At 45.5% G+C, this 131716-nt stretch overlaps 34 protein-coding genes across 34 annotated transcripts in view; 13 read left to right on the top strand and 21 right to left on the bottom strand.

Annotated features, from left to right (window-relative positions):
* Positions 1-824: 824 nt before the first annotated feature.
* Positions 825-4331, bottom strand: BDR25DRAFT_296773 (Rad4-domain-containing protein). Its single transcript, XM_033688954.1, has one exon. The coding sequence runs from the start codon at positions 4240-4242 to the stop codon at positions 1024-1026; it is 3219 nt and encodes a 1072-aa protein (XP_033541370.1). The 5' UTR covers positions 4243-4331; the 3' UTR covers positions 825-1023.
* A 952-nt stretch (positions 4332-5283) lies between these two features.
* On the bottom strand, positions 5284-9823 carry BDR25DRAFT_329196 (uncharacterized protein; the record flags this gene model as incomplete). The annotated part of the gene is made up of 3 exons (XM_033692441.1): positions 5284-5369; positions 6805-7105; positions 7136-9823. 3 exons carry the CDS (start codon positions 9821-9823, stop codon positions 5284-5286), a joined length of 3075 nt encoding a protein of 1024 aa, XP_033541369.1.
* Positions 9824-10116: 293 nt separating this feature from the next.
* On the top strand, positions 10117-12966 carry BDR25DRAFT_361604 (uncharacterized protein; the record flags this gene model as incomplete). Its single annotated transcript, XM_033696453.1, has 18 exons — positions 10117-10184; positions 10219-10424; positions 10462-10595; positions 10649-10717; positions 10781-10971; positions 11040-11203; positions 11244-11435; positions 11514-11571; positions 11607-11685; positions 11707-11861; positions 11931-12070; positions 12101-12252; positions 12287-12359; positions 12390-12462; positions 12503-12634; positions 12660-12690; positions 12771-12876; positions 12929-12966. The coding sequence occupies 18 exons, from the start codon at positions 10117-10119 to the stop codon at positions 12964-12966; spliced, it is 2061 nt and encodes a 686-aa protein (XP_033541368.1).
* On the bottom strand, positions 12801-16579 carry BDR25DRAFT_271830 (ATP-dependent protease La). Its single transcript, XM_033687276.1, has 2 exons — positions 13290-16579; positions 12801-13196 (listed from the first exon to the last, which is right to left on the bottom strand). The coding sequence occupies exons 1-2, from the start codon at positions 16398-16400 to the stop codon at positions 12996-12998; spliced, it is 3312 nt and encodes a 1103-aa protein (XP_033541367.1). The 5' UTR covers positions 16401-16579; the 3' UTR covers positions 12801-12995.
* Positions 16580-19662: 3083 nt separating this feature from the next.
* On the top strand, positions 19663-21590 carry BDR25DRAFT_381124 (MFS multidrug transporter-like protein; the record flags this gene model as incomplete). The annotated part of the gene is made up of 6 exons (XM_033697692.1): positions 19663-19693; positions 19848-19914; positions 19969-20215; positions 20267-20393; positions 20424-20550; positions 20597-21590. The coding sequence occupies 6 exons, from the start codon at positions 19663-19665 to the stop codon at positions 21477-21479; spliced, it is 1482 nt and encodes a 493-aa protein (XP_033541366.1). The 3' UTR covers positions 21480-21590.
* A 4327-nt stretch (positions 21591-25917) lies between these two features.
* BDR25DRAFT_361600 (uncharacterized protein) lies at positions 25918-26809 on the bottom strand (the record flags this gene model as incomplete). Its single annotated transcript, XM_033696452.1, has 6 exons — positions 25918-25976; positions 26031-26160; positions 26262-26354; positions 26423-26545; positions 26599-26630; positions 26713-26809. The coding sequence occupies 6 exons, from the start codon at positions 26807-26809 to the stop codon at positions 25918-25920; spliced, it is 534 nt and encodes a 177-aa protein (XP_033541365.1).
* Positions 26810-29259: 2450 nt separating this feature from the next.
* Positions 29260-30482, bottom strand: BDR25DRAFT_307210 (uncharacterized protein). The gene has a single exon (XM_033690800.1). It carries the CDS (start codon positions 30314-30316, stop codon positions 29375-29377), a length of 942 nt encoding a protein of 313 aa, XP_033541364.1. The 5' UTR covers positions 30317-30482; the 3' UTR covers positions 29260-29374.
* On the top strand, positions 30406-31296 carry BDR25DRAFT_361597 (uncharacterized protein; the record flags this gene model as incomplete). The annotated part of the gene is made up of 5 exons (XM_033696451.1): positions 30406-30513; positions 30572-30750; positions 30779-30813; positions 30869-30967; positions 31058-31296. The coding sequence occupies 5 exons, from the start codon at positions 30406-30408 to the stop codon at positions 31294-31296; spliced, it is 660 nt and encodes a 219-aa protein (XP_033541363.1).
* Positions 31297-31344: 48 nt separating this feature from the next.
* BDR25DRAFT_361596 (uncharacterized protein) lies at positions 31345-32301 on the bottom strand (the record flags this gene model as incomplete). Its single annotated transcript, XM_033696450.1, has 8 exons — positions 31345-31441; positions 31480-31570; positions 31601-31635; positions 31691-31713; positions 31797-31914; positions 31980-32089; positions 32117-32149; positions 32179-32301. 8 exons carry the CDS (start codon positions 32299-32301, stop codon positions 31345-31347), a joined length of 630 nt encoding a protein of 209 aa, XP_033541362.1.
* Positions 32302-32581: 280 nt separating this feature from the next.
* On the top strand, positions 32582-33490 carry BDR25DRAFT_361594 (uncharacterized protein; the record flags this gene model as incomplete). Its single annotated transcript, XM_033696449.1, has 7 exons — positions 32582-32685; positions 32761-32854; positions 32892-32949; positions 33000-33070; positions 33128-33219; positions 33307-33425; positions 33465-33490. The coding sequence occupies 7 exons, from the start codon at positions 32582-32584 to the stop codon at positions 33488-33490; spliced, it is 564 nt and encodes a 187-aa protein (XP_033541361.1).
* Positions 33491-33534: 44 nt separating this feature from the next.
* On the bottom strand, positions 33535-34423 carry BDR25DRAFT_361593 (uncharacterized protein; the record flags this gene model as incomplete). Its single annotated transcript, XM_033696448.1, has 5 exons — positions 33535-33605; positions 33640-33788; positions 33843-33885; positions 33957-34350; positions 34388-34423. 5 exons carry the CDS (start codon positions 34421-34423, stop codon positions 33535-33537), a joined length of 693 nt encoding a protein of 230 aa, XP_033541360.1.
* On the top strand, positions 34410-36475 carry BDR25DRAFT_346707 (putative vacuolar cation/proton exchanger 2). Its single transcript, XM_033694176.1, has 4 exons — positions 34410-34959; positions 35014-35377; positions 35433-35834; positions 35891-36475. Exons 1-4 carry the CDS (start codon positions 34684-34686, stop codon positions 36235-36237), a joined length of 1389 nt encoding a protein of 462 aa, XP_033541359.1. The 5' UTR covers positions 34410-34683; the 3' UTR covers positions 36238-36475.
* Positions 36476-36660: 185 nt separating this feature from the next.
* Positions 36661-37980, top strand: BDR25DRAFT_296758 (ribosomal protein S17e). The gene is made up of 3 exons (XM_033688953.1): positions 36661-36923; positions 37224-37401; positions 37544-37980. Exons 1-3 carry the CDS (start codon positions 36754-36756, stop codon positions 37634-37636), a joined length of 441 nt encoding a protein of 146 aa, XP_033541358.1. The 5' UTR covers positions 36661-36753; the 3' UTR covers positions 37637-37980.
* A 196-nt stretch (positions 37981-38176) lies between these two features.
* Positions 38177-38596, bottom strand: BDR25DRAFT_319231 (uncharacterized protein; the record flags this gene model as incomplete). The annotated part of the gene is made up of 1 exon (XM_033691805.1): positions 38177-38596. The coding sequence occupies one exon, from the start codon at positions 38594-38596 to the stop codon at positions 38177-38179; it is 420 nt and encodes a 139-aa protein (XP_033541357.1).
* Positions 38597-39748: 1152 nt separating this feature from the next.
* On the bottom strand, positions 39749-40307 carry BDR25DRAFT_319230 (uncharacterized protein; the record flags this gene model as incomplete). Its single annotated transcript, XM_033691804.1, has 2 exons — positions 39749-40018; positions 40188-40307. 2 exons carry the CDS (start codon positions 40305-40307, stop codon positions 39749-39751), a joined length of 390 nt encoding a protein of 129 aa, XP_033541356.1.
* Positions 40308-44503: 4196 nt separating this feature from the next.
* BDR25DRAFT_361590 (uncharacterized protein) lies at positions 44504-49991 on the top strand (the record flags this gene model as incomplete). Its single annotated transcript, XM_033696447.1, has 29 exons — positions 44504-44560; positions 44598-44719; positions 44762-44778; positions 44819-45161; positions 45182-45284; positions 45319-45702; positions 45736-45819; positions 45874-45926; positions 45962-46170; positions 46217-46400; positions 46475-46553; positions 46581-46990; positions 47046-47111; positions 47138-47554; positions 47598-47613; positions 47654-47751; positions 47815-47971; positions 48054-48161; positions 48218-48381; positions 48423-48465; positions 48502-48631; positions 48663-48740; positions 48775-48821; positions 48853-49102; positions 49173-49247; positions 49300-49363; positions 49396-49572; positions 49615-49703; positions 49801-49991. The coding sequence occupies 29 exons, from the start codon at positions 44504-44506 to the stop codon at positions 49989-49991; spliced, it is 4215 nt and encodes a 1404-aa protein (XP_033541355.1).
* Positions 49992-50033: 42 nt separating this feature from the next.
* On the bottom strand, positions 50034-53518 carry BDR25DRAFT_361589 (uncharacterized protein; the record flags this gene model as incomplete). Its single annotated transcript, XM_033696446.1, has 19 exons — positions 50034-50103; positions 50179-50324; positions 50381-50647; positions 50705-50763; positions 50815-51082; positions 51111-51325; positions 51365-51467; positions 51520-51673; positions 51767-51853; positions 51893-51982; positions 52047-52151; positions 52188-52400; positions 52430-52566; positions 52620-52767; positions 52803-52927; positions 52973-53131; positions 53160-53193; positions 53248-53404; positions 53467-53518. 19 exons carry the CDS (start codon positions 53516-53518, stop codon positions 50034-50036), a joined length of 2589 nt encoding a protein of 862 aa, XP_033541354.1.
* Positions 53519-54118: 600 nt separating this feature from the next.
* BDR25DRAFT_361587 (uncharacterized protein) lies at positions 54119-58473 on the bottom strand (the record flags this gene model as incomplete). Its single annotated transcript, XM_033696445.1, has 24 exons — positions 54119-54277; positions 54327-54423; positions 54475-54687; positions 54733-54772; positions 54816-54911; positions 54938-55132; positions 55171-55502; positions 55601-55976; positions 56017-56168; positions 56233-56276; positions 56308-56433; positions 56500-56739; positions 56772-56823; positions 56879-56957; positions 56990-57054; positions 57131-57172; positions 57210-57338; positions 57388-57510; positions 57583-57644; positions 57694-57780; positions 57820-58033; positions 58091-58135; positions 58211-58261; positions 58355-58473. The coding sequence occupies 24 exons, from the start codon at positions 58471-58473 to the stop codon at positions 54119-54121; spliced, it is 3138 nt and encodes a 1045-aa protein (XP_033541353.1).
* Positions 58474-58523: 50 nt separating this feature from the next.
* Positions 58524-63980, top strand: BDR25DRAFT_361586 (uncharacterized protein; the record flags this gene model as incomplete). Its single annotated transcript, XM_033696444.1, has 37 exons — positions 58524-58616; positions 58648-58705; positions 58802-58885; positions 58964-59114; positions 59207-59297; positions 59332-59409; positions 59450-59462; positions 59507-59813; positions 59850-59973; positions 60005-60025; positions 60060-60088; positions 60131-60188; positions 60220-60257; positions 60295-60553; positions 60588-60644; positions 60674-60707; positions 60782-60923; positions 60985-61121; positions 61163-61250; positions 61293-61398; positions 61432-61534; positions 61596-61740; positions 61790-61820; positions 61874-62057; positions 62088-62165; positions 62224-62321; positions 62373-62668; positions 62710-62738; positions 62870-62898; positions 62935-62972; positions 63005-63154; positions 63196-63238; positions 63297-63512; positions 63550-63600; positions 63646-63695; positions 63815-63904; positions 63932-63980. 37 exons carry the CDS (start codon positions 58524-58526, stop codon positions 63978-63980), a joined length of 3648 nt encoding a protein of 1215 aa, XP_033541352.1.
* A 110-nt stretch (positions 63981-64090) lies between these two features.
* BDR25DRAFT_361585 (uncharacterized protein) lies at positions 64091-65671 on the top strand (the record flags this gene model as incomplete). Its single annotated transcript, XM_033696443.1, has 13 exons — positions 64091-64099; positions 64165-64331; positions 64381-64423; positions 64489-64568; positions 64618-64647; positions 64731-64794; positions 64837-64949; positions 64976-65088; positions 65128-65145; positions 65206-65356; positions 65415-65453; positions 65520-65545; positions 65625-65671. 13 exons carry the CDS (start codon positions 64091-64093, stop codon positions 65669-65671), a joined length of 900 nt encoding a protein of 299 aa, XP_033541351.1.
* Positions 65672-65753: 82 nt separating this feature from the next.
* Positions 65754-67058, top strand: BDR25DRAFT_396728 (uncharacterized protein; the record flags this gene model as incomplete). The annotated part of the gene is made up of 8 exons (XM_033698458.1): positions 65754-65872; positions 65904-65976; positions 66007-66026; positions 66063-66232; positions 66289-66296; positions 66333-66472; positions 66508-66581; positions 66666-67058. 8 exons carry the CDS (start codon positions 65754-65756, stop codon positions 66983-66985), a joined length of 924 nt encoding a protein of 307 aa, XP_033541350.1. The 3' UTR covers positions 66986-67058.
* Positions 67040-68455, bottom strand: BDR25DRAFT_296755 (uncharacterized protein; the record flags this gene model as incomplete). The annotated part of the gene is made up of 2 exons (XM_033688952.1): positions 68266-68455; positions 67040-68211 (listed from the first exon to the last, which is right to left on the bottom strand). The coding sequence occupies exons 1-2, from the start codon at positions 68327-68329 to the stop codon at positions 67040-67042; spliced, it is 1236 nt and encodes a 411-aa protein (XP_033541349.1). The 5' UTR covers positions 68330-68455.
* Positions 68366-69620, top strand: BDR25DRAFT_361582 (uncharacterized protein; the record flags this gene model as incomplete). The annotated part of the gene is made up of 8 exons (XM_033696442.1): positions 68366-68491; positions 68542-68549; positions 68582-68799; positions 68848-69190; positions 69226-69261; positions 69299-69360; positions 69398-69456; positions 69528-69620. 8 exons carry the CDS (start codon positions 68366-68368, stop codon positions 69618-69620), a joined length of 945 nt encoding a protein of 314 aa, XP_033541348.1.
* Positions 69621-69742: 122 nt separating this feature from the next.
* BDR25DRAFT_361581 (uncharacterized protein) lies at positions 69743-74257 on the bottom strand (the record flags this gene model as incomplete). The annotated part of the gene is made up of 28 exons (XM_033696441.1): positions 69743-69764; positions 69794-69804; positions 69848-69901; positions 69938-70046; positions 70100-70132; positions 70180-70306; positions 70359-70444; positions 70503-70514; positions 70635-70714; positions 70800-70857; positions 70927-70993; positions 71098-71158; positions 71211-71321; positions 71386-71436; positions 71486-71519; positions 71567-71634; positions 71703-71791; positions 71827-71849; positions 71893-71975; positions 72016-72071; positions 72145-72245; positions 72275-72438; positions 72475-72585; positions 72642-72720; positions 72805-73209; positions 73256-73342; positions 73763-73857; positions 74237-74257. 28 exons carry the CDS (start codon positions 74255-74257, stop codon positions 69743-69745), a joined length of 2298 nt encoding a protein of 765 aa, XP_033541347.1.
* A 1165-nt stretch (positions 74258-75422) lies between these two features.
* Positions 75423-77408, bottom strand: BDR25DRAFT_271817 (citrinin biosynthesis transporter CtnC). Its single transcript, XM_033687275.1, has 3 exons — positions 76892-77408; positions 76152-76832; positions 75423-76111 (listed from the first exon to the last, which is right to left on the bottom strand). The coding sequence occupies exons 1-3, from the start codon at positions 77315-77317 to the stop codon at positions 75548-75550; spliced, it is 1671 nt and encodes a 556-aa protein (XP_033541346.1). The 5' UTR covers positions 77318-77408; the 3' UTR covers positions 75423-75547.
* A 2006-nt stretch (positions 77409-79414) lies between these two features.
* Positions 79415-82784, bottom strand: BDR25DRAFT_361579 (uncharacterized protein; the record flags this gene model as incomplete). Its single annotated transcript, XM_033696440.1, has 10 exons — positions 79415-79475; positions 79507-79612; positions 79692-79741; positions 79786-79866; positions 79913-80184; positions 80215-80264; positions 80310-80322; positions 80361-82548; positions 82616-82683; positions 82707-82784. The coding sequence occupies 10 exons, from the start codon at positions 82782-82784 to the stop codon at positions 79415-79417; spliced, it is 2967 nt and encodes a 988-aa protein (XP_033541345.1).
* Positions 82785-84963: 2179 nt separating this feature from the next.
* Positions 84964-85796, top strand: BDR25DRAFT_307204 (uncharacterized protein). Its single transcript, XM_033690799.1, has one exon. It carries the CDS (start codon positions 85049-85051, stop codon positions 85373-85375), a length of 327 nt encoding a protein of 108 aa, XP_033541344.1. The 5' UTR covers positions 84964-85048; the 3' UTR covers positions 85376-85796.
* Positions 85797-86065: 269 nt separating this feature from the next.
* Positions 86066-87012, bottom strand: BDR25DRAFT_346700 (uncharacterized protein; the record flags this gene model as incomplete). The annotated part of the gene is made up of 2 exons (XM_033694175.1): positions 86066-86531; positions 86889-87012. The coding sequence occupies 2 exons, from the start codon at positions 87010-87012 to the stop codon at positions 86191-86193; spliced, it is 465 nt and encodes a 154-aa protein (XP_033541343.1). The 3' UTR covers positions 86066-86190.
* Positions 87013-88606: 1594 nt separating this feature from the next.
* BDR25DRAFT_307203 (uncharacterized protein) lies at positions 88607-90313 on the bottom strand. Its single transcript, XM_033690798.1, has one exon. The coding sequence runs from the start codon at positions 90271-90273 to the stop codon at positions 88657-88659; it is 1617 nt and encodes a 538-aa protein (XP_033541342.1). The 5' UTR covers positions 90274-90313; the 3' UTR covers positions 88607-88656.
* Positions 90314-90485: 172 nt separating this feature from the next.
* BDR25DRAFT_271811 (uncharacterized protein) lies at positions 90486-91769 on the bottom strand. The gene has a single exon (XM_033687274.1). The coding sequence runs from the start codon at positions 91707-91709 to the stop codon at positions 90819-90821; it is 891 nt and encodes a 296-aa protein (XP_033541341.1). The 5' UTR covers positions 91710-91769; the 3' UTR covers positions 90486-90818.
* A 117-nt stretch (positions 91770-91886) lies between these two features.
* BDR25DRAFT_346697 (uncharacterized protein) lies at positions 91887-96445 on the top strand. Its single transcript, XM_033694174.1, has 4 exons — positions 91887-91960; positions 92022-93917; positions 94134-94199; positions 94248-96445. The coding sequence occupies exons 2-4, from the start codon at positions 92192-92194 to the stop codon at positions 96053-96055; spliced, it is 3600 nt and encodes a 1199-aa protein (XP_033541340.1). The 5' UTR covers positions 91887-91960; positions 92022-92191; the 3' UTR covers positions 96056-96445.
* Positions 96446-113142: 16697 nt separating this feature from the next.
* BDR25DRAFT_361574 (uncharacterized protein) lies at positions 113143-116076 on the bottom strand (the record flags this gene model as incomplete). The annotated part of the gene is made up of 6 exons (XM_033696439.1): positions 113143-113178; positions 113230-113351; positions 115208-115286; positions 115316-115493; positions 115542-115591; positions 116011-116076. 6 exons carry the CDS (start codon positions 116074-116076, stop codon positions 113143-113145), a joined length of 531 nt encoding a protein of 176 aa, XP_033541339.1.
* A 10245-nt stretch (positions 116077-126321) lies between these two features.
* BDR25DRAFT_361572 (uncharacterized protein) lies at positions 126322-128031 on the bottom strand (the record flags this gene model as incomplete). The annotated part of the gene is made up of 10 exons (XM_033696438.1): positions 126322-126396; positions 126432-126460; positions 126599-126645; positions 126676-126795; positions 126836-127157; positions 127199-127285; positions 127328-127569; positions 127600-127781; positions 127889-127973; positions 128003-128031. 10 exons carry the CDS (start codon positions 128029-128031, stop codon positions 126322-126324), a joined length of 1218 nt encoding a protein of 405 aa, XP_033541338.1.
* A 2055-nt stretch (positions 128032-130086) lies between these two features.
* The window catches only part of BDR25DRAFT_329184 (putative kinesin), a gene marked incomplete at both ends in the record, with an annotated part of 4628 nt that continues 2998 nt past the window's right edge, over positions 130087-131716 (bottom strand). Inside the window, 2 exons of the mRNA XM_033692440.1 lie at positions 130087-130139; positions 131378-131686. Of these exons, the coding sequence (XP_033541337.1) occupies positions 130087-130139; positions 131378-131686 (362 nt within the window). The remainder of the gene's footprint in view (positions 130140-131377; positions 131687-131716) is intronic.

The following is a 131716-nucleotide window of genomic DNA, read 5'->3' as shown; positions in this document are numbered from 1 at the left end:
CTGTTCCTCACACAACGTCTTATACCTACCATGATACCTCACGTAGTAATTAAACTAGACCTCCGTGAAGCTCTATAACCTTACTCGTGCACAATCGTGACAGTAACGGTCACGTGTTCAGCACGAACGTACCGAGTCTGTGAGCCGCACTGTACGTTTAATAATGCCCTAAGTACAGTACGTAGTACAGATTGTATTACCCTTTTAGAAAGTTTGTATAGGGATTCTAGAGGAGTAGGAGGGCTCTAGTAAGCAGGAGGCTTGCAGGGAGCGTTTAGGTAGGCTTCTAAGGCTCTAATTAGGTAAAAGTTTTGCAAGGATGCTTACATCTCTCTGCTGTTAGCCTTATAAGCTGTAGAAGTTAAATGCCCTCTCCACTGCGTCCTCTGCCCTGTCTCGCAATATTACACTGTTTGTGGCTAAAGATTAATCGCAGCAGTTCCTAGAGAACTACAATTATAACACTAGCGTTAAGTTTATAATTAACTAGAATAATACATAGCTATTAGACTTAAAACAGGCGTTGCCCTTAGCGTAATTAAGTTACTAAGAAAAGAATAAGACTACATTGCAAGGCAGTTGTACACTATTAAAGGTGTAGGCTTATACCGCGGATATAATGTCCCTAGAGGAGTAGGGCAAGGGAATCTGCCTCTAGCTCTGCTGTTAGAGTTATAAGTAGATCTCTCTGCTCTTGTTACTAAGAAGAATTAGTTATTTTATAGTTAAATCTTGCGTCTCTAGAGGCTTATAATCTTAGTTGTTTTAACTAGAGTACAGCGTACTTTAATTAAATTATACTACTTATACAGATCACGTGAGTTGTAACACCTACCTCTCCTCCCTATCGTACGAACGTAGATAGAATCTCACCCGTACAGGCCTCAAAATCGCCCAATTGTACAGTACTACGCTTCGTTCGAAGCTGTGTACCCTTCACCGGTCACCAACGAGTCTCAACCTCATTCAAAAGTTTTCATCATTCATCACTTCCTTATACATACATTTCTAGTGCCTAGTTCATCAGCCTCTCATGTTCCCCTTGCCTCGCCCTCGTCCTCGTCCCCGTCCCCTTCCCCGTCCCTGTCTCCTCCCAGTTCCTCTTACGGCAGGCTTCTTTAGGCTCAAATCTGTCTCCTCATCACTTCCTTGTACAAAATAATGACTCTTCACCTTCACGTCGCCTTCACCGCCCTCATGGTCGGCGTCAGCGGGCTTCTGGAGCACCGAGTGGAGAGAGATTGGCGTTTGGTATGCATTATTGGTGGCCATTTTAGTCCGTTCAATATGTTCATGGTCGCCGTGGTCGATAGTAAGCTCTCCATTGAGAACGACATGGTCTTCCTGGCTCGAGGGGATGAAGCTGACTGCTATGTTATCGCGCTCTTGCTCCTGGCTTGCCCGGTCAGGATTCTCGGTGTGTTCTCGCTCGAATCCACCCATTTGACTCTCACGAGCAGGTTCGTCGCGCAGGAACCCGCCTTCAAACCCCTCAAGATTCTGGAACTTGTCCTGGTGCGACTTCTTCGATGCGGCAGTAGTACCCACAGGATCCTTATCTGGCAACTCAACATCATCCCCATACTCCGATTTCATCCTCTCCACAATCCTCAAACCAGTGAAGAATTTCTTCCACAACCCTAACACCAGCTTCTCTCTCTTCTCCAATTCCTTCTTCGCCTTCTCTATCTCGTCGGCCTCCCACGCATCAACCACTAAATCCATGTTCTCCTCTGCAACTACCACACCGCGGATAACGGGGACAGCGCGCTGTTTCCCAAACTCGAAACCCGTACAAGCCTCGGCAAAGTCGACTCCAAGTTTCTTGCATATTCGCGCCGTACCTTTGAGCGGAATGTGGACTGCGCCTTGAGGTATCATGGTCGGGACGTAAACATCAATGTTTCCGAATGAGTTTCTAGGGATCTTTCCATCAACGATGGGGTCGGGGATGATCCAATCAGTTTGCGCTTCGGAATACAAGCCTTGTTTAACCTTTCCGCCTTCTTCCCGCTCGCGCTCCTCAATCTCGCGTTTCCTTGTAATAGTGACAGCACGCATCGGCACATACTTGAGTGGTTGTTCGCCTTCCTTAACCGCTCGTCCTTCTTTATGCCAAGACTCCACGGTCTTACACAGCACGACGTCCTTACGTAAGTACACAGGCTCTTTCTTTTCTTTCTCCCCCTTCCCTATCGCGAAATGGCGGATAACCTTCGCGCCAGGCTTTAGTGCTTCCTCTCGCTTCATATGTCTCTCTAGCACATACTCCGCAGAGTTCTTGTACCCCTGAAGCGTCTCCCTTCCGCCTTCCTCATCCATATCTTTTGGCTTGGCTGGTGCAGCGGGGACAAGATCGCCCTCGTCTTCAACCTCATCCCAGGGTTGCCGATGCGCGATATCGCGAGCGTAGGGCCGGAGCACAGATTTGAACCAGTCCCATTCTTCCCACTTCCGAACCTTTCCCCGTTTGTCGCGGATGGGGATTTGTTCGACGGGCATACGGAAGCCTTTAGTTTTGCCAGGCCATTGGCGTTTGGGGAGGTAGCGCGTTGTCACCTCTTTTGCGGTGCCATCGGAGGAGAAGGCGATTAGATACGCGAAGACTTGTTTAATTTTGTCAGCTTTTACTCGGTCGGACGCGGTTCCGCGAGAGTAGAAGTTTAAGAGTGCATCAGGCTGTGATGGTGTTGCGATGGCGGGCAGTCTCGTCAGAGCGCGTGGGAGGGGAGATACGGCGATTGGGGTGTGGGTGAGGTGGGAGATGGCTTCTGTCCAGTATGTTGGATAGCGCAGATCATGGCGCAGGCTATCGCTATATTTGCGGGATGTGGAAGGTTTCTTGAGAGCCTTGGGTTCGAGATCGGAGTCGGAAGAAATAGATATTACGCTACTGAGATCGCTGCTTTCGAGGTCGATGGGTGAGTAGTGCGAGCCGATCATCTCGTTCTTCCCTCGTGATTTAGAAGAGGCTGGTTGGGAATCTTTCGCTTTTGTTTTAACTTTTAGTTTCTCCAAGTCTTTGGGCATGCCCTCCTCGCTTTGACTGAATCCGAAGCCGACAGGCTGAAGGCTCGTTACCATCCGAGCCTCGATGCCAAGACCACGCAGAAGAGCTGTAAATAGTTGCTCTCCGACATCTCTGCTGCCTTCACACTTCCGAGCCTTGTCACGGAATGCTTCCAGGTTCTCGATGCGCTCGCCAAAGGTGTCGGCGTCGGAAGCATCTTCGCCCCAGGCCGCGATCTCTGCTTTAAGGGTGGAGGGAGAGAGGTATCCACGCTTTCGTAACGAGGGTGCAGTGATCTTGAATTTGGATTTCCAATACGCCGAAAGATATTTGAGAAGTCGAAGGAGTGGGTCGCCTGCCGATAGATTTGGCGCGTTCGGCTCAATTCGATCGGATGTGGCGCCCCAGTCACGAATTCTTGTTTCCTTGCCCTTTCCCTTTGAAGAGTTGTTCTTTGCCTCTGTATTTGTATACACCTGGACACCATCCTTCCCACCGTCCACCCACTTTCTATTGTTTGTATCAACACCAGCCTTCTTCTTGGTCCAAGAAACCTGCACAATTCGCTTTGGGCCATCTGTTATCCCTACATCCCTCCAATATAGATTGATCTCTCTCCAGCATCCCGAAGTCATATTTTCCACAAGTATCTTCTGCGTCCATGGATCTTGGACCCACGAGTTGCGTATTAGGTTGTGAAACATAAGAAACTGAACGTGGATGCAATGTGTGACTGCTCGTACTTGGCGCTCAATTTTTGAGGGACCCTTCTTGCCGTTTGCTGTCGAAGAGAAGGCTACAGGCGCCGAGGCGGGATTCAGAGTGAGCTCAAGATCGCCGGAGACTTCCGGGACGGGCTCATTTTCGAGGCGGGTATGGTGATGAACTCTCAAGGCATCCTCCCACTCATCCTCGGTCTCATTGTCGGAATTAGCATCTTTTGCTTGCTGTTTTCCTTTTCTATGAAATTCTGATGCCTTTGTACTATCTATCACGACATCCTCAAACTCCTCTTCGCTGCTTTCCGGGTCGCTAAGCTCGCTACTATCGTCATTGCCTCTTAGAAGTGCCTGCGTCTGTGACAAAGTTCTTGATAGCTTCGGTGCTGCGTCCAGGGACTGGAAAACAGATTCTTTCGGGCGCCGCGGGGGATTGCGAGCGGCGCGTTTTGGGTAAGGTACAGCGGTCGGGGAGGTAGAACGCAGACGTTTTCGACGTAGGAAAGGCGGCATTATGAGTAACCTTCGAGTGGAGAATAGTTTGCCATGGAGGAGGAGACGTGGATGATGAGGATGACAGTGGGAGGCTGCTTTGAGGTTGGTTGGTGACGCACACTGTTCCGATGATGCGGAATAGAGACTAATGTTGGGATCGGCGCATGGGCCATATCAAGCCACACTTCTGGTGGCACAGCAGCCTTCACTTCTACAGCATGTTACTACATAATAATTAGGGTATAAGTTATGTATTAAAGGTTTAGCTAGAAGAAGGTAGAAGATTAATAAGATGATGTCTCTCTCCTAAACCGCCCCTGTTTGTTTGAGACGGTTTCTTTTTTATGCAGCATTCCCGAAGATCTTGCACATCATTCAGCCTCTTGATATATTTTCTCGACCTCAATGCTACTATTTTCTCTCCAAAGAAAAGTTCCAGTTTAAAATTTTCGGGTCCAATTAACGTTCTCTTAGCCCTATATTGGAGCTAGTCCTTCGTCAGACACCTTTCCTTCTTGCGTACACTCCCGAGCAGCCTTACTTGAGCCAGGACAACCTAGCTTGTGTTTACGGGGCCTCACCCTTTGAGAAGAGCTGTGCTGTGACGCTAATTTTGGGCGCGAGTGTGTGGATGTTTTTCAACATAGTCATTTGAGCAGAGTCTTCTACGATCTATTTTCCCTAGTTGCGGTATGCATTAAAAGTGAGAGAAAATGAATTCATCTAAAGATTTATGCTGAGGCCCTAAACGCCTTGGAGATGCTGTACCTGATTTAATCTTGCCCCTAGCTGTTCGAGTACCTTCAGGACGGTTGTTCGCAGACTCCCCGCAGCCTCAGGATCGTAAACAACGCCCAGAGGACTAAAAATAACAATTCCTGCTCGAACACTTGCCCTTTTTGTAGGAAAATGGTTACTTCTTCAAGGAGGTATTTCATATTAGTGCAGGGGTCATGCTAATCTTCTCTTCTCTATCCAACTGAATTGACCAGATGCCGAGAGCGGAAGCAGTCGAACGTTAAGTACTTTAGAAAGGCATGAAAATAATAATGTTTTGGTTCATTTTGGAGCGGTCTGGGAGTGATAGGGTGGACGGTGAAGGGGACTGGCGGTGGTGGAGGGCAGAGACAAACGAGAGGGCTTCACTAATGCAACACTTCAGGTTTTTGCCACGAGTATTGGTGTGGGCGCACAGGCTCACTTACAGAGGTATTACAACTATCCCTCATATTCGACCCACACCAAGCCTTCTCTACAGGCTCCCCAGCCAGGTATTCGTCTCCCCCTACCCGAGCAATCCGACAATCCGCATCCCTTGCTAAATCCCACTCCGCCAGACATCAACCGCAAATCCGCAAACCTGCACCAACAAACCCACCCTGCACCCCCTGCACACACACGTACACAAAAATGGTCTCCCCACCCTTCTTCGTCATCATCATAATCGCCGGCCCCACAATCCTCGGCAGTATGGGAACCTACATCGCATACACTACTTACCGGCGTCGGCTTCGCCGTGCGCGGGCAACGCGACTAGGAGATCATGGCGGCGGTAATGGTGAAGGTGATATTGCCTTAGGCATGTTAGATTCAAATGGTCGTAATATGCCGCTGTCAACACCACTGGCAGTGAAGGCAGGAAATGCCCTCGTATCTCTGGCAACGAAAGAAGCTAGCCATGAAGACAGGGATGATGGTGATGAAAATGGGATATACACCCTTCCAAGTGGGAATAAGGACATGGGTAGGGAGAGCGGGAAATACATGATGAGTGGAGGAACGCAGGGCGGGAACCGGGATATATTGGGGTTTAGGAGGTGAATTTGTATACGACCCGGTCTTTGTGAGGAGAAGAATAGAGGGAGGAATAGAGAGAGAGGGAGAGGTAGAGGGACAAGAGAGAGAATGCGGTTGGGATCGGATACTGGGTATAGGGATTTTAACATGCTTTAGTATTGTGCTACAAAGGGATGCTGGATTGGGGTAGGGAGATGTGGAAGAAAGGAGGAAGCAAAGCAGAACCAGCGGCTTCTAGCTTTGGCATGAGAACAGGGAATGATGAGCAACGAAAGACCATAAACTTCAGAAGAAGAGATGAATGACTAATGTAAGTTAATGGTATCCTGGTATCCAAACCTCCCAAACCAAACCAAACCGAACACACGCGCACAGTGAATGCGAGGCTCGCACCTCGATTGTAACATCCCGTCTCCAAGAAAATCTTACAATGCTTCTGACTGAGAAAGACCCAACCCAATCCAACCCAACACATACACAGAACAGAATGAAAAACTGACCGTCAACTGATTCTGAATAACTAAAAGAGTTAAAACTGTAATAAAAACTGTAATAGTGGGTGATGTAATGATAATAGGCCGTCGGACTGACAGACCAGACTGGAAAGTTGAAGAATAGCACCACACAACCTTCTTCACCTTTAGCTCTTATTCATCCCATGCCTTCACTTGCTTGTCGTTGTATTTAAGACACTTCGAGGGGTTGCGTGACACTGTGCTTGCTCCCTGAGACCCTGATTTCTCTCATCCTGGCCCGTCGAACGCTCTTCACTGATCCTCGGACTTGTATCTACCGCCTTCGGAACCGCATGATGGAATTCCGGGATCATGATACTCGGGGGACGAATCGTGGTATTGCTCGTTTTCTCTTCCAACCTCCTCTCTTCTTCTTGAAGGTCGACGACATCATTCCTCTGTGTCTCCACTCCACCCGAAATGTCAGGTGTGATAACTAGCTCGCTGGCGCGAACCCCCTCACCGATCAACGTACCGTCTTTCTCATCCCATAACCTTCCTTCAACCCTTCCACCACCTTCGTCCGCCCCGTTCGTGGGATTCAGCTCAGTCATCTTATTTTCCAAACTCTGTCGTATGCGCTCTGCTTCGTAGCTCACGCGTTGCGGTTCGTCGAACCCAGAGTCTTGATGCAGCGGCGAGCCATACCCAAGTGGCAGCCCCTCAATCGAGAATCCCGTTCCAACGCGACTGGGTGCAAGACTACTCGCCACACTTGCATCCATAGCGATTTCGTTTTCCAGATCTGCGAGCGTGTTCGTCATTTTAGTGTCGTCGGATTGAACTAGGTTATGGACGCGGTCGGAGAACGATGCTTTGCTCGACGGATGTCTATGATGGCCCAATTTCTCCCCTTCACTCGTTGCTCCTCCCTCGTTCGTATTATTCATTGGTAGCGGCTGTGACTGAGGCGGCTGCAATTCCGCAACTGTAGACAGACTTAGGGGGGTATCGTCGCTCTTCTTACTTCCCACCAACGAGTTCTCGAGTTCTCCTGGCGGCGTTGTGATACAGACATCCTTCGGTTCCTGGGTCGCGAAATCATGCGCTTCGATGCCAAGACTACCTCTCTGCACAAGCCTGGTGTCACCGTCGACATAAACTTGTTCCCATCTGGTTTCGCGACTAGCAGGTAGACTCGCAAGTTCGTTTTCGAGTTCGCTGTCATCGAGAGACATTATTGACCGAGGAGCGGGGTAGGGCGAGCAGGAAGACCGTCGGTTACGGCTCGGACTGCGGAGGCCAGGAGAGCGGCCACGGGTGGCATTGGGGAGAATGTAAGACCCGCTTGAGCCAATGTATTCAGTAGATGGCATGTTGACATTAGAAAAGGATGAGCGAGACCGCTGGCGGTGCTTTGTGATATCATCTAAATCGACTGCGGTTGCGGGGTCGATATATTCCTTGTCGGATCGGTGGGTTGAGACGCTTTGTCGTGATTCTGTCATGAGTCGGGTGCGCTCAGTCGATGGATCAGGGAATTGCCTTAGCATGTCCTTCGCCGCTGGCCTTTCTCGTGGAGAGTCGCTGAGACATGCTGTCACAATATCGCGGAAATATGCAGGAACAGTATCTGACCTTGAGAATGATCGGGCGATTGGGCGTTCTTCGCGCTCCGGTTCATCTTGTTGGTTTGCGAGGGCCCAAAGCACCATACCGAGCTGGAAGATATCAGACTTGACCCCAATGTAGATAGATATCCGTTGGCCGCTCTCAATGAGCCTCGCAAGCTCAGGCGGTTCCCAACCAACAGGACAGCCACGGCGATTGATGTCAATGATCTTGGCATCGTCATTGTGATCAATAACGATGTTTGACAGCGTGAAGTCGCCTTGCACAAACCCAGCCTCGTGAATTTCTGACAGACCTTCCACAATCTGTCGTGCCCACTTCTCACGTCGTTCCCATAGCAGTCGGTCTGTGCCCTTGTCGTCGTAGATGAGGTCCACAAGAGCACCTTGTTCCGCGTAGCTGATCAGCAGACCTTTGATGAGTCCACTCTTGTCATCAACAATGATGCCTTCAAACTTGATGACCGACTTTGAGTCTCTCAAGTTATACAGGGCATTGATCTCGTAGAGAAACTCCTCGACAGCATCTGGACCTGGAATCTCCTTCTTGATATATACCTTGTTCTGCACAGAAACCTTATATACAAACCCTGAGATATGGGAATCGAAGCTGACAGCGTTCTCCTTAAATTTCTTGCAATCAAGATGGTCAAGGGCGGACAATGGCGGATATGGAATGATTTCATTGACATCCTCGGTAACATGTACATGGAGACGTCCATCTGCGGTTTGGAGCTTGAGATTGGTGACGGTGTCGTAAAACTGGATATCAGGGAGTGAGTCGCGGATGGCCTCATATATCCTCGAACATTTGTCTCGTTGGTAGTGAAGGCTCTTTAGATCGGCTTCGAGAGAATCGGGGGTGATCTCGCGGTAGTCACAGGACACTGTGACTCTCCTCCACTTGTTCGGCTCTTCCGCATACGTGATGAAGAACTTTTCTCGGTCGGACATGTCGCGGAAATGCATGCTGAGGTTCAGTATCCATTTCGCCTCTAGTTCCTCCTGCAGCAACAGCTCGTCAATGTCAGACGAGGAGCGTTGGGAGCCATTTTCGTAGAAGGAGTCCCCTGCGAGGGAGAGTGGGGGTGGCTCTCCAGCAGTCAAGTAGTCTATACTCTCTTCCATGCGGTAATCCACCTGCCTCGCACCCGCTGGTATATTGGAGCCCTCCCCTCCCCCAATTGTTGGCTTCTGCTCCTTCTCACTTGTGTGTAGACTTAGAACATCAGGCGCGGAACTCGAAGGTACGTTTATGGTTGGTGGCGACAGCGTCCGCTTCAGCGCGAGGGCATTCGATCCTCTTCGGTCCACTGACGCGGCTCGCCTCTGCTCGGGGTCTATCGGCACGGGAAGCAGCTTCTCCCTCTTCTCGGAGTTCATCCTCTTGAACGTCAGCGGTCTGGGCAGTCCAGGAACGACTCTCCTGCTACTCCTCCTCCCCAGCAACCCCGATGGCCGCCCAAGTCCATGCCCATGCTCTCCACTCGAATGTGGCCGTCCATTCTCCTTATTCTCATCGTCTGTCTGCCGGCCATGCTTCTCGCCCAATGCACCTGGAGGCGGCTCCTCCTCATCCCTCTTCAACCAACTACCAATTTTTTGCAGACTTAGCCGATCCCACATGCTACGATGTTCGTTCGCCTCGGTCCGCGCTCGCTGTCTACTTCTACTCCTCGACGACTCGCCGAGGTCTGGGGCGAGTAGCTGTGGCATGATCCGTCACACAGCGAAGTGCGCACTGTCCACAGGGACGCGGAACAGGGTACTAGACACTCAGGACCCCTTTTGTCTTTTTCTCCCCGGAGGCTCCTCAGCCTCAGCCTTCCTACGCTATCGACCGATTAAATGTGGAGAGAGGAAAAGCGAGCGATCTATCGAGGTCGCCCGCCTTGCCTCTGCCTCTGCGACTTGGTGAATTCTGGACTCGTGGGCCGTGGAGGTGCCGACTTCATGCCGTGTAGACGTCGTGTGTAACTTGGGCTTGCTGCATCCATCCAGTCTAGTTCATGTCTTGTATTCCAGATCCGTCGCTGGCATGGAGGCACTCTGCTTCTAAAAATCCCTTTCCTTCAAAGTCCGGGCCGGGCCCTGTCCTAATGAGATTGCAGCCCAAGCGGGAGGGTTGGCGCCTGGCGAAAAAATAGGAAACCCCAGTGCCTCAGAATAGCAATGGGAAAGGATATTCCGGATGAGGCTCTGGCAGGGCGTGGTCAGGCTGGAAGCAGAGATTCCGGGCGGCGCTGGGGAGGGCGACAGCGAGCTGGGTGTGGAGTCAAGGTAGGAGTGGTCGGGTCAAACAATGATGCATATGATGGTGAGATGAGGCTGGGTTGGCAAACGCAGCCAATCAGGGATTGTAGCTGCTGTTGAACACGGCCAGACAACAATCCGGCTTAGCAACTTCCCAGCGCTTTGCAACCTCAGGACTCGAGGACGTGAACACTGGCCAGAGTTACGCAGAGACGGACAGCGAAGGAAGAGATCGGTACACAGAGGGAGAAGGAGAGGAGTCACAGTGCTAACTTCAGTTTTCTGCAGCCGGCTACTGCTGCGCTCCCAGTGAAGCGGTCAAGGCCCACGCGCACAGATTGGACAGGACTGCCGGTCGTGCAGCCCTCACGGCCCAAGCGTTGAGAAAGAAAAGTAGAGTAAAAGACGACTCAATCACAGCACAATTCAACCCATGTTCTGATTGGATACGCTTCGGACCCGACCTGGCAGCCACTCTCCGGTGAAAGGTCGCACAAATATGCTTCCATGTCCGCGATGCAAAATTCAGCCTCCGAGAAGAACTTTCCCAGCCTCCAATCCCCAATTTGCCCTCACCATTCCCCCACAACTTCCCACGACTCTTCTCTCACGTCCGCACTCCGGAACTAGAGCTGCTCTCCTGATATGAAACTAACCCTCCCCTCCCACCTCACATTAGCCTGGCTACCAACCCCTCTCCAACGCTGCACCTCTTACCCACAGCAAGTGCAAATGCAGTACTTCCGGCTATGTACGAGGTACTCCGTTTTGCATTTCAAGTCCCCAGCGCCAACTCCAACCCTTCGTCACTTGCTCCGCCCATCAAACCCTTCGCGGACACAGGTGCAGCAGCGGAACCGGATCCCGCGCCCTGAGCTCTCAGCGCATTTGCACTCGGCGTTAGCGCCCATGCACGACGCCCAGACGCGCGATATTAAGAGGTCAGAGGGGTTCCGACAGAAGGGGCTCGTGTGGTGCTCCTGCTGCTACGACATTCTGCATGCCGAGGGTAAGATCGGGATGTGTTGCAGTTACGAAGTTACTGTGCAGTTGTGCGAGGTAGCTGTTTCGACTGGTGCATGTCTTGGAAGAAAGACTTGTCTTTTCTTGATAAGTCTTGATATCTCGGACAACTGTCTCAAACGCAATTGAGTACGGTCTGCCCTCCGCCCTCTCATCCCCTCCGCTCCCAACCTCTTTGTGCCCAAAAAGTGAAGCAATCCAATCCACCAACGCTCTGCTCCAGCCTCCGTACTCCCGCTATGCTCAGCCTTCTTCCGCCCTCCCATCCTCTCCCCTCCCATTCGCTCTCCCCTCTCTGCGCTGTCCTCTCCCATGCATAGTAGAACTTTAACATTGCGATGCCCATTGACACGTCAATACCGTTCGTTCATGCGCATGCGCTCTGCTTGCCCCACCAATACCAACCTCATGATTCCCGCTGCACACACCGGTTTCGGCGACAGAAAATAAGAATCGCACCGCGCTGCACGACACCATCGTCGTCACGTCTCTGATTCTTGATGGAATTGGAACAATGATTGATTATCTGCCCACAATTGCAATCTAGCAATTGGGCTCTCCTATCCAGTCCACACAAATCCGGGACACACCCTTCCACTAACGTTACCCCAGCTCAACACCCTACGCTGACATCCCACATCTCACACCCCATCTCCGCTCTACCAGACCATGTCAGCCCGTCACTCCGTCCGGTTAGCTTCGCACCCTGGATGTAAGCATCAGCACGCGGACTCACGCGGACTCACGCGGGCGGCAAAAGCAAATATTCTCGTTCCCGCCCCAGCCTTTGCACCGTTATTAATCTATCTGTGCTGAGTTTATCGTGTGGCTGCATGTCTGCCGATTCGCATCCCTGTCACCTAGGAGAGGTGGAGAGGGGTAGGTACATTTGAAAATGTCTAGTCACGTTTCGAAGCTGCATGTACATACCCTTCATTTGCTAGCGGGTTAGGGGGTTTGTGGGAAGCCTTTGAAGGTACAAGAGATGACGGTAATGATAACTGAGGTGGTGGACTATTCAAAAAGCCCAGCGAGTGGATGTTGAGTATCTCTCTCTGTATGTTAGTGGTTAGCCAAGGGTGCACGGTAGAACTCTCTTTCCCCTCCGCACATTTTAAGCGTACGAGCCCCTCTTCCTTACTCTATCCTATTATCAAACCCTCCACCCTTCAGAGAAACTTCAGCAAGGGAAACTAAGATGCAAGACTACTTTGAAATGCAAGCGAAGAGGTTTTCAAGCTTCTTGAGCAAGTGTTCAGGATCCGACCGTCCTTAGCGAGCCAGCTGGACAGGATAATGCCTACCTAGTGCTTTGCTGATCAGCGCAAACCATGAAAGGGTAGCACAATGATAGCTAATGCTGTTGTTATAAAATACAACTCTTGAGCAAACCATCTACATGATACACATGAGCACAGTCTATTCGTATTCTATCAGAGAAGAGATCCCAACTACGACCATGAAGCCCCTTAGGACTATATGCATTCAGACCCGTAGGCCCGCCTGTACTCCAGGAAATGCACTATACAATGCAATAATGTACAGATCTATTCACACTCCCTACTTTCTTCTCCCAACTCTAACCATTCCCTCATTCCCTTTCCCTCCCTTCTCAATCCTCATCCCCGCTCTCCTCTTCCTCCTCCTTTTCCTCCTTGACCTTCTCCTTTTTTGTCTTCTTCTCCGCCTTCTTCGATTTAAGCTCCTTCTCCCAAACCTTATTCGCGGTATCGCGATCTAGGTCCGGAAAGACGAGGTCGAAGACCTCGGCGTACCAGGACACGGGTTTCCCTTGGATGCCTTCCTTGATGTTCTAGAACACTATAGTTAGCACAATTCTCCATAAACCCCCAATCCACCATCAAAGTGAATGCGAAAGACAAAGAGAACAGAAACAGGGACATACCTCCGGCAACTCCAGCCAATCACTCATATTATCCTGGGGAAAAATAACCATCTTCGCGCCCGCCCGTCTCGCCGCTACGGTCTTCTCTCTCAATCCCCCAATCCTCAGCACCTTGCCTGTGACCGTCAACTCGCCCGTCATGGCAATCGTAGGCTCGAGTTTGCGGCCCAGCGCCAACGACAACATGCTCGTCGCCATTGTGATGCCGGCGCTTGGTCCATCCTTCGGTACTGCGCCCTCCGGACAGTGCAAATGTATCCGCGCATGCTCAAAGAAGCGGTTCTTGGGGAAGTCGCGCGCGACGAGACCTTTAGCGAAGGAGTACGCGACGGTTGCGGATTCTTTCATGACGGATTTGAGGGAGCCGGTGCGTTCGAGGCCTGGGGATGATGTGGCCGAGAGCACGTTTTCGAGGATAGATTCGACATACAGTGCTGCACCGCCCATGGAGGTCCAGGCCAATCCCATGGCGACGCCGGGGGGGGTCGTGTCGTAGAGGCGGTCGGAAGTGAAGATTGGTGGGCCAACGTAGTCTTTTAGATTGTCCTTGTTGATGGAGACGTGAACCGAGTCTGGGACTTTGAGGGCGACGCGCGGGATTTTCGTGGTCTCCTTTTCGATGTTCTCGGGGGTTTCTCTGACATCGGTGTCATCTTTTTCGGATTCTTGTTGCGCGGCTTTGCCTTCGTCAGTCAGGGCTTGCGATTCAGATAGGGCCTCTTCGCCGAGCTCAGTCACGATTTTGAGGGCGGATTTGCGGTAGACTTTTTCGATCTGTTTCTTCAGATTTCGGACACCGGATTCGCGGCAGTACTTGTTGATGAGTTCGATTATGGCCTCTTTTTCAAGCGTAACATCGACGTCCTTTAAACCGCTAATCTCCTTGGCGGCGGGACCGAGGTAGCGTTCTGCAATCGCCATCTTCTCATCGGCGACGTAGCCGGAGAGCTCGATCATCTCCATTCTATCGAGCAGGGGGCGCGGGATAGTGTCGGTCATATTCGCTGTACAGACGAAGAGGACTTTGGAGAGATCGACCGGGACATCCATGTAGTGATCCAAGAAGCTGTTATTTTGCTCTGGGTCAAGTAGCTCGAGTAACGCCGAAGAGGGATCACCGTTATGGCCTCGACCTATCTTATCCACTTCATCAATCAAGATGAGCGGGTTTTCGGTTTGGCATTTCTTGAGAGCCTGAATAATGCGACCGGGAAGAGCGCCGACATACGTCCTCCGATGACCCTTGATCTCAGCAACATCGGACAGACCACCGACACTGAAGCGGTAGTATTGTCGGTTCAAAGCTCGAGCGACTGACTTCCCGATAGAAGTCTTACCTACACCAGGGGGTCCGACCATGCAGAGGATCTTGCCTTCGACCGTTCCGCGGAGTTTGCCGACAGCGATGAATTCCAAGATGCGGTCTTTGACGTCCTTAAGGCCGTAGTGATCTTCGTCGAGAACTTCCCGTGCGTGTTGAATACCGAAATTCTCCGCGCTCTGCTGCCCCCAAGGAAGCTGCGTGAGCCAATCGAGGTAATTACGCGTGACATTGAATTCCGATGCGGCCGGCTCGAGGTGTGCGAGCTTGCTCATCTCTTCTTCAAAGACTTTCTTCACTGCCTCCGGCATAGCAAGCTTGCTCGCTTTGTCGTTAAACTTTTCGATGAGCTTATCCTTGCCGTCGGATTCAATACCAAGTTCGCGCTTGATGCCCTTCATCTGCTCCATTAACCAGTATTCGCGTTGCTTCTTGTGTATCTTAGTTTCGACATCCTTAACAATTTTCGACTGGAGCTCCGCGTTCATAAGTTCTTTCTTAAGGACAAGTAGGGCCTTGCTTAGCCGCGTCTCTATATTCATTGCCTCGAGTGCTTCCTGCAGCTCATGGGAGTCCGCCTGCGCAACCGCAGCAGCGAAGTCAGCTAACCTGACCGGATCCTCCCCGACGTTCATCGTGGTTTGTACTGAGAATGTGGAGATGTGATCGCGGAAGAGCGGGTTGAGGAGAGCGACAGCTTTGAAGGTGTTGACGATCTCGCTGACGAGGGCAGGGATAACTTTGTTATTCTTCATGTCGAATGGTTCTTCAACCATGTTCTCGACGTCCGCGATGCTGACTTTGCGGTCTCTGAGGAAGGAGGTGGCATCGTAATAATGCGGTGGCTTGTGGGCATCCGCACTGCTCTCCTCGAAGCTAGCCACAACGTCGCCCTTTGACTCTTGTCCTTCTAACTCTTGTTTAGCTGACTCCCCCTCTGCGATCTCAGATACCAATAATTCATCCACCTTTTGAGTTTCCTCGGGTTTGTCTGGAGTCGGAGGCTTGAGACCGGTCATCTTGATCCTGCGGTGAGGGTACAAAACGCATGTCATGGCAAAATCACCATCGAGCCCTACAGGAAACGCACTGGTGACCTGACAAAACGTACCTACATCGTAGACTTCGTTCGGGTTATCAATGACATCCTTATCTGCATCATCGTCCTTAAGTAAGAAGGCACCGATGTATGGCTGTCCTCGTTTCACCATGTCCGCAATTGCCTGTCCGACCTCCTTATTGCGTATCGTGATAGCTTTGTAGAAGCCCGGAAAAAGTGGCCGCTTACCGATTGGGATAGCCATGACCTGCGGGTACACTTCTGGAATTAGCGGTTTTACAAGTGAGCGTTCTGGTTTCCGTTTCTTGCTCGATACCTCAACCCCAGATCCTGAAGCCCCATCTGCTCCTGCGCTACCCCGCGCTTCACCTGACTTTGAGGAAGGTATCGGGTCAGGTGTCTTCGATTTGGCGTCGAGGTCCTCTGCCTCTTCTTGAGTCTCGGGTCGCTCGGATCGTTCCTCATCGCTCTCTTCCTTGACTTCTTCTTGTGGATCTGGGGATGATTTTGGGTTCTTCTCTTTCTGTCTGCTTAATGAGGTGGAGAAATTGCGGGAGGCAAAGAGCGCGGCGGGCGGTGAAGGGTATCGCCGAGAGTATACTGATAAGTTGGACGCTGAACATTGCGACGGAAGGAAGGAAGTTGGCACTCGGATTACGGGGATCCGGGTTGCTGATCGCGATACATGGCGAAGGGCGACGCGCCATGGCAGGTTTTGTCCATGAAGCATCTTGCGGCGTTGGTAGCACTTGCCTCGGGAGTGATGGCGGCGCTATTTCGAGGAAGGAGTACTGCAGGCGCCCGTGTCGCCCTTCAGGAAATGCAATGCACCTAATTAGTAGCGGGAGGTAATGCAGGTGACGTCGGAGTGGATGGAGAGGAGTGCAGTGTCGGGACTGAGGAGCGAGTGTCGCCGCGTGAATTGAATTGATCAGCAGCGCTCAAAATCTCGACATCATCGTCAAAGCTCCGACACTCCGGGCAGCCAAGCCGTCGGTCAAACATTCATCCAGCTACGCCACGCCCACAATGCTCCTCCACTGCTTTCTCTGTGTCCCTCGTGCCTCGCGACAGACATTTGGGATGGCCTATCATATTGTTAGGAGGCAATTCAGTGCAATTCCAGACACCTAAAGAACTTGCGACCTACCTAGCTCAATGGCAGTCTTATCCGACCTGCCGGTGGAACTGCTGGGGGCTATTCTTTCAAGATGGCTTGCACTGATATTTCAAGCCTATCTCATGCCAACGAATCCCTCAGAGCAGCTCCTGCTCAATACTTGTTCAAAGATATCGTCGTGACCTAGGGTGCACACGTCCTGCTCCTCCCTGGTACAATCCAGCACTCTACACACTAGTTCAATACCCAGAGCTTGAGTCTTAGGTTGAAATGTCGAATCTCGAACTAGGAACTACTAGCTAGGGCCAGGACCGCAAAATAATCCGGATTAAGGCGGCTCATGAGCCTTTGAGCTCTTCACTCGGTCGGTCATTGCGGTCCCACTACCTTTAATTTCGATGCATAATTGGATTGTCAACATAGAGATGAATGATTTGAATTTCACTATACTTCGGTGTATATCTTAATGTACCTATCTGCGATATCTTGTTCTAGATATCATATTCATCTCGTTCGACTGGCTTCCTTAGACTTGCTCCACCTGGCAACTACCTCTGCCTGATGTGTCAGAACTGCGGTCGAGCCTCAGTGGACAGGCCTCTGCACGGTACCCACAGAACCTCAACCCTTTTTGAAGGGCTTTCTTCCACTACTCCAGCTCCCTGCAATCGAAACTCTTGACCTCTCACAATTGAGCAACATGGGCACCATATCTAGTTGGATTTCACTTCAACATTCAATCTCAACTAGTTTGACCACTCTGCGGCGAAGCTGTTAAGCGAACAGCACGACCCTGCCATTCATTCTCCAGTGAATCACTCGGCTTACAATCCTGGAATATAACTATGTATGTAGTGGCGACGGTTCCCTTGGCTGCGGCCTTCATGAGGTAATCAAACATGTCAAGACAACGCTCAGGCACCCCGCTGTCACTTGTACCCTATTTAATTCTCGACGGTAGACTTTCGCCCCTTTAATAGCTCATAGGACGTCATCTGCAAAGGCCCTCTGGGTTCGCTCAAAATTTTCGGCGGACGAGAAACTCTCTCTAGCTATCTTCGTACTTACTTAGCAAGAACACACAACAAGTGCTGAACCTGCATACTTCCACGCTGTGTTGCGATCGATTGGCCTCTAGTTTTATATAGCGAGGGCCTGTGGAACGGCGAGAGGCAATCGCATGGTGTCCTGATATCTCTATACAAGTCCATAAGGGGTCTGTGAAACAGCGGGGAAGGGGAGACAGTTACTCACAATCTGGACACTATGCGCTTGGGTAACTGTGGTGAGTAGTATGGCAGAGCGATTGGAACGAACGAAAGATGGGTTGTGGAAGGAAATGTGTGAACAGCAGGGGCTGCTATCTGAGATTTTCGTAATGCTTTGAGACCACTGGCGAGTTGTCTTCAGCGAGTGAATATGAGCCAGTCAAAATCGTTTGTGGCACCTTTAAGGATATTCGAAGTTTTAGAGGACATCAGCAACCTCCATTCGAATGACCTTGGGACTATGCATACTTATGTACTATCTACATCGACGTTCTCTATTTAAATCCCCTGTTACCTCCAGTAATCGTGTAATTCCTTGTCATCGAAAATACGGCAATACCACGATATCCATTTCTTTCAAAATAAAGTTGGAAGCTTTTAGATAATTTTTTCTGACAGGATAATATCGTTCCTAGCACAGTTGTGCAGCCGCGAGTGTGGTTTCAATATGGCAGCTTAGTAATCGTGAGAAGTTTGAAAGTCAGTTTCTCAATCGGATCTATCGTCTATCATCTTTTACCACAACTCATCGTGATGCATGTTTCCACCCTGCTAATGGCTTCTAACTACTCACAGGGCTCGGCTGAATCCCTTCACTGATACCACCCCCCCATTCTAGCTCAGGAGTTGTGATGGAATGAATGCGGGGAACCCTCCTGAGGCTCCTCTTCGCCTGACCCGAACATTTGGGCTTCATCGACAGTTTCCATCTCGGTTGCTAGATGGCAAATGGTCCATTATCTGTGTTCGCATCGTATCGCGATCTATCTCTTACACAAACTGTTCAAGATCTATGACGGTATGTTCGAGGAGCTAGAGCCGTGAAATGCAGTGCACTCAACAAACGGGAGATCGACAATTGGCCCAGGGGCATCAACTCCACTTTGAGATAAGAAGATTATCGACTATTCTTCCGGGAAACTCTTACCAGGGTCCAAAAGCGAGTAGTGATCAAGCATTCGCGATACCGAGAATTGTATTGCGATCTAGAGGTTTAGTTTCACGTGCAACTGCCCCTTTCCTAGCTTTAACAACGATGCGGTCTCTGGCAAACTCATAATTCCTAGCGAAGCATCCACAATTTTCTGTCTCCTAAATTGAGCGCTTGCACACCTTGTACGAAACATTTTCTCAATGCTTCACAGTAGGTCAAACTCACCAGATTTCGAACCCCACAAAAATCTTTCCTCCTTTTCCCAGCAAGGAAGCATCGATGCGGAGTCATAATGGAGCTTCGGCAAAGGCAAATGATCCACGGTCGCTATTATTGCCATCCAAGAGGACCATCCGTCAAGATCCGATGCTCTAGATTAAATTTCGCTTTCCAAGGTTAGCCTCGTGTAGCTTCATCCTGGCTGGAGGGCTGGTGGTGGTTCAACGGTCACTTTCCGTCAAACCAACGTCATGTTGCTTTACTTCCAGAAAGGTTCCATGCTTACTGCGATCACATGCTATGTAATGCCCAATTTGTAACTGTACGCATTTTTCCTTCATTAAAGCGGGGTGATTTCTCTACCTATTTTGCTTTTCACGGTCTTTTGGCACACCTTTCTTCACCCTAGTCTTCTGTTACTCAATTGGCACTTTAGAATTCAAAACACATCATGTCATCTCCGTCTTTGAATGAGGAGAAAGGTGCGTCAGTGCCTGAGTGCTACCGAATTTCGCCTCGCATCCAGTAGATTGACTATTCTCTCAGAAAATCCCAAAGATTCATGGGGATCTATTTCGACTTCCCGTGGCGGGTGTACAGCCCCAGGTCCCCATCTAGCCCTCATAAAGCGAGTAGTCATTGATGGAGAAGAGAAGGAAGTAGAAATCCATACCTGGAAGGGCCCCAATGATCCAGACAATCCGTATGAACACAAGCAGCTTATTTCGTGCTTCAGCGGACTGACTCGGAACGGCAGGTTCAATTGGTCCATTACGTACAGGTGGATTCTCACAGTAACTGTGTGCTTCATATCAATTTTGACAGGTCTTCCAGCTGGTTCATATGGGGCAGGGAACAATTACATGGCAGCTCGATTCAATGTCCAGAATGAGCCGTTCCCGAATCTCTATTGGGCAACTTGCAGCTGGAATGTTGGGGCTGCGCTATTCCCACTCGTCTTCGTGCCACTAACTGAGAACACCGGGCGTATGCCGGGTTACTTCGTATGTACTCCTCCGTGCCCGTATGAAATTCGGGGTTTAACAAAAACGTAGGCCGCGTATATTGTTTTTGAATTGTTCCTATTTGGCTCAGCCTTTGCAGACAATTTTGCGACAGTAGTAGTCACCAGATTTTTTGGCGGTGGAGCGTCATCCGTTTCAATCAACATCGTTGGTGGAAGTATTAGCGACATCTAGCGCGGCGATAAAGCTCGAAGTCTTCCCATGTCTCTCTTCGGATTCACTAGTGTAGCTGGCATTGCTCTTGGGCCATTTGTCGGCAGCGCCATTGTCCAAATCCACGAACCCACTAGGGGCCTCGAGGCACCCTGGAGATGGTAAGGATATCCTTGTGTCGAGTCGTTCAAACCTGATGCTTTCTAGGATCTACTACATCCAAATAATCTATAATGCCGCCCTCATCCCAATCTTCTATCTCATCCTCAAAGAAACCCGCGGCGATGTCATCCTCACGAAACGGGCCAAAAAACTACGACAAGATACCGGTCGAACCATCTATGCCGCACCCGAACTAAACCGCGCGTCTGTTGCCTCTCTTCTCAAAATTTCATTCATGCGGCCCACAAAGATGCTCCTCACCGAACCAGTCGTCACATTCTTCACCCTCTGGATAAGCTTCGCCTGGGGCATCCTATTCCTGTTCTTCTCATCAGTCGTCCAGACCTTCGGCACTAATTACGGCTTTACCACCTTTCAAACTGGCCTGGTTCAACTCGCCATCACTGCTGGCGCCGCAATCGGAACATTTATTAACCCCATACAAGACTGGCTGTATGTCCGCACTGCCTCCAAGAATACCGAGAGACCCGGGAAACCCATCCCAGAAGGCCGGCTGTACACCAGTATTCCTGGCTCAATCCTCTTCACCGGCGGGCTGTTCATGTACGGATGGAGCTCACGGCCCGATATCCATTGGATTGTGCCTACAATTGGTGTGTGTATCGTTGGTGTAGGGATCTATTCCATCTACATGGGCGTAGTGAATTACCTGACGGACGCTTACGAGAAATACGCAGCCTCCGCGCTCTCCGCCGCCTCGCTTGGTCGGAATTCCTTCGGTGCGTTCCTGCCACTTGCCTCGTTCTCTTTGTTCAATAATCTGGGGTATGGATGGGCTGGAAGTTTGCTGGGGTTTATTGGCGCCGCGTTGAGTATTGTGCCGGTTGTGTTGGTGTTGAAGGGGCCGGGGATAAGGAGGAGTAGTCCGTTTATGCTCGAGGCGATGTACGATGAGGAGGCAGATTAGGGGAGTGATAGTTGGTGGTTAGCGCAGGACCCGGTGCGGGAGTTGCAGGAGGGACACCTGGAGCTCTTGGGAAGCCGGTGTAGGCGTGGTAGCACTTAAGGTGGCTCGGTAGCTTTGGAGACATTGTAGGTAGTATAGGTAGGTGTTTGGAGGTTTCTTCAATCATGTCTATTGGCTTTGACTTTCGAGTTCGGTCCTTGAAAGCGTTCCAAGAATAGTCTCCGGGGTAAAAGGGAATCCACTAGAATTAGAATATAGCTTATCCTTCAAAGTAGTGGCCGATGTCTCTCTTATCAAGGAATCCAAAGTCTCCACAGCGAGAATGAGAATCTCTAAGCTGGTCCAGCCATACCATTAGAAGATGGTCGAGTAACAATCCACTTAATCTGTTAATGAGATTACTGGAGGGCAAGGTCAAATCATATTTTCCTTCTCCCGATTATTCCTGTGTAGATACTCCTTGCGGAATGGTCAACTTGGTGGAGAATCCGTACAGTCTTTGGAGTTTTGGAGCTTGCTGGTCCACCTTGTCTTGGGCAGCGTTTCCATCAGGAAGTAGTACGATTCGACTCAGGCTTTCTAGACAAGTTACGTCTTACTTATTATATACTTTTGTTTGCTTCACCTGACAGCAGGGGTTAATATAATTAAGTTACAGTTTAATTAAAGCTGCTTGTACTTCTTAACTTTTTACTAAAAGTTATAACATAACTGTTAAAGCTTTTAGAGTAGTAGGGTCCCCCTTACTTTTAATATAGCATGTAAGGTTATTTAATTTACTAAAAACAACCTTATAACGTAGCTAGTTCTTCTAGAGTTGCAAAGCTTTAATTATAGAGCCTAAGAGATAATTACAGTTATAAGTAACTATCCTTTTCCCCCTACTAAAGGCTCTGTGCTATCTCCCTATACAAGGGACTGTTATCTTTTGCTATAATAAGGTTGTCTAAGGTTGTTGTAGTATAGGGCAAGCTCTAAGGCTACACTAACACGTAAATAGTGGCACAAACACGCTCCCCTAGCCCTCACGCGCGTCAGAGACTGCAACCTTAAAAAAGTCTACCTTAATTATATACTGCTTACTTTTAAGCCTTATTAATTAAATTGTAACAGTTAAAAATGTAGTTACGTTTGTTTGCCTCACGTAATTGTAGGTGGAGCAAAAGTATCAATTGTACTACTTCCTGTTGGAAACGCTGGTCTTGGGATTGAGTTATTGAAGCGCATATGAGAAGAGCGTTTTTTTTGCTGTGCTAAGGTAACTCGAACACGTTAATATGAACATGGAGCGTGTGTAGACGCGTTGATACGGCCTCTGGTGTCTCGTTCGGTCAAAAAATGCCTCTTTTTCTCTTCAGAAACATTACCTACACATCATTGCCTTTAAGTAGACAGACATACGAATGGCTGGCCTTACGAACAGTAGTCAAATTCCTGCTTGATGATTTCAAATATACAAGAGCCTCGAAGCTGTGCCTTTAAGCAGCCTTAATTGTTCCAGAGGAGTGAGGCGGTGTTTTCTTCAGAAACTACCTTCTCTAGGTACCTCCATCGAATTATTAATGATGCTTCTAGATCGTTGAGAACGCCTATCTGTTCAGTCGCTGAGTAAAAAAGAGGCGCTCGACTCCTGTATCTATATCCAAAGTACTCTCGTGGAACCCTTGGAAATAATCATGCAAAATCTTTTTTTCGTGGGGACGAGAGATGCGGTCGCATGCAAGCTCGGAATTTTAGTAGCAACTGGAGGATGGAATGCTGCACGCAGTCCTGTCGGACGTGATAACTTTCTCGTGCGTCGGTTTAACATTCCAAATTGTATCTTGCATGCTCATTGACATCCACCTTCGTAAAGTCCCTCGCTTTCCTCCAAAACCCGAATGTCGTCTGTGGAGGGACCCAAGTACGGCTGGTCACGCAATAAAAGTTCTCAGAACGGTTTACGAAAATATCCAATACTGAACGCTTATTTCTGGACAGGGTGTGGTGTCAGGAATACTACCTCGTATTTCCCATGCGGCTGAGAAGCACATGGAATAATTTGCAACCATCCCCGGACTTACGCTTTCGTCGGGTCAGCCCCATTTCAGTCCTCCTCCCGCTGCCGGTCATCCTTCGCAAACGCACTATCGCTAAATCGAGCCACGTACGCGATTACGAGGGCCAGTGCATCGTGAGTTAATCTAAACACACCTCACTGACCATAACGTCATTGGTTTGAGCACTAAATTCGTCCTTCGTCCTCGCTACCTTTCTTCTCGAACGAATATTTTGGTCGCCGGCTTCGACATGATGCGAAACACGAAATACGTTGCAATATAAATTTATTTCGATTCAGCTGGTCTTGTGTAGTACCAAGCCGGAATGCAGAAGGTTAGGGCCAAAGTGCAGTCTTTACATCCTCTCATTTGTCCTCAGTGCTATAATGCTTGCCGAATTGACCTCCTTGAGCCATGTCTAGCACGACCTGACGAGCTACTCCGATTCCGCGATCTCTGAAAATCAACCGCAGAATGGTGTATTTAAACATCGAAATTCCCCCCTGATGGTATCAACTTTACTTCCAACGCACACTTCAGCACACTTCCCACAATATATCCAAAATACCTACCACCTCAAACACAATGAAGGTTTCCACTCTTGTCATTGCTGCTATTCCTTCCCTCGTCTCTGGATGGTACGTAAGGTTTCAATGCAAGCTCCATATCCTTTTGCAATCCCAATGCAAGATTTCGAGAAACAGTCCCATAACTTCCAGAGTCGGTATACCCATTATGAGGTTGTACGCTAACTTTCCTTCCCTCGTTTCAAGGCACCTCCAGCTCTACGCTGCCGAACAATATGTAGATGTTATCGAAGACCGTTCCGGCACGGTGGGCCAACCCTGCAAGGACCTATCTAGGATTAACGTCGCATCATCCATGCATTGGGACAACGGCGCATTGGGCTGCAACGTCATCTTGTACAATGGTTATGGGTGTGAAGGCGACGTTCTTGCGAATGCGAACTACCAGGATTGGAATATCCCTAGGTTTTCGAGTGCGTCGAATGACAAGGTCAATTCGTACAAGATCAATTGCTGAAGCTGAGCTGGGAAAGAGTATGGTTGGCTTGAATGGTCGGGATTCAGAAGGTATTCGGCCTAAATAGTCTATGCTAGCAAAGGAACTTGTTCGGTCTATTCCCACTTGAACTCTTCCTCCGCCTCCATAGCCATCTCCATTATTGTGACCGTACTTGCAGTTATTAGTGTCGACATAGATCGTGAGCTCCAAGTTCAATGCTGCAAGGGTCGCGACGAGTGAACGAGCTATTTCGATGGTAGTGGTGTTCGGGTCACCCACGGATGGCTTGTTTGGTGCTGAAGGTATTGTTGTGGTATTGATCTGCAGGAAAAGATTCAGCTGGGAACGATACACTTGAAGTCGTGGCTGTTGCGGTGCGCCTGAAATCAATTTCAACTCCTCCAAAAGCTCACCCTTATAGCTTCCCCACTAGGTAGTCTTTATATGATGCGCAGGATGGATGCGCGGCAGCTGCATCTAAGGAGGAATGGGTCGTAAAAACAACAATTTTTTTTGGGGTTTTATTGAAGGGATCTGATTGGTTCCCAGAAGTATTGTGGTTAGATCTTATACTGAAATGTTAGTGATTCAGAGTGCAGGCCACAGGGGTAATGTTTATTCTTGAAGAGGCGAGTTTGTGAGGCAGCTACCTAACCGATGGTGAAGGCTCGAGGGATTTTTGACATAGTGAAAATCTCTATGACGTGCAGAGGTCGCGTATAAAGGTTTGCTGGACGCAGTCAGTTATAGCTAGTCCTTCTAACGTGTATTTAGAGGAACAAATACAATAGGTTATATATATAGGTTGCAGTTTTCGAAACATGAATTAGGGGTGAGCGAGGAGACGAATGTAGTTTACAGGGCGATAGTCTTATTGAATCTATGCATACACACATGCCTAAAAGAAGTTTCAACGCAAAATCTATGAGGAAAACGAGTTATAAATAGAAGAGGGCTAGATCTAGTCTTTCACCTACTAGGAACCTTAGGACAACTGCGTACTTCCGTTGTTTGTCCCAATTTCACCGCCGCTTGAAAGTTGAGTTCATTTCAGATTTTCGCTCTATAAATATTCAGCATTTTCAAATTCTGTCTAATAATGGGGGTCAAATTGGTCTTGATCGAGGTCGAAGCCTTGGTATAGTGGGTGATCCTGTGTCTAAAATGGTTGCTCTGTATCGTTGCAGCCCGCGAAGCAGAGGTCGAGGTCGAGGTCGAGTAAGAGGTCGATTCCGGGAGTCTAAAATTCCCTTCTTTTTTTTTATATTTTTTTTTTTTAGAATTTTGAGAGCTTCGCACCCCCATCGAAGAGTGCACTGAGTTCAAGGATTTTTACACAGAGCAGAGACCACCAAGTTGCACGTCGTAGAGTTTCAGTAGCCGCCAAGCCCGTCCCGTCGATTACCTAGATCCTGCCTTTTTGCCATCCAACCTTCACCCTCGCATTTATTCGTCCTATTTTAACAATATATACTTTCTCTTCCACTTCTCATATTCTCCTTTGTTAATCTCTGGATCTGATTAGGAAAGAACCCGACACTGCAAAGCCGCGGCTTACAGCCTTCGTCGTGGCGAAGCTCTCGAGTCTCTATACAGGGATTGATACAGTATGAACGCTGCCCTTTGTGCGGAGAGCTATCTAAAAGGCAACTACTTACTGCACAGTAAGCCTTTATCTCTAATCTTTACCTTAGCAGTACCCTCCCGTCGAGTCTACGTCCTTGTTCAAGTCTAACAAAACGATCACTTCGTATATTTGTTGAACCGCTCTCATTGTTGAAGACTTATAAGTACTGATAACACGATAGCCCTTCAACACAACTCGCGAGACACGTGCTTAATACTATAATTTCCCTTGCGCTCATCCTGGCCGCGCACTATCTGGGAAGTTTGGCGAACCGGGCAATTCTCTGAGGACCACCACTTCTCTGATTCTGAAGAGAAATAACTTATCATATGTTCGCTAGTACGCCCTGCTGCGGGTGGGCCGGGTGCTGGTTTCTTCCGAACTAGTCACGAAAGCAACGAACAAGGGAAATGAGTCTACTACACACGAGTTCATTCAAGTAAGTGATTTCCATCAAGACTAATGATGAGAGGTGTGTTTATAGTCCTTGAGGAAGAAGAAGCGGTCGCAACTAGCTCTCCTCTATCAACCGCCTTGTCACCAATTCTGCCGAAGTTATGCTCGGAATCACGATTATCGATGCAGCTGTCCAAATCGGTAAGGGAAGTACATTTTCTTGCGTCAGCCTCCTGAGGCATCCCAAGTACATAAAAACATAAGTAATCTGGAGATGCACTACTGTGTACTACCTGAAGCTCATAGTTCTATGCTCGAATTTGCCGCCTCTAGTGCAAAAGTCCGAGTATACCCCGACTTTAGCTGAATAAAACAAAATTCACCCTCAGCGATCTTCATGGGAACGATCTTACCAGTTCGCCCCTCCACTCGAAAACTATAACAACCATGCTTTATCGACGCAAAAACGTACTGGCATTCTCGCACAGTTACTATCGAGGCTGTCGCATATACCCAACCAGGAACAGGATGCGTTTCCGGCAATCGCCGCACACTCGCGGCCGACTCTGACCAAACTTTCCAAGCTCTCAACCTTATCCTCAGGTACAGCAGCAAGAGAAAGGGCCGCCCGCATTACATGGAAAGTGTAACAAGTTCTCTCATACTTGAGACTGCCAAGCTTGCAGAGCCCACAGCTTACCGCTAGCAAAAAGGCACTGATGTCTGTATGTTCCCTACAAATTAAGGCCAACTGGTCATTTAACATGCCCCTTTGGCTCTTCTGGCGCACTCACTTTACTACACCGAACCTAACTATGATATAGAATCAGCATTCGAAATGGACATTAATGCCGGCGCCCAGAGTCTCCTGCCCATTCAAAAAGACCACACGAAGCGGCCCCCGACGATACTAAGTTTCCAAACTCTGCTCTCGATAATTGTAACAAGAACGCGAGTCACTGTATGGCATGATAAAATAGAAAGGCTTCTCAAGCTTGAGACAAGCCAAGCTTGCAGAGTTTGCAGAACCTGCCGCCAATATGCATCTCAGGAAACCCTTGATGAATTATACCTGGAGATCGAACTAGGCATACAGCAGAAAACATGCCGGCCGCAGTTAATCACCCCACACACAGCGAGGCAGACACGTCTTCTTAGCCTTTCAACTCCATGGACTTGCTGAGGAATATCTGCTTTATAGTATATGCGGCTTGCAGGGGTTTGAGGTATGAGAGAAATGATGTATTATGGATTGAGGGTTCAAGGAGTTATGTGATATATAATATTGTGGGATGCGAAGTCCTGAGTTGATTGGACAGCCCCATCGGCGAGCGCTCAGACTTACAGTATATAAGCGCCTGTTGTATGAAGTAGACTATCAAGTTTCCTGAGAGTGTGTCGCAATCTAGGCATTTGCTATGACGGTATTAAGCCTCCCAACGCTGGCCTCAACTTCCGCAGCAAGAGAAAAGGGGTAGCGATTCTTTTACACCTGCGGCTTAGGAAAAGGAACGTTTTCTTCTCTTGACGATTTACTCCATTTTTGCTTGTGGTTCTACCACAACTCAATCAAGCTAGAAGTAGATCAAATATAGGCCACTACAGGCTCTCGGCCTCGCTATGCAACCACAAAGGATGACGATGAGGTAGGGTTCTGCTCTGCATTGCCAAACAGCGCAAAGGCCCAACCAAACGTAGTTAGTATTGTTCGGAGATTACGGCTGGTCACTCCCATCTCCACAACCAGTCGAAATACTACAATAACTGAGGAGGTTGGACCCACAATACCAAAGACTTGGGTCAAAAATGGAACCCATGGGTGGCCATGGAGTAGTCTTAGCCGCTCCAAGTGGTCACAAGTTGAGGCTGTAGTTTATGCTCAAGCTTAGTTAAGATATTCGTTATCTGTAAGTTTGATATTCAAAATATTATGGAGACGAGGGAAGACTGTTATGGTATTGTGAATGCTAATCCTTTCTAGTATAACGACAGCAATTGCTCCTCGTCTGCAGTCTCTAGCAGCGGGTTGCTGGAAGCTGTAGGATTTTTTGGAGGCGGTATGAGCAGAGTGGTTGAATTTGTGTCTAACACGCTGGCGGCACTTCGTTGCAGAAGACATGGCGGTTACGTGAGATGTTTATGTAGCTGAGGGTGCGAAGATATGTGACGTAAAATATCTGAATTAAGATGAAAGTATAATCGCACGAGGAAGTGAGTGCCTAAGGCATATACGTAAAAGACAATCTTACCGGTGCGCTAGCCGAGCTCAGAGTGAAACTACACAAAAATCATGTTCCAGTGAATCAAGCATATTCCAGGGTCCGTTGCTACGCCAGAGTCCCGAGAGTCGTACGTCTATCAGTCAAGCGTACGCCCCGCTATTTCATTTTCAGTTTTGATTTTATTGGGTATATATATTAAAATTTTGGAGTATCTTTCGCCTTCGGGCATTCACCACTGGCGTCTCACTCCGTTACCGTGTAGATTAGTATGGGCACCAGTTACTAACACGTGAACCAAGGAGCAACTTAATTTTCTCTTTATCTTTTTGGTTGTTGGTTCGGTTCGCCTAGTGGGATGTTCTTTTAGAGACTTTTGGAACGTTTATTTTGGACAGCGGGTGAGAACGGGTGATGTGCAGGCCATTAATGAATTGAACGTAAAAAATTTTACTATTTAGTATACTTGAGAGATATATTTCACATGAAACTTACAAAAAGATGTATTTGGCTGAGCTTTGAGACCGATTATAAAATAGTCATTATGCTTCCCAGAAGTCTGAACAGCGTGCCAAACACACTCTCCACTCATTCAAAAATACCCCACCAAACATCCATACACCTCACGTTTCCCCCACCATCACAAACACCCTTCACACTCTCCTTCACAGAATCAAGCATACTTGCCAACAACCCTAAAACCCTCTCCCTCTCTAGACCTACACCTCCAACGTCCTCACGCGCCCGTCGTAAAAACCCCGCCCCGTCGTCCTCCCCTAATAGCATATTGACCTCCCACTTCGCATCGTCTAGTTCTTCATCAGGGTGCACCATCCCTTCCCTCACAACCCCCCACCCCGCCTCCTTTGCCAATTTCTTAATCTCCGCCGGCGACAAAAGTGTCCGAATATTCTGGTCCGAGTCGGGAATATGCGCTTCACACGCTGCACGCGTTAGCGCAGTAAGGACATGCGGCATTGCGGCTGGATGTTGGGATGCCAGACTCCATTCCGCGACACAGAGTTTGTGGGCGTGGTGCTTAGCTGCCCGTAGCGTATTTAAGACGTCTGTGGAACTGCTGAAATACCACAAACAGTGGCAGAGGATCGCGGCGTCATATCTTTGTCCTCTTCCCTCTCTGTAGTCTCCTGGCTCTAGTCCCTGGGTGGAAGCCCTGGCGAAAAACTCATCGGGCGTACATTGGTGAAATGAAATCCTGCCGCCAATTTCAGGATGCATTTTCAATCGAGCTTGCGCTGCGCCGAGTGTTTCTGGAGAGCCATAATCGAGAGGCGCGGGATCGATAGCGTCGATGTGGCCGGTGGGGCCGATGAGATGGGCAAGGAGGGCGGTGCAGTCGCCTTGGCCGCAGCCTATTTCGAGGATTCGGGTGTTTGGGGTTTGGGATGGGGTTAAGTTTGGGTCTGGGGAGAGGGAGAAGGCGTTGAGGAGGTTGATGCGGTGGGTGGTTTGCGTGGGGAGGAGGTTGTATTTTGCAGCTAGGGCAGGGGCGGAGGAAGGGAAGAGCATGGTGGTGGATTGTGAAGAATTGATTCGGTAATCACTATTTCTTGAACGAAGAGGTTATATGGAGATGCTGTAGTTTTTCTAGTTGGGAGATGGGAGACGATAAGCGAAAAGTGCCCCAGGAGCAGTGTTCAGCTGGGAAACTCCCGAAAAATTTGTCGAGTGACAAAACAATCGATATTAAGCAACTAGGCTTTATAGTCTCCCAATTCAACTTTTAAGTGCAGTCCATTGCAGTTTCATGACTCACGATTCCAGGATATGCATGTCAGCAGCTACGAGCTTACTCATGAGTGCAACGACCTGGCAAATTGGATAGATAATGGGCTATATGTAACACGACACTCGTTGGAAGGGAATCATTTAATTTACGGTGTAACGAGAGGACTTAACGACGAGGTTGTTGAGGGAAGCGGGAGGCGATCTACAATCTTGAGGTAAGCTAAGGTTCGGAGAGTGAACTAGCGTGACGAGAAATGTAAGAGTCGCACAAAGAGCACGTGGCCGAATTGATAGCTATCTAGGCAAATAAAATAACTATTGAAGGACATTAAGATGAGTTGTTGGCAATTAAAATGATATTGGTGAAGAATTACTTGGGTCCGACTTCTTTGCATAAACCGAGTACCTCATCTCGTGCTCCACTTACCTCACGTGATGCAAACCATTCTTTTCTTAGCCTTAGAGACAATAGTATCAATTTAAGATAACGAGGAATTATAATGCTGCAATTTTGTCTATAAGAAAACTTTGAAACGTATAAGAAGCTATGGTTTCATGTTACCGTCCTCAAAACAATACTTCCGCAAGTAATGAATACGGAAAGTCTGGACTTCTGTGTCTGTGAGAGGGTTCACGTCGATACCGGCGAACCCTTCGTAATATTATTTGTACTCTTTCCCCCTGAATATAAGACGAAGAGTAGCTGTACGAAAAGGCCGGAAGCTAACTGTAGCGGCAGACAAGGCGGAATTCGAATTTAATAAAGGGACTCCCAAGGCTGACCTATTTTTAATTTCGAGTTTGTGCATTTAGACAAGCCCCTTGCTTGTCATCGGCTCCCAGCGGGTGGAATAAAGGCCCCAATGACGTGTTCCAACCACGGTCCCATATACTTGGAACGAGGTACTGGTTGGAGGTAAGAAACTCTTAAATTTGTTGTCTACGAAACTACGTTTGACTTCTTCGCCGTCGCGGAAACGGAAGGCATGAGCTCCCACAAAAGTTTTCTACCTAGAAGATGACTGATATCAATAGCTAGCGACGGTGCAGGGGAGAACACCTAACGAAACAGAGAGGCTCTAATTCCCTGCACATGGCCGCTGAGGGATGGAGTTAGGTACAGGGCAATCTGTCTTAGATTCCTCATACTGCTACGGAAGGTGAGGTGCTCTCAAAGACTACACGAGGTCCCCCCAGCGCACTCTCAAGCATAGAGCTATGGTTGATTAAACTACTGTTCTTAGCAATAGCGCTGAGGGACCTCGTAGCAGTCCTCTAGTTTTCTGGGCTCGTTAGGAGATGCCCACACTCGTATACGGTATATTGCCGAATCCGTCGAGATTTTGAGGAAGAGGGGGCATATATCTCCAGGAATCCAGCTAGGGTCCATCATCAAGCTACATCTTAATCAACAACATGCTCTACTAGGAATAGCATATCCAACGATGCCACCCGGGGCGAATAATCCATAAAGACATAGAACACTCCAGATGTGATGTCTCTGGCGGCGTATCCAGCAAACTCGAGCTCTTGCTTCGAGATAAGGAGTGTAACCTGATGCTCAATGCACTACCTAAGAACAAAGATGAGAACGCCAAGATGGGGAGGATAGAACTATAATTTCGGATCTCGGTCAGCCAAACTGGCGTTGATACGAAGAGTAGAGAATGGGTGGGACTGCTCGCAAACCTCGGCATAAACCAAAACAACGAATTTTCGAAGACAATAAAAGGATGAACTGAATAGGTATGTGAAGGGCACCTCATGCAAACAACCAGGACTGTAGACCTAGAGTGAAGTGCGTGCATGGAAACTACTCCCCAAAGTGAGAATTTTTGGGCCTCAAAGGGGAAAAACATTATTCAAAGCAGGAAAGAAGAGACTGTTGGTTATCGGTAGGAGAAGTGTGTGGATTTATATTGTTCTTTAAGGTGGGTTGACGGGAATTGTCAAGGAGGTTTGAATGCCCATTGCTTAGCCTATGACGACGATGAGAGGGTTTGAAGGTATATCCGTAAACGAGGCCTGAGGATTATGTAAAGGGGAATGGTTAATGGTATGGCTTGCTATCTAGTTTGGGATATTGAACATACAGTGGGAGCATCGGGAGGTGGGGTTTCTGGTATGGAGGGGGCTTCAGATAGCTGGAAGTGAGGAATGAGAGACAGGAGGGTAGGATTTGAAGAAGGTGTAGAGGATAAAATAGCCTGGAAGTAGCTGTTCAGAAGATCGGATGAAGTGACTCTGCTATCTAAGAGAGTTGAAGGCTCTCCTTATATACACCGAGCTTCGGAACATACTATCTCCAGATCCCGAGTTGTGTCCCAGGCTCTAAGCCCCAGTCCCAGGCTCCGAGCCCCAGCCAAGGCTCTCAGTATACGCGACAGAAGGGGATAGCGAGCGAATGACTGGACGTAAACAGGGAGTAGGGCACGATATTAGCTGAGCCAGAGATATTTCGTAGCCGAGCATTCATTTATTACGTTCGTATATGGTGAATCGAGGATAAGACACTGGATGAGAAACATTCGGTTCGTAAATGAACGAATATAAAGCAGCCTGCTTTTCCCCTAGGTGTGTGGTAGCTGGTAGGGAAGTCTGCATGATCAATTTCAGGTAGCAGACAAAACAAACGGCCTCCGTCTTGGAAGTTTTAATCGGGCACTGATAACAGCAGATATTTTGTAGCTATAAAATGCAAAGCCTTTCAATGCTGGCATTACTCTCCGTGGTCGCTAATAACGTTTTAGGCCGTTTGCATGTGTCTGTAGAATAGGTGTTTGCAACCTCTCTGATTTGGCCGCAAGTGTGGCTATCCGACTTTTAGACACTGGTTGGTACATGAGATATCCCACCGGGGTTCGCCATTTACGCGCTCGACATACACCGGGTGCACTTACTTAAAACGTCGGTCGATAACTGAAGGCAGCGATAAAATCTAAGATGTATGGTTAGGGTGATGTTTTGCGACTGCCCTGTAACGTTGTTAGGTCCGTGAATTAGCAAGTCTGGGCTGAATATAGCCAAAGCGATTTCGCAAGTCTATAGATCATAGAATTGAGGTTGATAACTCGAACAATAGAGTGTATCGTCGTGATGGAGACGTGAAGTCAACAATGCGGGAGGTAGTTCGTTCCGACCTTCCTCGGGTATTAGCGCCGGCACTGCCACAGTTCCAGCCTCATGAACTCGCCACACCATCGTTTCCAGAGTCGCCGTGTGCAGCTGAAAATACGCAATCATGTTTCGCATTCTGCACGATTTTATTTCCGGTTACCGCGCGGCGACTCAATGACAACCTTCTCACTCAACATGGAACGTGGTCAGGGTAGATTCTTTCTGTTGAACGGCTTGGTGGATTCAGGGGAGAGTGTAAATAAAATGCAGATATCTGTCTGAAATTGCCCCTGTCATGTTCCACCTCCGGCGCAGAGGTGCAGTCGAAGCCAAAGCCAACAACAAGTGACTGCGACCCTCCGCAGCGGTGAGAATGACTTTTGCCCCTGGCTCCCAAGTCTGGGGAAGCTGAGGCCTGATGTCACGGCGCGGGAAGCAAATGATTGAAACTTGGATAGTGGCAGCTTGGCACATTGGCGTGGCTTGTTTGAGAACTGCCAAGGGAGTGAGGAGCGAGGTGGAAGCGGACAAGCAATGGCAAGACTGCGAAGCTTTGGTGACATTGCTGCACGGGCAATGGCCGCGATCTGAATATGGAAATACACGATTGGTAAGTAGATATTAGTGAGGATTTGAAAGGAGATGTTGGGGTTGAGAGATGCGTGAATATTCTGGGGCGAGCAGAAATTGTGGCTTTGCTAGCGCCGATGTAGCGAATCTGTGTGGACCACGCACCTGCTCTCCTGCACTGCTGTCTGTGCACGGGGGCATTTGAGAAACAAGCTGGGAATCCAATGATCTCCGCCATGACGCCCACGGCTTCTTTGACTTCTTCGCTCGCTCTCCTTCTTGCTGCTGGTCTTTTTCATTCCCTTCACCATCGCAGCTCGCCTGCCCTGCACCGCGACGCGAGCCGTTGCTGAAACACTCTCCACCACCTCCCTGACACGGCAGCTTTATGCCGACACGACACCCTCCAACCTTTTGATCACAGACTCTTCGTAGCACGAACTTCTTCTCTACCCATCGTCATGGCCCGCCGCTCACGTAGCTCGCGAGAATACACGCAAGATCCCAAGTCGGAAGCCACCGTCCCTCCACACTCATCGGGGCAACACCATGGCCTGCACCTTCCGCGATTTAATCACAATGGCCACGAGGTCACACCGGGCATCGAGCCGGAGGGCGAGAGTGGCAGGAAAGGCATCCACCCCATCAAGTTCTTGAGGATCTGCTTTAGGAGCTCGAGCAGGGTGTCGATGGCCGTGAATGCTCTGTGGCCCATCGTACCAATCGCCATTGCACTTGTGAGAATACGCCTGCTTGAGGATGGAGGCGTGCATATATGCTAACAATTCCAGCACTTTGCCCGCCCGGAATGGCATCTGGCCATCTTCATCACCAACTATATCGCCATGGTGCCTGCTGCCAATCTGATTGGGTTTGCCGGCCAGGAACTCGCCCGCAAGCTGCCCAAGGTGCTCGGTGTCGTTCTGGAGACGACACTTGGCTCAGTTGTCGAGATTGTGCTCTTCATGGTGCTCATCAAGACGCATGGCGAAAGCAATGTACCCGTCATCCGCGCCGCCATTTTGGGTTCCATCCTCGCCAATATGTTACTGTGCCTTGGCGCCTGCTTCCTTGCTGGAGGCCTCAAGCGCGACGAGCAGTCATTCCATGAAGCCATTTCTGAAGCTGGTAGCGGACTGATGCTTGTTGCTGGAAGTAAGACTAGCCTGCCCGCTCACCCATATGATTTCCCCGCTAATCACTGATGTAGTGGGCCTCGTCATCCCAACCATCTACGCCAACGCCCTCGCCAACCGCACCGACCTCCCTGCCGGCGAGATCCCCAGCGAAACCCTCAAAATTTCCCGTGCCACTGCCATCATCCTGCTCTTCGCCTTTTTCGTCTACATCTTTTTCCAAACCAAGACTCACGACGGTCTGTTTAGCGAAATTTTCGAGGCCGATGAACACAAGGACGCAGATCGCCACAAGGATTTGGCAAAGGCCAAGCTTACGCTGACGGAGTGCGTTGTTGCTTTGGTCATTGCTCTGACCTGCGTGTCTTTGATCGCTGTGTTCCTGGTGTTGGAGATTCCGTTCATCGTCGAAGAGAGACATATTAGCGATGCATTCGTGGGTTTGATTCTGATCCCGCTCGTGGAAAAGGCAGCTGGTACGCACCTCCTTCCCCGTCCCTTTCAGTTATCGTTACTAACATCTCCGCCATAGAACATCTCACGGCCGTCGACGAAGCCTGGGATAACCAGATGAACTTCGCACTTGCCCACGTTCTAGGCGCCAGCATCCAAACCGCTCTTCTCAACACTCCCCTTGTTGTAATTGTCGGATGGTGCATCCACGTTCCCATGGACTTGAACTTCGAGATGTTCGATGCTATAGCTCTCATTCTGGCTATCTTGGTCGTGGGATCGTTTCTTAGGGATGGAAAGTCTAATTATCTCGAGGGTGTGCTTTGCATTCTCGTCTACATCATCATTGCCATCTCCGCCTTCTTTTATCCCAACCCAGCAGGCCATGGCGGGGGTGAAAGTGGTGGTGGTGAAGGTGGGCATTAGAATGCTGCAATGTACTTTCTCTTCCCTGCTTGCAGTATCGGTGGCAGGGGAGCGAGGTTGGGAAAATATCTTAGATCGGATGAAAACGACATGCTATAGTGTCTCGGACTGGAGTATCTGAAATTGTTACTGCATATCTATTTTGTTCGCTGAGAGTCAGGGCGCAGTGAAGCGAGGAGTCTTCTGTATATAGCATCTGCGATGCCTTTCCTGTATGTTGTTCGGAGCGAGATACCAGGTGTTAATGACGAACCTAATTTCTTTCACACAAACATATTCTTTAAGCCATCAACTATAACAACCCAGATCAATGGGGCACATTCATTTTCCGAGCTAACCACAGTCTCACTAGCGCTAACGGGAAACTCCGCGCACACAACCTAAGCGAGTCTCACGAATTCCAACCTCACCCCAATCTCACCTTAATTTTCTGCCATCAACCCACAAGCGCAACCCTCACTCACACTCGCCCCTCCTCAAACCCTTACCTCAGCACAACACAACGGAACCGCCATCATGGGTCGCGTGCGCACGAAAACGGTCAAGAAATCAGCCAAGGTTATCATCGAGCGATACTATCCCAAGCTGAGTCTGGACTTCGAGGTCAACAAGCGCATCTGCGATGAGATTGCTATTATCGCGAGTAAGAGGCTTAGGAATAAGATTGCCGGGTATACAACGCATCTGTAAGTTTGCCTTTTCGATGGAGGAAATGAGGAGAGTCCGGGAGAGAATATGAGTGAGATGAGGGTGCACCTTCGGGGACGGTGATGGAGATGGGAAATGGGGAATGGGGAATTCTAGAAGAGTTGGGTGCGATGCGCGGTTTTGAGGGGTTTCTCTCTGGCTATGCATTTTATCGGCTTTGGAACTGCGAAGCTCCCACTACTTCCCCCTCTCCCCCTCACCCTGCTCTCTCACACCCGCAGCCCTCATTCTACCTTCCTCGACAGTTCTCCACCTAAACTCACTCTAACTTCTCTCAGGATGAAGCGTATCCAACGCGGTCCCGTCCGTGGTATCTCCTTCAAGCTTCAAGAAGAAGAGCGCGAGCGCAAGGATCAATACGTGCCCGAAGTTTCGGCTCTCGACTTCACGCAGAACAGTGAGACTGGTACGCTGGATGTGGACCAGGAGACCAAGGATTTGTTGAAGAGCATGGGTGTATGTTTTCTTCCCTTACCTCTTTCCCTTCCACTTCTGTTCCCACCTCCCGTACCGAGTTTGTCGGTAGGAGAGTTGTGGGGGAACGGCCTTTTTGGGTTAGGAGAGTTGATGCAGTGCTAACACGATGGCTTGTGAATAGTTCGACTCTATCCCTGTCAACGTTGTTGCCGTGGCCCAACAACAAGTCGCCGAGCGACCTCGCCGCTTCGGAGATCGTCGTCCGGGACAGTAGAGACCTACGTCCCCCTCCTCCCTCTCTTCGACTCACGGATAATGGGCATACTTGTGCGGTTCGGATGGTGCATGCATGCTAGGGATACTGTGCCGGGGAATACACAGACAGCCTACCCATCATGAATGGTTAGTCATGGTTCGGCTAGCCAAGGTTAGGTGAATGAAAAAGAATCTTTCCCCATCAGGTGTCGCTGAGTCTGTACCGCGAGAGCGGTGTAGATGAGGCTTGATTGCCATTTCCCCTTCCCCTTCCCCTTTGCTCTGTGAGTGATGTGTGCGTATTTAGTTATGGTGCTGGTGTAGATTGAGCTTACAGATAGGTAAGTATACGTTTTATTGTTGGATGATGTATGATATAATTGTGTCGCTATGTCGATCTCTGTCATTCTGCAGGTAGCTACAATATACCCTCTTTTCCGCCGCTGTCGCTTTCCCAACTGCCGTGCCAAAATCCAACAAGAAGAAATACCTTTGCTTCATGCTCTGTAAACTAAGCCTGAAGTCAAGTGAGCTCTACACACTCAGCGCCACTAGCTTCCTAAACCCAGCTTGGCTCTACAGCAAGGGCTGGGGAGAGGGGTGCGGATTCCCCTGAATAAGGTGAATATTGGACGATTCTGACAAGCTCTGGGCGTGGGAGGAAGAGTGACAAAGGGGTGCGGAGGATGTAGACTGTTGTCATTGACATAGTACTGGATTCCGGGGGAGACGTGAAAGTAGATGTGGACAAGTGTTTGTGCATAGGGACCATGACAACCCTCTTCTTCATTCCCATGCCCATCCAGCTCTTGATCCGCTCACACACCCCTACCTCCGCGCTCTGAATTCCAGCATGCAGCTGCCGGCTAAGTCGTTTGAAGATTCCCGGCCTGGCCCATGCAAGGGTACACACGGCGACGATGAGGACCGAGACCGGGAGGTAAACTGCAAGTGCGAGGAGGGTGGGTTGCAGCGGCATCTGTGCGATGTGGGTTAGTATGGGTTGTTAAAGAGGGAGTGGGAATGCAGGATAGTGAGGGAGGGCAGGGGAGGGGGGAAGATACTTACCTTATCTGATGGATGGGAATACCGAGGATGAAGGTGTGGTTGAGATCTAGGACTAGCCGAGATGTGCGTGGGGGTGGGGGAATGCGAGAGAAGATGTTGTATGCCGGTCTGGTCTTGGAGGCGTGGAGATGGGGTTGCGTAGCTCTCACTTCACTTCGTTGGCGGCTTGGAGAAGTCGGTCTTTGCTTGGGGCCTGTTTTTTAGCTGTGCTGTAATGCTGGGAGGGAAGCCGTTGCTAGGATTAACTGATATGACCTTGTGGTCTTGGTCAGGTACCTGAGGTCGGTGGTGAGGCTGGGTCGACGAGAGGCGGAGGACAGGTTGGGGAGTGTGAAGGTGTGTGGCCGGGCCGTTTCATGCGCAAGACAAGTCATGTGCTGTGGCCGCCCGACATGCCGTTATTGAGGATTCTGTAAATAGAGGGAATGAGAGTAGCGGTGAGTGGCGGGTTGTGAAGGTTCAGGGAAGGTGAAAGATGATGAGAAGCTGTAGGCGAAGGCGAAAGCAAGGCATTCACGACATAGGCCTTTGGCTTGGCACGGGTGTACAAAGGAAAGAAGCATGACGATAAGCTAAGGTTCCCCTTTAATGATGCGGAGGCACCTCTTGTCCACCATACCAAGAGTCTCGAGTCCTTGTAGACACCAACTGCGAACCGAGTAGATCTCAAGGCGACGAGTCCTTCATGGAAATCGACGACGAACATAAGCATACCCAATCCCATCATGCTTTTAATAGCGCTGATATGTGATGTGCTCCGAGCCGTTCATTGGCATCATAGGCGATCCCATTCCCATCTATGCCATGCCATTGATACCTATAAGGAGGTGAATGATGGCAACGGTAACATGTATGCAGACGAGCTTCAGCACCAAACAAAGCCACGACACAATATATTAGAATTCTTTCCTTTATTCCTCCAAAAATCTTTCAACAAAGTCCAGTATTGTAAGTGAAGGCCCGTACGTCCTCCTGGGAGAGGGCACGCGAGGGTGCTGGTAAAGACGTAATAAAAGGCAGCCCTCGACGTCGAAATATGTGTTAAATGGGCGTGTACCTTCCGTTAGACGCTTGGGCAAGATTTTTGCTCAGGAAGCAACGGACGGTATCCCTCGCCCCAGTGTACGAGGATTGACTGAGTGGCACATGGATGATTATCTGTTGCAGTATAGGCAGCTGGGGCTAAAGCTGTGATTTCAAGAACTCCGACGAGGCTCGATATTGGTGTTCGAGGAGGCAGATTGTGGTTCTTGGAAGTCTTCGGGGTTTGGCTAGCATCCTTGAACAGGGTGGTTGGTAATTCTTTGTTCACGTCTTTGTTCCATGTCATTCCCTAGATGAGAAGGATTAGGCTTCATATGGAATATATGAGGGTGCTGGCGTGGCTGGTGTAAAAATTTATGGGACGCTTAAAGCATCAAGAGTTGTGGGATGCTGGACTTGTGGTCAGCAATGATGAGTCTTCGAAGGAACTGGGAGAAAAGGGATGTGAGGTAACGTACTAGATTGGGAACCCTGTTCACGACCTTGTTGAACATAATTTCACCTGCGCCTTCTGCGTTGAAGTTCTGCATATCTTTAGACATCCGAATAGAGGGCCAGGTGCAAGTCTCTTTAGACATCTGAATGAAGAGCACGTAGCGAGCTGACTCGCACCCGGCCCTCCCCGGCTAGCCAATAGAGTCAGCTATGACAAAGCTTAGCACTAGAACGTAAGATGCCAAACGACACAGTATAGGGATAAGAATGTCGCCCCACCAATGGAGGAGGGAGTAAGGTATAGTAATAGATGCCGGCCGATAGTAGTCAGCAGTAAGGGTAAGAATCTGCAGAGTGTCAGCAAGAGTCAGTGTGACACTGTGGTGAAGGGTTGTCGGGAGGGATGGCGGATTTGGGGTTGAGAATGGCCTTAGGAGGCTCCAACTAAGGTGTGCGTGGTAGGGTGGCTAATGTGATGATGCCGGCGACTCTCGAGGCTGTCGGCGTTTGTCCAAACAGGCCGGTTAGCTCGACGGGTCGAGGGGGGTAATGTCGACAGGATGCTGATTCTAACATGGCGTGGTGATGGCGGTGCTTTCAATAGATCCTGATGCCAAAACGGTTGTGTGGTGAGCTGGGCGAGGCTGCTGGACCATCCGCCAAGCGTGGCCATTTCTGTGGTGGCGATGGTCGAGGCCGGGTAGCCCGGTTGAGAGGGTTCTGTGGATGTGCGTGGGGAGCAATGGGGGTGAGGGTTGCTGAAGGGAGGCTAGAGGGCTAACTTACACAATGCAAGAATGACGTCGAACAGAGCGGTTGGTGGAGGATAGAGGAGAGCAGAAAGCTGGGGAGTGGCCGGTACTTAAGGCCGCAGAGAGGCAAGCGGGCGGAGGAAGGAGCTATGCTGCATGCTTTCTTCTGTTTGCAATGCTAAGGCCCCGCGGCCGGGCTGTGAGGGGAAGAAATTTGGTGTGAGCTCCTCCTGATTGGCCTTGGCGCTTCACGCCTGCCCTACCATCAACCCCTCTCCACCAACCCACCAGCAACAGCACCTCGAATCCGACAGTCGCCCTTTCTAGCCTCTCTTTAGGCTCGGGTGTCATGCTCCTAAGGCATCCTCCTCGTTTCCGGCATCCAAGAGGCCGCCACGACCCTAGTTAGTGTCCTTCACTTCGACCTACCCACCGCCCTAGGGCGGCAATGGCAGCCCATTAGTGCCTGCAACCTATCGGGGAAGTCTACGAGCTCCTTCGGGCAGATAGAAGTTTCGAGATGGTAGCGAGATGGTAGCGAGAAAGACGCTGCTGGTGTCGACCGATCATGAGAGGCTGCGCTACGGCGTCGGCGATCTGGTGAGTCCCCCTTACCCATCCCTCCGTCCCAAAATTGCCCTGCATTCCTTGCGCACTGCCTGGAGACGCTCGCGAAGGCCATGCGGGAGTGCTCAGTGCCTTTCAACGGTGTCCTTCGAGGCTGCGGGCAATCGGCGCCCCTGGAGGGTCTCGTTGATCTCTAGTCAGCCGCGACGACGAAGTCCCCAAACCCTGACTAAAATCTTCCCCGAAAGACCCTGCAAAAGGCTCTGAGCGAGAGCTTCAGGCGTCTTGAGAACAATGTCAAGGACTTGCTGAGGTGGGCGACGGTGTGAGTCGGCTTGGCGCCGCCATTCACTTGGGAAACTGACCGGCCCAATACCCAACACCAGGCCTTTAGTAGCTCGATACCTTTGCCACCGGTGGCCATACTAACAAACGCAATAGTGATGAGGCGCCAAGACGTATGCTACACCATTGAGATCCAACGACATTGTCGACTCCCCGGGGGCTAGCTAGCGGAAATGTCCTGGTAACTAACCATAGAAAATGACCGATACCTTTGACAGGGCGCATATACGTCCCAAAAATGGAAGACCTTGTTTGACAAAGCTAATGGAGCGAGAAATTTGACACGGAGGACGGACACATGCGTACACAATGTACGCGAGGAAGACCTATGGGGGATGATGGCTGGCTGGCTGTCTATATCCTACCTATAGCTATTGCGAGCGACCACGCCGCGCAAACTATTTCGCTGGACTCACACCAGCCCCTATCCTCAATCCTACAGTAGGGATTTTTCGGTATCGAACGATGACTGCGCGACTTGATCTATGAGGATGTTCGAGTCTGTCGACGACCATCCTTGAAGGCCAACGATCCCCGAAGACCGAGCGTACCCCACGAAGTTCGATTTAGAATGAAGTTTTCTCCTGGGGTATTCTGTTTCTACATCTCATGATGCCGAGGGGATCTTCGGACAATCCCGTGCAGCGCTCGTACCAAGTCTGCCCGGGTGCGTCAACGGAGTCACTCTCTCATGTTTTGGTGAAAGCTTAATGGAACACGCCGCTCTCTCACCAGGACAATCATCAGGTATGATGCACTTTCAGCTGCCTTCCCCTTGACTCAGCAAGACCAAACTCGAAGCTGGAGGAGAGATTGTCAGCATCGGCACATGGCCAACATCATCTCATGGATCCTCTCTGTGCATTAAATGGAGCCACACAGGGGACGTCCTTCAAGTCCACTGGATCATACATTGGATGTAGAGTTTTCCTCAATGCATTTATTCGAATGACGTTGGGTGTCGGTCGGACATCGGAAATCAGACATGGGACGAATGAAACCGAGTGGCTAGTGCTCGCTACCTGTGGCTTGTTAGCGGATCGCACACTTCGCTCCCAAGGTTGCTCAAACCTGACACCTGACCGGAGAAAGAGGAGAGAACTCGTCCAACATAATTGGCAGACGCCGCGGCTGGAATCTAAATTGGAGGCGCTGCTGGTTTGTGCCTGCTCTTTAATCACCCCATATCCCTGCAGAATCCGTCCAGCGCGCCATTCTTGCCTTGAATATCATCCATGGATCCAGACGAGAAGATCGAGGGGCTATTTTCTCGAGGTCATTGAGTCCAACGTCGGTCCACGTCGACAGCCTCGCCAATACCTTTCCAAATCGTGAATACTCTTACTTTTCCCATCCGGCTCCTAACCCAAACACACCTGTGAATGCTGTACGGATATCAATGGCCAAGCATGACGCTATACGACTGCTCTTACTATGCTCAATAGCAGAAAGATTACATACCATCAGCAACTCTTGAAGACTACTGGGTGGATACTCTGCTTACGACATTAGTTCGTTGAGCAGATACTGAGGTGGACTTGACTCCGAGTCTCTCGCCCTCCACAGAGTTTCGATTAACATGCTGCCTCTTTCTGTCGGATAGCTGTCAGATTCCACAAGACCTCTGCATGGATGCTCTCTCTCACCTACGGAATGTCACCAAATCTGTCTCTTGCATCGGCGCCTCGACTTTACCTGCACAGGGCATTGCGCTCACCGAGGTCTCTCAACGGATCCATACCTCCCTCTTGACTACCCATTCTGTCAGATGTCCTCGAAAACGGTAAGCCAGTTTCAGGCATATGAAGTCAGCTCACCTTCCTGTCAGCCAATCTCTGTTCCCTCTTCTTGTCTTGGGCTCCTGCTAATATGTGTAATGCAGTTTCTTTACTTCGATGTCTCAATGCGTTCTTGCTCTCACCGATATACTCTAGCCTCTGCATCAAAGCTGCTCACAAATTCTCTCGTTACCCCTTTACTGCAACTTCTTCACACCGCTTCATATCTGACGGCCGAAAATCATCATTATGGATGCCTGATTAAAGCCCGAGCCAAACTAATTGCGACAAAGAGACAACCGGGTCGACCGTCAGTATTGCATAACGGCACTGGCCGGATTGATTCGGGGGCCTACATTAGGCTGGGGTAGTTTTACTGGCTGGTAACTTTCCTTTTGTGTGGTATCTACCTCTTTCAAACCCCTGTTCTCTCCTGTGATATTGGCCTTGCCTATTTCTTTGTCGTCGCTTTTCTTGTTGCCATCCCTTTTGAAAATCGACTTCGTTTCTCTTGTCCATCTCCTCTTTATCTTTTCGCACATCTTCTCTGCACTCTTCCAAAGTAACGTCATCTTTTCCAAATTTTCAATATCGTATTCTCTATTCTTCTTCACCAACATTAATCTCTGGCGTGCCATTGGACTTTATTTTTTCACCTTACTGCTCATTACTGAAGCCATATCCTTCGCTCTTGTCATGACTCGTGTATTGCGTTCACATCGTCGTTGATCGGTTATTGTCGTTATCTTTCACGTGCCGGCAACCTTGTTCGTTCTTCTGACTTTAGGATACCTATAGAGCTCCGGCTCTTTCACGTCTGTTGGCTTGTGTCGCCTAGTGTTCTGGTTCTCGCCTGTTTGTCTTTTTAAAGTCATCTATCATCTAGCAGTTCGGCTCATGTTATTTGTTGTTGATTCTATCTCCGCTCTCGTCACTGGCTGGGTCGTTGGCCCTGTGCCATTTAATCGCGTCTTTCGTCTTGTCGTCCTAGCTCTTCCTCAACTCGGCTAGGCTTTCTTGCGTAGAACTTCTTGCCGTGTCTTTTCTTCAGTCCTACCCGTCCTCATTTCTGCTCGACCCAAAAGCGGCCTTCTCTTTGCGCTTCTACTTTGTGTCGTCACTCTTGATTTTAATCTTGCTTTGAAGTTCTTACAGCATCTCTGGTCTAACTCGTTCCTTGTTTGCTTCATTCTTCTCTCATTCTATGCATAGTCTCCTCTTTACTCCCGAACGGACATTCGTGCACCTTTCGACTTGCGTGGGTCGCTCTTTTTGTTTCCCGCCTCTTCGTTGTTATTTGCAAAGCGCTATTGCTTTTAAACCAATTCAAGTTGCGGGCACTTGCCTCGCTTTCGTTCCGCAGAAGTCACTTTTCATCGTACCGTGCTCTCCAATCATTATCGTTTTCTACCCCTCTGGTTAATTCTGCACCCGCAGTCCTCATTGTTGCGAATTCTCACCTCCAATTTCCTGGGTCTTCTTCCATGCTAAGCTTCTCGCCTTCTTTCTTTCGGCTCTTCAGTGGCATCTCTCGTCTTCCAGTCTTTATTTCTTCGTTAATTTTCTAACTTGCAGGGTTAACTTCACCGCCAATCTCTCTCGTTATCGTATTTTCAGTTGGATCCTGATTCTGTTGTCGATTCTTACTGTAATCCCCATCCAATGTCTTTTCTCAGTCGTCCACTCTTCATTTCAGTTTCTTGTAGCCCTAGATTTTTGATGCTGCCGGTAAGTTCCCCGCCTCCTCACTAATTACTGTTGATCCGCGTTCTTGCGGAAGTCGGTTTATTTGCGCAGTCGTCTCTTCCAAAACTCGGGTCTCCTTCGTCCTCACAAGTCTTCCTAGACCTCCATCATTTGCAATGTTTCTCGTCAAACCTATCCTCCTAGCCACCCCCGCTTCTAACGTCTCCGATTCTTGTCCTTCTTTCTTTTCATTTATCTCTCCGCTCGTCATCGCGTTTCTCTTTGATCGAACTCTTCGCCACCTAGTGGCTTTCACACTTGCCGTATCTCACCCCCAGAGCTCTTTCCATTTTAGCACCCTCATTGTCGAAGTTTCCTCGATTGTTCCCTCCGTCATTCCATTGCGCCCGGTATTTTTGCTAGACACTGGCTATTCCCGCTAGCTCGATTCTGTTGTTTTGTTAACATTTTGTCACTTGCCTCAATCTTTCAGCTACCCCTCTCTAGCTCCCCTTTCCAACTTTCCAGTCTTGCGAGCCAATTTGCTTTTGAAAATTAATTAATTCAAGACTTTTCGCTAGATCGTCGTTTCAAAATTGCTGTCTCGGTCTTCGTTTCTAAGTCCCTGTCATTCGTCAGCTCCGTATCATTCGATCTTTAGACTCGCAGTCTTTCTCCTCTTAAACCTCCCAATCCTAGCCTCAACAAAATCACCGCTCCCCACACTCACAGTAGCGGTGGTGCCCGAAGGCTTTTTTACAATTTTATTGTAGCCTCCGACGGCTACCGGCCACGCCCTACCACCAGCTATCCCCTTCGCAGAAAAGAAAACTTCCGGGAAGCCGCCAGAGGACGCCGACAGAAACCTGCGAAACATAGTAAACGAGTTCTAACCGAAGGGACGTACTATTGGGCTTGCAGCAGTTGATACCAACCTTCCACCTCTGCTCGGTCACTTGGGTAAACCCCAAGATCAGTTAAGATTCTCGGGGGAAGCAGGGGGGCTTGGGCCTGCTCATCTTCAGTCCTCGCACTTCCCACCATCTCGATCTGAGGATGAAATAAACAAGCTAATAGCACTGGGTTGCCCACTGTATGTCCGGCATCGGTGTCGTTGACGGTCTATTACGTCTCCCCGTGGATTTGGGGTGTTTTTTTTTTTTTTTTGCAACCGACGTTAAGGTACGGCCGCAAGATCGACATGATATCGAGCAGCATTTCCTGGTCTACCTTGCATCAACTTCTGATCCAACTCATCGATGTCGGTTGACTTCTCTCGGATGAATAGTTCCACCGTATTCACCTGCTGGATTATTTTCTATCCAGCAATCAACTTGGGCATTGCAACCTCGCTCATAAGCAACTGTCTCTTGCTCTCCGCCGTGCCTACTCTGCCTGGATCATAAAATGCGCTCGCATGGTTTGTCTTGTTTCTGGAAGGGAATTTCTCAGGCTCGAATGGGTCCATTGGGTCCGTAGATGGAATGGCCGCGATGTTAGTACGAAATGGACTCAAACTCAGCGCAGTCATAGGGCCCCGACATTACCTCCAGCTTCACGCATTCCACCGCCTCGAGGCGTCTGCCCCACTCAGGTTTCCTTCGGCCCTAAATCTGTTTTCAAGATATTTTCGCATTCGACTCCAGTTTCGATCGAAGTTTCTACGAGTAGGGGACCAGCTGAGATGGCGAAGTCGCTGTGGAAACTACCGCTGAATTGACTGGGGTCGTCTTGTCTGCATTTCCTATGTCAGGATTCAAGCCGCTAGCGAGGTTTCGGGAGAAGAGATGCAAGCGTTAGTCCCTCAACTCGCATTGAGGTAGAGGATTGTGTCTCAATCCAGAGAGGCTCTACAGAACATTTTCGACGTACCCGAGCGATAAATGGGCACACTCCCACATCTTATCTGATAAACCCCTTGCCACCCGGAGTCGGTAGAATCCGTGCTCACCTTCCTCTCCATACCCTCGTGGGTTTCGTCAATTCATTTCCGAACATCTTCTACTCTGCGCTTCTCTTTCTTCTTGGCCTTTGTCTTTTCAGCATAATATCTTTGTATACGATGGAGTGGCTAAATATATCTTGCGAATCGTGCGTCCACCTATTTTGTTATATAAGAAGCCTTGTGAATCCGCCGGTTTCATACTACGAGGACTTGTATAGTACTTGGAAAACTTTCGCCGAGCGCCTCTCAGACTCCGGAGGCCATACGATGATGACCTCATGGAGAGCTGGAAGGAAGCATCTCAGCTTAACATTCAAGTTCATATTCTGGAAATCTAAATAGGGCAAGTTCGTGCGCGAGGAATGTTCCGGTTTTGGTCGATGAACTTGATCCTGAACCCGACGGACGGACTCGAGCTTACTGATGAAGAATTCAAGCGGGGCAGAAGCGGTAATGCGAGGCAAGACGTGTTTATTCATGCAAAGATACCAGATGAGAGCCTGGAATTGCCACAGTTGCAACGAACCTGACACGGATTCTTGTACCCTGAACCTCCTGGATGGTCCACCAAACCCAGTATGCATCGTGTTGCTTGGCTGACCTTACTGCACGAGATCACTGTCAGTGCTTTCTTCATATGGATTTTAGTTAAGTCTTCCTACTTCCGCGAGGTCGCCGCCCATGTCCTTGTCGTCAGGACCCTCAACATGGTGTCTAAAGGTGTTGGTGCCATGGTTGCAACCCGTGCCTAGCTGCAAGCGGCGAATTTGTTTTACTGCTTTAAAAATTATCTGGTCTTCCGGATCCACTTCTTAGGCTTGTGGTAGTGCAGGTGCGATCTTCGTCCATTCGCTTGCGGGCGACGCACATCGAGAACTTAACGGCTCCATTCTTTCGCCCACTCATATGCCATCCGACAACTTGGTCGCATTGGGGTTAGGCAACACACTATGACTAAGTCCTGCGTTAATGGGATATAGTTTGCGTGGTCTGCCATGGAAACCGATCTTCTCGACATTCTTCAGGCAATCGAGCATCTAGCTGTATGCGGTCTTAACAGGGCACTCAACCTTCGTACTTTCAGGGTTTGGCTCAGCATCGACAACCAATTTCGTAAAGTCCTCATGGAAGCTACACCACTTATGTCGCCATATTGAGATGGCTCCTAAACGGGAACTTTCTCAGTAATCGTGAAGGAACCTACCTCACTGGACAAGTAACTCAACCAGTGCAAGCACATCGATGCGCTGCAACTGTTTCCTAGTTTTCACCATATCCCGGAATCCTGCTGTCGCTGCATCGGCATTTTTTTGCATCTTGGCTAAAGATCGGGAGCGATAGTGTCCTCTTCCAATATAGGGACCCCTTCGGAGACTCTAATTCCGCTCACGACCGTCACGAGAGAGTTTATGTCATCGGCCCTAGTCATTGCCGTTTATCTGACCCCTCGTTTGATCCAATTGAGCCTGCACTGCGACCGACTTGAAGAAATGGGCACTTGTCGTTCTGCTTCTGCGTACGCTGCGATGGGCGACAGAGCAAGTTGTCGACATTAATAAACGGCGTCCGTTGATGAAGTGGTGGGTCAAGGCAGCTGTTGGAGTCGCCATTGAAGCCTGGGCCCGTCTTCGACATCAATCCATGGGTAACTGTATTCGCGGATGTATTTGCCCTGATCCTTGAAACTGTGAAGCTGTCCAGGCAACTGATCCGATACTGCCCACCTTGGTGGGCCGCTGAAGAAGACTCGATAAACATCTTGGCAATGGAGAATAAATTCCATATCCGGTCTGAGAGGATCTTCGGGAACAAGCACCTGGCATGCAATTCCGCTCCAGGTTGGTTACAGGACCTTGCAACATCAGGTAGAGATACTAATTAATGTATTGCCTTCCAAACCTCGGGTGCGTCTTCAATACGAATCCGTGTAGGTAGCCCTAATCGCCAGCGTATTTTCCTTGCTTGTTGATGTTGCGGAGCGGTTTAGTCTGTCCGCCACCGCCCACTTCGGTGGGTACTTTTTACAACTATTGACATATGTATTGCTTGCTATTCCGGTTAGAAGGCTTCGTTGAGGTGAGCCTCCGGCTTATGCTGATGTTGTACTCGCAGTTGCGGAGTCAGGAGTGGGTACCACCGGAATCGTGGGAATGCGCAGGCGAGGCTTGTCAAGAGAGGAGGCTGGTAGTTCCATTCGATGCTGCTCGCACCACTTAAAGACCATTTTCATGACGGCCTCATTCAAATCAAGGGTGGGAGCAGCTTCGCCAGATTCTCCACCGAGATCCTCTAGAAAGTTCTTGATCAGGGTTGAGCTCTCAGCAACCTCGCACCGGTCGCCTGGAACCTAGCCGCAGTAATTGATAGACATCCCAAGGAAGAGGATCGCTGCCCCAAATTCTGCGGCGAGATCCCTAGCAATTTATCCGGACGTACCAGTTTCACAAGGTCATCGCCACAGTCCTTGTCGCCAACACCCTAGAACCTCTGTAATTATCGAATTACCAAAGTCTTGACAACTTCCCAATTAAGATTATGTAGCTCAACCGGGACCCTGCAATAGTTGCTAAAGATGCAGGCTTTGGAGCTCTCGACGGGATGCTTAGCTTCGCAATTTCATGGCCGTCTCAATCGATATCTCGGGCAATCGTCTATTTTCCAACGACCGTGGTCCAATTCCTCTTCAAGTTGTCCGACCAAGCTTGGGCTATTCTCAAACTTCATCTCGTCGTGCCGACATGGCCTCCTGCTTGAATTTATGGACGGTCGTGCTGCTTGTTATTGTATCGTGCATCTTCATTTGGCCTGGGGTTTAGGAAGTGTGCTCTTTATTCCATGTTGTGGGATTGCGTAAAAGCCTTGGAGGCTCACCCCGGAGCCCCAGGGTCCAGGTCCCTAAAAGTAGCTTGCAGGAATTGGCATTGGTTCTTGATGAACGAACGCGCGTAGACGGATCAATCGACGAGAACTTGGGTCCCATCCGTCAAAGTTCTCCGATAGCTTCGTGTTGACATGTTTGCCTGCCAACTCGGAACCAACTTCAAGTTTATCCCAGGGGTCTTTACCGAATTGTGGAACAGCGAGTGACTGATACGGTCAACGCCGAATTCAGGGACCAAAGGAGTTACTTAGATCAGCAATACTTGCGTTTTGAGGGTGAAGGAGGCCCGAACAATTAGTGTCAACACGGCGAACTTGTTCAGATATTCGACTGATTCGGAATTAGCAAATTCAGAGTAGTGAAAAATCTGTTCGGAACTTTCAGATAGCCAGACACTAGATCCAAGAGTACTAACGGCCTCCGAACTCCATTTCACAAGCCCACTCTGAGAAGTAGGATGATTGAATTCTTGGACCGCTGGAAGTCCGGCATGGGGTTGTATAGAAGCCGTACGGACTGGAACTCGTCGCTGCCCCGAGACTGCTTACATCTGCAGAACTAATTCTAGCTTCACGTATACCTGTACCTCGAAGTGTGTCGGGTGACCTCTACCAGTTGCGGGAGACAATGTTTTTCGATTCCCTACTCACCCGCGTCACTGGTGTGCTTATGTTTTTCTGGTATTATAATCCAGACAGAGGGGTGTTCTGAACAGCCGATGATCGTGCTCAGCTAGTTTATTTACTGCTGGTCTAGTATCTCCCATGGTCAGCTTTTTGAGCTTGTTTTTAGTTTTCCAACGGGTTCTCAATTCCGCTTCATGAAAGAAGAGAGCATCTCTGAAATATGGCATCCCAAGTTGACGATTAGGAAAATAACAGTGGTGACGTTCTCGAAGCAATATATCCACATATTTTGTTTCGAATTTTAGCATCCGGTATCGTACATACGATCTAGCAAGTTGCTGGTGGAATTTGTACACCCTCTGGTACGCGGTTAAACCATTTGGCGAAGACAACATTGCCAACGTCGGTCTTGTTATCATCGACTCTCATCTCTGAAATTTCCCATAGCGGAGTGTTAAGGGAAGTTACAACGTAGACTGGTAATTTGATATCCCCTTGCACGAACATGATGGTTGCGTGGCTGGCCATCCTAGCGCAGTAATAACGGAGGTCTTGACGCACAATTCGAGCACCAATATGCTCTCAATGGAGTTCGTAAAGGAAGTTTTGGGATCCCGTACCATAGTAAATGGGTAGAGATCTTAACATGTCTCTTTGTCGTTTAGGTATTGTCGAAAAGCGATCCATTTTGGACATCTTAAACCTCAGAAACTCCTCACGATCCTACTCGGGCATGGATCTTCGTACAAGAATAAATCTCGCTCATAAGACTGACCATTTCGCCCGGGTTATAAAATTTTTTGGTACCGAAGGTTTCCTCCTTAACGTATTTGCGTCTTCGGGGTTCAGAAATCGCCAGAAGACGATCCTCTTTCGATATCACAAAGCTCGGGAATCCCACACGGCGTTGTCGGAGTCCTTCTGACCCCCTTTATATTAGTTAGCGCGCCGGTTATATTATATAAAATGCTTCAAAGATAGCTCCTGTTGCGGTTTCGAAGTCGCCGGGTGTAGATGAGTACATTTTATTGCGGTCTCGATCTCGAGTGCTGTTGCTGCCATGCGGGAATACGCCTGATTTTGCCATCGCTACTATTATGTTTTTCTCGCTCCCCATCAAAGTGTTTTTTTTTTTTCGTGTTCTCGACCCTGGCGGTGTTTCCAGAGCTATGACTTGAGTCGAGAACGGTGAAGGTGGTTTGGCGGCCTTTGTGTATAGATGAGCATCCTCCAGCTTTCTAGACGAAAATAAGTCCGAGTTGTGGACCACCTGCCCACCTAAGCCCCTAGCAAGCGACTCACAGAGAGTATTGAAATTCGCCTACGACTACAGGGTACCGCCGACTTATCGGGCTAGCTTGCCAGGGCCGTTCCATGAATGAATTAAAGGGAAGCCCGGTGGAAGGACTCCAGAATACGGATCGGGAACCACCATCTCGTTACTATGATACATTGGGCACGGATATTAAAGTCATGTCTGGAGTGATACAGCTATCAGTGGTGTGTCCAATCGAGGCGGGGAGCGGTGTGGTGTTTCTATAGGAAGAGGCTCTGGAGAACATTCCTGATGCACCTGGACGATGGAGGTTCTCTAGAAGTTCATAATATTTGAATGGAGACGCCAACGGAGGAGGCAACCGCTGTTTGAACTGTCTCCTAAAGGGTACACCCCAGATTGACGAAACAGGATACTGGATGAAATTCGCAACAACTCGATGCGCTTGGGTGGGGCTTTCCCATCGACAACTGGAGCCTGTGAGGTCGTAGAAGCCTTAATAACAGAGCGGCGATTCAGAGGTTCTGGCTCCTCGATGCAGGCAATCTTGTGAATCATGGACAATCAGTTAAAGTTGTTGACGTTAACGCCGCCAACACCAGTGTGACCTTACGCGGACGCGCTGCTCCACCAAAGCCTCCAGTATGCGTGTCACGGTCATTAGCTCCGCTAAAGGCTATGCATAAGATATCGCAAAGACGTTTTGGATATCTCCAAGAACCCGTCCCGTTGTCGAGCTTGCTGAAGCTAGCGTAACGATGACCGTTGAGGCTAGTGGCCACAGTATTTCAAGTCTCTCCAGAAATCGAACCCATGGTTGCCGCTTCCATCTAGATATTGTATGGAAGCCCTCAACACGGTATTCCGTAGACTGGTGCCAGTATTTTCGCGCTTTCTCGGCGAAAGGCTAATGCTAGAACTGTTATTCCGTTCCGTCATCCTTCCTGAATACCTGTTTGGCGATAATAGTATGTGCGGGCGGTGGTGATGCAAAGACGCCGGGGAAGCCGCTGATGAAGCAACTCATGTTTCGAAACGAGTAAACACAAGAATTCGACCAGCCCAACGAAGGCAATGTTTCTAGTGTGGAGCCCATCTTAATTGGGCGCCACTTACACACAGAGATTCCTCCAGGATACCCAAAACGAGCCTGGGTTCTCCAAATGTGATCCCCTGTGACTCAAGTCCCATTCGGTAGAAAATCAGGCTCATTCCACTTTTTCTCACGGCTCGTTCATCTTGTCATATCTAACATATCTCATACTCGCAGTATGGGCACGCGATATGATGGTAAGGAGGGGCTTTCTCTTTCTTGACTCTGTTTCCAGTGGTCGTTTGTCCATATGAGAGAGATTACCGAATGAGTCGATGAGATACTTAGTCGCTAGGAGGATGTGTAAAAGTTCCGGAAGAACATGTTGCAGGTTTTGCAGAGGTCTTAGACACGTCCGATATCCGCTCGAAGCATATCGAAATACCGGATCCAATTCAATGTCATCGCGCTTGCCCTGTCACATGTTTGAATCGATAATGGATTTGAATGACCGCGGATCAAGTCGACAGAGTGGGGAGGTAGCTTTTCAATCCGCCTCTTTGTGTGTTTCTTTGAAGAGCTCATGGGCTCAAACCCAGAGATGAATTCTCATTTCCCTCGGCGGGAGCAATGCTCATGGAGTCAACGATGACACCCAAAGCGCTACTTCTGTGGTATTAAAGAGGCTCTTCTTCTTCAGTCAGTATCTTGGAGAGTGATGTTGTTGGAGGTGATATTGTTCGGCGGCAAAATGTCCCTGTCGTAGATTTCGCGAGGTTGAATACGATATCGAAACAGATCTGGCCAAGAACAGCAGCATAAAAATACAGAATGAATAGCGGCTTGCTTCGAACACTTGGCGGAGGTTGGGTGTTTTCAACTCAGAAAGGCGACCCTGAGGGTAACCTGGCTCCCCAAACCTCGAATTGACGACTCAGTGTTCGTGGACCTTGGTTATTCGCTGACTGGGACTCCCATGAAGCGAGATATATTGGTGGTATATTTAGAAGAGAGAGCCATTATGTCTGAATAAAAGGTCATATCTCAAGCTCCATTGGGCGTGGATTACTGGGTGGCTGTGGCCCCATGGGTGGCACTTCGATGTCTCCATTTTGCGGCGGAAGAGAGAGTGAGATGGTTGGTAAAGGGAGGACATAGTAAAGAGAATCCTAGATTTCTTGCAACACCAGCCGCTATCACTAGGCTGTAACCGCGTTCCACGTACTAACGCGGAGTGAGCCATCTAAGGAGTAGGCAAAAGTAAGGACAAGACACCGGTCAAGAGAAAGGAGCGATCCGAAAGCTGGGTGGTGTTCTTTCTATTTAGTTGTAAACCTTGGTAGCGGGAGAAGAAGACATGAGGGCGCAAGCTTGCCGGCCCTAGGATATAGAGATGAGGAGAGTTCCCTCATGGCCGAGACTTTGCGGTGGTGGTGAGAGTGCGAAAGCGTATCGTATTAGAGAAGGGGAAGAGTGAAGTTTGCGAACGGTCAATAGGAGGTGGTACCACAGATATGGTCCTCAAAATTGACGTCTTTTGTTTGGGAGATGAGGCGAGCAGCTTCTGAGGTCCTATAACTGGGCTGTTATTACTTGCGGTGCTCGCGAAACTGGAGAAACCGCCAATATTCTTACTCGGGGGCGAGGGGTGGGGTGTAGAGTACGAAACATGGACCTACGCTATCGTAGAAGCTCCTTCGAAGGCCGTAGGCTTCTCGTCTACAGAATCCATCACCCTCCTTACCCCAGGCCTCCCATCCACTTCGACAGACTTGATATTGGGACTCTGCTTCATGCAAATGAATTGCTAGGGCGAAATATGCCGGGAATGGACGTCTTGGGAAACCCGAGAAGTGTACTAATGCGGTAGAATGTAGGCAGGACAGTATTTGGGAGTTGGCAAGTTGCTACCAGCGTACTGGGATTTATTGAAGGAGAGACAGCCCATGTCGAGTTGTTCAGTGATATCGAATGGAGACGTGAGTAGTGTTACCGCTGGGGATGTACCGGTACAACTACGAGTGGGCTCTCTTTCATGCCTTGTCGTAGATTGCCATTGTAGTAAGCGCTCTAGATCATCTGGATAGATTCAGCGCTGATGTCGACGAAGAGATGACAGTCCATGAAATGCCGTATTGATCCATATAACGCGCGAGCCGAGTCCAGAGTCGTCCAAGAGACCACTCGCCGAGCTTTCGCGCCTCTTGACATAGGCTCCTTCTTTATGGCGTGGGTGCTGATGGTCTCGGGGCTAGTAAAGAAAAGATCAAATATCTTAGTCGGAATTGACGGAAATAGATCGCCTTGCGACAAAGACCCAATCCACCGGCATTTAGAATCTCCACGTGGAAGGGAGTCTGCCGGCCGCCTTGGTTGAGTCTGGAGCGCCATTCTCACCGACCCAAAGAATGTTACATCGACGACGGTGGCGGTCATGACAGTGACCTTCCTAACTTGGTCGCGTTCGATATTTAAATTACGTGGTTAGCTAAGCTGTAGAGCATCATGAGTGTTACGGCACGCTTACTGTGCGGTTAAGTATTCAACCCGATTTCTCCAGTGGTAGCGCCAATGGCACCAATAGCGAATGGTTCTTTGGCTAGCAACATACTGAAGAGCTTGTTCTTTGGGACCTGACATCCTATCTTCTTCTGTCTCGATGAAACTATCAGATCATCTGGATTCACAATCAACAGAGCGAGAAGAACAGGGAGGAGTACATACCTGTCGCTCCCATGACTGAAAATTGGCATGATGCTATTGATGGAGCCGTCCAAACTAGCGAGGATCTTCATTGGGCCTTCGCAAACTAAGTATATTACTTTGCCGATGATGTATTTGGCCCCGTGGTAGACTTGTTGACAGGTGGTCAAGATCGAGGTCGAGGTAGCTCGATACACCAAGACCACATTTTGATTGTTGCCTGTGTAGGGTCCGTCGTGGTCTCAGATAGCGTAGTGAACAATTTCTGAACTCGCAGCATCCGTGAAGCAAAACGGCTGGAAAGAGTTCACTATCTTGCTGTGTATGCTTGTCGACGCTTAGTACAGAAAGTCGATTGGCCATGAAGTCTTGGTCCTTGTCGCTCCCAGTGAGATAGCACCAGGAACACAGCCTAGAGTCGACGGTAACAAGCATATTTGCATAGTAAACAAACAACAGAAAAAAAAAAAAAAGACAGTGTATTGGGCAATTCAGGCCTGGTGGCGAAACCCAGCGGCGACTTATTGGGGGAGGAAGAGAGACGCTTGAACTATGGCGAAGGAGGAGCAGCTATTGGAAGTGAAGGGCGACGAAATTTTCATCTTGGCGTCCCCGCGTGAAGGTGGCATAAGTGTAGGAGACAGAGCCCGATCACCCCCAGCCTCGTAAGCCCACCCCTCAGTCGATGCGGGTCAGGAAACTTGCTGCGGAAGTCTTATGAGAAACAGCAAACCCCTTCGCACTGAACCAAGGTTTATAACCCATTGGTGGCAGAGATTGGGCAGTGTGGGCGATGGAGATGACTTGGCGACAAAGTGCATGTTAGCGAAGTACAGTGAGCCATTGATATCGCTCCTACAGTTTGAAAATACATGCCTTGATGGGTGTAGGCTAGGAAGCATGCTACAGGGCCCCCAATGAGCAGTGAAAACCAACTCTAGCTTGAAGACAGGCCCCCAGTTGTGAAGTTGGAATATTGTGTACTATGAGAGAGATCGCCCAACGAAGACGACACTAGCGGAGGAGAGCGAACGAGCCCCATTTTTCCCCGGCTCATAGGCGTGTACCTGGGCGATTGCATGCCAGGAAACCCCATACGAGGCCTTTATTAAGCAAAGACACTGTATCCAGCTATAACGCAGGCCCAGGACGCCCCAGCCGTGAAGTTTGAAGACTATAGGCAATAGAGCTGACTTCATGGCTCAAGGGAAGGTGAGTGAGGAACCCCATCACTCACTGGTTCACATGAACACATCATGATGGATACAGGGTAGAGAATATTGTGTGGACAACAGGAACTTTATCCCGTCTAGATACAGCTCAAGACTCCCTCGTAATTTAGGTAAGGTATCATGGGGTCAGACTTAATCTCACGATAACAGAAATCCGTGGGGCGGCAGAGCGCCAGACTGAAGACTCCAGTAGATTCACAACAAACTTGCTAGGGCGTCACGAACAACATAGGGTTTTCAGGAACTGACTGCAGGTTTGTACAAGCCTCTCCCATACGACATTCACGCCTGCGAAGCCTCCTGGAAGCTTCTTTGGTGGCAGAATGGAGGCGGATAACAGACTTGTGCTGCTGGGCAAAATTTTAGAAGTTTGGGAGAGCGCCGAGAATATCCCGCGACGCCCGGGACTTTATGTGGGTATATTTAAGCTTTGGTTGTGCGGCTACCATACCCAGAGGCTTTTTTGGCCTTAACGAAGGGGTTGGCAGCGGGCTCAAGCTTTTATGCCTCAGAGTAGAGCTGCTGAAGTACGGCGGGGTAGATCGTCAAAATCAGCTCGCGATGCTTGGAAGATTTCTATAGGTAAGTATAAACATCGGCGCGGCCATCAAACTTATCGCGAAGCTACTCGCTACTATTTTTGTGGCATCAAGGAACTAAACTTCAGACTCCGGATTCTAGCTGAGTTGTAGCTACCTTAAGAACCTCGAAAGCACAGCACGGCGTCCAGAAACCGCCACGAGACAGCACAAACATCGCCGGTGCGACCGCCAAGCTGCCACGAAGAAATTGCTGCATCATGTTGTGGTGGCAGAGGTACGTTATTCGGACTTCAGACTCTATTTGGCTGTCTGGAGCAGCAGCAGCGTGGAAGAGCATCGGAAACAGCGGGCAACACTTCGAAGCTCGCTGGGACTCAAGACAGCCCAAATCCAAACGGCCATTACGCTCGTAAAAAATTCCTAGCAGTTGCAACTCACTTGACACGTTATAATATAAATACGCCTCATTTTGTTGCTTAACTGAAAATCCGGCTTTGACGTGGCTCCCAGAAGCATTCCGCAAGACAAGACAAACGCCGCCTAGACGACCATCATTCTACCGTAAAACCGCTTGCAGCTTCGGTTTGCGCGCCGCTCTTTGCGCTCTGTAAGATTCAGCCGTACCTACCTCCCGCCGTGGTTATTCATCTAGGTTTGACGAACCTCTGCCTTCATTTCACCCTAGTTCCGCTATACCGACATCCTCCATATCTCCTTCAGCGCTTTTACTCCTTCCCCGGTCGCCAAATATCGCGTCAGCGCGTGTACTCCTATATTACAACTATAGCAGTGATTGGCGCATGTGTGGAGGCTAAACCAGGGACTTGTTGGAGGAACACCGGGAAAAGAGGGGACTTAAGAGGGGGGTGTAGGCTTTGAGGCTCAGTGTAGAAAGACCAATACCTATAATCGCGTTATACCATAGTGGGTGGGAATAGCGCATGGAGTATATGGGAACTTTACTAGGAAATGCAGTTACAAAAAGGCGTTTAGATGTATGCGAGAAGGTTTGCGCCTTTAACACGCTTACACTTCGCCTCGGCGTTGGTGGCCGCTTTTGAGCAGATATTGGGGGGGGGGCGCTCTGTTTGATACAAACTTTCTAAGCACTTTCTAGAATCAGCAGTGGCATTTCTATCTGTCCAAGGACGTTATGGATATGCGCGCCACTAATTGTACCTATCTAGCAACCTAGAAGACTTGAGCTTTAACATGAGAGTCAACTAAACAGGCGGCTGAGTTACAGTTTCGCTTGACTTCATGCAAAGTAGCGGGAGACTCGAATCAGATGGCTTACTCTAGTTCGAATTTGGCTACCTTAACTTCGATTTTAACACCTTCTGACTCCCCTTATTGTGCATCCTACCTTTCATACATATTCTGAACGGTCATGTGACTCCAACGCCGTCAAACCTTCGCAACGAAGCTACTAGACGAATTAGCACATTTGAACTACAATATACCATACAAACATCTCCCAGCGAACTCTACCACAGGGATAATTAAAGATCTGATGAATATAGGGCATGGAGTTGGGAGGGGTCGATTGGGTGATGATAACTACACTAGGTCAATTGAGCTATTGTGTCAGGCCAACTATATAGTTAATAAAAACAGGGACAGTCCTATATAGGATGCCAGTGTGGCTCAAGGACCCACGTTCACCTTTGACGCAGAGCCATGAGGGATAAAGTCACGTGCGACAGAAGCGACCCGTGCCACAACTGCATTTCAAACAATATAAATTCTAGGAGAGAATTCTTGCCAGTTTGACCTTATATAAGTAATTTCGGCTCCGCAGCCGCCTCGAAATTCTCTTCATACTCCAATGGGCCTTGATTTTGATTTGACACAAAGATTTCCAAAGGCAAACAGTTCTGTTTTTTTTCTGCAGTTTCCAATGAATCCATCACGCATAGCTAGCAGACTCCTGTTCGTAAAAGGCCGGTAGAATGCCTCTTTGGGGCATCTATAAGCTCATCCCATTTATCAATGGTTGCCAAAGTGGAAAACCGATCAATATCAATCTTGGAAAGGCCGTGATTGTTACCACAAGTATTCAAATCGCCTGGAAAGCGGAGAAGTTGTGGGCTTTCAAGGCACCTTAGTACATCAATGTCTCCCCCCAGTATCCATGGTCATGAACCGAGGTCATAACCTCGAGGAAATAAAATTGTACGCCTCGCTTCCTATGGTCCCTAATTTCTACGGGCAAAACATAATCCGTGAAACCCAGATGAAGAGTAGACTATGGAAAGAGTTACTCCTTTGGCCATCGAATGGGTAATGATTGATTATAACCCACTTATCATGATCAAGTCCGCACATTCGAACATCTACTATGGAGGCCACTAACGCAATTCCCAGTGGACCAAAATTACCAACTACTCTATGGATTTGGTTCCTGCCAACCTACTTCCATCGGTCACTGAGCAGACGATTTGTGATATAGAGGAAAATTCTAGACTACATAGCCATGGCTCTCAATGAATCTGGTTCAACATCATAGCCTCCCGACAGAAAATATAGAGGACAGTCAAATTCCTCCTCAAGCCTGAGTTTGAAATTACTACGGGCTAAATGAGGATTTCTACCTGTAGCGGAGAGTATGGTAACATTTTTGTACTGTTTGCGTCTTCTCTGATCTTTTACTCCATAGTGAAGTCCTGTTCGTCGATTCTGCCCCTAGCGTCCACTTATCATTCAATATGGGCTTATTGGACGCCTGTAGAGATATTCGCGCCTTTGGCATGAATTGATACAGGGATGACAAAGTGGGAACAATCCACAGTGAATCAAAAATGAGAGATCAAACACTATACTCTTTCCTAAGGGGGTTTCTCCAACTCATGAGCAGAGATAAGGACATCCATGAATGCCACATTAAGCATCATTACCAGGACACTACTGTTTATAGAATCAAGATCTTCAGTAGACTAATCATTGTCGAAGTCATTGTCAATAATATGAAGACGTATCTTGAAGCCGTAAATGTCTCTAGAATTCTCGTTCTTTCTGGAACTGTGACCCTTTCTCAAGCTCTAGGATTCGCCATAGTCAACTGGGATATCTGAATACAAGTCCCACGCAGACAGGCCGAGAAGTGGTGCTCCAGTTTGAATGCTCTGCCTCTTCCCATCAAGGATTTTCTTTACCGTGGGCATCACATCTTGCCCCGTCTAGATAAAACTATTGTATAGTATACTAAGGGCTATATATTAACTAGAAGGCCGATGTTGTTGATGATCAAGGAGAGCTGCGTTCGAGCTATGCTCAAAGCTTCGTCAGCTGTCGCGGTATACAAGCCCGCACAGGAATGGCGCCATTCCGCTTTTCTTCCTTTCTCCTCGCTTTCTTCTTGCTACCAGACGCTATGCTCTTGAACGAGATGCAGTTTAGTTGCTGAAGGTCTTTACACTGTACGATCAAATTACTGGCCTTTTTGTGTACTTAGCCTCTTGCGGTCTTTGGGGTCTCATATGTGGTGTCGAGTTCTATGTTGGTCATACATACCATTCAATTTAAAATGCAAGAAAATATTTAATATTATCGTAGTGCATAGTTTTTCATTGGTAGAAAGTATATTGCTTGGTCTGAGGAAGAAGGTTGTTTAGGAATCCGCATTTCATGAGAGAGAGAGCCTCCAAACTTTGGCATCACATCTAACATGCCATTACCAAGAATCCGAACGAGGCTAGAAACCACCGGACGCCGCAGCCAGTAGCTAAGTTCTCGGAAATTCCGACGGCGCCGAGATCCTAGCACAATTGTAGGCCTCCACAGTTCCTGGATCACGCTGCAGTCGAATATGGGGAGACGCGGCAATATTTCGCTTATGCATCCTGCCTTACGGGAAGATCTATATGTTGTCTAGCTACTTCCCTGGGCAAATGGAAGGAAGCATTGGACTGATAAACATCCCTGGTCCTTCAGGCACTTGGACTTTCATAACTCAATCCGAGTGGGTGTTCGTGTTACAGAAATACTTCTGGTGCGAGACATGGGTTTGGGAATGAGAAGACTATAGCCGAGGTGCTATTTTAGTTCTCTTTTAGTGGACACCAGGAGTAGACAGCCCGCAACCTACAGAGATATCACTAGCTCAGAAGCCTAGTGTGTGTCTGATATTTTTCCTCCATTGTCTACGAACTCCCCAACCCAATCCCGAATCCTTAACCCGCTGCCATCGCTCGAAATCTCCTCTTCTGAAGTTCCGGCAATGACAACATAAGAAAGATGCGAATCAGAACCCTCGACAGCTGCCACACCACCTGGGAGATTATAATGGGCGTGAATTTTGAGAGCAAGCTAATAGAGTTAACAGATCTGCAAGGGCTGTGGAGAGCTTTCAGGGAGGCTTATTCATGAAGCAGCATGCACGCCGGTCTTCCTTCAACAAGCTTTCGGTCGAAGGACAGCAAACCTTGGGTGCAAGAAAAGAAAAAAAAAATGGAGCCAAAGATTGCGCGTTGGACGCATGCCTCTGCATGTTTCCTACGAGACCCTTGAGGTTATACTTGCCGACAGGTTGAAAGAATGCTTCTGATTGGTTCACAGGCCACAACCATCTCAACCCCCACTTGCTTCCTACCACCTACTACACAAACGCACTCACTTGCATTGAATACATCACATGTTTATTTAAACAATCCAACTAATCCATCCCACTAGCATAATTAATTCGATCCCGCAGACCAACACGATATGATAACGATACATGGAGGTTGGGGGGTCAGGGATCGCTGTTGGGGAAGGCGCAACGGAAACCACGGCTCGGCGCGAGCCGCACATGTCGCGAATCATGAGCTTCTTTAGACGTCATTGTACACGACGACAATCAAGGCCACTTCGGAAACTATGATTGGTAAGAGATATAATATTTGCGCGTGCTATTATGGCAGCTATGTTTTGGAGGGGGCTGGATGTTCAAGTTGGAAAAGAATGTATGTCACTGTTGAGATCGGCGATCGGCAGCAGTCTTCGAACTGTGATGCAGCCTTCAAACCGCCCTTAACCACTGATCCCCGAGACACCGGCAAGACACGCAACCCGAGAAATCTTATAAGATCGGGACAGACTGAAATAAACCTTCCAGAGGTAGAAACTGATATAGAGAAAAATGGCCCACTAAGAACTCTGTGCAACTGTTAAATCGAAAACAATGCCTCAAGTCAAATAGGGCAGCTGTGAAGCTTATTGGGGACGGTAGTGCCCCATAAGTAGGGCGTGCGAGCAGTGAAATTTGTATTAACTTTACCTGTCTGACATAATTTTCCGAATCAATTTCGTGCCTTCATGGAAATATCTATAGTTTACGAAGGACAATGAATCCAACCCAGAGGACTATTCCATTAAAGCGTTAAAATGTGTTAAATCTAAAGCTGTTTAGGCTTGCATTTTCTAGTTATTCATATTGAGCTGTGACTTTAATTTCAGGAAAGAGTGATCTATCTCGCGGGCGGACGGCTGTAAAGCTGCCAGACTCCCAATTCTCAGGCCAAAACAGGTTGTAGAGGAGGGATTTGGAATAGTCAGTGCTATGAAATGGTATCTTGCGACGCGCCGGACTACCGGTCACTGCAATACGGCCAATTTCTCACCTTAACGAAACATACCTTTCGCATGTACGTATTTCTGACTTAGTTTATCTGTTTACAATAGTCAGGCATGGCTCTCACGATAGTCGCCTGCTCACACGATGGTCTCATGTTGGCAAGACTTACCCCTTTTTTTCATATGTATAGACCCCTAGGTGCACTCCTTTAGCAATCAACCCATTTCTTCATGTCTCTGGTGCTCCTCCTAGCTTCACATTATCCCTGCCTGAAATTTGGAGATTTTGCTGAAGGATACTACCGGGCACCAACCTGCCATGGTGCTTCTCACGTACTCGAGGTTCTAGCCATTGTGGTTGCAACTGCAGACGTAAGCGGCGTGACACTCGTGGGGCTGACGATAAGTCAATTTATCCCGTTATTTCATGTGCTCTACTGATATTCTGTAGACCCTACTCGGAAAGCAGACGGGGTTTGCTCTGGTCTTGTTCCTTTGTCTCTCAATTGCTGTTCTCGTATTTCTTCTATAAGATGTTAAGATGCAGATCGCCTGGCTGGAGATTAAATTCCAACCCATGAACCACGATGAACGAACTCCGCATCGCCCACCGTCACCATCTCCACCACCTCCGCTCTGAATAAAGGATTCTGCAGCTTGTGTACGTTAAGAGAGGAAACTATGAGGCGCTCTTATAAGTGTTCCAAGTTTTAGGGTATTTCGCGACGCAGTACTGACACGCTACAGAAACTAGCACTTCTAATAGGACGTCCTCCGTGCCGTACTGTCCCAGAGGGGTCAGCTACGGAGGTCTTATGGAGGTGCGTAGGTCCGCTGGCAAATTATAGGTGGTATTCAAGGTATTCTAGTGGCGTGAGATCTTTCCAAGCCGTTTAGACGCGGCGGCATAATAATGCTCGTACAGATGCTTTAAGGATGAGTTGTAATGGCTAATAACACACTTAGATTGGCGCATAAACTTATCTATTGGAATTAAGATAGATTTAATGGTTAAGGTATGATTCGGTATACGAGTGGGTTTAAAAACACCTTAGGTACTAGCAAGGCCACAGCAGCATAGGAGGTTGTACAGCAGATCTTCTGGTCAATGCTCCTCAACGCTACCGTTCAAGATAGAGGCTCTCTGAGTTCGGTGACTTCTCTAGAGGCATCTCCCAAGGCAACTCAACCAACACTAAAACAGGCCGCGCAACCATGCTCTTGGCCGTACTCAGCGTTCCAAAGCACGTCCAGCTTACTTGATACTTACAGCTTTATTTTAACGCACCATACTAAGTCCTGTTGGAAGCGCTGATATTATAAACCTGACTAACAAGCCGGTCCACAACCTCCACTAAACTATCTAGATACAGTGATACATGATCGTGACCTGGTACTTGGCTAGCACCGTCAGCCCCTACCTTCCAAGGCCCTGTCGCACTCCTCTATGTCCGAGCCCTCTGCAAACCCAAGAGATGTCCATATGTATGATTCGCTCTATCTTAAGCCTATTCTCCGTGCTACTTCTTTTAAGCGCCCTTGATGCCAACAACGCGACGCAAATGTGTCACCGTGATTAAAAAGAATACGGCTAGCAAAACGAACAGAAGAAGCCTTGACGCTTTACCAATCTTCGGATTGAAATAGCTGGGTGCTAGCGGCGAGACTCAAAGGTCTCGGCGATCTCCCGCAAGACTGTTCAATACGCTTCGTTTGAAGAATCAGAAGTAGAACAAATCGAGAGACGAGTCAGGTTGGCCACCAGTACTGCGTGAAGAGCAGCCTGTGCACCCAGTCGAGAACTAGTCGAAAGGTCACGTGGTCGCTTAAGGGATCCGGCAACGAACGACGCCACGGAGTCCTAGCGTAAGGAGGCGGCACCTATTCCTCAGATTGAACCGGAATAAAGACCTCGATTTCGAAGCGGTGTGGGCTCAGCACACATATTCGATGCGATGGATTATATTGAGCCTTGCAGCTTCTCAAGTTGCTGGATTCATATTTGGTAAGAACTGAGCGGCTCCCGAGCTACCCTTCTCTGCAGATACTATCGAGAAACGGAGTTGCCTAAGCGAAGCAGCTTAGCGGCAAAAAAAGTGCCTTGGTGTTAAATTGAAATAAGCAAGACACAGTAGCTATGAGGTACATCAAGGGATCGACATGTTTGTGAAACAGGACAGCATGATAGGAGAAGTTTGGACCTCACAGAGCGAGTCCACCCCGGCTGAGAGCAGCCGGCATGCCACTAACTCGTTTACAGCAAAATCTGAACAGTAATTTGTTAAATATAGACTTGATATAAAAATAAGAAAGGGTGGTTGAGTGAGATAGCGTGGGTAATGGGGATTTCCTTCGGGCGACGGCACATGTGTAGGCAAGAATTCAAGGCCGCTTCTTTTCGTTCTTTCAATTTTAGTACACAGGGATGCCACCCAGCTCGAAAGAGGCTAGATTAGCCACGCGTTTGAATTTAGATTGGTTACGCGAATCCTAAAAGAGTAGTGGCAATGGCTAGGGAACATTGATAACGTCGGTATATAGCGATTCGTATCCCTTTTCTCTTCGTAGTACATTTTGATTTATCCTGATTTCTGATTAAAAAAGTGCTGATTTCCTTTTAATGCTTTTCAAATCGTAGTTCCTAGCAAATAGAACCATAAACTAGTGGTGATGTTACAATTGGTTAAGATTTCTGTTATCCAAATGACACAACAGAAAATACCGCGTGATTCCTCAATCTCAGTTAATGCGATAAGTCGGCCTTTCCAGGGGCTTTTGCTCGTACCTCGGTCATGAATATTCCGCCTCGGCCTTCAAAAGGTTCGGATTTCGTTCTGGGAAAGAGTCGTATATTAACGAGGAGATCCAGGAACTGCTTGTTGGGATGAATGAGGTGCTATAACCCCGACGATGTGTGTGTTAGGAATGGGAGGGAAATGTGTTGTAGCTTTATCGGCCAGATATGAAATAACTGGTGAGCCCAAACCACCTTGGTAGCACGAAGATGGGTTCGAAGAAGAATCTGAATCACATGCCGTGGATAGGAGAGACGGAGTGGCAGGGACATGAGCCAAGACAGGAGAATGTTTGTATCACGAATCGGATAGCATTTGGGACAACGCCAGTCGTCTGTATACGACAATTCGGAGGTTAGTCTTCCAAGAGCGTAGGCTTATATACAGATTGGCCCCTTCCGGTATTTCAGCGCACTGGGTGTCGCGTAATCTACCCCTGAGATATGAAAAGTAGCTCAATCGCAATCGGCCTTTCAAGCTGGAATGCTATCATTTTTCATTGGTAGCCCCGAACGAAGAATGGTTGCATCGAGGAAGGCTTGGTCTTGACGATTGTGCAGATGCTGAAGGAAGAAAGGCGGGGGTGTCTTGGCGGTGAATTGACAATGGCGTGACATAATCAAGTTGAGCCGTGCGCAGGTCGGTGTGAAACGGGTGGAACCCCGCACGGGCACGTGCCCGGACTATTCACGGAATCGTGCACGTCACGAAACATCAAAAAAATGTGTAAGAGAGCATTTCTTTAGAGGGGTATTGAAAAGCAACCGTAGTGTCTGACCAGACATAGAAGGGAAAGGGGAAAATGCGTGTGCCACCGTGACTCGCCATGACATGAAGAAGCAGCCAAAGCCCAGAGCACGCCACCCACAGAAGACAGTAGATAAACTCCAGAACCGGGAGCCAGACTCCGACGCCATTGCCGCCATCGCATGTATGAGAAGATGCAGAAACATTGAAGAAATTAGGGAAAAGTTTTCAAGGCCTCACAGGGTTCGAGAATTCCAGGCCCTCCATGCGAAAGATCACACGGTGGCGCCATTGCTAGCGGGCCCGGTCATTGTCGGTGTTGCTGCTAGCAGATACACCTTGATGCCGAGTCTGACGTAGTATTAAAGAGAGACTCCGTGGATATGCAGATTAATCGAAAGCTGGATGTATAGTCTATGAAAGATCCATTGGGTCGTTAGGGGTGCTGCCTGGTCTGGATTTCGGTGCTGCAGGTGTATGAGACGGCTGATGGAGTAGATTCAGAAAGTTTGCCTGCTGTGTCGGGAAAGTGGGAACGTTGGGACCGTTTTTGATGCTACCGTGTTGGGGATAGGGGGAGTGATGCTTTGGGGGGCCGATTGGGGGACCCATGAGTCCAACATGCATCGAGTGAGCAGACGACTTTCGTTGGGGCTTTGACCGAGTGACTCGAGCGCGAGGAGCCGGGAAACACGCGTTCTTTACACGAGTCTGGAAATCAGCAGCGACGTTGTCGAACGGCTTGCGGTCTGCGAGCTCCTTCCAGCCAAGTTTCTGCTTCATACACTCAGCGCGACGATGGCTTATTGTTGAACCCTCAATACGGATGCCATTCTCCTCGAATCTCTTACAGATCTCTGACCGGGTCAGAATGAGCAGCACAATAAGAAGGCTAATGTTGTCGTTGTCCAAAAGATGAGGGGCAAAGTCGCACACATCGCACGCAAATTGCCGCATCTTGATTAGCTCGAGAGTGTCGGTGCAATGAACGAACTTCTGGGCCATGAGGTATGGACGAGTCATGTCGCGACAGATATGGGTCTGCAAGATGTGTGCAACTGAGGAAACAGACACGGGGTATATCTGCATGCGGTCGATCTTGTTCGTCGCAGTTGAAGAAACGGTTCCAGGGATGTAGATGATTTCGATGTCATCAAATGGACCACGAGGCTGGGGACCATGGCCTGGGCTTGGGCTTTGTGTGGCGATTAATGCTCGACGTGCAGCAATGACAGCCTCACGCGGGGTGTGCACTCCATTCTGAGCAGCGAGCTCACGAGAATCCGGATGCATTTCAAAGCGGGATAGTTTTCGCTCCACGTCGTGAGGGCGGATCCATTCCTCGGACCAGGGTTCGTCGGCAAGAACTTTGTAGAAGACTTTAGTGAGAGCGCGGAGCTTGATTTCTGTATCGTCAAGCTTCCGGTTTCCGAAGTACAACTCATCGGTAGCATGGTATGCTGAATCGATGAACTGCTTGCGATCTTTTTGCGTGAGTGACCCCGTGCGAGGATTGTCCCGATACTGCTGAATTATCTGCATGAATTTGGCATGGAAAATCTCGTCGAAATTCTCCTTAATTGGTGCTACAGCCACTATTAGTGATGTTGAAGAACAGAAACTCAGATATTGCGTCATACAATGGGGTGGTTGTGGCGGGGAGGCTAAAGTAGGAACACCCTGAATGATTGGCGCAGGTGACATCGTGCCCAGAACGTGGATTGCCGAATAAATCGCAAAATGGAGATGAGGAAAGGGGCAATCGACGGAACTGTGAGAATCTTGATGAGGGTCGATGGTGATGTCGGCGCACGCCGTCCCTGGTCGTCGATGTTAGTGGTGAGAGTTGCGAGGTTGAGATTCGAGGTGCGAGGTAAAATCATTCACGATTCGCGTAGCTAGTGGCTTGGCAATAGACCAGCCAGTCACATGCTTACGCCAACCGTGGTGTTGCAGGGGAGAATGTTTACCAAAATCGAAAATTAAACTGACACATCGTATCGCTGTACCGATATTAGCGTCCTTCTGCCCTAAAGCTGCAGCAGGCAAGGGGTTTGGAAGACTGCAGCTGGATTATAAGCGGAACGCAACGTACTACAATAACCCGACCCACCTCTACCGACCACCCAGACGGGTAGCTGGCAGAGGGCCGGGTGCCGGCACCCTGTCCCAGGGTCCCACGCTACTTCAAGGCTAGTAAATATCCTTATCCCTCTGCAAAGCTAAGGTTCCTTACCATCGGGCCGCGTCCTTGGTGTCCTTTGGTGGAGGGCTAATCAGAATGAGCTTTAGGTTATTACAGGTCAGATTTCGACATCGTCTTACGTTGGAGGGCGTTCGCGCTCCAAGCCCTCCAACAGAGGCTGCTCCTCCAGGGGCGGGGACATGGAGGGTCGGGGACGGCGGTGGGGGGCGCGGCGGAGGCGGGCGCTATGAGATATTAGACTTGATCTACTATCTCTTGGGCATAGAATGGAAGAGGGACTTACGAAGCGGCTTGGACGATGTCCTCCCAAAGCTCGGCGAGCTTCTTCATAATCCCCATTACGGGCAAGGAGCAAGGCTGTGGGACGGGAGAAAGGGTTGGGGGAGAGTGTGAGGATGTGGGTTAGTGTCTATGAACAGGACTACCGTTTGTGTTTTAAGCTCCTATGCGTGCACGGACCAGACAAGCAGTCTTCACTGCGCTATTGTGGCGTTAATTTGCCTGAATATCTCATATTTGGGCCATAAGAGTCCGAGCCGTCCATAGCGCTAGATACACCCTTAAAGAAGCTAATATCTCCATTCCTACTTACCAACATCCACCAACAAATACTGAGGGATCAGTGGTCATTATTAGCATTACATTATATAAAATTACATCTACGCAGAATCTAGTGGATGCCAATACCATCCGTAGTGGGAAATTGTTTTTCATAAAATAATAGATGTAGAGATGATGGTAAAGTTGAAGTTATTTTCGTATAATGCATCTTTTCGTATGTCGTCATAACCCTTTCTTTTTCTAGGAATTCTAGCGCTAAGCCAAAACCTAGTTTCCTTAGTATTTCTGCAGCATCTAGTAGTGTTGTAATACTTTTCTCTATGTTTTGAATACAGCAGAATGATCCCATTTCAGCTCTCAAGACGTCCATTTCTTCCAAGCACGCTAGCTACCCTGTGAACTCATCAATCCCCTATTCTCCCTGGTCCGCAGTGTCCTCTTAGCTGGTGGTGGACTATAAAGTCATCATAGTTGCCAAGTGTGGTATATGGGCGGATGGTTGGGCTTGCCTGCCGCCTTTAGCTTGGCTGTAGTATTTTGGATACCAGGCACTGCAGGTTGCTCAGATCACGGTGGTTTTTAGAATCATTAAGCGCGTCTACTACCTTGCGTTTCGTTCCTGTCTTCAGTGGGCTGCCTATGTCTGGTGCTTGACTCAGCTGGACGGACGCTGAAGAATTTAAGTTAGAATTCCATAGAATCCATACTGTCTTAAAAGCGAGCCTTGCCTAACGGAATTTCTTCATTAGAACTCGTGACATAACACGAAAGGTTTTAGCCTCATCACCCACATCCGGGCATGCATTCCTGTGCTGCTTGGTTGAATCCTCGTCTTAGTAGACTTTTGAAGTCGTACTTGCAGCAATAGGTCCACTTCCGTGGACTTGGGTCACAAGCACATAGCGTCCTAATGACTCACCCCTTCTACTTGTGCCCGAATTACTGACAGCTAACTCAAGCCCTGACGTGGGGAATATGGAGTCGCAGCCCCTTCAATTCCTACACTAGAGGCATCCAGCGCGATACTAGACTCCCTAGTTTCGAGAGACGTGCTAGTGGGTGACAGGGCGCAAAATGGCGGGTCTAGAAACTTTTATTGGATTATCAGACCGATTTTTGACACTCTAAATTGTCTCCAGTCTATGATTTAGCCTTATTTATCTTTTCTGGAGGTATTATTGCTTGCTGCTATAAAGAACTAAACGTACATCAACCTATTAAACCAAGTACGGACCGCATTACCGTAAGTTACTCCTCAAATAGGAGGAGGGAGTGGAGGGTTTATATATACGCAAGCCACTGGGAGAATGACTTCCGCCTTGCTACGTCCCACCACCCAACCTTGTATGATTCTAACAATCACAAGCGGATTGTATACCATATAGCTACTCCTTATTATTAAGCCACTTTTTGGGAAAACACGGGATTCGGCAATATCGTTCCCGCACACTCCACCAATTCCCCCCTATAAAGACGGTCCTGATGCCACACCAAATCTTTTGAGGTCTCTACCTAGCTGCTAGGAAGGCGTCACACTCTAAGAGTCCTAAACGGGGCCAAAGAGCACCGCTCAAGCTTTTCGTCGTAAGTCACGTCGCTCACTTTCCATGGTGCTTTCGTGACGAAATTATTTGTCACGAAGATGTATCACTTAAAATTATAATAAGACACTCCCAACATCTACACTTTTCTTTTCCTTTCTTACAACAGAAAGGGGTTGGAGAAGGTTTGTATCCGTTATAAGCCTCCCTAATATCTGCTAGCTCCTTGTGAAGTCGGTGTCCAGTGCCTATTAGCGGTTTCTCATTTACTTTAGACATGAAATGGGCTAGAGGCGGAAGAGCAGGAACTCTTGTCGCTAGCCGCCCTCTCCAAAACGAGGAATGTTTGCAAGGTCTTATGGCAGGTATTCAAGGTCGTAAGTGGACACTGTGTTAAAGCATATCCTTCAATCAACGGGATGGCAATAATGCGAAACACTAAGCAAGAGTACAATATCTAGCCATTGCCTTCCCCTAGCCAGCATGCGTATTCCACCTTGCTCCTTTTTCAAAAAACTTAGCTAAGTAGTTTTTGATGTCAAATGAGGGAACTACAAGTAACATTTGGCAAACAATTGTATCTACCCTTTTGTTACAGAGCTTCATATAATTAGTTCAATATTGCGTCGTCACAACATTGGCTCCGCTACGCAAAATAGGGTATAGCAACGTTTGAATATCTGCCAGCAGCGGGCACAGTGCTCCATTCAGAATTACACCTACGAAGGGATTGCCTAGGTATTTATCTCATTCTGCCTCAGCAGAGTACCTGAGGCTTAATCCCTCTTAGTAGAATATGTGATTTCCTGATGGTGGCGGGTGCAGTATTTGGTACAATGCTACACTCGCTGGAACTTCCTAGCTATTCTCAGTTATCTTTAATGGATTTCCACTTCGCCAGGTTCCCTGGAAGGAACTGTGCATCCTCAGGAGTAGCTCACGTGACCCCATGACCTCACCATATTTCAATTGACCTCAGCTTTGTATCAAAAAACTTGAAACGAACTTCGGCTAGATCCTTCACAACCAGAACTAGTTCAGCCTACAAAAACCATTATTTAACGCAATAATGTACTAGTCACAACAAGTACCCAGAGATCATTTTTCGGCATCAGTTCCGTTCCCTTATATAACGTGCCTCAGTTCCCGTCCATTCCATCTCAGCAGGCTCCACTTTGAAGTTTGAATAATGCAGATTAAGCATGAAATACCCTTCTGTCCTGTATTGTGGGCATGGTAGGTCAGTTCTAGATAAAGAAAGCCAATTCGATTTCCCTCGCATGGCGAATAGTTGTTTGTGCCATATTTCCATCTAAAATATCTTGCTTTGCACCCAGTGACAGAGGAACGGTGAAATAATCTCTGACTGGAGGATATTTAGCCGTAGGGACGCAAGATGGACTCGAGCTGTAGCTGAACAATCGTATCAACCCAAAACCATAGTCTAGGTATATAAGCCCTCCTAACGTTTGGTTGGCAAAAATAAAACGCTCCAGCACCATTACCTAGGGCATCTTAACCTTCTAGTAAGAGAAGGAGACTAATTCGTGGATATCAATTGTGCCGCAGATGACCTTAAAGTTGGAAAGCTTTGTGAGCAACTCGGAGCAGCTGCTGAGTAACAGAGTCCATATTCCATTTTCAGATAACAACTGCAGGCTCTGAGCGTTGCTACAAGCTTACAGTCAAATTAATATTAGTAAGGTACCTCAAAAACTGAAATATGTGCCATCGTTCGCTTCGTCGTTAGCCGCTCTACAATCGCCCAAGTTGGGATAATTATTGTACTGTGGCGACGCTGCATATTGAAAGTAGTAGTTCTTCTAGGCCGAGGTCCTAAATTGGCTGTTATCTATTGAGCCTGTGTTGACAAGACTATCTTACATTTCATGAAACCCTTGAATCTTTTTAATATCGTCTTTTCAACGGTCGTCTCGATGAAGTCATCGCGACATTGTTGTGGATTAGCAGGTAGATGATTAGATTTTCGGTTACAGGGATTCGTACGGGAGTAGCCATCAAATCTAAATGCTACATGACGATCGTGTGCTGAGATGTTGCCGTCTTTCGAGATTGCGGTGGGCTTGTTTAAGTTCGGGACATCGAGGAAAAACTGGGCAGTTGTGAAACACCGCCTGCCGAACACGAACAAAGACTCAAAGAGAGGTAAATGAAAGAGGCACTTTCGTCCTTTAGCGTATTCGCATACGCTCTCAATTATTTTCGGGAGCATTGGATTGAGTTTGTGGTAAGTTATAACGTAAAATACGCTTTCACTAGCCAATGTGCAACCAGGGCTTCCAACGAGGCGTAGTACTGTACGATTGGGCGATTTTGAGGCCTGTACAGGTGAGATTTTGTGTACGTTCGTACGACAGGGAGGAGGAGAGGTAGGTGTCCGTATTGTAACTGTTACAGCTCACATGATCTGTACAAGTAGTACAATTTAATTAAAGTACACTGTACTCTAGTTAAAACAGCTAAGACTATAGGTCTCTAGAGACGTAAAATTAAGGTCTAATTAACTATAAAATAACTAGTTCTTTCTAGTAACAAGAGCAGATAGGACTAGATAAGGCCTGTAAGGCGGCAAGAGGCGTAGATAGATAACTCTGCAATAGAAAATAGTCTGTAATAGGCATTTTTAAGACAACAGACTGCAGATAGATAGATTAAACCCCTTAAAAAGATATTTAAGCGCCTGTAGGCCTCCTGCTTGCTAGAGCCCTTCTACCCCTCTAGAACTCCTATATAAACTTCCTAAAAGGGTAATATAATTTGTACTACGTACTGTACCTAGGGCATCATTAATTGTACAGTACAGCTCACGAACTCGGTACGTTCGTACTGAACACGTGACCGTTACGGTTCACTTTGTACGGACCGTAGTACGGCCCGTTGGAAGCCCTGTACAGTGCAACATCCTATCGAGCAAGCGTGCTAAATCCTCGTGCTAAAACACAGAGCGTTCGTCAGGACGGAGAAACTTTAAAGTGCATACTTTCCAAAGGCTAAGCGTCTTAAATCCTGGATCTGTTCATCTTCCCTAATAGAAGTAATGTATTCAGGCACTGAAATTAAATCTTATGCTAATAGTCGTAGTAGAGGACAGGTACAAAGTAAATACACTTCTAGACGCTCCAAAACAAAAGATCAACAACACGATCAGGAGCCCTGTAGTTTTTAATTGCATACTAGCTCTCTAGGGAGGAATGCCTAAAGAATATAACTATATTAGTCATAACTTGATTAAAGCGTGGGGTAGAGAATTCAGAAGCCTAAACAATATTTTCATTCCGGCACAAGTGGTTTTCCGGCACTCATGGAAGGACGTTAGTTAGGTCGTCAGAAGAGGGCTAAGTGTGAGGGCTCGTATTCGATTTTGCGGTTCCCCAATGGAAGCTTGCGCGGGCTTGGGATGGTTAGCTGAGAGTAAAGTAGTTGCAGTTCAGAACCTAGAGGTTAGAGTAAGTTGAAGCACTTGTAAACATGGCAAGAGAAGAGTTGCAGTAGTCTTCTTGCCTATATTGGAACTATCGTGAAGTTTGGACATTCACCCAATTCACAGCCTATAGACCATGGTAAATTGAGAGGCATGTAAAATCAACAATTGCGGGTTTCAGGGGGCCTACTTACGTAGATTTGAACCACAATTACTCCAGCCTCTATGGCTATCGAATTTGCAGGCTCTAGATTAGAGTTGGCAGGCTTGCAAAAAGGGTAATAAAGTGTTGTGAGAAGCCTCCCTCCGCAAATTGCGAGAGCATTAACGCTGATGGCCTAATCGATTAATTTATAGGCTGCCAATTTTCGTTAGGTAAAGAATTCAAAATGAGGTGAGGAAAAACATAACAAGGGGAGTGCTGGGGAGCAGTCCACCCATTTCACCTAAATTCCTCCATTACTGCCAATATTGTATAAACCCCATGGCTATTTTGTACCTTCCTTCTTCTTTCCTCCGTACTTCCGCCTCCCGCCGGCTAACGGGAGGAACAATTTAACGAGAGTAACTAGTTGGCTGCCGCGATAATTTCGAATCCCAACTGCAAGAGAGCTCAGCCTGCCGGCGTTGCGGACGAAGATGTAAATAGCTTACAAAAAAGTTACTATACCATGTTTGTCGCCGTATGTTTGCTCCGGTGATGTGAGATTGGGAATTGAACTTCAGAGGAGAGAACTACATCTTCGAGATGAATGATGCTGAAGTACCCCTCTCTGTTAAAATTGTACTCTGAATATTTCGTTCTGCGAATTTTTCTTTCATCAATAATCGGCATCTTTACCTAGAGACTCAAGGTCTCGGTTGGGTCAGCACTGCTCTATTGCGAGCACCCTTTGCTATTACCTATATATGAAGTTTTCCTAGCCTGGAACCCAGTTAAACTTGAAAGAGACATGAAGTTGTTATCTGATATTCCTTCTACGTTAGTTAGAAGAACTATGGTTGAGAAAATAACATGTAATCGATTGGACACGTGGGAGCCAGGATGGAATGGGGATCCACCCCTGCTGCGTTAGAATATGAGTCTACTTTCCAAGCCCCCGGTACCCTAAAGCGCCATCTATATGCTCGTCAAAAGGCAGAAAAAATATCGAAACAAACCCCTTTCACATCTACCCAGTCGGCGCCCACTTACTCCTCTCCCTAATCTTCGCCCCATAAATATAAAATAGTGCCGGCACGGGCGCAAACCCCACACATAAAAACCCTAATAAACTCGTTGCCCACGGTACGCCAAGATTCTGATACATTGCATGTGTGAACAACGGGAAAAAAGCACCAAACAGTGATCGAATAAACGTGTTCACCGCAATTGCACTATTACTATAAAATCCATAGCAATCAATCAGATACGACATCCCTTGCCAGAACGGAACCATGCAACCGAGACCGATTAGAGCCGTGGAGAGGACTTGAGGTACCCAGGTGATGTGCGGGTTGGATGTCCATGCGAACCAGAATAGACCGATGGGAAGTGCGATGGCACCGGCGATCATGGGCGGGAGACGTTCTTCAGGAATGGACTTTCCATGTTTATTGTAGGCACGGGTGAAGTTGGTGGCGGTGGAGTAGGCGATCATGGCGGCGCCGAGGGCGATTCCGACGATGAATGCTGTGAAGGGGAGGGTTGAGACGCCAAGGGACCAGCCACGTTCTTCCAGGAAGGATACAGGGTACTAAAATAGTGTTAGTTGAATCATGCCTAAAGAAATGGACCGATATGTGAATGATAGTGTCATGAAAATTTCCGAAGCCTAGAAATTGGGGCGAACTTGCCGCTTCAAAGAGCAGATAAACGATCCCGTAGAGAAAGCTCATGTATGCTGTCACGAGTGCCAAGATCGGCTCTTGAATGAACATCTTAAACGGGCGAACGAGATATACGGTGACAACCGTAGATGTAGTCAGCTTATTCTCGTCGGCTTTTGAGTGGAACGCTGGGTTACCCGTCTCCTTTCGCAGCTTTGCCGCGCGGATTTGCAGGATCCTTGCTGGAGACGTCTCAGGAATTATCAGGGCCGCGATTGATCCAAAAAGGCCGGCCATGATGAGTGTAATCCATGACGTCCATCGCCATCCAAGATGTGATTCCGTGATGAATCCTCCTGCGATTGGTCCGGCCACGGGTCCTGCAAATCCACCCGCTGCAAAGACGCAAATCGCATATGCTCGAGGTATGGGTTCCCAGAGATCGGCTAGCGCACCTCCAACGACTGACAAAGGAGCTGCAGCAAAGAAACCGCCGAGGAAGCGCCCGACCATTATTGTAGCGACGTTCTGAGCGACTGCGACGGGGATTTGGAAGATTGCAAACAGGATGTAGCCGATAAAGAGGGGTGGGCGGCGGCCAAGAACTTCTGACATGGGACCAAAGACAATGGGACCGAAGACAAAGCCCTGGAAACATCCTAATTAGCCTTGGTAGCAGTCTTGCGTGGGGTATGCAGGGAGCATACCAGCACAAAAAGTGCAACGCCCAAGGTGGCGACTACCGTGCTCGTGTTGAATTTCTCCTGTACCACTCCAATATTGACACTAAAGATTGAGCTTGCAAAAGTGACGGTAAACACGAGAGATCCCATTGACAGCGTTATCGCCCATCTCCTTTTAGTGGTCCAGTTCTTGGGGTTCCCCGCATCGTTCGGTCCCTCAAACTCCACTAATTCGGATTGTCGCTGTAGCTGCTGTCTGTTTTCCGTAGATTCTTGTGGAAGGTCATGTAGACGCTTCTCAATATCTCCAATGGCTTCATTCGAAGTCGCGAAGTCGTCCACACCTTTTGTCGCTTTCTCATTGGCTGGCGGGAGGGGTTCATCAGCCGAGGATTGGTTGGACGGTGTTTGCGATAGGATTGGCCCTAGCGGCGTGATTTCCGCAGCCATTGCTAATCAATATCGTGTGGGACTGGTACTGAAGATGCCGAGCGCCCTGGGGGAACAGACGGTATTTAACGAGTGCCATACTAGGTGTTGTAGTTCCCTTGTTATTTCCGGAGAAAAGAAGGAGTTAGCCGTAGGAAAACTAGCTAGTGGTGCCGATCAGCCGGACCTTTTCCTTGGGTCACAAAAGGGCGGAGTCCTGTATGTCGTCACTGAGATCTGCGGCTCAATAATGTTAACGTTGACGCCCTTTTTCATTTGCGAATTGCGATGAGTGGGCATCGGATGATGTAAGTGACGCTAATGACTGTTGATGACGGCAGGCTTTTGCTCGGAGTTATTCGTTCTCTTGGCTTACCCCAGTACACCCAAAATCCCCAGCCTGAATCGGGCCGTGCGATGGCTGCTGAGTAACGCTCTTACTCTTCCTGGGTGCCCCTCAAAGCTTCATTGAACCTCATCCGTCCGCTACCGCCGTCGCGCACACAATACCACATGGCAACAAACTAATTAGCCTTCATGCATGAGTAGCCCTAAGCATATCTTATCTTTGCGTATATCCTAAGCCGCCATCCACTGACCCTTTGCGTTTATTACTCCCCTTATTTTTACGACCCTACGCAACTGACCTATCATCTATGCATCGTCATCCATCATGGGGAGAGGGGACTGCTTAGTTTCTAGTCTAATCGAACCAGTCAACATGCTTAAGTGCTAGGCCTCTCTTCTTCAGGGACTGAACAATTTGCCCTAAGTGTCGAGTAAATATTGTGCACTTGTAAATATAACGCCTTGTCAGTAAGTTCTTCCTAGACTCATTCTTGCATGACACGATGAAACGCAGGAGGAAAATTCTTTATTGCAGGTGTTCTCATCATTCAAGTTCATCAATGCTGCATTAGCGTCTGCCTATGCGGAAAAAGGAAACATGATCATCTCTTCAATTTCCGGCCTACGTTCGCATTTATTAAACTCAATCTCCAATCATCCCGCTCCCTAATCCCGGCATCTCAGCATCTAAAACAAAGAGCCTGCTATCTTCACTCTTAGACCCTTTTCTGCTTAGCTCTTAACATGAGTGGGTTTCCTTTTCACCCTTTCGTTAAGCACTCGTAATTCTCTAAGCTTAAATCCTTTTCAACGTGATCATGTCCACGCTCCTGTCCTTCTTCGCTCCCTAGGCCCCGGTCCGTGGACGAGGATGCTATCTGGTGATCTAATCTAGGGCTCTTGAAAAATTCGAGCCGCAACTGTAGCGGCCGCGCCAGGCGATTTCGTAGCCAGGTTGAAATGGATCATGGACATGAACCTGCCTCAGCGCTAATGACATGTTCGCCGGTAGGTGGGAATGTGGCTTGCAAAAGCGCATCTAGGACAGTAGTGTAGACGAGCGTGAGGACTTGGCCTGGGACTGCGGGAATCGGATAGCAGCAGCGAGAGCAATCTGCTTTAAACAAAGCACTATTTCAGATACAGTGAGCCCCGAATCTAAGTTTCGTGATCTTGAGGTCTTCCACAGATATCCAGAGAGAGTTTCCATCCAGCACGGCCTTTAGTTTCTTGACGCGCGGCGATGCAATAGCGATTAGGGCTGTATCTACCTTGCACCGGGCATTAAGCACCTCATTCTCCCCAAGACTCTGCCATTATCTTACCTGATGCTGTGATCTTTATTCTGTAGCATACCTATCATGTCGAGGATCCACAACACCTTCCTCCTCCGCCCGATCGCAACACACTACACCTGAGACGCAAAATCCACAGGTTTCACGATACCCGTTAAAGCTTTCATGCTATATTGTTGAAGAAGCTTGGTTTCCCAAAAGCATAAGTCTAATTAAAGCTAAGCGTGCAGAAGACGAGGCGCGGAGCCGAGTAGTCTTGTGCGGTGAAAAGACGGATGACGATGCGTTCGAGGATTTTGGTTAGGAGGTGGACCAGCGCAATGTTTGGTGGTGGTTATGTTTGAGGCGGAAGGGGTAGAAAGGGGCATTGGAATTGGCGTCCGAATATGCATTGTGCTCGTCCCCATTAATGTCAGATATGGTCAGAGGCCACTACTTCAGAGTAGCACTAGGCTAGTAGTTAAATTTTTCACCGTCAGCAAGTCCCATTTCCCGAGTCAGCAGCGTTTGTAGTCCTCAAACTGCTCTGCAGTGAACTAGTCACGTAGCCGACACGCGCCACGCCACTAATTAGCTCCCGTAGTCCAAAAAATCCCGAGAAAAGTAATTTCCAACCTCAGTTTTTGGCCAATATAAAGCGGTTGCGGTTGCGGAGTTCTCCGAGCTCCACCACCTGCTCGTATTCATCCGCTGCCTACCTTAGCACCATGCTGCCTAGCTCACCCCTTTGCATATATAAACCACTAGAATACGCGCCTTAAGCAATCGAGTCGGTTTCTCAGGACCTTGGCACTCCCAAAAGCTTCACATGAATCGTTTAAATTTTAGTTTATTCGTACTCCGGACATTTGGTTGAAGTCAACGACATTTTGGACCAAATGTAGAGGTAGAAAAAGATTGTCAAACATTTTCTTCCACTTTCTTCCACTTTTCCACCCCCAATGGCTAAAAACTAAAACTGCTGGAATGACACATATCGCCAACTCCAAAGTGCAGCGCAAAAACCGAGCCGGTAAAGGTAAACATGGGGCATACTATGTACATATAGGCAAGAAGATCCGCGAGGATGATATAGTGTATGGTATGGGGAAAGGGTACGCGATATGAAGGAATTGGGTATGGGGTATACATATGAATAATGAACTGTATAGGAAGGCAGCAGAAGGAAATACCGGCTTTGTCGCTGTAGTACGTATAGCACGAGGAGGCGCAGTAATGAGAGAATGATGAGAACACCGGCCTGGTCTATTGAAGATCGCGAGACGCCCAGCCCACAGGAATATGAGAATTTTCCAAGGGATACAGGAAGAAATGGGAAGGAACCGCTAGAAGGAAAAGTCAAGCGAAAGAAAAGGCCCATTCAAACCAACCCACAGGGATGATCTAACGTGAATAAAGAAGCGAACGGTAAGGTTTCAAACCCTCCTCTTCCCATGGCCATGCCCATGTTTCCCAAGCCCAAGCCTAGGCCCATACCCAGCAACCCTATCTTCCTCGTTCTCGCTCCTACTGTCGTCGTAGTCGTCCTCGAACCCAACAACCTTGCCCATGTTGCGGGTAGCTTGCTTCGCACGGTCGTGTCCGCGGGTGCGATCTTCAGTAGCACGATCAATGACTTCCTCGCCACGTCGGCGAAGAGTGCGTTGTCGGTCGTCAGAAGGCTGGCGATGGTGAGTGGGTGCGGTTTCTCGGGGAAGCGCTTCTCGCATATCTCGCGCAGCCCATGTGTCGCGGGGTGGCATTGGTGGAGAGTGGCGGGCAGCAGCAAGAGGCTGAGCGAATGGGTTATCGCTATAGGGTAGGTGGCGAGCTGATGGACGGGCCTGCGCTGATGGAGGTTGCGAAAATAAAGGTGTTGAAGGCTGTTGGTGGTGCGAGCTTGACGGGCGAGTCGAGAAGGGTTGTGGGAACGTTGTATTGAGAGGCGGGAGATTTGCGGGTGGAATAGGCTGGTGGACGGAAACTCGTTTGCTGTTTGACCTACCAAGGCCCACTGGAGGAGCGTTTGATGAGATGCTGTTGCGTCGAGATGAGACAGAACCGCGGCGGCCAATGCCTGGGCCGTCATTTGTGACGGAGTAACGGTCATCTCGTCGTGGGCTCCAATAGGCCTGAGATGTTTCTTGCTGCTGTCTCAAGAATGCCGCTCGCTCATCTCGCTCTCGCTGCTCAGCAGCCTCGCGCTCACGTGCCATCTGAGCCTGGGTTTCCATCAGCAACAGCTCGCGTTCCTTCTGCGCGATTTCCTGGGTGATTGAATTCCTCCGGGACTGCGAATGTCGCTTGAGGGGGTCGCGGGTCGGCGGTCGTGAGTCTCGTTTTTCAGAAACTCGAACTTTAGACTCGGCCTCTTCAGCTTGCTTCTTCCGCCGGGCAACCTCATCTTTCAGTCGGTTACGTTCCGTCGGCTTCTCTTTCTTAGCGTCCTTCGCTGCACGCTCATCTTGTTCTTTTAGCTTCCGTTGCCTATACTCCTCCCGCTCTTCCGCCCTCCTCTTCTCGCTCTCGGCGAGCAGATTTTCTGCTCGTTCCTTTGCCCTAGCGTCTGCGCGGCCAAGCTCAAACCTGACCTGCTTCGCTTCCTGATCCTGCATGGACCGCGCTAGAAGTTCGTCGGCTTCCTCCTGGCGTTTCTTCTCGGCTTTCTTCTCGGCCTCGGCCTTCAGCTTCCGTTGACGTGCACGATCGGCGTCACGATCAGTGATCTCAGGAGCTGCGGCTCGCGTGAAACTGCCATTGGGGGAGCTGGAAGGGCCATGAAATTCCGCATAGTCAAGAGGGAACAATCCATCTGATGCAATGTTCTCTTTAGGCGCACTGTCATTTGGGGTTGCAATACGGTAAGAATGATTTGAAGGGGCAGGCGCATGTGTCACAGTGGGCGATGATGGCGTAAAAGTATTTGAGGAAGCCCCATGGGGAGGATTGTGCACAATAGTCGGAGGGTACCGGGCAGGACGACGGGTAGAAGGCGAGTCAGGTTCTGAGGTTGCATACAAAGAAGGAGGCTGGCTTGAGGTCGTGAAGGAGGAGGCTGAGGAAGTGTGGCGGTGGTGGCTTTTCGGCGCAGCGGTTACGATGTTGAAGGCTGGTGATTGGCTGAATTGGTTAGGTGGAGAAACAGAAGCCTCTGGGTACCCAGTGAATACGGTGTAGGATGCGTCAGAGCCAGGAGAGTCGATGTGCACTTCGTTCGACGACGCAATGGAAACTGCGCCAAGCGACGTGCGTTTGTGGCCAGGTGCTGGGTACCGTTTGCTCTTGTCCTTCTTGGAACCGATATTGATGATGATTTCCGGTTTGATCGTTCGAGTGGTCCCATCTCGAGTTGAGGGACGACGAGTGACTCCTGCAGGTCGTCGCTTCTCGACCAGGTAGGTTCCAGTACCAGTAGGGGTGGGCGGATTGTAGGAAGCCGGTGAAGATGCATCATCACGGGTTACTGAAGGTGGCTGCGAGTAGTATTCGATGGTCTTCCTGGATACATTGTTGCAGAGCATTCCACGGCGAGCATTGTGGCAGGGAAACGGGTCTTCAAACGTCTTACGGACGCCATCCACGACGTAGACTCGCTCCTCCACTCGGCACATCGCGAAAGCTGCCTTCCGACTCTCTCGTCGGGTCGAGGTTAAGATGAGCTCTGCTGCGAGCCTGTGCTTCTGTTGTTAAATGGCACAGTCGATGCTTCCGAGATTGGGGTTGCGGGTGAATGCGCTTATCCCGAATTAATATCCGAAGTCCGAACTATGGAAACGATGGTCGGCAACGACACCGAAGCGTGAAGAGGCGTGGGAAGCTGATTTCGAGCAATGATTCTGACTGTTCGAAGTGAATCCGGCGGTCATGAATGTACTCCTCGTGGTCTTACAGTCTCTTGTAGATGATGTTGGGTAGTCGTGACAACTTAAGGGAGCAGGTGACGGGCCGACTGAAACAAGTCGCAAACAGAAGGACTCGAACACTGAAAAAAGGCGTTGACGATAGTGATGAACAGTGTGAGAGTGTTGAAGAGAGTCAGAGGAGTGTGCCAAAAAATAAAAGATGTCGTGCAGGAGCAGGATGCAGGAGGTTATGCACGGCGTAAAACAAAAGTAGCAGCCCTACAGGGCAGTCGTTGGTATAAGTAGATGGTGCAGCGAGGGTGCAGCGAGAGTGCAGCCTGAAATGCGGGCGTGCGAGTGGTCAGGGGAGAAATTGCACAGCAGACTGAGGGGCAGCGCCTCTGAAGAAGAAAAGCCAGGCCGCAATGAGCACCGCGAGATTTGCATGAACGGCTCCCCGTCCGTCGTCGTGGGGTCCATCTCGAGGATGATGTCTGGGAGGTCTGGTCGGCAATGAAGCGTGCACTGCCTCGACGAGCGTGAATCAGCCACAACCCGACCTGTGAGCCCCTGTCTGGGACCGGTGTGTCTGTGCCTGACGAGAGACCGCCGTCGGGAAATCCATCATTGGTGAATTACCAGTGCAAGAGCGGCCGACTCGAGTCCGGTGTGCGCCGACGTGGTCATTCGCAGCACTCAGGATTGTTGTCTCAGAGCTTCGTGGCGGCTAACCACCACATTGAAGACTATGGAAAAACGCCCTACCTTGTTTAATTGCCGCTGAAATCACCAGAGACACTACTGGGCGCGCATCGCGCAGGATGATGCGTTATCTGGTGATGCCGATGCTGGTGATGCCGATGGGTGAGGAGTGTGTGAGTGTCGCCGGACAGCTGAGGCAGATGGTCGGAGAGTGGAGGCTATGCAGTCATCCCCCTTTCACTAGCCACGGCTTGCACATCACCCCAGGCACGAGACAGCCATCCCACCACGACTGTCCAATGCCCGACGAGTGCTGCTGAGGCTGGTGGTGCTGACTTGGACCCTCGATTCGCTGCCAGTGTTCGAGACGCGGCACGCAGGAGCGGGCGCTAGGGAGTCAACCGTCCTGGGCAAGCAAAGATGCGGCGTTCACAGGGCGTGCGAATTTGCACTCGTTCCTAGTCGAAACTCTCCCATCGTGAGGCTGCAGTCGCCCAGTGATGTTGCGGAACACCCTCGTTCTCAGAAGGAAGATGCACTAACTAAACGGTCTCCGATAGCTTCAGTTATTGATGCTTGGGGGGGCAAAACTCGCTGCCCGCGTGAGCACGATCCGCCTTGTTGCCTTGAACGCGGCCGAAGTCGGGAAAGCTTCGCATACCACTCTAGGCAAGAGATCAAATTTCAAACATCTATCGAGATATCGCCACGGCTGGTCACATCGAGCCAACCTAGTGGCGGGCTCAACTTGGGGTCGTATTACTTGCTCATTTGCGTTGCCGCCGACCCGTATCTGAGCCTAAGATTCTTAGGACGCAATGGAAGGTTCGATCGGTGACTGTGAGCACAACCCCCAAAGCAACCTCGAAGATCCTCAGCTCCAAGTCCGGAAGTTACATGAACACGAATCGTTATCTCTGGAAGATATTTTGAGGCGTGCATATCGAACTGTTAAGTTACACCGCCGACATGTCGAACGCAGTTGATCATCCGCCTTGTGCAAAAGCCACAGGTTTACGTAGGCTCTGAAACTTTCTGGAGAAACGACAAGACGGGTTTGGGGGCCGCGCTTCGATGGCAGCCCTTGTACTCATGAAAATATTCGGCCACAGCGAAAGGCCGCTTTTTGTTGATTACATTCACCATGACCGTGATATCATGACTTTTCGGGGAAGCCTCTTGGACGAATCCGGCAACACAAACTGCAAAGCCACACCTGTCAGCAGCCACAACTTGGTGACAGAGCGCTCGAACACGAGGGAGCGATTGTGGCTCACGAATTTCGCTTGGAAACGTTGGGTAAGAGAGGAGAATATTGAATGACTCTGGTCATTCATCACTCCCCAATGGATGAAAGACACGAGTTAATGGAGTCCTTCATTTCGTCTCCTGCTGCTTGCGCCAAAAGGATGATCGCTGATGGTAATAAAAAATAACGCATCTATTATCGAAACCCCAAGACGTTTTGGGAACATTCCTCACACAAACACCTTCTCCAGAGCTTCGAAACATGCTTCGCTGAGCTTATTCCACTCCCACTAGCAAACAAGCTATCCTAGATAAAATCCATCTCCCGCTGAAGTACGATGCTGCCGTGGGTAGCGGGAGCACTGGTTTGGATTGGCTTTGATCGGTTGAGCTTCAGCCACGGAAGCCACAGCAGGCTTACCCCTGAGTGGTTTGGCGCGTGGCACAGCTTTTTCGACTGCACCTCCAACTCTCATGAAACCTCCATCCTAGCGTGGTCCGTCTCACTCAGCATCGCCTCCGAAGCAGCGAAGCTCGCAAATCCTCAAGATTTCCAACTTGCCCGCCATGCGGCCGTAACTCCGAGGCCCGACGGGAAGCTCTCTTCAGCTCCCACGCGCCCAGTATCTACTGTGAACTCCTCTGATGCCAGACTTGCATTCTAGTGCTAGGTGTACACTGCCGCCGAAGAATCGTACCGCCCACGGTGTAGCCACGACCATTCGTCCTCGCCACGTACTTTCATGCCCTTTGCGGCACAGCAGAGGCAGTGAGCGCTGTCACCACTTACCAGAAAACCTTCTTTTACCCGCACGGCGAGAACCAGTCAACCCGAATCCTGCACCTAGTTTCAAACCCTGTGTAACGGGAGGCCTTCTGGTCACAGTATTATTATCCGCAGTATCCGTCCACAACAGTAATCTACATACGCAAGTATCACGGCATCAGCTTTCGCTGAAAACATCTCGAGGCTTTCCATTATCTGTCTGTCTGGTGCAAGATCTACCTGTAAGGCGTCCCACCAGTTACTATTTAGTTTCGATACGTAGGAGAGGGAGACATTGGAAATTGGCTCCCTTGTTGTCAATTTACTGAAAGAAATCTCAAACATTCCAAAATCTCAACACTTTCCATGCATCCAAACTTAGCCCGTGGTCGCCGCGGCCCCCACAGCCTCACCCCAGCCTCACCCGCACTTCATGCTTCAAGGTTCTGATGTGTCTACTCTATCTAAGATTATCGAAGCCCGAATCCTCCGGCCACAGGCTAGGGCCTTATTTAATCCTAGCCGAGCCTGGTATTAATGTGTACTGTAAGCCTCCCGCATAGAATCCTTCAGCATTTCCTCAGCGCCACAGCGCTCTCCGCGGCTCGGGAACTACGCCACAGAACGTTCACTTAAGACTGTTGAGGCCCAATCATAGCCCCCAAATGTAATCGTTTTGTGTATGCTATGACTCCGAGGACTAGGAAGGAGCATTTAGGTATGGGAATGTGTCCCCTGTCCAGCTGAGGATGCTTGCCACTCTGAGGGTGAGGAGGACGGGCGGGATGGATGGGCCGAAGTAGGCGGCGGGAGTTTGAGCAGGGTGGGTGTAGGCTGCAGCCTTGTTTGCGGGGAAGGATTCGGGTCAGATGAGGATGGGAGAGCGCTACGCCGTACGCGTATGGTGGATATCACGTGTCTTGCTTTCTTCCTGCCCGCTCCACTCATCAAGTAGGTCCACAGCCCTGTGTTTCGAGTTCTCTCATCAGGTGAGGAGGTATGAGTCGAGTTTGGCTGGTGCACAGTCTCTACTGCTTCGTGCGAATCTGCGCACACTGTGCCTTGCAGAGTGCGTATGGACATCCTCTTTTGCGCAGTTGCCACATCCTTCCGTCTTCACCGCTTCAAGCAATTACCATATGCGATATGTATTTTTGCACATTTACTCTCCAGGAAGGACACGCTGCTTCTACCCACCTAACCCCTTCCTCGCTAGATCCAGAAGCCTGTAGTGACCATTGCCCGTTCACATCCAAGATTCAACGGCAATGTCTCATACACACTGGGCTGCAGCCTAAGATTGGGCTCTAGACCGAACGAGTGTAACTTGCGAGAACCGCTGTTGGGCTTGTTCCATACACCCGTCACTTCGCTCTTTCTTATAAACCAGTACCTATTTTCAACAGACTTACCAATTTCCAACTTTATTTCAGGGAGCGCTAGTATACGTTCGACCCGCCTGCTCAGAGATCCTCTTCCGTCTCCCTCACTCTCGGTCTCTAGCCTCCAGGAAGCATCTCCCATTATCACGGACATAATTTCTGTGTTTATCACCAAAAACCTCGCACCAGATCCCCTGACCCTCTCCCAATTCCCTCCACCCTTTTGCCAGCGTGACCAACAGGAAGGACTACAATTCGTAGAATACAATACATTACAATCACGTGCATTATAGAGTTATAGTGGGTCTCTAAGTTGTATTAAATTGTACTTAAGCCTAAAAAGTATATTGTATTATAACTTGTATAGACTTTTTTAGTAGTAAAGTTTAAGGTGAGGCCTAAGGTAAGGTTGTTGTTGTACAGAGTACGTAAGGGCTATAGGCAGTGCAACTAGCAGAGTTTTCTGTATTGCCTCTTAGTATAATTGTATAAAAAAACAGTAAGGAATTACCTATTTTTGCATTGTCTATCTTATAACCTGTTTAATGTATACAGATCTACTTGTTTAGTAGCTCTAGATTAGTTGTTTACAGTACCCTACTGTTTTTAAGATAGCCCTTAATTTCCTCTCTATACTAGCTGCTAGTTGCAACTGCAAGAGAGCTTTTTTTAGAGGCAGAAGGACTGTTACTTTTAAAAAGAATCTTTTTAGTAGAGCAACAATTTAAGCGCTACAGCTGTAAAAGAATTAGCTTTATTATAAGCTAGTTGCTAGTAAGCTTAGTAAGTTAGTTAATTACATAAAATCTGCCCTATTTAATTGTACTATAAACTAATTCTTAGTAATTATAGTGTAAGTACAGTAAATTAGTTTGTACTAACTATAACTTGTAGTCCCCTCTGCTCCTCTAGTAATTGTATAATTGTACTAACAAACTGAGTTGTAGGGCGGTTGAAAACTCCCAGTTAAATTGTATTACTTCCGATTGGTTACGCTGCCTCTTGCTATCCCCCTTCGAGATGTTCCAAACTTCAGCATCTGCTTCGCCCACTACGCCACACGTGCAATCCCCATCACACCACTCAGCGCTACCTACAGCATGATATCACATAACATAGACCACGACCAGGGTGGATTTTTCTATCAAACCTCTTTGCTAGAAAGAGGGAGAAGTCAACAAGGCGCAGTTTCTGTTCGAACTTACCCGTGTCGTGTTCCACGTTCGGTGGTTAAATACAGCAGGTCGTTAGTTCTGAAGTACTTGTACAAGACCACTTGATTGTGTTCGCTATACAGTTGTTTTGTGTGGCTTCATCGGTCTTGATATGTATGATGTACGGTGATGATGGCTATAAGTAGAGTCGGGTCAATGCCTAACACCGTAGCTATTTCGTTATCAAGACAACTTGTGACTGTGCAACTTGCAGTGGTGCAATAGCGGTCTAGATGAGCTGTACGTTTCCCCTATCTTCCTCATTACCATACCACAGATGCATATAGTGTGACAGAACAATGAGGGGTGATGATATCATTCTATGCCCTGATGACTTGAGTTTGTGATGTAAATGTAGGTATGGGTTCGAAAGCTTAGAGAACTAACGTCTTAGGCATTGGACATGGCAGCAACGAAGGTAGGCTCGTCGCGCGGTAGTTTTTTTAATTTAGAAAATGTGGTGTTTGGGTTGGGGCCATGTATGTGTATATATGTTACAGAAAAAATACAACATAACATATTCTACAGGTCATTCCATGTAGGATTTGTGGGATACAAAGGCGCTGGGGGTTCTGGTAACCTCACTATTCATTCCTCTTTTCCTCCCAGCCCTTCAAATTCTCAAAAAATGCCTTGGTCGCCCTGTCTAAATCTACGCTATCTGCCTCTGTCTCTGCCTCCCCGAACGCTTCACCCTGCGCATCCAGCTCCCTTATCCCACTCTTCCCCAGCCCAAAGCTCTTCGGGTTAATTACGTCAGAAGATGATGTGGTTTCCCGCATCGGCGGCACATCAACCAACAATCCCCGCTTAACCTGCACTGACTCCCCCACCCTCCTTTGAATCCTGATGTTCACCCTACCGTCGGAACCCACGGCCGCGAATTCCGGCTCAACTTCCAGTTTATAACCACCAGGCGTTACGATGTCTAGGAACTGAACGTCGGAATTATTACGGTTGTATGATTTTCCTGGATTGCCGCCATCGCGGTATTCATCGTTCGTCACGAAACCAGCGACACCGAGACGTGCTTGGGATTCCTTCATGACGCCAGTTTGCCGCGGTTGGATGACGCGCGCTTGGATGGGGGGTGGATACCGTTGGGGACCAAGGATCGGGTGGTTTGCCATGTAGGCTTTGGTTCGCAGGTAGCCGAGACCCGCAGACGGGTGTGTGGAGATAGGGGTAGTGTTGTCTGTGAATTTCTCCCCGCGGAGGGTTTTAAGAACATCGGGGGAGAAGGTCGTAGATTTTACACGCATGGGGGGAAGCCGGAGGAAGGGGATGATGAGTTTTTGGAAGAGGTCGGAGTTGAGGGGATTGGATGCGCATTGGCGTCGCAGATTGCGGATTTCGGTGGAGATGTCAGAGGGGGTAAAGGTACTCCATTCTTTTTCTTTTTCAGTGTATTGTGTTTCGGCTTCTGTAGGGTCGAGGGCGTGGGTGGAGGAGTTGAGGAATGCAGCGGTGCGTTGCGTGTAGAGTTTATCTTTTACCCATTGGATGAGATAGCGGGTGAATTCTGCCTGGCGGGAAGAAAGATCTTTGGAGAGATAGGTTTTGAATTCCATGTCGCTCATACCTGGTATCCAGGGTCCGCCATGTTTCCAGCGGATGCTGGTTGGTGGAGGGGGGCTTTTGTGGGAACGGGCTGTGGGTGTGAATTCATTCTCGCTTGCATTATTATCTGCATTTTGCTTCAACTGTTCGAAGAACATCCCGGCTTCATCTAATGCATCTATACCGTCGTAATTTGTGACATCTACGGCTTCTTCGAACGCGCTCTTCCTGATACCGGATGTGTCCGTGTTCCCTGTTTCGCCTCGTACGATGGGTGTGCCCATCTCGATAAATTTTTCTCTTGTCCGCACATGGTCGCTCGCTGATTCAAAGTCGGTCACATGCTCAATTGTATCCAATTGCTTTATCCTCACGACTGGCTTGCTCGACTGTACGAGATGTGATCGCGATGGTAGAGGCCTTTTTAAACCCCAATCACCTCGTGCAAGGGAGCTTGGAGTTGTAGCAATGGCCTGGTGTGTAGGATAAGGGAGGGTTGCGGTATCGGAAGACTTGGTGGTGCCAGAGCCGAAGACTTGAGAGGCGACGACAGGACGTGGGAGGGGGTCCGGCAGCGAGAAGAGGCGAGAGTTGCGGAGGAGGTTCGCTGTGGGAGAGAGATTCTGTCGGCGGAGGGCCATGTTGATGCGACAGCCGTGGGGATGTCAATGCCGGCTGAAGTGGATGTGTTGATGTGGGTGTGGGAGGTGTGGGATAAGAATCTTTGAAGCTTCTCGGTCGGAATAACTTAGAGCCGAGCATGCGTCCGTACTTTCCATCACGTGAATGCACAAATCATTGTCACCTTGGTGTAGGCGTGATTCTTAAAGAACCTAATTATTGGAAAGGGTAACACTATTACTGTATTCGCTTCATCTCTCTATACTGCCGCGGTCTCGTGACCGTGCCTTTGGGGCAACACTCTTTGCCAATTCGAGCCTTCCAAACTAATTAGATGCGTAGGTGGATCTATATTACTCCCCTGGCCTTCTCGTCAAATCAGTGAGCCTGAATTTGTCTTAATGTGGTTCAAATCAAGCTTGTACCTGGCTTCGAAACCCCTGGGGGTTGGGGTTGGGGTGCTTAATGATCCGATGTTTTTGTGGAACGGTTTCCTGGCGACAGTGTTCCGAAACCCAGCGTTTCACGCACATGATAAAATGATACAAAGTGGAGAAGGTCGCTTTCAACCAGGTAAATGCTTGTCCCAGTCTTGGCCATCCTCATCGTCGCTCTCATTTGACTTGTTTGCTCTCGGCACATGTCCTTCGATGGCCATGTGTGACTGCCCTGAAGACTGCGGAGGCTCCGGCGGCGCAGGAGGCGTGCTCTGCACCCTCTCTTTAATGTCCGTCTGGAGAAGCTCCCTGTTCGCCTTGCTTAGTCGCCCGGGCTTCTCGCCGCGCTCGAGGGCTAGGTCTGCCAATGCGTCGTCCCTAGCAGCCCAGGCTCCGGCAATATCCTCCTCTTCCTCTTCCACCACGGGTTTCGACGCAGGTGCTTGTTTAAGCCTCAAGGGAAGCGCCTTGTGGTGCTCCGCGGCGTTCTCGACCAAAAGCTCAATCTTGTCGCCGACACCGCCCCTTCGCATCCATGCCGGCTCCTCGCTGAGCTGCACTTTGACATACAAGGCCCTCCGCGCACAGTCTTCCGAACACCATACCTCAAGGGTCTTCTTATCCACAATCTCCACACCCTTGTCCGTCTCAATGAACTGCTTCCGAGCAGAGGAAGGCGCCTTCTTCTTCGGGCGAGGACATAACGCGTAACCGCATTTGTCGGCAATGTTCCGCTCTTCGATGAGCGAATCGTAGTCCGAGGTCTGGAATGAGATTATGAGGTCCTGGAAACGGAGTGCATCGGATGGCGCAGGGCGAGTTGGGTCTGCATCAGGTGACGTTGGAAAGTCAAGGAGGGTGATTATCGACTGCAGAACCTCCTTCTCGACGACCTTCTGCTGCTCAATGAGGTTTGCATGGTGCAAGGCCGTGTCTCGGTGGCGCTGCGTGAATGGCGAGGAGGCAGAGGGCTCGTTTGTTGATACGGTAGATTTCTTGAGGATGGATTTGGGTGCCATGCTAGAGGGGCGAGCCCAAAGCGGGGTGTTGATGGTGAGGTGAAGCTGGGAGAGCAGCTCCCTGCACCTGTTGCTCTGGAGAGGTGGAAGGAAGGCGGCGGGCTTGGCGCGGGGCGTGGCTGCGCATCGGGCCCACGCTTGCTGGCTCTGCATGACGAAGACAAGACACGACACAGTGGCCCCTCCAAAAACCCCCCAGGCAATCTCCCATTAACACTCCACTCTCCCTATATCACCACCAACGGTGAACGGTAAGGCCATGTTTTGCACCCCGCTGCCCCGCAACGCCGCAGACGCTGACGACGCCACCAGATCGCAGCCCTACGTAATTCCCATCGCCTTCCGCTCCGCTCCACCACGCCTGAAACATTGTCCGAATCCTGCTCCAGCTCCGTCTCGTCGCCGGAAATAGCTGCCTGCGTGTTGCTCCAGCTCTCCCGCCGTCCTGGCTTCCTCCCTCCGCCCCCCGCACATCCTCCACGATGCCGAGTTTTAAGGTCAAGGCGGTGTACGACTACTCGTCGCCGCACGAGGATGACTTGAGCTTCCCCGCGGGCCAGATCATAACCGTCACGGAGGAGGAAGATGCGGACTGGTACGTGGGCGAGTACGTCGATGACAGCGGAAACAAGAAGGATGGTCTGTTCCCCAAAAACTTCGTCGAGAAGTACGAGCCGGCGCCTCCCCCCCGCCCCAACAGAGCTTCTCGTCACAAGCCATTGGAGACGGCTCCCGCGTTTGTGGCACCCCCAACGCCTGAGATTCAACAGCAAGAGGCTACTCCGGTTGAGCCTGAGGAGCTAGACACCCCCAAGCCGCAAACCACGCCCGCAGAGAAAACCGCACCCGCAGAGATCCCCGCGCCCGCCAAAGCCCCGGTGTCCCCCACGTCTTCCCTCTCTGCAGCGAGTGCGAGAGCACAAGAACCTCTGCAGAAACAGCCCGCTGCCCCCAAGCCTGCTCCGCCCCCCCTAGCAGAGAAAAAAGCCCCTCCGCCCGTGGCCACCAAGTCAAGCTCCTTCCGCGACCGCATTGCTGCTTTCAACGCGCCTGCAGCAGCTCCAATAACGCCCTTCAAACCAGGTGGCGGGCCACCAAGCACTTTCATCAAGAAACCCTTCGTCGCGCCTCCGCCAAGCCGCAATGCATACGTGCCTCCTCCTCGTGAGGCTCCCCAAACGAAAGTGTATCGCCGAGACGAAGATCCTGAAATCGCTGAACGCCAAGCCCAGGATCAGCAGAATGCGGAGAAGGCTGGCCTCGTTGCACATGACACCGGTGCATCCAATGAAGCAGATGAAGAAGACCAGCCAAAGCCCATGACTTTGAAAGAGCGCATTGCCTTCCTGCAAAAACAGCAGCAGGAGCAGGCCCAACGTGCTGCGGCGATTCAGAAAGAGAAGCCAAAGAAACCCCCAATGAAGAAGCGAGCCGAGTCGCATGAAAACAGAGCGCACCATGAGGAGGAGGGCGCAGCATTGGAGAAGGTGACGAGCATTGAGTCAAAAGAACGCGCATCCGTGGAGGGTGGCCGTCCGCGAAGAACTTCTCATAGCATGAGGTCGCCTGAAGTATTGCCGCCCAATCGGGAGCTTCTGAGTGATGCCAATGACGCGGACCAATCAGGTGCCGGGGACACGGAAGATGCCGAAGGCGAGTCGACAAGTGTTGAGGAAAATGACGAAGCGACCAAGCACCGAGCACTGCCAGAGCGTGCAGCTACAGCGCCATCGAAAGAGGCAGATGTTGGCGATGAAGAAGGTGCCGAAGAGGAGGAAGAGGAAGAAGAAGAAGAAGAAGAAGACGAGATGGATGCCGAGGCACGACGGCGATTAGAGCTGAGGGAGCGCATGGCAAAGATGAGCGGTGGCATGGGCATGGCGGGCATGTTCGGAGCTCCTGGGGGCATGCCAATGGGTGGTTTACCTCCAAAGAAGAAGAGGCCCGAAAGGAAGGCCACCGGCGACAGCGAAGAATATGCAATGCCGCAGCAGCGTGTACCCATGATACCGGTCCCCGGTATGCCAGCTGTCAAGAGTCCAGAATCGGAACATGCCCCTCTGGCAGTTGGGAGGGAAGACGATGCACCTCATCCAATCCAGAGTACACATGACGCAGACGATCTTTCCGATGTTGAGGACGTTACACCCCAACAGACGATTCAGCGGACACCAACTGGAGACCGACCTCCGCCTGTTCCTACAGAGAGTAAGTTTCTCATTCCTCGTAAACCTGTTGATGGCATCATTCGTGAATCTCTGGAATGTTTTCAGTTGTCATCCTCTGAGACCGTATCAAAGACCTATGTCACTTTTGACGGAACGTCGGAGTACGTGATGACTGTGAGCGTCTCCAGTAGGTTTAGATTATTGTGACGAATATTACATACCTCTCAATTTAAAACGGTGCGCTAACTCGGTGTAGGACGGCCTGTGCCTCCACCGCTGCCGACCTCTGATCGGCCAGTACCTCCTCCTATCCCGTCAGCTTGTGAGTATGAAATCCCTTTTCTAGCGAGCAATACTGACGATAATGTAGCTCGGCCGGCTCCTCTCTCGCAACTTCGTTCCCCAAGTCCAGGTTCAGAATCTGGCGACGAAATGACAGAGCCACCGGCGCCGCATTCTGCAACTTCTCCCAAGACACCATCCGCTCATCCACCTTCCAAGCGTAGCTCCTATCTCGCATCGGACGAAATGTCACAGGATTCTGACAAGAGAATGCCCCCGATCCCGTTAGCCAGTCCAACGCTATCCCCAACATCCCAGACGCGGCCGCCTCCTCCTCCTCCGCCAATTCAAGCTCCTCCATCACGGCAGGCCACCTTTGACAGCATATCTAGGAAAGTTGATCGCAGTGAGGGTGAGACGGAATATGAGGGTGATTATGACACCGATATTGCACCTGGCGCAACCCACAAAGATGCTCTGAAGGCTCACGCGAGGGAGTCTAGTCTAGATGAAAGCACGACCGCTGATGAGACTCCAGTGCGCTCTCCAACGGTACCCTCTGGAATGCCCCCTTTGCCCCCATCGATACATCGTGCCGTACCGCCCCCTCCACCACAGCAACCACCGAGCAGGGTGTCAGTGGATGCTCCGCGAGGTGTCCCACCTCCCCCGCCCATTCCTCCACCTTCTAGAGGGATGGACGAGGATGATGATGATTACGATCCATATAAGTATGTCGCTTCACCTGGAAGAGGAGCACCACCTGCACCAAAGCCCATGCCTCCCACCCCACAGGCTCAGCCTCCACTGCCTCAAAGTCGACCTCCACCTCCTGCTCTGCCTCCAATGCCTCCATCGATGCCTCCAATGCCCCAACAACAAGCTGCTGATTCATCTGACGACGATGACCTTTACTCAGCACCAGCACCTCGGAAGTCTCACGACCGACCACCCCCACCCCCTCCTCAAGCTCCCCCTCACCAGCACCGGCCCCCTCCACCACAAGAGCGTTCTGCCCCTCCGCCCCCTCCACCAGAGCCATCCCAGCAAACTCGAGCGACTGTAGGACGGAAGTCTCTCGACGTCAACCGCGTCACCCAGCAAGCACGTGTCTCTGTGGACCAGCCTCGACCATCTCAAAGCCAAGAATTCATCGCCACCGACATCGACCTTGGCCAATCTTCTCACTGGTGGACTCAACCCAACATGGCTCCGCCATCTCTACAAGGCCGCAAAGATATCCTGATCGAAATGGATGAATCCCGTTCTGGCAACACCATCGAAAAGGCTGTCTTCGTCCTCTATATGGACTACTCTCAAACCGTCATCACCGCGCGCTTCGAAGCCAACAACGTCTCCTCCGTCCACCTCGAACAACGCCAAGACCCACCACCCGGCCGTCTCCGACAAGACCAACTCGAAAACGCGCACGAAAACTACGGCCTCCGCATCGCGAAGGATATCGAATCAAAACAAGGCACCGTCGTCGGCGATGGCACCCCATATGCGCTCATCCACGAACTCTTGTGTCCCTACCCCGATGCCCTCCGTCCCATCTCCACGCGCGCCTTCGGCGCACTTGTCTACGCGAACCTTGCGAATGCGTCGACTCAGCAGTATGATGAGATTCGACCGGGAGATATTATTTCTTTCAGGAATGCGAGGTTTCAGGGAAAGCATGGCGCGATGCATGCGAAGTATAGTACGGATGTGGGAAAGCCGGATCATGTGGGTGTGGTGGTGGAGTGGGATGGGACAAAAAAGAAGGTTAGGGTTTGGGATCAGGGGAGGGAGAGTAGGAAGGTCAAGGTGGAGAGTTGGAGGATGGGGGATTTGAGGAGTGGTGAAGTGAGAGTTTGGAGGGTTATGGGGAGAGGGTGGGTAGGCTGGAGTTAGGCTTTTGATCGTGGTGCTGGTAAATGGCTGTGGATAGTGATGATGCGAAAGGGGTGGCTGGCTGTATGCATGTCTTGTTCGGTTAAGGATGTATGGTTGGTGAATTGTTATTGATCCTGGAGCTTGGGGCTTGGAGCGGAGTGAGAATTGAAGGTTGTTGGGTGTAGCCATGTATCTGCTCTGCAGTGCAGTGCGCTGTAGTGCAATGTAGTGTAGTGCGAGACGAGACGAGACGAGACTTGAACGGGACGCGTTTGAACATGTTTCTGTAGGCGTCTTCTGGCGTTGCTAATGTAGCATTTCTGCTCTGCATCACACTCGCTTCCTTCCTTTACCGGTACTACCGTATTACATCTCTCCTCTCCTATGCCGATGCGCTCAGCATCATTGTGTGTTATGCTCCTAATTTTTGATCCTAATACTGTCGTTCTTCTCTCTTTGGATACTTGTCTACCGCAGATTAGCGTGCTGGCGAAGCAGTCGTTCAAATTCCTTCGTTGGAGTGCTCGTCCACACTATCGTTCGCTCGCCACACGTACCACCATCTCAAAATGGATATCGTTGTATTTTTGTTACCCAATCACCTGTAAAAGTATATACCAAGACCTGGGAGTTATTTTGTCTCGATTGTTAAGTGCTTCTTTGAGCCCTCATTCGGCCGTAGACTTTCCACGTCCCATTTTCCATTTATAATCAATGTGGATGGATGTAATCGATGAGCGATATTGGTAGCCCCTGGTGGATGAAACCGGGACACGATGGGGTGAGATGCATTTAGAGGGTTACTTAACGCTATATAAAGCATCCTGCTATCTCTTTCCCTTTCCCTCCGCTTCAAGGCAGAGAGTCATGCTCCACTGAAGACCTTCCTCGCTCCCACTCCCCTCCCTCCACCTCCTCCGCCATTATCCTCCCTGCTATTCCCTTCCTGCCTCCCTACTCTTTCCCTTTTTCTTGTTCTCGAAAGTCTAACCCAACGATGGTGGATAGCACGATACATCTATTTCATGGAAGTCGAGAGATGATATTTTACAGTGAGGAGGTTTGGGAGGTTGGTAGCGTGAGACTGAGGCTTCAATACTTATGGGTTTGATGGAGTGGGTTGATGAATTGAGAATGGAAAGAGAAATATGCGGGGATGGCGTGATGAGGCAGGTCAAAGGGGAGGTGAGGAGATTGAGGGAAAGGGTTTGGGGGCGGGACCGCGATTAGAGGGGGAAACAGGTTTGACATCGTGAGTTAGAAAGGAATCGTTTCTGTAAGTAATTGCAAGGTGCAGGGTTTTAAAAGTGCATTTGCCATATCTAATATGTCAACGCCATCTGTGGTTAAAAATCAGCATATTATATGCTCCGAAGCTATTGCCGGTTGTGGGCAGGATGAAGTAATCCAGCTCACTAACTCAGGTCAGAAGAAGGGCGGGCAGTTATATTGACCGACCAGACTATCTAGCGCTGTGGAAATTTTGGTGAACAGCTCGGTCGCTTTGCTGAAAATATCTCTTCCACCTCAACCTCAGTTAATAAACATTATTTTCCAAAGAACATAAGGTTGGGGTCTCTAGCCTAGTAGCACTGCAGCCCGATCTCAAAGTCTCGCCTGAATTAGGCTTCACACTTTCGTCGATTTCCACGTCTGTGAAATATACCACAAAAATCTGCCCTGTGTCACAAACACTCATCGCACACAGCAAAATCCAGCTTCTTCTGTGCCATTTAGCAGACCCATACTCAGCCAAGACCCTCCTCACCAACTGCGACCTCACGTCTTCTACCCACGCCAACACAAGCATTATTCCCCCAGGACACACGGCCCACCCATATCCTATCTCTGTTCCCCTTTCCCCCCTTCCTCGAATGCACAGAAAAATCCCAACAACTAAATGTATCATATCCTTCATCTGTCACATCGCTATTTGAGCCTACGGGCACTTGCAAACTTGTAGAGCTACCATGGGTATCGTGGTTCTTGTCAATGAATCGAGGTTGATGGAAGATAGGAATAGGGTCGGAGTAATCCTGGAGGCAGCAATAGTGGTGGCTGTTTCGGGCGTAGTGGGAGCTATTCGGGGGGATTGATGTGATGGATTGATGTTATTGGTTTCTAGAAAGGATGGTGTGATAGGAAGGCTCTAGTGAGTGAGAGGATGTAAGGCTGTTGAGAGACTGTATCGCTCTGAGTGTATTTTGTGTGGGGGTTTGGGATTTGTTACTGGGTGTTGGGGACTGGCGTAAATAGTGGATACACCTGGGATAACTTCAGTTGTTATGTGTCTTTGATGAGATTTTAGGAGCAGGACCTCACATTCGGAATAAAACAAAATTTTGTTTGTTTCCTGCTTCTGGAGTCTCAAAAAGTCAGCATCATGGGTGTCATTAATATGAATCATCCTCTACCCGCTTTCATTGCTAGGGTGGGTGAGTGGGTTGCTCAAGTTAGTAGAGGGGTTCTCTTATAGAATGATAGAGGCATTAAGAACTGTGGTTTCTTTGGCTACTTGACAGCTGGGTGAGAGACTATTATTATACAACTATCTTATTCTGTGAAGCTTTTGGGAGCACTAAGGCCATGAGGAACTGAGCTGGTTGCCATGGAGGGAGCCTACGGATCTATGTATATGCAAGAAAGGGGATAAGTTTTAGGAACATGTCACTATCGTGCGCAGGACGCAGGTCGCCTGTTTACTATAGGCCTCCTAAACGAAGCAAACCACGCGCACAAGGCTTTTTTCTATAGTTAGGTAGGTGTAAGTTGATTAGTAACTATATGCTAGTGTAATAACTTTTCTATCTAAATATAATTTTAGTAAGTCTGTCGGCACAAATACCTACCTATACTCTATATTTTTTAACTTTCGTAGATTTCTTTAATCTGCTAGTATCTTCTTCGCTTCTTTTTACAACCTTTTTGCTTCTGTAGCTGTTGTAGTAGCTGTTGTAGTAGCTGTTTAAACTTACTACTTTTTGTCTGTGTAAGCTCTTTTTACCCGTGCAGTACCTTTAGCAGAATCTTATTATACTAATGTAATGTTACAATCCTTGCTTCGTGGAAGCACTCGGGTCTCATGGTATTCCTAGGGGAGGAGTAGGACGGATGGTAGGGGCCAACCGGTAGGGTGTACAGTCCTACGTATAGGCTATTGGGCTAATAGAGAGTTTCTTAGGGTGACCAGATTGTAGTTTGCCCTATGTGCGGCAGTAGGGAGGCTAGGGTTAAACAGTCCTGTTAGACAGGGTTAGAGGTATATATAGTGTAAGATATACAGATAGTATTACAGCTTTTTAGAAAGCTAAATGCTACTTAGTCTATATAAAGAATAAACTAAACATTAAACACACCTTCTAAAGGTTGTTTAATGTAGGAACTATATACATGTGCTAGGGCGCTAAGGGGAGTTTAGGCAAGTTTAGATAAGTTCCTTAAGTTAGCCCTACTACTAACTTGTCTAGCTTACTAGAGCTTACTAAGCTCCCTTAGGCCTTGCGTTCTATTCCTTATTAGACAACACATTCTTCTATTACTGCAGGCAGCTGCGCCGCCTCTGTGACCTCTAATTAGTCTATAAGCAAGCCCTGTCCTAATCTGGCTAGATTGTGGAGCACTGCTAGTAGAGTTATGTTAGTCTAACTATAGACTATAACACGCTGCCCCTCCTCCCTAGCAGCGTCCTTACTGCTCTGCTTACACAACTGTGTTAGTAAAAGTTTATTTATAAAGTAGGTGTCTACCTACTAGAAAGCATCCTTAACATCTATTTTTCTTATACTAAATAGCTTGTTAGTCTTATTTATTCTATTATCTCTATGTTGCTTTTTATTTTAACTCTTTTTACTAGATAAAGATAAGGCCCTACAGCGCTTACTAGTTTTTAGGGTTGTTATATGTGTTAACACTGTCCTTAGACAAGTACATTAAGTGTGTAAAGAAAAATAACAGGTGCAACACTTTTATATCTAATGCTGCATAAGAATGCTTAGAGAGAGAGAGAGAGAAACTTCTTTATTCTGCTAAGGCTTTTTAGGCTAGAGACTAAGCACTACTAGATAAACAGCTAGTTTAGGATTACAAGCAGCTCTATTTATAAGAAGAGATGTTACAACAGAGTTAGGAAACTTTAAAGGCAAGGGATAAGAAGCGTTTTAAATAGGATTATATCTAAAAATTATTAGATTTATTAGAGGCTTAGTGTGTAAAGTACTTAAAGGGGGACTTTTTCTCCTTAGACAAGATAGAAGCTCTTAAGGCTAAAGTAAAGAGCTGTCCTTCTTCTTAACCTTTATTAGCTAGGACTTGTCTCTAAAGGCTGCTACTATCTAGTAATAATATAGCTATTTTTTTTAATATAAGTGCCTTATTGCCTAGCTAGTTTCTTTTAGATAATCCTAAAGGTACCCTTGTACTAATAGCTGCGCGTTTCTTAAATTCTTAGCTAGTTTTTATATGTTCTTACTAGTAAGCTACTTTTTCTATTTTACTAGAAATTCCTTCTAGTTTTTTTAATTACTTATAATGTGTTTAACTTTATATTCTGTTTCTTTATCTTCTTATTCTTACATAGATAAGGGAATCTTTTTAGGTGCCTTTTTTAATCTAGAGATATAGAACTACAGGTAGATTTTTATGTGTAAGGGAAGCTTAAGCTTGCAGTTGTCTTATTAAGTTTATAAAACTTTATAAGGTCTTATTTTTTTTTCTACTAGCTTCTTAGAAGGTCTAGGTGTTTTAAAGTTTTTTATATTAAGATACACATAATCCCCTAGGTAGATTTCTAGTCCTAGTTATTATAATTTATTTACATATTTCTCTATTATTTTTCTGCTAGACCTAGCTTTAATAGCTAACTTTTTATATATCTGCTATAAGTCTGTTAGCTAGTCTACTAACTTCTATAGGTCTATAAGTTAGTTCCTATGTAACACAAAATAAAGGTTATACCTAAAATTAGCTTTATATAGAGTTTTCTTAGTTATAGCTAATTCTATGTTATTAATAGCTAACTATGCTATTTGTCTGAATAGTGATATTCAGGCGCCTGGTTGATAGTCACGTGGCTCGGATGCGCCCGGATCCCTGTGCACAGAGATCTGTGCGCAGAGTTTAGGACTATATTAACCCCTTTCCTTTGTACAATAGAAAACAACAAGAAGCAATTAACACTAGTTACCTAACACCCCTGTGCAATGTTTACACTGTGCAAACCTCTCTGTCTTGTACGCATTTACTAACACTAAGTGCTAGCTAGCAGAGAGTCTATTTAACACTAATTAGTAGTTTAAATACTGTAAGAGAGGAAGCTCTTCTTGTACCTTTCTATTTAAAAGTTTGTGTATAAGAAAAATCCTTTTTTTTTACTACTTTAACTGTAAATTAGCAAGAGTAAAGACAGAGTCTAATTTATATGCAAGTAGCTGTAAATCTCTGTTTAGTTACCTAAGTAAGAGCAAGAAACCTATCTGTACAATACTGTTTAGAGGTATTGTATAAATAGTAGTGCTTGTTTAACGCTAGAAGGTCTATTTTATCTTTTTACATAAGGCTGTTTAGAGGCAGCGTACAACAAGAAGTAAGACAGCGTGTAATAACGCATAATTAACTACTATAAAGTAATAAGTAACACTAGCTTTATCTATAACTAGCTAACATAATGTATTAATATATAACTAATACATACTTTTTATAAGCATCTTAGTAAAGACCTTAGCAGAGTAGACAAATATTAAAGATTAGGTAAATAAGATTAAACTATTAAATAATATACTTAAGAAGAAGCTTAATTTGTACACAGCTAACTTAATTATAAAACTTTGCATGTTAAGCGCAATAGACATATGTACACTTAAGAACTTTTAAAACAACTTTATAAAGTAGAAGCTTGTACACTTTAAAGATTTTAGCTAACTATTTTTATAAGAACTAATTACTACTTTATAAAATAAGGGCATTAGCTTTAAAAAGGACATAATAAAGGCTACTACACTATACAGACTTATAAGAGAAGAACACATGTTTACTATTTTACTAAAGCATTATATAAAACTATTACTACTATTGCTAGTCTTAACGTAACAGAGGATGTCTCTGTATAAATTACCTATAGACCTAATACTTTCTCTGTAATTAGTACAACTACTTTATAATAGCTTACTATATAAAAGTATAACTAGGCAGCTACATATTCCTGTAGCTACAGCTCTGCATAAGATTCTCTAAAGCTTGTACCTACTATATACAATTTAATTACTGTACAATCTATACTAACTTCTACTTACACAAGATATTACAGTAGAGAACTTTACGCCTAAAAAGGTTATATAATTTTAGAAGGCATAAAGGAAAAAAAATAACTACATAAAGCAACTATATAATATCTTAGCTAATAAGGCTATAGTATTTATTAAGCTCTGCTAACGCCTTACTATCTTTAAGGCATTATATATAAGCATTTTTTCTAATATTTTTAAAGAGCGCGCACACATGTTCTACCTTTACAATATTAGTCTAGGATAATTATAAAAGTTACTGTATAAGTAGCTTAGTAATTACTTTAATACTAATATAAACTATAACTAGTATTAGACAGATTAGACAATAATAAGCTTTACATAAAGTAAGTAAAAGAACTTTATAAAAACCTTACATAAAGCTTTTAAAGCTATAATTAATAAACTTACTTTTACATAAAAAGCTCTTAGTTTATAATTCTAAGGTAAGATACTGCTTTACACTGCTATTATATAAGCATGCTAAGGGCAACTTAAACTTAAATAAGCAATGTTCTTAATTAAGCCTACATGTAAGGCACTATACAGTAACCTTTATTTAGCACTTTAGGTTATAATTAATTAACAGAATAATGCATTTATAAATAAATTCTAGGACGCGTACTACACTAATAGGTAATATAGCTTACTACGTACACATAGCTATTAATAACATAGAAGAAGCCTAAGGGGATATAAAGAATTATTTAGACTATAGTCCTCTATATAATTAAAGCAATGCTTTGTCTGTTATAAAGAAAAATGTTAGTTAATAAATTATCTTTATATAGATTAATTCTATGTAAAACACTAATATATCTCTTTATATAAAAAATTCTATAATAAGACACTAATGTGTAAGGAGGTAAATGTGTACATTTAAAAGTTTAAAAGTAAACTAAAGTAGAAGAAAGAGAAGTTACACAATAACAACAACCTAAATAAAAAGAAAAGTAAGAAGATTATTAACTACTTTACTAATACTGCATTTCTTTACTGCGCGACTGTAGAGGACATCTATAGCCTAGAACTTAAAGAATACGCAGAACAGTTTATCCTTAAAGATTAATACTGTATAGTATACTAAGGTAAACTATAAGATACTAGCACAGTAAGGATCTCTACTATAGAGAAGTTATAACTTAAAGCATACTTGTAAAAATTCTCTTGTATAAAAGTAGACTAGACACTAAAAAAAAAAAGTATTAGCTTTAAAAAATAAAAATTAACAGAATTAATTAGTACTGTATAAATTACTAACTTAGTTAGTAACATAATGTATCACATTCTAGACACCCTAACACTGTTCCTACTGTCTCTGGCAGACATAGACTAAATAGGTGCGTACTTTAACAACGTGTAGAATGTAATTATATAAAGTAATAGGAATACTATTCTAGTTATACAAAAATAGAGTTATTTATTCTTTAATGTATAAAAGAAGGAATTAATGTTTTTTTTTACTAAACATAAACTTTAATAACTATATAGAAGATTTAGCTATTCTTGTATAAAACAACTTTACATAATGCTTAAAAACGCTAGACATAACATTAATCTCTTTATACTTAAAAAGATTAAGAAGTTTTGCTATATGTATTAGCTGCATAACCTAGCACTATAAAGATTTAAGTTTATAATTAAAGATAATTTATACTTTAATTATAAAATAGTAATTAATGTTATATAAATTAGTAACTAAGATGTACTACATGTAATTAACATAGATATATTATTCTAAGTAGTAACCTTTTTAAAATTAATGTTTATATAAGATACCTAGGACACGCTTTACAAGTGTTAGATTAACACATACTAAGGCCTACTTAATTATATTATACATAACCCTAGTATAAACTTTGCATCTAAAAACTTCTAGAATTATGTAAAGATTGTAGGAGCAACGTGTTAATAAATGCTAGTAGAGGCCTATTAGGCTTTAGGGAAGATTAAGCGCGCGCACGCACTACTGCAACATGTGTACAATATCCTTTATGCAGAATTAGATAATTATATAAATAATAAGTTAGTGTTATAGATAGCTGTTAAAGCCCTAAATAATATAGTAAAACTAAACAGTCTTATACTTACATTACTTATGTTTAGAACATACCTAAGAATTAACATAGATTTTACACTATCCTCTAATATTATTACGTAAGCTAATGCTGTATAAAAGGCAATAAAGATGCTTTAAAGTAAGAGAGTAAAAGTTAATATTAATTATGTAATTAATACCTAAAATAGCCTAACTTTATATAAAGTACTAAATCTTTTACTTAGTTCTAAAGTAAAGATGTGGTAAGAGAAGAAGGGATAGACAGGACTGCACATAGTAAAGAGAATTAAGGCCTTAGACATTATTATTAAAATAAAAAATAGTCTAGTAAGACTCTACTACATGCAAGTTATACTATATTATTATATAAAGGATAAAGATAAACCTGCACAAGAATTGCTAGATCTAGATAAACTAGCCCTAGTATAAAGGGATCCTCTATAGGCATAAAAGAGAGGTTGCCTACGCAAGCAACTAACCCTAGTTAATAAACTACATAAAATAGCCCCTTAAGCAGCATTAGATTTATTGTATAAACTAGAACTAGAACTATAGCTAGCTAAAAAAGGCTAAGAGAGACTATGTAAAAATCTACAGGCTATAATATTTCTAACTTAAAAGAAAAAGGAAGACTACGCGCTAGTAATTAAGCTCTATGTAAATAGTGTAATTACAATACCTAGAAGACTATTTAAAGAATTAGACTATACAGAAATAAAGAGTTTAATTATAAGTAGCATGTTTAAGGTACTTTTATATAATCTATTAATTTATAAAGGATAGATCTTTAACCTTTAACTTATATATAAAGTTAAAGAAAAATTAATAAAACTGTATAAAAAGTTATAACTTATATTTATAGAACATTTAAATAAGAAAAAGAAAGAGATTCTTATATAGTTTTCTATAATTTAGAAAATAAGTTAGAGGTTAATTCTAGCTATTAGCCTATTACTAATAGCTTTATACAACATGCACTGTAAACTATGTAATATTACTTAGGCATATGTATAATTAATAAATAAGCTTATTTGCACTCTCTTTACATAACTACTAAAAGAACTCTGTAAAAGCTTCTCTCTACACACAATATTTAGAGTTGTATAACTACTATACAGCGCAGCAGAGTTAGGCTTATATTAGTTTAAAACATACTATAACTATTATAAAAATAGACTTTTTATAAAAACCTTATTATATAATCTATGCTTATTAATTATATATAAAGGCTTAATAGTATTTAGTATTATAGGACTATAAACAGATAATACCTTTAGTATTATTACAGCTAATTTTGCATAAAGAGAGAAAGAAAAATTGCTTAAAGCTAACTTCTAAGTAAAGCCTAAGACTATACTATTACATAATTAAGCTATTAAATTTAATAAAGGAAAGATTTACTTTATATAAAATAATATTATTTTTATATAAAAAAGTTAAGCTAGGAATCTACACACAATAAAGTCTAAGGTAGAGGATGCTGCGCAGAAGTACGTTAAACAGCGCGCGCAAGGTGCCTATATTGCATTAATATGTTAACCTAAGGCAGCATTTAACCTGTCTACTGCTGCTTAAGTTATATTACTGTTGTATAATAATATTAAGGCATTAAATATATAAATCTAATAGCAAATTAATAACTAAAATAAAGAATTATTATATATACTACTTAATCTTTTTTATATAAAGTTGTTTATTTTTACTAACAGATTATTTATAAATAATAAAGACCTAAGTTTATAGCTTAGCTTTTTTATTATTCTTAAGACTAAGTAGTAAACTAGAAACTTATATAACTTTAAAATTATAGGTAATATTATATACTAGAACTTCTCTAAGTGTAAACGCGTTACCTGCTCTGTCCTAGCTAGTAAGCTGTACAGAATAGTGGGAGGATTTAACTGCGCAATTGCACTAAGTACAACTATTAACTAAATTACATGTATGCTTAGAATACCTTCTGTACCTATTGTACTATGCATAGATTTAAGATCTCTATATAAATGTCTTATAAAGCTTAAAATAATAAATAAAAAAAGACTTATAATTAATATTATATTAATTTAAGAATTATATAAGAAGAGAGAGATTATAAAGATTAGGTAAATTAATAGAAGAGACAACTCTATAGATGCCTATACAAAGAAGGCGCTAAACTCTGCTCTTAAGGAACTAATTTTATACAACTAACTAACTGTTAGAGTTAAAGCGTTAGTTAACAGACTTAAGCCTGTATAAGATAGGCAAAAAGGGCCTTATAGCAACCTGTCTACTGTATGTGTAAATAAGGCAAGTCTTATATAAAGAAAAAAGAAAAAGTTACTAATGTCTAAATAGTAATATTTAGGCGCCTAGTTAATAGTTACGTGGCTTAGATGCGCCTAGATCCCTGTGCACAGAGATCCATGCGCAGAGTTTAGGACTATATTAACCCTTTTCCTTTGTACAATAGAAAACAACAAGAAGCAATTAACACCAGTTACCTAACACCCCTGTGCGATGTTTACACTGTGCAAACCTCTCCGTCTCGTACGCATTTGCTGACACCAAGTGCTAGCTAGCAGAGAGTCCATTCAACACTATTAAAAGCTATACTGCCTAATTATTTTAGGTGTAAAAGATGTACTTCCTTAAATACTTTTCTACTTCTACATTTACCTTTTTAGTCTAGCTGTTTGTCTGTAGGTAGTAGGCTGTTAAAAGTTTATGTGTTATACTAAAGTGCCTTATTACTACTTTCTAGAATCTGCTAGTAAACAGCTTATCTTAGTTAAAGATAATAATTTTAAAGCATCTATGTACTAATATTATGTTTTGCTTTAATTTATAAATAAATTTTTTAGCTGTTATAGTTTTTTTTAAGGGCTAAGTGTGCAGATACTTAGTAGTTTTATCTAGGGCTACTATAATTATGTTGCACATCCTTTCTATCCCTAGTTCTTTAGACAAAGGTAGTTCTATAATAAAGTCTATTATAATTATTATTTATAGTAATTTTAGTGCTTTAATTAGTTATAGGTATCTATAGGTCTTATACCTTTATAAGTTATTTCTGTTATAGGTATTACACTCTCTAAGCACTTCTGTGCATAGTTGCTTTACTTTTAGTATTTGTTAAAAAATAGCAGCTCTTAGCTTCTTCTGTAGGGTGCCTATTCCTAGGTGTCTAAACATTAGGGATTTATAATATTCCTAAATTAAATTTTTTTATTCTTACTTACTAGCTGTAAGCATGCAGAATTCTTTTATAAGTTAGAGCCTGTTATAGATTTATCTTTTATTAGTTTTCTTAAAGAGCGCAAATTTCTTAGTTTTTTCCTTCTCTCTATTAAAGTAATCTAGCCTTTAGCTAAGGGCGTTAGCCTGCTAGTTCTATGCTCCTAGGACATATTTAATAATACAGTTAAATTAGGCAAGCTCTATTACCTATCTTACATGCATTAGCAAGAGCTTCTTTACTGTTAAGAATGTAACTAAATTTGCATAGTCTATTATAATGTAAAAGAGTTTTGCTATTCTGTATAGTTCTATAGCCTAGACTCTTACAGCGTTTAGTATTACTTTTAGTTCTTTATTAAGTATGCTGTAACCTGCTTTAGGTCCTAAAAACTTAGCAGAATAGTATGCTACTAGGTGCTATTTTCTGTCTTCCTGTTTCTAATAGAGTGCAGCTCTGCTAGCTTCTAGAGATGCATCTGTGTAGATCTTAGTATCTAACTGTAGGTTATACATCCTTAGCACTAGTTTAACTGTTATAGCTTATTTTAGTGCTAAAAATGCTTTATTTATTTATAAGGTCTAGATAAATTTTGCTATTACCTACTTTTTAGTAGTAGCGTTTATTAATAGTATAGTAATTTTTAAGTAGTTCTTAATTATTTGTCTAACATAGCCTAATAATCCTAAGAATCCTTTTACTTCTTTAACTATTATAGGTTCTAGCTATTTTAGTACCTTTTATATTTTAGCTAGGTTAATCTTTATTTCTTTGCTATTAATTATAAATTTTAAGTATTCTATCTTAGTAACATAGAATTTGCATTTAGAGAGCTGCAGGTGAAGTCTGTACTTTCTAAGCTATTCTAAGATTTTTTGTACCTTCTGTACATAATCTTCTAGGGTGTCTTTTAAATAGATAAGAACGTTATCTAGATATACTAAAGTAAAGACATTAAAGTATAGATTAAGAGCTATGTTAATAATTTACTAGAATATTACTAAGGTATTTATTAAGCTAAATAGCATTACTAATAGTTTATAAAGTCCTTACAGAGTCTAAAACACTGTAAGCTACTTATCTTTCTCTCTTATCCTTATCTTATTAAATCTGTCTTGTACGTTAAATTTTATAAAGTACTAGGTTTCTTTTAACTAGTTTATAATATCCTATATAATTAGTAAGAGAAACTAATCTTAGATTATGTTATTATTTAGAGTTTAGTAGTCTTAACAGACTTAGATTTTTTTTTCTTTCTTTTTTACAAAAACTACAGCTAAGGCTACAGAGCTGTGGCTTTCTTAGATATAGCTTTATGCTAACATTCTGTTAATATATTTCTATAAAGCTTTTTTCTATACCCTTATTAAAAGGTAAAGCCTATAGGTTTTTAAATTATAATTTTTTATTAAGTTAATAGTATAATCCTAAGGCTAGTGTAGTAGTAGCTTTTTAAGGTCTTTAGATGTCTTAAACATATCCTTGTAGTCTTTATACTCTGCTAAGATGCTACCTTTTTTTTAGATTTAAAAGACACTAATTTATTCTACATCTTTATTTACCTTAATTTTTTTATAAGAGACTTTTTTAAGTTTTTCTTTTATTATTTTTATTACCTAAGCTTTTAGCTCTTAGCATAGAAACTTCTAAGGTTTTTTTTTCTTAAAGTAGTAACTACTACTCTGTTTTACTTATTTATAGATTAGGCATTAGTTATTATAGCATGCTAACTAGGTTATATGTGCGTAGTTATTAGAAGTTTTTATAGTTATAGTTCTCTAATTAATTGCAGAGTTATATGTTTTAAGCTAGTTATAGCCTAAAATTATGTTATACTTGCCTCTTAGCTAAAGTATATTTATAGACCTTTAGTCTCTTGTATTAGAAGTTTTAAGGTCCTTTTTATAAGTTTCTAGGTTAATCTATCTTTTACTATACTTAATTAATAATACATTAGCAAGGGTTACCTTAAACAAGTTTTCTTTTATTTAGAATAGTATGCCTTATTTATCTACCTAATTCTTGTTTATTATAGTAAAGGTGCATCTGCTGTCTACAAGGGCTAGTCTAGGCTATCCTTTGTACATAAAGGTAGTTGTTAAACTATGTCCTGCCTCTTATCTTACTATAATTACTGCTAATATATTATATTTAATCTTTTTATTAGAAAAAAGATAAAAGTTAATGTCTTATAAGTTATTATTAAACTTATTTTTTTTTTTATAAATTTAATGTTTTTAATTATAGCAGTTAGCTACTTTGCATTTATAATCTTTAACTAAGTAATGCAATGTTAGATAGTCTTTTTTTCTTACTGCTTTCTACTAAAAATAGTAAAACTTATAGTTGTCTTATTTTTTGCACGCTGCCTACCCTTCCTGCTTGTGTAGAGGGGCTGTTTAGCAGGTGTAATAGTTTATAGTTTTATAGGCTAAGGCTGTTCCCTGCTATAGGCAGCTGTTATAGTTCTTTTCCTATGTAAGCTACTAGCCTGTTTAGTGCTTATTATTCTAGTGCTTAATACAATACTGTTGCGTGCACTAGTACTAGAGGTATAGACAATTATTAGGTCTATGTAATGTGTTAAGAGGGCTCTTCTAAGTCTACTATAGGTATTCTTATGTTTGTACTATTTAAACAGGGTGTCCTTTCTATTAGGAATTATTAGTGCTATAGGTTTTATTTCTGTAGAGTGTGCACTAACTATAGCTCTATTGCATTACTAAGGCCTTTTTACTAATTACTAGGCTTAGGAGTAGCGTCTTAGGCTTTCTAAGTACTAGCTTTAAGACTTTAAACTAGGCAGGTCTGCTTAATTCTTCTAGTTTCTAATCTCTAATCTTAATAAAGAATTGCTATTATTTTTCTTTATCTATAATATTATACTTAACTCTAGCTATTTATTATATAATGTTAAACATAAGGTAGTTATTACTAATGTTTATTTAGTAAAGTAAGACTATGCAATAGCTTAAATAGTTATGTTATAAACTACACTTCTAGCATTTGCATTCTTAAAACTGTTAGAAGAGCTCTTTTACTAAAGTACTAAGGGTCTAGTCTTAGAGGGGGAACTACTTTTTTCTTTTTTAAACATTTATAATATATCCTTAGATCTAAGTTTTTTCTTTATATTTCTTAAAAATTGCAAGATCCTGCAACACTATATTAAGGCTACTAAAATTTTAAATAACTACCTCTTAATACACTTTAAAGTAGTTGTTTAAAGAATAGTTTTCTTTATATTACTAGTAAAGTCTATTATTTAGTCTTTTTAATATTTCTTTATTTATAAGGCTGTATTTAGCAGTAATAGCTTTTATTATTATAGTAGTATTTTTATTCTTCTCTTTTTAAAAGTCTAGGCAGTTTTAGCAGAAATGTCCTACTTTTCTATAGTTTAAGTAGGCCTTATTCTCTAGCTACTTTTATTATTTTTTTATTAAAAGCAGCTTATTATGTCCTAGAACTTAGCTCTTCTTAGAAAGAAGGCTTTATGTATACTTTACATAACTAAGGTCTATTAGTTTTTTATTATATTATAGAAGCTTTTTTTTCTTAGGAATAAACTTTAGTTTCTAGAGAGTTTTTTTTTATTTCTTTTCTTTTTTACACTCTCTATAACAGTTGTTATAAGTTATTACTTATATAATAAAATTTTTAAGAGTAGTTAGTTTTTTACTATGTATAAATTTATTTTTTACTACTTTACTTAGTCTGTTATAGAACATACAGCAGAGGGCCTTCTAGTCTGTCTATCTATAGATAGCTAGCTGCTCTCTAAAGCGTGCTGCATAGTTCTAGACTAGGCTAGTTTTTTATTTTATAGTGTTTAATTTATTAGCTGTAATTTTTTTTTGTTAAAAGTTTTATAAATAGCTATTAGAGCTTTTTTAAAATTTTTAATACTGCTAAATATTTCTTTTGTTTTAAAAGTAAGTGCTTTACTATTTACTCTAAAGTTTATCTAATTGTCTGCATAGGGTTAAAACTAGATTATAAGGGGGCCTTTTAGGTGTAGTCTTATTTAGGATATTATTTCTGTGTTAGTTTAAAATGCTTCTTTATTATATTACATGTAGAGGTAACATCTTATAAAGAATAGTTAAAGGTTCTTTAACAATTCTCTAAAAAGCTTTAGAGAGGCTAGTCTTAAAGTCTTTTTAGCTGCAATGCTTACTTTTTTAGTTAAAATGTTTTAAATTTTTACTAGCTCTACTTATAGTTTATGTATTTAATAGGCTTAGTTAGTTGCTTCCTAGAGGCTTAAAAGTTTAAAAAGGTTCTGTAATTTTATTACTTTTTAGTAAAAGTTAGTAATTTTTTACTTAAGTTTTAGTAATTTACTAACCTTGTTACTAATCTGCTAAAGTTCTCTAATGTTATCCTAGATCACATTAATCTGTTCTGCTAGGACAGCTTTACTTTAGGTAGGAACTTCTGTAGATCCTAATAGCGTAGTGTAGGCTATATTAGAATCTAAGTTGTGTTAAGAGGTATCTATACTTTTTAAAAGAGGTAGTGTTTAATGTTACAATCCTTGCTTTATAGAAGCACTTAGGTCTTATAGTATTCCTAGGGGAGGAGTAGGATAGATAGTAGGGGCTAACTAGTAGGGTGTACAGTCCTACGTATAGGCTATTAGGCTAATAGAGAGTTTCTTAGGGTGACTAGATTGTAGTTTGCCCTATGTGCAGCAGTAGGGAGGCTAGGGTTAAACAGTCCTGTTAGACAGGGTTAGAGGTATATATAGTGCAAGATATACAGATAGTATTGCAGCTCTTTAGAAAGCTAAATGCTACTTAGTCTATGTAAAGAATAAACTAAACATTAAACACACCTTCTAAAGGTTATTTAATGTAGGAACTATATACATGTGCTAGGGCGCTAAGGGGAGTTTAGGCAAGTTTAGATAAGTTTCTTAAGTTAGCCCTACTGCTAACTTATCTAGCTCGCTAGAGCTTGCTAAGCTCCCTTAGGCCTCGCGTCCTATTCCTTATTGGACAACGCATTCTTCTATTACTGCGGGCGGCTGCGCCGCCTCCGTGACCTCCGATTGGTCCATAAGCGAGCCCTGTCCCAATCCGGCTAGATTGTGGAGCACTGCTAGTGGAGTTACGTTGGTCCAACCATAGACCGTAACATGTAATAGGTTAGGCCTATAAGAATCTGTAAGTAGAATAAGAATCTAAATAGAACCTAGCATCTAGAAGGCATTCTATCTTGTTTGTAAATACTAACTATGTATGCTAAATTCTTGCTAATTTAACTAATCTATAGCTTTTAGCTATTGCTTAGTACATATAGTAATGCTAGTAATTCTAGAGGTTTAAGCACCTGTTCATTTTAAATTAGCATCCTGTTACTAGCAACAAGCTGTAGCAGCTAAGTAGATTTTACTAAAGGCACATGTAAGGTCTAAAGAACTAGCATAATAAAAACCACACTAATATACAAGTATAGTAAGCTAGTGTCTAGGGGTATTCGTTAGAGATTAGCTAGCTGTAACGGCGCAGGCAAGACAATGGGTCCGAATGCGGTAGGAATCCACTCAGAGGCATATGGGAGTGTGTGGGGACTCAATGACCTGGGAATTCCATTGACACCTATAGGCCTTGTACAAAGGATATCAGAAAACTACCGAGCTAGCTACGGGCGAGGTACGGCTAAATACATGGGGGAATAGGGGTAACAGCAGGGGGCAGGGCCAGGTCGGGGCCGGGGGCGATACGAGGACCTTCCGGATAGGTTCCGGGCCACCTGAGATGGAACGATTCCTGAGAATCGTTACACTAGCAGCGTTAGAAAGAGCATGAAGTAAACTACAGCAACTTGCAGTAATCTAGAGCAATGTGCAGTCAACTGCGCACACATTAGCTGTAGTGCAGTAGACACTAAGCTAGCTAAGTGTTGTAGTATAAAACCTAATTCTGTAGCAAGAATATAGTTCCTCTTCTTTATAAATTTAACACTGTTATTAGACATTTGCTAGCTGTGGTAAGCTATTACTTTTAGGTTTAATTAACTTTAGAAGAGTATAATCGCTAGTGTAGTATTATATTAGAAGTTATACCTGTCTCTATTGTATAGAGAGTAGACAACATAGAAAATCTTAAAAGCATTAGAAGTCTCTTATCTAAGTAGAGAGTATTAATCGAATAAAAGATTAAGCTTAATGAAAAGTTCTATATATAAAGCTAGAAGAAGTACAAGAAGCATAAGAAACTAGATTAATTGCTAAAGAAAGGCAACTACAGGTTTATATAGTACTAGATGAACCCGTTATGTGACTTAAGGCCACCAATAGCTCTAGGCTGCAGCAGGTGGCGTGGCTAGGCAGCAGTAGGTTAAAGAAGTGTAGGTAGATAGTTAAGTGTAAGAGAAGACTAAAGCATGAAGTAGTAAGTAACTTGTATAATAAAAATATTAAATGTTACAACAACTAGATGAAACAACTATTACTTATAATTAAAATAAAATAGTAAATATAATGTTGCGTTTGCTAAAAGGTCAACCTCCTAGCTAGCACAGCAGAAGGATATATGTAGACGGATAGCTGTACGCGACATATAATTATAAAGCTAATAATTTACCTAGCATTAAAGGTTTCTCTTATACTAATAGTAGTAACTATAGTTAAAAGAAGAAAATAAGAGAGAGAATATAGATAAAAAAACAAGAAAGTAGAAAGGCTAGATAAAGAAAGTACTTATTATTCTTTAACTAGGCAGTAGAATTACTCTCTAGGTAATTATTCTAAAGAGTCTATGCAAAGAGAAGAGAGCAAGCATAGATGAAAAGGATAAGAAGTAGGGAAGGGAAGAGAACTTACCGAGCCTTAACTAGAAGGCATATATACTGTTCTGTACGCAAAAATCAACTGTTGGTTGATTATTAGCACCTTTTTAGTTGTAATGGCGGAGTGGTACAAACCCCCGTCCTTACACTGACTAAGTAGCAGGGTTGCCTTAGAATATTTAAACTAGGTAATGTCGCGGGGTACATAGGCTCCCCGGCCTCTGTAGCTCTGCTCCATACACCCTCTATCCTGCATTCCCTCTCTGTGCAGAAGAGAGAGAAATAATTAAACGAAAAAAGTAAGAATATGTCAGATGGCTTGGGTATTCGCCCGAAGGCGCAGAAGAACTAGTGGCAGGCAACAATTATATTTAACTACGCCCGCTCTCTTTGTGCGAAGAGAGAGGGTTCTTATGTACGCGTAATCCCTAGTGCACAGGCCAGAGGTTACGTTCTAAATTACGTTCAGACAGAATAACTATATACTTTAGTGCTTTTAGTAGATAATAGGTTGAAAAGTGCTAAACCGATTTAATAATAAAAAGAATACTTAGTAGATTGTTCTATCTAGGCTATGCCATATAACTAAGTATAACTATAACTCTTTGTAAAGTGTAGAGGGACAGCAGTCTTACATAGTTAAGCTTAACAGCTTTATAGAGCATATGAAGAAGCTCTCCTCTCCTACTACTCTAACAGTTATGTTGTAACTCTTAGTAAAAGAATAGTTATAGAAAGGGTCTTAATTATTATAGTTATACTGAGTAATAACTCCCCCCTTCCTCTTAGCAGTATAAAAGCACTAACAAAGTAAGAACTTACGAGCCCTGAAAAGCTAAGTTGAAACGTTCTACGATCTGTTGGCCAGCTTCGCTCATACCCCTCTATAACCGCCTTCTACATTCCTCCCCAGTAGGTGGCATCACCTTCTCCACCCTATGATATGCGATCATATCATTGATATACCTCGTCACGTCATTAGCCACCTCGACCCCCCTCCTTACCAACCGCTGCAAGTACTCTCGCTCAGCCCAGATCCACTTCACGCAGCGTAACCAATCGGAAGTAATACGATTCGACTGGGAGTTTTCAACCGCCCTACGACTTGGTTTATTAGTACAATTATACGATTACTAGAGGAGCAGAGGGGACTACGAGTCGTAGTCAGTACGAACTAATTCACTGTACTTACAATACAATTGCTAAGAATTAGTTCGTAGTACGATCAGATAGGGCGGATTTTATGTAATTAACTAACTCACTAAGCTCACTAGCAACTAGCCTACAATAAAGCTAATTCTTTGCAGCTGTAGCGCTTGAATTGTTGCTCCACTAAGGAGATTCCTCTTAGCTAGTATAGAGAGGAAATCAAGGGCTATCTTGAAAACAGTAGGGTACTGTGAACGACCAATCTAGAGCCACCAACCAAGTAGATCTGTATACATTAAACAGGTTATGAGATAGACAATGCGAAAGTAGGTGATTCCTCACTGTTTTTTTTATACAATTATACTAAGAGGCGATACAGAAAACTCTGCTAGTTGCACTGCCTATAGCCCTTACGTGCTCTATACAATGCCAACAACCTCACCTTAGGCCTCTAGTCTAGTAATAACACGACCCGCCTCCTAAGATTTTCTTGGTCCACCCACGTGACCGTGGGCTTAAAGTCAAGCTTGGACCACATCTCTTCTAGAGGGTCTAGTCGCCTGTGTAATTTTTAGTGCGCAGATAACTGCAGAATTAAGTTGCGTCTAAAGTATCTTAACCTACAACGCAAGTTTACGTGTTTCCTGCTTATATACTATTTTAGTATGCCCCCTAAGAACATTAACAATTTATAGCTCTTTTCTTCTAATATAGAGGACCTTCTAACTAGTTTCTATTCCCTAGCTGTTATTAGCTTAACAGCAGCAGATAAGCTCTAACAACTAAACTTACGCCTGCCCTTTAATAAAGCTGTTGCTCTGCTTAAAAATAGTACTAGTTATAACTTAAAGCTTAGTTAAAAACAGGCTTTTAAGAACCTATATAACAATTATAACAGTATACTTGTTGTGTAAACTAGGTATAGAAAGACATATGTTATTATAGAGTATTATGCAACACTAGATTCTTAGTTGCAGCCTATTACTCTTATTATAAGTCCTCTAAAGGTAATTAAATAGGGACAGGTATAAGAGGCTTATAAGCGCTACTGTAGGATTAGTGTTCTCCCTTTTATTTTAGACAGCAATAGCAATACTGTAGAACACTAGCATAATATTGCCTAGGGCAGATATACTTATGTCTAGTTGTTAGCTAAAATTGTAGTTAGAGAAGCCCTAAATAAAAAAAATGTTAATTTGTTAAGTAATTTTATAGTTAGCTATGCTTTTATAAAGTTTACATAGGCAACTATAAGTTTACCTAATAATTTAGCTCCTTTAACTAATACATAGACTTCTCTACCTGCTACCTTACATTCTTAGGATTTATAAGTAAGTAAGGCATATAATTTACTAGCTAGCTATACTAATAATTAACAAGCGCAGCTGTCTATTAATTTCTACCTCTTTTTACAGCTAATTACTTTAGTGTTTTTAAATAGCACTTTAACTTTTTACATACTAACTTTTTTAACTGCATTAATGTCTTAGCTTACTACTTTAACTACACTAAACACTAGTTGTTGTAGAAAAGGCGCGTCTACCTGCGCACATAAACCGCGTGCGCAGCGTGTTACAGCTTTACTAGAGGTTCTAGGGGAGGTAGTCCCTAAGAAGCCTAGACAGACTAAGAATGCACTAATAAGGGCAGTAGTTATAGCTTAAAAGACTACACTAATAAAAACATTTAATAACAGCTATGTTAATAAAGAGAAATTTAAGAGTGTAATTAAGAATTTTAAGTTTAGGCAACACTACTAGCTAATTACTATTAATAAGCTACATCTTTATGCCTGCAACAGCTAGAGAGGGGGCTTCTGTCCTTATTATAGGCAGATATCTAAGCTGCAGGACTAACTTAAGGACTATACTTGCTAGTTTAGTACAACAGCTACTCTTACGCACACTAACTTCTTAGATGTATCCTAGTCTACAGGCTTCTATTATCTCTGCAAAGGCGCTTCTATTTAAACAAAGGTATATTACAGCAACATCTTTATAAAGCTAGAGCTTACCTTTTTAAGCAAGATCTATTTACTCTACTATAAAGTCTTTTATACTATAGTTAATAACACCTTAGCTTATTTTAATTATGTGTTACTAAAAATAATATTCTTTATCTACTTTATTAAAGACACTATAGAACTAGCAGCTAGTATTACTTACTAGTTAAATAATGCTAGTTATATAAACACTATAAATTAGATTATGTAAGTGTATTATAAACAGCTTACACTAGACACTTACATTAATATTAAGTGTTATTTTAATAGCAGTAAGCTTTGCATACTTATTACTATATTTATATATGCGCTAGAAGTTAACCTACTAGGTGTAAAGTATATTACCTAGTTTAGTTACTACTTTCTTAAGAATGCTTTGCAGAAGCTTAGGTAGGTAAACTATAGCAACACTCTTAAAGAAGACAAGGCTGTCTTTATGTAGGCACCTAGTAATAAGGTTATTAGTTCTTTCTAGTATTAAATCTCTATTAAATAGCAAACACCTACGCTAGCACTATATTTCTATTAGGCATAGGCTTTAAAGTTTCTTAGTAAACTTTTTTTAGTTAGTGTTAATAAGCTTACTAACAGCTTTTTTATTAATAGTAGGTAAAAGCTTTACCTACTTAATTATAAAAAGCCTTTGCCTAAAAATGCGCCTAATAGTATTTAGTATAAGCACTATTTATTAGCATTTAAGCATAAGGTTTATAATAGTAGCTGCTATTAGAACATAATTTTAGAGCCCTTTAAAAAAATTTACACTAACCTTTATAATAACTATTCTAGTTATGCTTTAAAGTAGTATTTTATTATGCTATTAAACAATGTTAAGGACAAAGACACTATTAATCCTGTAATAAAGGCTAAAGTTAAAGATGCGCTACTTAGTCTTACTATTACACTTAGAAATAAGAGAGGTACTAGCAGCTAGCTCTAGTCTATCTGTCTAGATCTAAAAGAGCGTGTTCTCTAGAAGAAGAATTGTAATTGCATAGCGTCTTTATACCTGCAGGTTGCAGAGGGCAATTTGTTTTAATAGGCATAGGCAAAAACATACAGGGATTGCGTTATCTCTGTAACTTATGCTGCCTTTAAGATAAAACCTATTACGCCTAGTAATTAACCTTTTATAAGAAAAGCGCTAGCAGTCTTTATAAGGCAGATTACTATTTATCTACTTACTACTCTATTAGTTGCCCCTTTAAGCGCTATAGTGTAAAAAGTGCCCCTTTAAGCTACAACTCTAAACATTAAGCTTACTGCCTGTAGTGCGCTATTAGTAGTTAAGCATGTTAAAAAACAGCGCAGAAAGCGCCTAGTATTAGCAAGTAATTAGGAGAATTGCACGCTAGCACATAGAAGGCAGGTTAGTAGCTAGTTTGTTGCAGCACATAGTGCATGTTAATGTGCTGCAGTAATATGTAGAGTAGCTGCGCTTGTATTTTATTAGCGCAGGTAGCTACTATATTCTGCAACTACATATATATGCATACCTGTAGGGTTTTGTTAAAAGTACATGCGTAGTTAGAAGCTTAATATACACATTAACATAAAAGGTTTATTCTTACATACTGTAGCTAGCAGTAGAGAAGTTTGCTTAGTGTATAAAGCATATTAGATTAATATTATCTTATAACCTTACCTTTTTACTGCGCTAAAATAAGTAGTCTAGCTGCGCACATAAAATGTGTGCGCAGCTAGCTGCAGAATTTAATATATAACTAATAATACATAGATATAATATTTACATAGTTGTAGCTTGTTATTTTATTAGCTTATTAATTAATAAGTAGTAATACAGTAAGTAGGCAAAACATAAGACATTTGCAGTAAAAAGGTAAGACATAAAGTATACATTTATGTGTTAATATATAGTTAGCTGCGCTTATAATATATTAGTGCAGGTAACTATAGAATTACTAAGTAATGCATGTAAGCATATACATTACTAAGTAGTGTAAAGAAATTGTTATTAGGTAAAAGCTTTACATTATTATATATAAAAATTTAAAAATATAAACATTAATAATCTTAATTACTAGAACTAACTTTCTTTAGGTAACTACATAGATTTTTTATTTTTCTAGAAGTTAGCAGCACTAATAGTTACTTAGAAGCTACTAAGTAGAGCTTTCTAGCATAACAACACTCTACACACTAGCCTTCTATGTTCTTTTTAGAGACACAGAAGCTGTCTAGGTAGATAATGCAGCGCAGAGGGCTACTATAATAAGTAGTGTAATAAGTACACAGCTCTATGCAACTAACTTTATAGTACTTATAGATTAGTTAAGTATAGGTAAGGCGCTTACAGTAACCTTCTAAGAGTTATGCAGCACTACTACTAGCCCTAGGTTAAGAGTTATTAGCCTTAGCCTACTTAAAGTTATATCTTTATTTGCTAACTATAGTGTTATAGTTAGTTACCTATTCTAACTAGATCCCCTACTAGGCAACGTTGTTATCTAACGTCTAGGGGGGGAAACCCTTAGGAACGTTAGCTAGTGTCTTTTAATGTACCTGTATATATGTCTTATAGAATGTTAAGCAAAGAAAGATAAGTTTAAGCCCTATAACTAATATTAGCAGCTTTATTATATATTATTATTGTCAGATATGCGCACCTACTGTCAAGACAGGAGGAACGTTTGACGAAAGCTGCTACATAGTACGAGCAATAAGCTCGAACAGTATGTCGCTGCAAATTGCTGCATTTTGCAGCATGTTGCAGCATGTTGCAGCAAATTGCAGCATTTTACAGCATGTTGCAGCAAATTGCAGCAAATTGCAGCATGTTACAGCATTTTGCAGCAAATTGCAGCATGTTGCAAGCTGGTCGCGCATAGGGCTAGTGCGCGAGGGACTCGGATCGGCAGAACAAAAAGCCGAGCAACACGAGTAGAGCAAAAAAAAAGGATCGATAAGTCAACACAATCAATACAATCAATCAATCATCCCATACATCATATCCAAACCCATCATTCATCTCAGGAAGCCCAGAAACAGTGCTTCAATCTGACAATTATATAGATACAACAACTTACTAAGCAACTAAGGCTAGGCCTGCTAGAGCAGGAGTAACACTAGGCACTAGCGCTAGTGCTAGCTCCTAGTTAGCAAGGGCAAAGTTAGGGCTACATAAGTGTTAATATAAGGTATATGTATAAGCAGCATAATAAACATACTTAGGGAGAGAGGGGGGCGTGCAGGGCAGGGAGAACCCCTAGTTAGGAAGCGGAGCCTTCCCTTTATTATTATTATTATTATTATTATTATTATTGCTGCTAAAGATAAGCTAGCTAGACCTATCTTTAACTATAATATTATTATAGTTATAAGAAGAGAGCTAGCTAAGCTTCTCCTTACTATTCTTACTTTATAGCTTAAAGGCTACTAGCTATTTAGGGTGGCTAGGCCCTAGGACTTAGGCAGGATCTGCTGCTATATGTTAGTTACATGCTTATTTAATGTATACATACTCTAAAAGTAGTAAAAAAACTCTAGAATATAATAAAAATAAAGCTAAAAAAATTATTAGTTCTCTACACATATAAATTATAAGCGCAGATAGACATTAAATATACTAGCTTTTAACTAAACATAATAAGAGACATAATAGATTAAAAAAAGAGTAAAACATAATGTTTAAAGCAATAAAGATTAGTATATATACAGATTTCTTTAAAAAACCTCTACTAATTATACTTACTAGCTAAAACCTAGAGAGTAAGTTTAGAATATGTATAAAGAAATAGTGCTATTATGTAAGAAGTTTAGATATAAGACTTACTATATAGATCTAAGCAAATAGTTCTTTTTACTATATTATGCTTAACTACTATTACTATAGCAATAATATTAATAATAATAATACATCTACCTAGCAACTATAACTATTATAATTAGGCACTAACCTGCACTTGCTATTAACGTGCGTAGGGAGTAACTTTATTTTTAGTACTAATCTTAACACGTGGAGGCGCAGATGCATGCCTTGCTAGAGATATTGTGTATTGTAAGTTTTTGTGCACAGACTATAGTGTTAGAAAGCTTACCTCTTATATACTCTAAACACAGTGCAGACACTGCATATATATATAAATAAAACTCTGCAGTAAGCTGCGCACACAAAATATTAGTATAGCTACTTAGTAAATTTTACTTATAACTTTATTAAGTGTAGGTAAGAGAAACTAAGAGTAAAAAGTAAAAGTAAGCAGAAACTTTTACTACTACTACACAGGCTATAATGTAATACTACATAGTAGAAAAACATAACTTAGATGCTATAACTCCTATATATAAAAATTATTATATTTATATATTACCTGCGCATGTAAATTATGTGTGCATTTAACTTCTAAATTACACTAATAAAAAGGACAGACTTTATAGCATAACTCTAATGTTATTACACTTATTAAAGAACTTATAATTAACTTTTAGTAGATAAAGCTGCTTACTAATTAGCTTAAAGTTAGCTATAATGTTAAAGACTAAAGCTATAACATTATTAGCAAATTTAATAGCTGCTACTATCTTATCCTTAGCATCCTTATCTGCAGCATATAGAAACTTGTGATTTAATATATCTATAGACTTATATATTACTTTTACAGCAGTAGTTAGATTAATGTTAATACTAGAGATAGTAGCATTCTTTTAAGATAGATCTAGAGCTATTATTATACTTAATGCCTTTGCTAGCAACTAAATAACAGCACTACGCTAGACATAGTTATGCTGCCTTTAAGCGTTTGCGCCCTACATTTTATAAAGCGCACGCTTAAGAGGCGTAAAAAAAATAGCATTAAAGGTGTAGTACTTAGAAAAATTATAAATAAAAGTAGTTAAAGTGCGCTTATTACTTTACTAGTTCTTTACATTATAGTTAAGAAACTTATTTATAAAGTTAACTAGAAACTAACTACTTTTCTAACTAGTTAGATTAATAAGCAAAGTAAAAGCTATAGCTATGTAAGTAGCTAAGCTGCTATAGTTACTGTTAATAAGGCGCTTTAAGTATAAAAACTTTAAGGTGTAAGCACGCTTTCTAGCGTAAGCATATAGTTATAAGACCTTAGGGATAGCCACCTTTAGCAGGCTAACGTCCCTATATTTAATAGCCTAAAAGAGGAGCTTATACGCATAGCAGTTTTAGATAAACATAAAATTAACCTAACACTTATAATTTTCTATATAATTCTTAGGATTTTATAGTAAATCTACTATTTTTTTAACTAAACTAGTAAACACTTTTACTATTAAGTTATTTACTGCTTTTACTATTACACTTAGTAGAAACTGCTAGTTTAACCCTAAGCTATGCTATTAATAAGTAATTAGATAGTAATAAAACTTAGTAATAATTTAAGCCTTATAGTTATCCTACATAAATGTTCTCCTGTAGGCGTATATAAAGGACTTTAGCGTAACAAACTTCTAGGCTATTTTGCTAGCAGAATATCTTAGTGTAGCAGGGCAAACCTAGTCACCTGCTGCTAGCTTGTCTTTAAAGTATAATTTAAGTATAGCTCTAATGCTATGCATTTAGGCGTGGAACAATCTAGGCAGAGGTACTACATAGCTTAGCTTATTGTACACAGTTATATTCCCTGCAGCGCTAAGTTTAGCAGACTACATTTAATTTAGCGTCTTATTATTACTAGTAACTAGAAACACTAGCTTGTTTTTTATAAATAGCTTATTAGTAAGACCTATCTATAACTAAAAAAAGTCTTAAAGTATTTTAATATTATTTACTACTATACTTTTATCTAGCTAAATAGGTATTATTAAAGTTAGCTTTTAGTTTCCTAGGGGTAGCATAAGTAAGTAGTTAATCTTTAGCATCTTTAAGCACTTCTTAAGCTCTTAACTAATAGTAATAAACTTATTAATAACAGCGCTGTAGGCTTTACGTAAAATGCTAATAGTTTACGTAGTATAAAAGGCCTCTATAATATTACTATGCTTAGAAGGAGGGTCTATTTTGCCTATGTCTAGTAGGATTGTGCTGTTAAAGTCTAACTAACGCAGATAGCAACACCCCTAATTAGTTATAACACTATAGAATCTATATATTAGCCTAGTAGTAATTAAAAAGGTTATACTTTTTTTTATGTAGCTTTACTTGCTAACGCTAAGGTGTATATTACAGTTATTATATACTAAAGCGCACAGCGCTAAAAACTAGTAATAGCAAATAACTTCTTACGCAGTAGCCTTAAGCGCACTAATTAAGCGCTGCGCAGAGTTATATAACTCTATTAACCTTAGAGACTGTGTTACTTTAAAAACATGTTGTTTTACGCCTATAGAGTAAAGAAGAAGAGATAGTAGAGATAAAAAGCAGTTTAATAGCTTAAAATGCTGTAAAAAGCAGATATTTAAAATAATAAATATAATTTATAAATAGTTTTTATTATTAGGTGTCCTTATACTTAACTAGTATAACTAGAATAGGAGATTAAACAGGGTGCTAGCATACTAACAAATAGGTGCTGTAATATTAGACTAAGCACACTAGATAAAAGCACTTAATGCTTATTAAAAGTATTATCTAAATAACATTATTTTTAACTATAACACATTAAGCTTAGCCTTAAGCTTTGTGATGTAGTCCTAGATAGCAGCCTTAGGTGTTACAACAGACTATAAATGTAGCTTTATAGCACTGTTCCTATCTACCTTTTTAAGCAGCATAGCTTAATATTGTAAGGCTTAGGAGGTAAGCCTAATAAACTTAAGGAACAAGCCTCTCCTCTAGCTGTTGTTATAGTAAACTCCCTTAACTGCAGTTATATATAAGGCAAATTGCTCCTACTCTTTTGCTGTAAGGTTTAGCTTTAGTAGATCTTACTACATAAGCATAGACTTTAATAATTTTAAACCTTTAGGCTGTCTAACACTGTGTACTAGCAGCCTTAGTGTAGTAGTAGCAGCAACAGGCAATGTGTGCTGCTCTGTTTTATAGAGCTCTGTCTTATAGAAGAAATCTATGTTAAATAGCAGCAAAGAACGCATATTAGTATATAATGTTAAAGTAATATTAGCTGTACGCAGTTAGCAAAAGGACTATGCAGCTTAAGTATAATTAAGAATATAACAGCTACCTACGCATATAAAACATAAGCGCAGCTAAGAGAAGCTTTTAACTAGGCCCTTTATAACGCACTTTATAGAGTAAACTAAACATAATACAGCATAAAGTAAAGAGATATACTAAAGAGATATCTAGCTAAAGTGTAATTATAAATATAATAACTACCTGCGCATATAAAACATAAGCGCAGGTAAAAAAGACTTTTAGCTAAGCCCTCTAATGTTACTAACGTACTTTATGGGCGAGTTGCTTACACACCTGAGTCGCTTACTTTTGCTAAGACTCTACTAAACTACCCTTCCTACACTAATGCATTCCCCACAACACTACTTAGACGTGCTAAAAGAATGTTAGATACAGCTTACACTTTAAGCTTTTAAATAAGATATAAAACTCTTAAAGAAATGTGCTATAGCTATGTGTAAGGTCTTATAAAAGATAATAAATAACTACAGCGCTAAACAACTTTTACAAGCTAATTCTATAGCTAAATTATAAAGGCTAGGTAATAAAAAGAAGCAGGTGATTATTAAGACTATACTTAAGCTATATGCGCAAGGAATTTCCCCTTAGATAGCATTTATAGCTAATATAGCTAATTCTTTGCGCGCTAAGCGTAATCTAGGCTATGTTTACATAAACTAGCCTAGTACATTTATAAAGTGTTATTTAGAGCTTAAAGTAAAGTTTTAAGTGTAAGTATAGTTAAGAGATATCTAGCTAATTATAAACCCTATCTTACTAAAGTTATATGTGTTATTATTCTAGATGCTATACTTAGCTTTAATATTCTCTACAAGGCTAAACCTGCTCTAAATTACCCTAGGACTCTTGCAGAGGGCTCTCTTATAGTTATACTTACGCTTAAATGTTACTTTAAGCTCTAAATAACGCTTTACAAACGTACTAGGCTAGTTTATATAAACATAGCCTAGATTACGCTTAGCGCGCAAAGAATTAGCTATATTAGCTATAAATGCTATCTAAGAGGAAATTCCTTGCGCATATAGCTTAAGTATAGTCTTAACAATTACCTGCTTCTTTTTATTACCTAGCTTCTATAATTTAGCTGTAGAATTAGCTTGTAAAGGTTATCTAGCACTATAGTTATTTATTGTCTTTTATAGGACTTTATACATAGCTATAGCACATTTCTTTAAGAGTTTTATGTCTTATTTAAAAGCTTAGAGCGTAAGCTGTATCTAATGTTCTTTTAGCGCGTCTAAGTAGTGTTGTAGGGAATGCATTAGTGTAGGAAGGGTAGTTTAGTAGGGTCTTAGCAAAAGTAAGCGACTCAGGTGTGTGAGCAACTCGCCTATGAAGTACGTTAGGATAAATTAAAATACTACAACTAGCTGTGTATATAATTTATAAGCGCAGAAAGCTAACAAATTTATAGAGAGTTTATTATACCTTATATATGCGTAAGAATTAAGGCAACGCGCGCAGCTGTATTATTGTCCTTATATAGTTAAGTTGCTAGGGGTGTGAGAGGATCTATTGCACAAACGCTAGGCCCCTAAGGTAATTAATTGAACACAGGGTTATCTCTGCAACCTATAGTGCGATTTTGCTAAAAAGTATACTAGTTAACGCAGAATTAAATAAATTAATTTATTCTTGCGCTAAGCCAGGCAATAAGAGCAATAGAGAGATAGTAGGTCGCGTTAAAGTTAGGAGAAGGTGGATTTTCCCATACAAATCTGGGCCCCCAAGCTACCAAAAATTACACGGGCGACTAGACCCTCCTGCGGAGGACCCCTCACGACACGTGACCCCTCACGGCACGTGACCCGGGCACGTGACCCGTGACTCGGGCCAAGACAGGGGGGTTGGTTATTACTAGACTACTTAGGCCTCACCTTAAACCTTACCACTAAAAAAAGCCTATACAAGTTGTAATACAATATACTTTTTAGGCTTAAGTACAATTTAATACAACTTAGAGACTTACTGTATACAACTCTACAATGCACGTGATTGTAACGTATCGTATTCTACGAATTGTAGTCCTTCCTGTTGGTCACGCTGACTTCACGGCAGGGAAGCCAAACTGGTGGCGGGTGAGGTCAATTATATAGTGTCCGTGGATCCCAATGATTAGGATTACAGAGTGTATATAGTGGTAAAGCACTTGCCCATCATACCTAAACTGCATCTCAGGGGCGCACTAAAACCTGAATCCACCTGATATCTAGTGCCACATTAATCCCCTTAACGGCTTTGTCGAGAATGAGCGCCATGGTGAGGCAAGCGAAATCACAAATGTTGTATTGAAGTACCGAAGGGCGGAGGGAGGGGGGGAGTATTGGAGGAAGGGAGCCGCGTCCCCATTGCCCTTGTTCTGGGACTTGAGGGTCTCGGGCGATGGTATGGACGTGGACTGCGTTTTGGATGGTGGTGGAGATGGAGGTGACAGCCCAGTGGTAGGAACGTTCGGCGACGAAGTCCCAGGCGTGCGGCACGCAACTACACACGCTCTCGAAAGCTGGGAGTTCGTCAAGGAAGACTACAACGGAAGTCATGATGGTGATGGCGGAGTTAGATTACGGTTGAGCGAGAACGAAGACGTCTTTTGCATCGGAAAGTAGCCAGGGTCCTGGGCCAGTAGATTCTTAGCATGAACTTGCCCTTCAGCTGGTCGTGCCGAAGGATTTAATTGATTTTAACGTCGAAGACAAGGTGGCCGTGTGGTTGTGGTGTTGAGGATGGGTAGTGAGGGAGGTTCTGGTTGATTTCGAAGTCGAAGAGGAAGCTCCATTGAAGTTGTAGTGCTAATACGGAAATTAGATAAGGTGAAGAGAATAGCACCAGACCTGTCCTCGAGGTGTAGCGCTAGGCGAGCGTTGGTAGCCGTTCGGGCCGTTCCTAGCCAGAAGTTTTTCACACCCTTCTCTAGAAGGGTCTCCCGAGGTATGCCTCTCGGTCCGTGTTAGTCTGAGTCTGCAGACTGTTCAGCACATGATTCACCCCTCGAAAACACCCAAAAGGCTTCCCGAAAATTTGAATTTAGATGCCTATATAGTAGCCAAAATTTCAGGTTTTCCTTGTCCAGTGGGATTGGCAACCCACTGGGCAACCCCCCACTACGCTTCGTTTGATTTACAGCGCAGATTTGTATGGGCACCAGATGCTAACACGTGAACGAGGTCGATTCAACAACATGTATTTTTTGGCTTTTTTTTATATCTATTTCGGATTAGCGGGCAAGAGCAGCAAGGATTAAGATCATTTTTTGACAAGGGGCCAAGATAGGCGGTGGAGTTTTAGTGCCAAACTTGTTGCGTTGACATGCGGTGCTGGGCCAGGGCCGCCAACAATATGGCTAAGTGGTACTGATAGAGGAAACCAAACTATGAAAAGACTACTCTCGCCTTCGACATAATTCTTAAGCTTTGAATAAAATGATAAAGATCTAGTCCAGGCGTCGGAGCGCCAAAGGTTCTCCTAGCAGCATGCTATGCCCCTCCAGGAAAGCGTCAACATCGTGATTGTTTTATCCGTCTAGCTCCGTCTTCAGGCCATTCTGATAGCCTGCGACTCGCGAAAAGGGCAAGGCCTCCCGCTCCCCACGACGAGCTCTAGCTATATACTACTCAAGCTTTGGGCGAGAGTTCAGGACACTCAAGATCTCCCAGCAGCTTTACCGCCTTCTTGCGGGTTGGCTACAACCTTTTGCTTGCTGAGTCCAGCTAGCTGCAACATCATGGACATCAGCAGTATTTCAGGTGTAAACTGTCCCTCAATACAAATCCTATTGATATTTGAGTCAGAGATTGGAAAGCTTCATATTATTTTGTCAAGTGTGTTCGACGTGGGTAGATGGATAGGCCATGGATTATCAGCCTTGAATTGATGGGTGGCCACTGGTAGGTAAGGAGGTTACACTAGTTAAGAGGTAGTTCTCCTATTAGCGATTATTAAGGTAGGGTTTGGCACCTCAAGATTCATTATGAGCCTGAAGCCCCCTCCCGCTAGCCAAGCAGCCGTGGGTCAACTATCATGGGCGCTAAGAAATCAGTCACCCATGTCGAACACTCTTTGGTAGGCTGTCGGCTTCTCAAAAAGGGCCGACGAATTTGCCCCGCAATGTCATTCTAGCTTCCACGTTGCTGAATGGGTCTGTGCAGAGGTATACTGGAGATATATAAAGGTAGAAATGGGCACTGCGTATGGTCCAAAGGCTCTGGGCCAGAGTGCGGCTCAGAACTTCACAGATCCCTGAGCTACCTCTAACTGTAAAGCAGTGGCGAGGGCCGAATGGAGCAGCGCAGGAATCAATACGCCTTGTACATGGCGAGAGGATATATTTGCATAGCGTCTTCCAGATTGTATAGTTTGAATAGGAGCGGGGACACTGTCCTGACTCCCTTTCAAGGCTTGAATCTGTGCTGAACGATGTGTGCGTGTAAAAAGCGGCGAGCCTCCACCGGGTTGGAACTAAGCAGTGACTTGATGCAAGGTGACACCACTGCGCAAGCTATTGCCCAAATAACAACCCCAAGATCATGGGTGCCAATTGCAAACGATCCACGCAGAGCTTCGCTTCTCTACACTTCGCATTATCTTAGCACTTCGAGGAGTGCTGGTAAGCGGCAGAAATCCAGATTTTGCGAGCTCTTGGCACTAGCGGTGTACTACCTCTCGCGCAACACCCACCAAAACGGTAGCTACCCCATCGCCTCGCACTTACTCTCAAGTTAGCGAGAAACGGTTGGACATACCAGGAAATTTAGGGCGCAGCTGTACAATTGCTTGCACCAAAACCCGCTGACAAAAGTTGTTTCATTAAGATGCCAGCAGCCTCAAGCGCAATCTGAGCTCCAAACGTCACGCAACCAATTGCATCACTTCCCATCAGCTTCGAGCATCTCCCTCGGCTCCTACAGCATGTAGTTGACGAATTGCTAACGCTTGTTTACGAATACAAGGTCTCCGCTGCGCTCCCGACTTACCCCTCAATCCCATTCCTAGAGGCCGGTTGCGTGCAATCCCTGCCCACGAACCTCTCGAGTTCCGGCGTGGCATGCTGCACTGTCATAACTGTAATGCGGTATCAGCGTTTATTCTAAGCCGTTGGTGAAGATGATGGCGGAGAGGAAGAAGTGTTTCAAGAGGTCACAAGGCTGTCACTGGCTATTCGCAGTTTATCCAAAGCTAGAGTTCTAGTTTGGTGTCGTCTGCCATCGACCAAGGATTCATTTCGTGCTCGTGAATAGGATAGAAGGTTACCGCATTCTAACGCTACTTGGTGTTGTCTATGGACGCACAGGACACGTGAATTACATCATGGATATCTCGGACGGACACCTTGAAGAGAAATTAGAGGCTTCCAACCAAGCGTGGCCTCGCCGCCATGATTGAATAGATTCTTAGCCTACCGATCTTAGCAGGGATTGGACGGGTGAAACGTCCTACACTAGCAAACACTGCAGTTATTAGGCTATCATCCTAGACAACGCACAAGTGCCCCGGCCACCTCTCCATCTCACTATTTACCCATCCATCAATTCAGACCAGCGGGGCTAAGAACGTTGTACCGGAACGAACCTGCCATAGTTCTTTTCAAAACCAACAGGAGATAACCGATTGTCCACAACAAGAATCGATACCATCCAACTCTAAGAAGAAGAGCCCTAACCTGAACGTAAGATGGAACAAGATTCATTAACCAAAGATCAAGCTAGCTATTCTAATTCAACAAGCTCTTGGGGGAATTTCATCTTGGTGTTTCATCCCTCACAGGCTGTATTCAGCTTCTCTTGAATTTGCCTTTGATTGAGTTAGGCTAGCCTCAGACTGAGCGGACAAATACGAGATCAGCTAGTTTCCATGTCGCTAACAGCGAGTAGATCGATAATCCAGCATACATCCGCGATAAAAACATAGATGGCAAAACCTCAGCGATGATATGAGGGCCTGCATATCGATAAGCCCGGTCTATCCATAAGACATCAGTCTTCTTAAATTTTTGAGAAATTGTTCTGTTATCTTAGGGGGGAGAGTGTGGATTTAGAGGTTTCCTAGCGGCAGGCACGGCCTCCCTTACTTAGATCCCTTGTGTACCAATCCACCCGGCTTGCTTTGGCGCTACCCCTACTCTCACACTCTCATTCGAACCGCTTCCACAGCTGAATATTTTATACAAGAGGAACAGTTAAAATTGAGAAATGAAGCGGAGGGGTTCACCATTAGTAGTGGAACATCCTACTATGGGGAAAGTAAGCATGGAACAATGACTAGATTCGAGTAGGATATACAGTAGATTGCAAAATCCCCGTTACCTTTTGCCCACAGGACTGTTCTTTCATCCCCTGGCGGAAGCATTCCCTTGCTATCATCTTGCCCAATCAATCTTTCTGGGCGCTTAACCTTCTGAATGTGGCTAGGCCGTATTACGAAACGTTGCATGACAGAAACCCCGTGGTAAGATACTTGCTCTGCTGCCCTCCGCTCCTCCTCCCCAACTAAGTATTCGCCTATACTCCTTGAATAACCTGTCGCCACGTCGCCATCCTCTAACATTAATTATCGTGCTTCTTGCATCTACCAATTCCCATCTTTGACAAACACTATTAAGCCTCACTACTATCTTGTTAAGCGCTCCTAGCTGTAAGACTTATTTCTTGTACCTATATGCAACTTTAGGCCCTCGCGGCAGGCGCGACATGTCTCTGCTTGCTGGCTATGTTATAGCTACTGCGTTACCTGCTTCTTTATTTAGGGAACCCAGGCTTAAGCCTTCTATGCGCCAACTATTAAGTGAATCTTCTGAGTCTTTCGTGTAGGGGTGGTCTAGGCCAAGGATATACTTCTGTTTTCGAACGCATTCTTCCATTAGCCTAATGGCTTTCCCCTTATCGCCCTTTCCCTTAAAAGTGAACGCAAGGTTATTCATGGTGGTCAGGGTGGAAGGATGGTCCACTCCAAGTTTGCTCTTGCTCGTCTCCATCACTTGCACCTCCAGCGACTCCGCCTCTTCCCATCGCCCTTGATTCCTGTACGTCGACGCCAGATTGGCCATGCTGGTCAGCGTGTCTGGATGGTCCACTCCAAGTTTGCTCTTGC

Source organism: Lindgomyces ingoldianus, assembly GCF_010093535.1.
Source record: "Lindgomyces ingoldianus strain ATCC 200398 unplaced genomic scaffold BDR25scaffold_45, whole genome shotgun sequence".
NCBI classification, from domain to species: Eukaryota; Fungi; Ascomycota; class Dothideomycetes; order Pleosporales; family Lindgomycetaceae; genus Lindgomyces; species Lindgomyces ingoldianus.
Note: the sequence above shows the minus strand (reverse complement) of the source record. Positions and strands in the feature narration are given on the sequence as shown.

Bases quoted from the DNA above. Each gene is read 5' to 3' on its own strand.
- BDR25DRAFT_296773 (XM_033688954.1), bottom strand. From the start codon at position 4,242: ATGCCGCCTTTCCTACGTCGAAAACGTCTGCGTTCTACCTCCCCGACC.
- BDR25DRAFT_271830 (XM_033687276.1), bottom strand. From the start codon at position 16,400: ATGCTTCATGGACAAAACCTGCCATGGCGCGTCGCCCTTCGCCATGTA. The intron at 13,197-13,289 runs GTATGTCCCTGT...ATAGTGTTCTAG, and splicing joins ATTGGCTGGAGTTGCCGGAG to AACATCAAGGAAGGCATCCA.
- BDR25DRAFT_307210 (XM_033690800.1), bottom strand. From the start codon at position 30,316: ATGCTCTTCCCTTCCTCCGCCCCTGCCCTAGCTGCAAAATACAACCTC.
- BDR25DRAFT_346707 (XM_033694176.1), top strand. From the start codon at position 34,684: ATGGCCCGCCGCTCACGTAGCTCGCGAGAATACACGCAAGATCCCAAG. The intron at 34,960-35,013 runs GTGAGAATACGC...TAACAATTCCAG, and splicing joins TACCAATCGCCATTGCACTT to CACTTTGCCCGCCCGGAATG. The intron at 35,378-35,432 runs GTAAGACTAGCC...TCACTGATGTAG, and splicing joins ACTGATGCTTGTTGCTGGAA to TGGGCCTCGTCATCCCAACC.
- BDR25DRAFT_296758 (XM_033688953.1), top strand. From the start codon at position 36,754: ATGGGTCGCGTGCGCACGAAAACGGTCAAGAAATCAGCCAAGGTTATC. The intron at 36,924-37,223 runs GTAAGTTTGCCT...AACTTCTCTCAG, and splicing joins GCCGGGTATACAACGCATCT to GATGAAGCGTATCCAACGCG. The intron at 37,402-37,543 runs GTATGTTTTCTT...GCTTGTGAATAG, and splicing joins ATTTGTTGAAGAGCATGGGT to TTCGACTCTATCCCTGTCAA.
- BDR25DRAFT_271817 (XM_033687275.1), bottom strand. From the start codon at position 77,317: ATGGCTGCGGAAATCACGCCGCTAGGGCCAATCCTATCGCAAACACCG. The intron at 76,833-76,891 runs GTATGCTCCCTG...GGATGTTTCCAG, and splicing joins GCGTTGCACTTTTTGTGCTG to GGCTTTGTCTTCGGTCCCAT. The intron at 76,112-76,151 runs GTCCATTTCTTT...ACACTATTTTAG, and splicing joins ACACTATCATTCACATATCG to TACCCTGTATCCTTCCTGGA.
- BDR25DRAFT_307204 (XM_033690799.1), top strand. From the start codon at position 85,049: ATGCTGCCGTGGGTAGCGGGAGCACTGGTTTGGATTGGCTTTGATCGG.
- BDR25DRAFT_307203 (XM_033690798.1), bottom strand. From the start codon at position 90,273: ATGGCCCTCCGCCGACAGAATCTCTCTCCCACAGCGAACCTCCTCCGC.
- BDR25DRAFT_271811 (XM_033687274.1), bottom strand. From the start codon at position 91,709: ATGGCACCCAAATCCATCCTCAAGAAATCTACCGTATCAACAAACGAG.
- BDR25DRAFT_346697 (XM_033694174.1), top strand. From the start codon at position 92,192: ATGCCGAGTTTTAAGGTCAAGGCGGTGTACGACTACTCGTCGCCGCAC. The intron at 93,918-94,133 runs GTAAGTTTCTCA...AACTCGGTGTAG, and splicing joins TCCGCCTGTTCCTACAGAGA to GACGGCCTGTGCCTCCACCG. The intron at 94,200-94,247 runs GTGAGTATGAAA...ACGATAATGTAG, and splicing joins TCCTCCTATCCCGTCAGCTT to CTCGGCCGGCTCCTCTCTCG.